Source organism: Pteropus medius, unplaced genomic scaffold (genome assembly GCF_902729225.1).
Source record: "Pteropus medius unplaced genomic scaffold, Ma_sr-lr_union100, whole genome shotgun sequence".
Classification (NCBI taxonomy): Eukaryota; Metazoa; Chordata; class Mammalia; order Chiroptera; family Pteropodidae; genus Pteropus; species Pteropus medius.
This window is the reverse complement of record NW_024349569.1, coordinates 1-144,179: the sequence shown is the minus strand read 5'-3', so window position 1 is coordinate 144,179 and position 144,179 is coordinate 1. Positions and strand designations below refer to the sequence as shown.

The window sequence follows — 144,179 nt, the reverse complement described above, 5'->3', positions numbered from 1 at the left end:
CTAGTTTTGCCTCTTACATGCTACATGTCATTACACGAACAATTTATTAATCCCTCTCTAAAAGCCGGTTTCTCAGCTGTAATCTTGGGAGAGACAAAAAAATCATAATAATACTTGCCTCGGTTGTTGTGAAGGTCAGAGTTGTGAAGGTCTCATGACCAGAGCTGTGGACAGCTTTCAATAACATTTTCCCAATGTTTCTGTTGGGTCACTCTCCATGATTCTCTTTATCTAAAAGCTTAATCTAATGCAGATTTGTGGGACAGTTATCTTGCCTTCCCTGAACTGGGTTGTTTTGATCATTATAAAATGTCTCATATTTTTTGTATATCTCTGTATTTCTTTAGAACTTACCCAAATAAGTTGGCATTTGGACCAGGATTTGATTTTATTAATAAATTCATAAGGAAGAGTCTGCCTTTGATTCTCATTCCTTTGCCTCCAGGCTCTCTGCCTGGATTCATCACCTCCCTGTTCCCCTCTACTTTATATACATTCTTACAGATTCTCTCCACTTCCTTTATTATCCACTTATTTTTATCAGTTCACTTTTTTTTTCAGGCAAGTCTTTGTAAAGATTTTCATTGGCAATTTACTATATCTTTCATATGGAGTGCCAAAAGATGGATAAGAATTAAAAGAAACATAAATCAATCATCACTAGCTATATTCTACACCACAATTCAACTACCTACTGGTTAACACCATCTGCTTTGAACTTGTGTTATACTAACAATTAAATAATATGAAAATGACTATTCAGCTGGTTTATACAATTAATAATTTTGTTCACTAATAATGCAACAAATATAGTTATTACAATTAATAATTTAGTCAGGTTAGATGGATTAAAATACCCTTCAGGCCAAAAGTTTGCTAATAACCTTTCTTGCCTCCTGAACTCCTACCCTTAGAAAATGAACAAAATACCCTTTCCCCCTAAACTTCTTCACTCTACAGGAGACTTTTGTCCTAAATATCTAAAATATTATCTTTAATCTTTAATATCATTTAGTTTGCACACACAAAGTATCGTTTATGCCACATCTCTGAGGGTAATAATTTGATTGCATTACTTTTGTTCTCCAAGTATGGTTTCCTAAATGTACTATCTGTACAAACTATAGAGATACCATCCCTGCTCTTTGAAGTGTTTACAATCTAGGTACATCCTAGACCTGCCTAAAAATAGCTGGCACAAGCCCTTGTTGAAATAGAAGTACCCATGAGGTTAACACTTGCTCTTTGTACTGAGTGCCTGTCATGTGAGGAACTTTTGGTTGACCCCAGTAGGTTCTGTGCCCAATGCAGTGCTCATAAAAGGCCAAGCAGATGTTGAAACTACTTCATGCTTGCCCAGGGTTAGATGAAGACCTCTGTAGCCTGAAATCTGAAAAATTATGGTATCCTACTTCTATGTATAATTCAAAGCAAGAACAATACTAAACCATAACTTTTTTTTTCTGTTTTGATGACCTTGCTTGCTGGTACTCTAAGCGAAGCAAGCACACACATACACATATGCAAACACAGAAATTAGAGAAAGGGAAATATAATATTTAATATTTTGTCAGAAGTATCAATATAATCATTATAGGAAAAAAGTCAGGACTCTGTTGGTCTTTTTGACATCAGGCAGATGTATTAGTCAGAATTCTTCAGAGAAACAGAACCAATAGGGTGTGTATGTGTATGTGATATATAAGATATGCCATTATATATATATATATATATATATATATGTTATATATATGTATATATATACATACATACATACATTATATATATATATATATATAAAAAATAGAAGCCCTTGTGGGAAGAGGATAGTGTTATAATACTGATAGTGCCCATTTTATATATATATATATATATATATATATATATATATATATATATATATATATATAATGTATGTATGTATATATATGCAATTGGCTCATGCAATGATGGAGGCTGGCAAGTCCAAAATTTGCAGGGCAGACCAGCAGGCTGGAGACCCAGAGAAGAAATGCAATTCTAGTCCAAAGATATTCTGGAGGCTAGAAATCTGAGATAAAGGTGTTGGTAGGGTGGATTTCTTCTGAGGCTTCTCTCCTTGACTTGCAGATGACCATCTTCTCTCTGTCTTCACATGGTCTTCCCTCCGTACATGTCTGTGTTCTAATCTCGTTTTCTTATAAGGACACCAGTTATATAGGATTAGGATCTGTCTGAATGCCCTCACTTTAAGTTAATTATCTCTGAAAAATCCTATCTCCAGATACAGTCATATTCTGAGATACTGGGGGTTAGGATTTCAACGCATGAATTTGGCAGGGGGCAACACAATTTAGCCCATAACACTATCCTCTTCCACAAGGCTTCTATTTCCTTTGAGGAGGGAAGGCTCATTAATCTCCCCATGTTTTCTTTGTTATTTCCTGTTAGGAGGTGAGGACAAGCAGGAGGTCTCCGGTGTAAACTCAGAAGTCTGCCCTCGGTTCTCACCGAGCCACTCTGAGCATGGAGCTATCCACCCGGGAGCTGTGTCTCAACTTCACCATTGTCCTGATTACGGTTCTCCTTATGTGGCTCCTTGTGAGGTCATATCAGTACTGAGACGGCATGCCATACTCCTGGGATTGATTGCAACGCTCCAGAGCTGCCTGTTGTATGCCCTGAGATCCCACTGCTGTCATGGGATGCCTCTCTTGGCACCCTGAGGCACTCATAACCTGCAGTCACAATATCTGAGGTGCCTCCATTGTTAGGATTGATTGTATGTTCTCTAAAGATGCTGCTCTCAAGAGCTGCCAAGTGTTTGCCAGTGAGCATTAGATTTATTCCCCAACTCTTATGGCAAATGTGTTAGACAAGCCACAAGGTTAAAATAAAACTGGATTCGTGATAATGTAGAACTATAACAAGCCCCTGATCTGTCTCATCACACAGCCCTTCAACTTGCACTGTCTGCAACCAAACTCTAAATCATCCTGCCAGAAGAAAGAAATGTTAGAGGAAGTCTTTGTCAGTCCTCATAGCTATCATGTGAATAAAGTTAAGTCAACCACAAAAATGACTTTTAGAGCTTATTTTAGTTTCTATTTGTGGTACTGCATTTGACCCTTGGCTGGGATTGAAGTGATAAATGTTGGAGTATTTCTAGCATTTGAGCTAAGCCAAGATACTCCATCTGCTGAGGATTTGAAACTAAGTCAATTAAGAGTGTCACATTTCAAATAATTTCGTTGGTTCACTACTCCTCAAACTTTCCTTCTAAACTAGTCCCAAGGGCAGACGGAATATGGATCCATTCCACTAGGAGGTCTGGGCATAGCTTGACGTGTCTGCTAAAAGCACAAAATTCCTTTGAAGTCTTGCGTTTTATCTTTAAAATTCATATTCTATCCTATATTATGAAGAAATATATATTCTATCTTATAATATCTGTTTATTTTATTTTATTTTTTAATTAATTATTTTTATGGTGACATTGGTTAACGAAATCCAATAAGTTTCAGCTATATACTTTAACAGTAAGGCATATATATATTTACACTGTGTGTTCACCTCCCATAGTTAGATTTCTTTCTGTCACCGCATATTTGACCCCTTTTACCTTATCTACCACCCCCTCCTCCTCCCCCACCTCCATGTTTCTTTTAATATAGACATTTAAAATTATTTATAACTGAGTAAAAGTAGAACATGAGTCATGATCTGTGTTTGGTTATTCCAGTTTGGTTATAGATAAAAATCTCAGGGAGTAGAGCCCAAGCATCTGCATTATTCAAAAGTCCTCTAGATGATTATACTGCGTAGCCAGAGTTGAGAAATCTACCAGTACTTCTCAAACTTTGATGTGATTATGAAAAACTAAGAGGTCTCCTTTAAATGCAGATTCTGATTCTGTCTGGACAGAAGACTGAGAGCCTGCATTTTAAATAAACCCTTAAATGATGCCAGTGCTATGACCCATGGTCTACACATGAATTAGCACATCAGAATTACCTGGAACCTTTAGAAACCCGAACTTGACTCCTATTACCAGAAGTTTGTAATTTAATTGGTCTGGGGGTGAATCTAAGCATTATTCTTTTTTAGAAGGACTCCAGATGATTCTAATGTGTAGCCAGGATTAAGAACCCTGATACAGTTAAAAGAAAAGTGTTATTATTTCAAGAGGTTCCAAGCCAAAATTGGGCAAGAGCAGTGTATTCCTCAATGTCCTGTTTCTAATTTCAGGGTCAGACTACACATATGGATGCAGAACACCTTTGCATACGTATGTGGCTCTAGGGCATTTGGTGGATGGTTACTAGTCTTTCCCTTACTCAAAAAAACCCCAAAAAACAAAAAACAAAAAAACAAAAGCAAAACAAGACAAATAAACAAAAAACCCTCAGAGAATTTACTGGTGTCTGTGTATGTGTTTGAGAAGGTGTGTGTATGGTGTTGGAGAGAGGAATGAACAAAACAAGTGACAACATTCCTTTCACCTCAGTCTGAGTTCTGGTGCAAACATTTACAACAGGACCACTTAGTGAGTACACTGTATGTGAAGCCCTGTCCTAGGCATTTTCCATACATTATGCCATTTAGCAGATGTGAGAACTGAGGATCATAGTCCTCACTAACCAGATATAAATGGTGAAGCCAGGATGACAAAAGCATCAACTTAATCTCTGTGGGGACTGTGTACATACTGTGCTTCATTATAGATCTCCAAATAAGTTTTACTCTCACATTCTTTAGCATTCTAAAGTAAACTAATTAGATAAAGGTAATAGTTGCTAGTTCTCTGGAACTGGAACACTGAATCCTAGTTGTTAACTAAAGTTCCAGCTCATGGGCTTGATCCTTCTTTCTCTAGCTTCTCTCTCTTTAGTTCGTTCATTCATTCATTCATTTATTCATTCATTTGACAAGTACTTATTGTAAAATTACTATGTGTTGGGCATTGTACTGGACACTAGGGATAAATGGTGAATGAGACAGACAAGCTCCATTTTTGTGGAGCATATGGTTTATTGGGGGAGACAGATACATAAACAGGTGATTATAATGGCATGATAAGTTCTTTGACAAGAGAATGAAAAGGCATTATTGGTGATTTCCAGCAGAGAGAACAGCATGAGTAAAGATTCCAAGGTCAGAGAGCATGACAAAGTCAAGAGACTGAAGGTATTTGCATACTGAAACATAGAGTCCCTCTCTAGCCACTGGCTGAAATTATGCCACATAAGGTCAGATCACAAGATTCTGACTGCATCTGTTTGATTTCCAGGTTGGACCACTTCTGGGATCTTTCACCATCATGCCTCACTCACTGGAAGGGACCTTCTGCCACCTACAATTGTCCAAACCATGTCTGAGCTTGCACAGAGTTTAGATACTGGGCTTTGGAACACCTGGCCGCCTTTGTTTATAGCAGCCAGGTCAGTTCTCCCTACTTACCATCTCACCCTGAGCAGCTCTCTGTTTGGTGATGGTCTCTTTTTGCCATAAGTCCTGGGCTGCCAAGATCTCAGCACATCATAAAGTTGAACTGCTCATATTATAATACCAACAAACATTTGAATTTAAAAAAGAGGTTATCTTGTAGTGCTGGCTTAGGCTTTTCTTCCAGTCTGTCCTAAACTCACTACTAAATTGGACATCCTTTGGAACATCTCATTTTTATCTAACTGTTTTCTTACACTGAGAAAATACACAAGCTTTGATAAAATTCTGGCATTCCCAATACAGTATTTGGCTACCAACTCCTCTCTCTAGACAGCCATACAGTTGTTTTTATAGGTATAAGAAATTGTCTGGATAAATCATGCCCAAGCCAGGGCTCTAAGACCCCCAAGGTCCTCTAACCTGATCAGCTTCCATAACTACAATTCTCTCTTTGCTCCACTGACCCAGAAAGGGTGTGTGGAAATTGTCATAAAATGGTAGTGCTTCCATTGTTCTCTTTTAATTTGGGACTATTGATCTAGAAAACATCTTAAAGGGATAGCTCCCTTTTACTTCTATTATTTTCTTATTGTTTAGCTATCCCTTTTACTCCTATGAGACACAATTCTTTCTGTCAATCCCGCCTACCTCTACATCCATTCTGGTGCATGATCCATGCCATTCTTATATAGGATCCCAGAACCTTCCTCAGTAGTCAGGCATGTCTGTTACCATCTTAAAATCCCACTACCCAGAATCCTGTCTTCAATGCATAGGATACCCAGAAAGTAGTGAGGCACAAAATAGACTAAATTGGTTCTGTTTCCTTTTTCTCTAATTTATCTATCATTCACTTAGATATATTTTATCATTTTCTGGCTTTCAGAATGTCTTTTAAAATAATTTTGGCACAGAAGATCCTTCTTAGCTGATGCATCTCTACCTGTAGTCTCTCTTCTGTTTACTTGCCTCGCATACCCCACCCTAACCTCTCCTTTGCAACTATTTTCTGCTATTTGTAGTTTTCAAGTATGCCATGCTTTATTATACTGCTGTGACCTTGCACATTTATTCCCTTCGCCCGAACTTTCCACTCTCTTTTCCTGGTTAATTTAGTTTTTAAGATTGCCATTAGGTATTATGACCTCTTCAAAGTTATCCCCAGATAATTCTCTTCTCTGAGCCTCATGCTAATATGTTCATTGCATTTATCACATTGTATAGTTTGTGTGCTTCTCCCCTGTTTGTTTCTTGTCTATGGGGACTCTCTTTAATGCTGAATTTTAGTTCCTAGCTGGTCCATCATCATCATTGGATAACTGTCTCCTGAACACATTAATAAATGCTTGACTTGATATGAAAATTTTTGTAATAGACATATACTTATTTCTATGAATTGGATGCATGACCTGTACTTACCACAGGTAATAAAGAGGGGCATGAAATCTGTAGTTCTAAAAGTTTTATTACAGTAATGAGCAAACCAAACTTTTAAAAAACTTTAGGCAGTTGAAACAGCTTTTCCAAAAGCACTTTGTTTTCTTTTTTTAAATAAAATATTCATGGTGCTTGCTTCTTTTGATCTATCTCTATCACCATCCTGAAGAGTTTGATAATATTTATGAATGACTTATCAAAGTCCAATGTGTTGAGCATATTTTTGAGTTTATCTAAAAACAGGGTGATATTGGAGAACTTCCATGTTTCAAACTGCATAAAGTTAAGGTTAAACTTCACTTATAAACAGAATATTTAAATGAAACTTATTGCACACCTACTCTGCATTAGGAACTTATTTTATTTAATTCTCTTTTATTTTTTGAAGTATTTATTTTTTTTCATACCTTAAAAGTGAGAAGACCGAGGCTCAGAGAAAACAGATGATCAGCCCCGAAACACAGAACTAATGAGAGGCAGAGCAGAGAGGCAAATTCACTTCTTTCTAACTCAGATCCGGAAGAGCTCTTTCCAATCACCATGGCTGCCTCTCTGTGCTATTATTTAAGCGATTCTAGGACAGAAGACACATTACCTTATGCAAGACAGAATGTACCAAAGATATGGCAAATACCTTAATTGCTTTACAGCTAAATCATATGGGGTGTGCAACTTACACAGTTCTTTTTCCCAGGAGTTTAAAACAAAGCCCTGGAATCACCTTTTCTTTGTTAGTCAACTGAGCAGTGATAAGAAAGGACAAGAATATTGATGACTGATTAAGCTGTTTTCAATGTGTTGGTATTATCTGTGGGGATTAAGTGGGAATGACAGCTCCATTTACAGCATTGGCTAGTTATACACACTTGCAGGAATTTGTCACATGGAGATGTTTTCCTCTCTCACTCATTAGATCATTTTAAAAATAAAGCATTAGAAAACACAGTCTTTGAATTCACAGATTGTATTTTGCTTAGTGAGATGTGACCTCAGACAAGTTCTTGAACTTTTGTTACAAAAATTTTCTTTGTTATAAAAAGAGAGAATAATAATTTCTTTGTAAGAAGATTAAATTAGATATTATTAAAATATCCTGTGTTTAATTAAATAACAGTGCCTGGCAATTAGTAAATACTCAGTAAATGGTAGTTAATATTATTATAACATAAAGTGTTTACAATGCCTGGAACATAGTAAGCTCTAAAAAAGTGTTAAAGATTGTTGGTGGGTAATACTGCTCATGATATAAAGAGGAATTTTCCACTCAAATGGCTAACCTTAGCTCTTTGGTCTGCTTCTGTAAATACGTGTGCTGCATAGACTGTAGGGCAGGGTGACCTCAAAATTAACTAAATACTCATCCTCCCTTTTGCTTGCTCTGTCTGGATAACAGATCTATTGCCTGAGTTCCTGTCTGAAAATCTCATGCTCTGTAACTGCCCATAGCCCATAGCAATTTCCACGCTTTGTAACCGTCTGAGGACAAATTAACCAATCGGCACATGCCAAATAAGCCCTACATAAGCAAAATTGCCCTTGAGCTCAGGGCCCAGATCTTCAGAGCGTTAGCTCTTCTGGGACCTCTGGCATAATAAACCTGAGTTCTCCAACTCTCTGAGTGGTGCTTGGTTTCTTGCCAGTCTGATTTCACAACATTTCTGCAACAATATTTTAATGCTACCTCTTTTAAGAGGGAAAATAAAATACTCTGCAAAAATTGGGGATTCTTTTTTTTTTTTTGAAAGCAAGGGAAAAAGATAGTAAAATCCCAGATATCTTTATTCCTGAAGTGTAGTGTATCTCTCAAAATGCAAGGACCATTTGAATTGCAATATCTGAAACACTTATTCAATTGCAGATTCTTGTACTAACCTACTGAAATGGAATCTCGAAGAGTTAGGTCTGGCTTGCTACAATTTAAACCAGCTCCTCTGATGATTCTTATATTTATTAAAGTTTGAGAACCACTAATCTACAACCTGTTCCAATGCCAGTCCCAAGATTTGCATTTCTAACATTATCAAGGATTCCAGCACTGGCTGGACTGAGAAGTTCACACATTTTCACTTTCTCAGGAAGATCACAGAATTATCATCCATGTCCCCTTGAACTAGAAATTGGTCTGCTTCTGTAGACCTGCTTGCTACATAGGCTGAAGGGCAGAGTGATCTTCTTCTTCCCTATCTCTCCAGGGAAAGTTTTCTTTGTACCTTCTATCCCCCATTTCCAGTCAATTTCTACACTGGATCTACAGATTCTCTCCCAAACAAGTTCGTTTCTGTGTACCTGCAGATTCAGACATTATCTATAGCTACGCTTAATAAAAGTTATTTTTTTTTAAACTTGAGGTTATATCATGTATTAGCTTATATGCAAAAGTCCTACTTTGATGTATTTTCAAAGAAAATATTGGAACTGTCACTCAAATTTTAATAGCTTTAGAAACATTAAATATTAACAGATCTTTCCAAATTATGTTCCCATTTGACTCTCATCTTTTTCCTAGCAGTCAGACTGCATCCCAAGATTGAAAATCAGCATAAAGCAGTCTTTACTTTAGACCTCAGATTTTAAAAATTCAGAACTTTGTTACTTTCTCCCTGGGTAGGTAAAATGAAAATGAGTTTTCTCAGCATTAGTCATTCCATTCAAGGTCTGCATGATGTGATATTGGTCTGGTAGCTGTGTTCACAGGCTCTAGCCCATACTGTCTGACCCAGATCCAACTGTGAATTGTTTCTCTTCTGACCATTTATTCACTTTATATTCCTCTGACATAGCCTCAAGAAGGAATGGAAGAAAAAAGTCTATTTTCAACTCATGTTGTGTCTACAGTGCTGGCATGAATAGTGATACCATGACCCACACACTCACATACATCCTGCCAAGTCCCAAGTTAATTTGTCTTCACAATGGCAAACTTCTCAACTATTCAGAGGTTTCGTGGTGATTATCTAACAATTTAACATGAAAGTTGATCCTGCCCTTCCCATCCCTGCCCTATTAAAATGACTGGGATCACATTATACAGCAGATTAACAGAGTAAGCAGGAAACTAAGCTTGTAAGATCTGATTTTGTCACATGTGATATTACCATCAAACTTTGATTTAAAAATGAGAGACAGCCACTGCAATTTGAGACTGCCAACCTGAGATACATAATGACTTATACCATATGTTACTTACTTTAACAATGTTTTTGGACCAGTTTGTTTTGAATGTCACTTGTGAAAGTTCATATCTTCGACTTTTATTATTATTGATGATTGGTCTCTGAGTCATAAAGCATTTTCTTCCTGAGAAAGATACGTATAGCAAAATATATTTTCCTTAAAGATCTCTATTCTTGGTTTCATATTCCCTTTTTCCTCTTTTCCTGGTATTTTCAGTGACCCAAATATGTTTATTCTGATAAAATGATGACTAATATGGACTTTTGGTGGAGGTTGTATTTAATCTGCAATTTAATCCCCCAACATAAAAGGACATCCTTTGTATCTACAGAGAAAATGTAAGACCAATGCTTCAGACCTAACTGTACAAACTTCTATGAAGATGAGAATGAAGGAGTATCTCTGCTGGGAGAAAATAATGTAGTAGTACCTGCCAGCAGGACATATATTTTGATAAGTACTATTTTTTATTTACAATTCAAAAGTGGCAAGTGTTCTCCTGAATATTATGTATAATGACTTGAAAAAAGATAATAGAAGTTTTTCCTCTCTGGGTACCAATCAAAAAAATACTCAGCCTTTGAAAGATGATTTCTTATAATGTTATTATACCACTTTAATTACAATTGGTTATAACTCTTTATTATAATGTCTTATATTTTCTGGGAAGAGACAAATTTATTCAAATTTTGTTTGGCTGGAGCTTCCCTGAGGCTGTTAGAGCTCTTTGGTAAAATGAAATTAAGTTCTAGCCATGTTAATGAAATCACTGTCTTTCCTACCTGTTTCATCAACAAAAGAATACCGAATAGGTAGTGGAAGAAGGTAGTTACAAATACCAGCTATAACCATGTGACCAGTTACAGAAACGTGGATTGTAATTGTCATGAGTATTCTTCTTCATTTTATTATGAACATGTTTGAACACACACACATACAAGGCCTCTGTAGCCATATATATAGGTATATATATATATGTATGGAATATGTAAAGACAATTTATCTTATGTTACATATTGAGGGAATAAGAGAGAGATGAAAACAATTATATATATGCATAAATATATATGTATATATATCTTTATATACATATAAAATCTTTGTTTTCTTTTTTCCTTCCCTCATCTTGTGACATAAGATGTATTGACTTTATATCATAGTATTTAAGTATTGTAAATTTTTTCTCATAGTATTTTAAGTTACTGGATATCAAGGAGGAGAGTAAACATCACTTAAGGACTTTAACCTTCTTTTTTGGGGAGGGGAAAGAATAAACTATTGGTTCTGTCTCTTTGGAGAACCCTGAATAAAGCAGATCATATTTCATAACTTTTAGTTTTAACATTTTATGACTTCAAAGTATTTGAGATCAAGGCCTCTATAACCATATCTGTGTGATTAAGGTTCATGAAGTAATATAGGGGAAGAGAGGGGAAGGGGTGTGGTCTATAGTTGCCTGTTTTAATGTGGTGGAAACCCTTGACTTATAAAAAATATAAAATACTTTCAAATGAAGGGTTTGCATTGGGCCACACTCAGTGATGTTACTTAAACTCGACCACATACTGTGGACACAAGGTTCAATAGAGAGGCAGGAGAGATAGCCCCACGGTATCTGGAGTTAACTTCAAACACAGGGAATAATTGTCTCTTCACTACCAGACCTCCAATGAAAGTTTCTGGAATGTTTCAGCTAAAGGGGATTTCAAAGATACTCAATTCAACAGTGAATTTCATTGAAGGAACACAGAGAAATTAAGCAACTATTTACGATTTATTAGTGGCAATGTTGGAATGAGAAGCCAGATCCCCTAGTGTTTGGGCCAACATTTTTCAACCGGCAACTCTGAATGATTTGATTCCTTTGCTGGAATCTCTCTTCACAGCTCTCAGATAGAGAAAAAAGGCAAAATATGATTATTTTAGTCTGTGACTCAAAGGGTATATCTTATTTCACATATACACAACTGAAACTATATGATTGAGTGGTTATCCTTGACCAGGTAGGTTTCTCTTTTGATGGGCTGAAAAAGATGCTGACACTTTATTCTGGCTAGATGTCCAGGCCCACTTACTTAAGATTCAGCTTAATAATAGAGCAGTTACCTGAAAAGGGTGGGCTCGGGGGTGCTAGAATCAGAAGCCTGTGGAATCTCTCAGAACCTTTCTTATAGTTATTTAATTATAAACACTTTAGCCTTTGTTATGGCTGGAAGTGAAAAGAAAATTTCAGCAAGAGTTGAAATTTTAGCTGTGGGGAGAAATAAATAGCACTTATGACCTCTGAGATTTCCTATAATATCATTGGCTGGTTTCCTTGAGAACTTTCTTTACAACTCTCAGTTGCTAAAACCAGCTGCTTACAGATATCTTTTCCTACTCTCAAGGAACATGATCTAAATATGAATCATCATAGGCACCAAGATCTTGGCTAGAAAATCTTCCTAGTGACATAGTATCCCATTCTATGAGATGTGCCAAAAAATTCTTTCCACAACATCTTCCTCAGAAGAGAGGCATATATATGCAATAGGACATAGTGGGAAAAGCATGGGCCTTGGCAACAATTAGACTCAAGTTTTAATCCTGACTCAGCCATTTATCAACATTGGACCCATGACTAGTAAACTCCCTGAGCCACAGTTTTCTAATCTGAAGGTAGTGAAAGGTAGAAATAGTACGTATAAAGTACTCAAACATAGTAGATTATAGATAAATTGTAACTTGTATTACGATTTTTAAGTTGAGTCTGGTTACCAGAATGGAGCACCATCTCTCTATAAGATAAGCTTTTGAGAGTTTAATGTCTCACCGTCTCACACTGATCAGTATATGTGTGTGTTTTGGGGGTAGGGGTTTGGATGAGAGACAACAAGAATAATTGTCATGAGTATGCCTCCTTATTTTGTTATAAACATGTTTGAGTGTATAACAATAATTCAACATTTGGTCATTTCTGAGTTCCTATCTATTGATTATCTTTTCTACTGAGTTGAGAATTTCCTTATTCCTTATATATCAAGTAATTTTAAATTGTCTTCTGGATATGTTGAATATTATGTTATGAGGCTCTGGTTTCTGTTAAGTTTCTCTGGATAATTTGATCTTCAGTTTTAGCAGGTAATCAGTCTGGTTAATATAAGATTGCAAACCCCAATCTGCCTTCTCTGTGCTGTGATTCCAATTTTAGTTTAGTCTTTAAAGACTTTACAGCGTTATTTGGATCCACCCCTTGTATGGCCCATGCAGAAGCTAGTTTGCAACATGGGCAATGGTCTATGCTATACTTTCGTTCTCAAAGTATATGCTACTTTCTATCCGACCAGGAAGAGCTCAGTAGTGACTTCATACACAGATTTAGAGGTCCATTCTCCAGCTCCCTCCTTTCTACAGTATCCCCAAAGTTCTCTAGTTCTCAAAGGCCACTTCTCATGGCCCTTAGAAACCTGGAGTTTTGGCCTCTCCATGTTGTTGCATACTTTCCATAACTCGGTCTGCCTCAGGAATAGAGGGTAGAGAGAAAAAAGAGAGCAAACAGTTAACAGGAATTCGCCCAACACGCTTCAGATCACACAGGACTCCTTTTCCCCGTTCTTCTGCAGCAGAGAAGGATTTTCTCTGAGTTTCAAGTCACTGCAAGCTCACCACTGCTGCTCTGTTCCAAGAGTGCACCTTCACGACTTGCCAGAGGGCAGGGCCAAAGATTAATAACAGAAAAAAGCGGGGTTTCCCTCTACATTAACAACTTTGCAGGACTCCTTATATTGCCCTCCAAATTAAAAAAAAAGGGTTTCTCTTGGAGTTTTTCTATTCACATCTGCTGTATAGATCCAGATTTCGGCTGCCTTGGAGTCTAAGTTAGGTATAGGGAAAATAAAAAAACAGAAAAGTCATCATTGTTATGGTTGTTATATGAGTTTTGAGAAAGGGATAGCGTTGAGCAAGTTTATTCATTTTAGCCCAAATCAGAAGTCCTTGAAGTATAGATTTGAATCATCTAAACCCCTGATTGGATAAAGGTGATACAAGATTACTAGCATCACAGAAGTCTGGTATTGCAAATGAAAACTCTCTCAGGAGAGACTAATAATTCTAAGCCGTAAATTATTTTTACAATTTTTGCATAGGCAATATCTAGCACTCGATAAAAAATTACTAGGCATATGAAGAGACAAGATGAGGTAATAAAAAGAAAAAAAAAAGCTCCAAACAACAAATAAGGAAGGCTGACAGAGAATACAAATAATGTATATCATTAGATATGGACTCTGAAAAAACTGCTTAAAATGTTCAAAGAAAAAATAAATATTGTTATAAAATTGTCCCTTGTAGTTTCTGATAGCTTTAAATATTCTCTGTATTTTCAATTTAGTCATCTTTTAAAAGGCTTGTTTTCTTATTTTTATTAAATGGGTTGAGTAGAACTTGAGTTTATTGTATTGTAGTATGAGGGACTCACTTTAGAAGAAAATAATGTTGTAAAGTGAGCTACCTTCCCAGATAAAGCAATACTATTGTCTATATACAGTTTAAATGAAGAAGTAGTTAAGGTCGGTTTTTATCTAGCCCATCTTTCATATGCGCAAGTCTATCCAGCAGTCCTTTTTACTCAACTTGCCCATTTGGACTATAGTCTCCAGGTTATGCAAGTGCTTTCTTTTTTGACAGTAAGCTTTCTACTGAACATTTTACTTTTTTGGTGATTTGGTTTGTCTTCATCTTCTTTTCTGTCTTGTTTTGCCTTAATTTTTTCCTTTTTCCTCCTCATTCTATTGAGTAGGCTTATGATTCCTCCAGAGGTGGGACCCTGTCACTTGCCTCAATTAATACTGAAAAAAGAAAAGGTTTTTAAACTCACACAAATCTGTTACTACAGTCAAAAATCTATCAGTACATCTGGGTGAGTGTCAACTGTCAATTTCAGTCAAAATTAGAAGTTCAAAGGACTTGCTACTCTAGTATTAACAGAAATAGAATAAAGAAGCTTTGCATTTATGGAAAATGCAGTACTTTAATAAAGAAGCTTTGCATTTATGGAAAATGCAGTACTTTAATTGGCTCATCTCACACTTAGCTTTCAGTCTTATGGGCATGAAGTACTTATACAAGAACATAGCATTGCCCTTTCACTAAAGTTTGACTGTTCACAACAGAAATGACTAGAAAGAGGCCAGTGTCTATGGAGCACTGTACATTTAGTTATTCAAAGCAATTTTCTTTGAAGATGTTTTCTTTTAAGTAAAAAAAATTTTTTTTTACAGAAATGAAAATGCATCTCCCCATTCACATCTCTCTTTACCACAATGTCTGACCATAACTGCTAATATATAAATTATATATTTGTTCAGGCTAATATATTATTTTAAATAATTTGCTGCAATTTTTATCACTTCTATTTAAATATTTTCTTTACAGATATGTGATTAAGTAATCGTGGCACATAATCTGATTTATAAAAACTGATTTACTTGGGTGTTCCTTAGAATTTGTTTACTCTGTAAACTGAAGTACATCTACATTTAGGTGTCTTTAGCTAAAATCTCAAGTCATGAGTATGTCCCATGCCTGTAGTTAATTTCTCTCTTCTCAAAGTGATTTCAAACATGGCAAGGCATGGAGTCCTGTGATCTATCCTTTCATCTGTCCCACCACTTCCCTTTAGTTTTTTATTCCATCATTACTTTGGAAGGGTTTATTTATTATCTAAGCAAGGTATAAAATCTGAGCCAAAACATTTTCTTTCTTCAGGAAACAAATAACATGGATGGTTGCAGCTATAAGATGAATGACCTCATGTATTCCAATGGGGAGGGGAGCAGTACCCCTTGGTTAATGTGTGTTTCTGGAAAGTTTCTTGTTTTTTTGGACTTCTTCAGGAGTTTCATTTCATACCCGGATGTGCCAACAGACTCATCCACAGCAGAGGGCGCCTCAGTATAACACAAGAGCCCAGGGCAGCTGACTTGCTCAGTGATTATTGGATTTGTATTCAATTCTTATACGTCTGGTTGATATCTATTGAATAAACATCTGATGAGTGTTTATTATGTGCCAGGCACAAATAGTCTTTAGGTACTCCAGATACAAAGATGAATTTGTCCCAGTTTCTACTCTCAAGAAACTTGTATGCAATCAAGTAAGGGAGACGAGACTATATGTTAACTAGAAGTAACAACAGCTATCATTTATTTACCATTTACTGTATATTTCACCCACCATGCTAAGGGTTTCTGCTTTGATAATCTCATCTATTTTTCATAATGTTTCTTCAAGTTAGATACTGTTATTATGGTTGGCAACACACTGTGGGAAGTACTATAATTAAGGAATGAGAGCGCTTAGAGAGAGATAATGAAGACATAAGTCTATCTAAGGGAGTCAGGGAAAGAAAAAAGAAAGTGACATTAGATATTTACTTGCTTGCCTTTCCTCAACTCTAAGTTAGTTTAATATAGACCATGTCTTGCTCAGTTTTGAAACCTCAATGCCTAGCTTCAATAAATATCGCATGAATGAAAAAATGACGTTTAAGCTAGATACGAATGATGAGTAGATATTCACAAGATAGGAGAGAGAGAGGCCTTCTGGGTGGAGGATATAGCATGACAAAGGCAGTGAGACATGATTGTGAGATACTCATGGAATGTCAAATAATTTGGGGTGAAGGAATATCAAATATAAGGTGGGGAGTAAGAGGGGAAGATGGAAAGCAAGTTAATGTATCAGTTGGCTGTTGCAGTTTAACAAATCATGCTAAATGGCTTAAACAATATGTATTTATGATTGCTTATGTGTATACAGGCCAGTTGAAGAATTCCGCTGATTTGGGCCAGATATGGCTGATTTCAGTTTAGCTTGGTCATAAATCTTCAGTGACCTGATGGGTAGGCTGGGGGATGGCTTGCCTAGAATGGCCTCATCCATGCATGTGGTGGTTGCTGAGTGTTGGCCTGGTGGATAAAGGTGATTGGGACATGCCTCCCTCATCATTTAATAGCCTAGCCTGGGTTTGCTCATGAGATAAGTGGCAGGATTTCAAGAAAGTGAGTGGAAATGGGCAAGGCCTCTTGAGACCTAGGCTTGGTATTGGTAATCTGTTATTTCTGCCACATTCTATTTACCAAATAAAACACCGAGGCCAGCCTGAACTCAAAAGGCGGGGAAATAGACTGAACCTCTTGATGGGAGGAGCCGCAAGTCAAATTGCAGAGGAAGAGTTGAAGGTAAGTTCACTGATTAATGTCAGTCTTCAATTTGATTAATTATACCTCCATGATTATATTTTATAAAAGTTAGATTTTATAGTTTATAAAAGTAATACATAATCATCATGGAAAATACATTTGATCTTGTATTCATCTATTGAACAAATATTTAAAGAGTGCCTCCTATGTGCCAGTCACTGTTTTAGGCTGTATGGATATAGTAGAAAACAAAATAAAACAGAAATGCATGCCCTCATGGAGCTTACATAGAGAAAAGGAAGGGGAAAAAGTGAGGAAAATCACCGAGATTCCCAATCTTTCCCTAACTTAACATTTCGGAGTCTCTTTGTCTCTCTGTCTCTCTCCCTCTTTTTAACTCTTTCCTTCCCTCAAATCTCTCTCTTCCCCCACACACCTTCTTCTCCTTTTTCCTCTTCTTCCTCTCCCTCTTTCTCTTCTTTCTTTCTCTTTCTTTCTGTTTGTACACGTGTTGCTTTTTAGCTTTCTGATCACCAAATAAACATACCGTTTTCCTCACTTAAATTGTTGTATAAGATTTTTCCTCTCCATGTTGGTACCTATTCTTCATTATTGTCTCTTATAAGCCGTATGAACCTAGGCAATCTCTGTGCCTCAGTTTTCTCATTTTTCAAATGAGATAATGGTAATACTTTCTTCATAGCACTGTTGTGAGGGCTGAGTTAATACATTTAAAGTGCCTAGAACAGTGTATGTTATAGTGTTACTCAATAAATTTAGCTATAAGTATTATTTTTATCATTAATATTTTAAAACATCATTATTTACCACTATACTACTATTTTTAGTTATTTATATCGCTTTCATTTTAAAGTGACACTCAATGAGCATCTCTTTATGTGAAGCTTTTATTTCTCTATTTTTGATTATATCCTAGGGATTGATTCTCAGAAGGTGATTACGGTTAAAAGTTACAAATGTTTTTTAGGCTCAGCGGCCTTGGGATTTGACTATTCTGGGTTGGCTGCCCAAGTGGATTAAGCTGACTTATCACAAATCTCTCCATTACTCTGTTATTGGAATCACGGAGATTCAGGCCTGGCTCTAGGCAGAGCTGAGATGAAGGTGAAAGTTCTTTAGTTTCCTCCATTCCTCTCCTTTCTATTCTCTTTTTGCACCCTTCTCTTCATTCATTCCCTAACTATTTTGCAGAAAACTGTCTGTGTAACAGACACTATATTGGGTACTGACTGGGTAAAGAAAGCCTCATCCCTGCCTTGAAGGAGCATGATTCCAATTTATGAAACTGTGATGACAAGACAGGACATGAACTAAACTGTGGGAGCACCAGAGATCTCTCCCGATCGAGACATGGGGTTTTAAGGCTTTCTGGAGGAGATAAAAAGAGTTAAGGCAGGCAGAAGTTAGTCAGATAAAGACATGAAATTGACTCTGCCATTTTTACTTACTAAACGTAGGACCCAAGGCAAGCTTTTAGATTTCTTAGCCTCAATTTCCTTAGAATGGATATGATTGTGCCTACTCGATAAATTGTTGTGAAAGGCATAGAGAATTGTTTGTCAAGAACTTGGTACATAATGACAATAGCAAACAATTACATAGCATTTACCAGATGTTATTCTCATTCAATATATTATTGAATTTCTCAGGCAATTATCTTAGGCAATATAACTCATTGAATACACATAACAACCCCATGATATGGATGCTTCTATTACATTCATTTTACAAATGAAGAAACTGAAGGCAAAGGTATATGAGCTTGTTATATAGTTCATAAGTGGATAAACTAGAATTTTAACCTGTGCTTTAAATTGCTATCCTATAGAGTCTCCATAAAAAGTACAAAAAAATAGAATTATTATTAAAGCAGGAAGAGCACATGATGCAGGGAAAACAGTATGTAAAAAGGACAGGTAGTAAGAGACAGCATAATATTTTGGCTTACGTATAAGACTGGTTCTGGCGAATATTATTTTATCAGTTAGGAATCTCATTTATGGCGATAGAAACTGACTCAGACTAGCCTAAGCTAATGATGTTGGGAGAATGTCAGGGGGCGCACACAATGGGAAGCTGAAGGATGGGCTTGGAAACATGTAGAATCTGTGAAAACCCACCTCCGTAAGCATTGTGGGGAAGCAACAGTTTAATGAGTGACGTCTGGAAAGAATAACACCCAATCCCCACCCAGATGACTCAAAATCAAAGTCTCCAGAGACAATGTTATTATCCAAGCTTAGCAACATGCACCAACTCTGGTCCCACCCCAGGGCCAGGGACAAGGAGGATCCGAGCCCTTCATCTTCTGTTATGAGAAATGGTTTCCAAGAACTTTCCTCCTTCTAAGGCTACATGTGGGACAGAGTTATTTCCCCACAAGAAAATTAAGGTGCTGTTAGGATGGGAGTGGGTGCTGGAAGCTAAATAACACGGTCCACTATATGGATTAAGAAAGCAATAACAGTTGATACGTAGGTACCATTTCTTACATCATCAAACACTGAGGTATTTATTTAAACACTGAAGCTTTGTGTTCCAGGACAGAAAGCTATTTGATCATTTTCACACTGCAAAAAACATGTAGACAGAGTCCTCATTACGCTTGACAGATTTGAAACATTTCTGGAAAAAATAATCGCCAAAAGATTATTCTTTTTCATCCTGTGTTTGAAGCCTGATATGTATCTCTCCCTCATCCTCAGGGTTTAAATGATGGTTTACTGGCTTTTTCTCTCCTCTTCCAGCTTCTTGGTAAAGAGCTGATTCTTGGACTAAAATTAAGGTAGATGAATTATCACAGAAATTATATTTTCTGCTTATTGTTGGGTTCTTCTTTCACATAGAGTTGGAGAATTTTAGAAGAGAAAGAAATATTAGAGATTACCTATTTTCTTCATTTTATAGATGAGAAAACTAAGACCTAAAGACGTTTTATGGCCTGTCCAAGGTCAGGCAGAAGCAAAATTCATATCTTTTCACAACTTTGCTTTTCCATTCTAGCACATAGCCAGTGAAATAATTTTTTCCAGATTTTTTTTATGATTCACAAAATAACTCAGATCCTTCAACAAACTGTCTGAGCTTCTAAATTCTGGGGATTATATTCCCTATTCATGGGAAAATCTGGCTCGATTTCTCTCCTTTAATTTTCCTGCATCCCAGTGCTGTCTCCCTTCTCCCATTTCTACCTCTTTCAGCATCTGCATCTTGTCAGTGTGCAGTCGATCATATCACAAGGATCATTATGCTCTGCTCATTTCATAAGTGTGAGTCTCCTCTCCTGAGCTCCAGGGCCTAGGCCACTGCACTACATAACAGTAGTTCAATAAATGTGTGAATGGAAACTTATAGGTTGGTTGGTTGATTTGCCAACCACCTTTTTTTTTTGCAGCTTGCTTCTGACTTTTGGTACACCTTGACTTTGCTCTCCCAAGGCTTCAGGCTGCTAGAGTGCTCACTGTAGCAACCTACTTCAGGCTGCTAGAGTGCTCACTGTAGCAACCTACTCAGCTGTAGCCATGTGTCCATCTCTTTCCTGTTGTCTTCCTCACTACCCAAATGAGCCCATTAGTATCTTGGGCTTCATTGCCTTTGTTATCTTTAATAATCATATTATTGGGCAAAAATGGAGAATGTCTGAGTGATATTGTGATTTATAAGAAATATATATTTGGTCATTTATATGACCAAAATATATATCTCATATATATTTGGTCTTCCTCCACAATTCCTGGCTCACAGTATTGGGGACATCTTGAATTTTCCTGAGTGCTGAGAATGAAAAAGGTGTATTTTATTATGTTAATGAGGTGACTTTTGGAAAGGGTGGGAGTTAATTGCCAATGGAACCAACCATGTGATTAGAGGGTTGGAATTTTCAATCCTACTCTTGACCTCCGAAGAAGGGAGAGAGGCTGGAGGTTGAATAATTCACAATGGCCAATGATTTAATCAGCCATGACTATGTAACAAAGCCTTCATAAAAAACCGAGGATGGGGTTCCCAGAACTTTTAGGTTGATGAACACTGTGGAGATGCAAAGAGAGCCGTGTGCTGGAGAGGGCATGGAAGTTCCGCCCCGCCTTCCCACATGCCTTGCCCTATGCATTTCTTCCATCTGGCAGTTCCTGAGTTACAGCCTTTTATAATAAACCAGTGATCTAGAAAGTAACATGTTTCTCTGAGTTCTCTGAGCTGTTCTAGCAAATTGGACCCAAGGAGGGGGTTGTGAGAACATCTGATTTATGTCAGTTGGTCAGAACTACAGATAACAATCTGGATTTGCAATTAGCTTTCTGGGTTATAGAGGGTCATTGGAACCTCCAATACGTAGCCACTCGATGAGAAGCACAGGTAGCCTGGGCTTGAAGCTGGCATTTGAAGTGTGTGTGTATGTGTGTGTGAGGGGGGGGCAAGAAGCAGTCTTGTAGGATTGAGCCCTTAACCTATGGAATCTGATGTTATCTCCAGGTAAATAGTGTCAGAATTGAGTTGAATTCTTGGACACCTTTCTGATATCCAAGAATATTTTTGTTGGCGTGAAGGGAACCAACTCCCCACTCTCCCTCCCCCCATTGGAATTGGGTCTAGGAACCCTAATTTAGACTGTTTAAGATACATATTGTTGCATTAGAAACAACAATCATTTATTATTTCCCATGAATCCATGGCTGGATGGTTTTGTTGATCTAGCTAATCTTGGCTGGGCTTGCTCACGCACCTCTGTTAGCTGCTGGGGCTGGCTGGTCTAGAATAGCTTTAGCTAGAACATCTTGACTTTCCTCCACATGACCTTTCGTCTTCCAACAGGCTAGCCCAAGCTTGTTGTCATGGTGGTGGCCAAATTGAAAGAGGGAGGAGAAACTCAAAGGTTCTTTTTTAAGCCTCTGCTTGTGTTAAGTTTGATATTGTCCCATTGGTAAAAGGCACAAGGTCAAGCACAGGGTCAGTGGGGAGGGCAGAGAGATCAGATTCAGGGAAGTATGAAAACTGGGACTCCTAGTACAATCAATGTAGTACAATATCCAAATTAAGATAGCTTTACAATTATCTAAGCTGGTTGGTTGCTGTATACATAACCAACCAACTAGCTTAGATAGTATATTTTATATGTGTAACGTGCATACAAATTACATATATACAAATATATAGGGATGTATATATGTGTGTGTAGTTTTAATCCAAAGTAATAATAGTAATCAATGGAGTAGTAACCTACAGAGTAGACATTGGTTGTCTTTTGCCACCCTTCCAAAAATGGATCCCATGTCCATTTTTCCTATTTGCAAAAATACCTGATTTCTTTAAGAGTGAACGGCTCCTCTCCTACTCTCAGTATATGCAGTTTTGAGAAAGTGGCACATAAGCATGTTTGAGTGAATTAAAGCATCATTTCCCTCTGGTAACAGTGATGGGTACATGTCTCAAGTTGAGTTAGTAAGAGACTCAATGTCAGGGTTGTATTTAAAGGAGGTTCCCCATCGAACTCCTGTTAGGTCACGAACCTAAATGTATATAGTGTGAGAGCTGCTTCAGTCACTGCTACTGTGCAGCCAACAACAGAAGCAGACAAACTAAACTCCGGTGATGATTTTTGAGCTGCTGGATCCATCTGTATCTGAAGTTAGATATATGACTCATTTTTTCATTTACATGAGCCAATAAATCTTTTATTTACAAGAGCCAGTAAATCTTCTATGCCCATAATTCCAGTTCAGTTCCACATGTGTTACCTGGACTGCACTACCAATCTTCCAACAATATTGCTATCCTACTTTTGACCCCTCAAGTTCACCCTCACATCTCAGCTCTTTAACAAAGCCTTCAAGGTTATTATTATCCCATGCCCCTGCTCTCAACAACACTGAACTGTTTGTAATGCTCTGCCCAGACTGAGCTCTTTTCACCTTGGTGTCTTTGTTTATGTTGTCCTCATGAATGGTATCTCCCATAGCAGCCAAGACTTAGTGCCAGTCATTGAACTGACCTCACTGTAGTGTAGTGGACTGTTTCCCTGTCTATCTCCGGACAAGACTTGCAGGCAAGGAGCATGTCTTATTCTTTTTTGTATCCCGGCACTAGCACAATGCCTAGCGTAGAGCAGGCTGTCAGTGAATATTTGCTGATGGGAGGATGAATGGATGCATGGTTCTCTAGCCCTCTGATTGCATAGGAAAGGAAAATGAACATTTCTTTGAGGGGTATTCTACCTGTTTAACAGGACCATAAGCAAGTCTGCAGCGGAGTGTATAAAGCTGCCAAGTGGGAGGAAACAAAAACAGAATATTTAGGGTTGAGCAGTGAAATGGAAATGAATATGATCACTTGTGCTGAAACTGTCATTCCTTGCAGCAGTGATAATAACAAGGCATAAATATTCATGATGCCATTATTCAGAGAGTTATGAAGTGTTAGTGGAGGATGTAGTGCCTGGAATTTTTGCTTCAGTGCCTGAAATTATTACTGATAAATTTTTCTTTTTAAAAAAGGAAAACCAACAAACTAGTGGTCTCCGAGAGCTAGTGAGATAATTAGAAACTTTCATGGTAATATTAAGTAAAAGGAAGGTTCTGGCCAGTACCAGCCCAGGGAACTGCTATCTAACTAGATTTTTATTGGAAAAATTGTTAGAGTTGGTTCTCACTCCTAGTGGCAACCCAGGTCTGATTATTTATGATAGTCTCCTCTTTCCTGCCAAAGAACATGCATAAATTTAAATTCCCGAGACTAATCACAGAGTGTGATTTTATTATTTAAAAACATTTATTATTTCCTTTGGATTTTAGATACCATACATGCTCATGGGAGAATATCTGGAAAACATAGATATGTATAAAATAAAAATAATATAATTCTACCACTAAAGGTAACTATTTTGGTATATTTTCTTTCAGTTTCTTTTCTAAAAAATATAGAATTCAGTACTGGTGGGATATAGCATAGGATTGTGTAATTGAGGCCTGAACTGTCTCTCATGTCTGTTCTTACAAGGCTCTAGTCTCATTCATGAGGGTCCCATTCTCATGACCTAATCACCGCCCAAAGGCTCCGCCTCCTAGTGACCATCAGATTCGGGGGCGGGATTTCAACATATGAATTTTGGGAGGACACAACATTCAGTCCATAACAACCCTCTACCTCTCCATGCTAACTCCTATTTATACCTCCGGGTGGATAACACACTAGAAGTGGGCACAAGGTCAAGTTATATTGATGAAGTATGTTGAGGGGAAACAAAGGGAATGTTTGGTTTGTTTCTAAACCATTAACAGCTGAGACTAAACCTTGTCAGCTTTCAGTGGAGAGTGACCAGATCAATACCCTCTGGAGCACTGCTTCTCAAACTTTAAAGTGCACACGAATCATCCAGGGAGAGTGTTAAGATGGAGATCTCCTTCCATAGGTCTGGGAAGGAGGCTGTGAGGATTCATTTCTAATAATTCTCATGTCAGTGGATGAAAGACCAGACTTCGGGAAGCAGGGCAGTAGATTTAGACTATGAGGGTCATGACGAAGGACACTGTCTCCATTCCCATTTTATCCCCAGACTTGGCATAATGCCTGGTATAAAAGCTCTCAATAAATATTTGCTGAATTGAATTATGGGGGACACTGGCTACAAGGACAAATTTTGTAGCAGAATTTTCTGTTAGAGTAAACTCATAGCCAAACACCAAATGAACAATAAAACAATTATAACTAAACATGTGTTTATCTAGTACTCTGGAGTTTCTTACGTGCTTTAATTAACGATTGCTTATTTGACTCTTACTCTTACAATAATCCTCTGAAGAGGAGCTGTCATTATTATTTTTCCATTATGGATGGTAAAAGCAAGCAGAGAAGGTGAGTTGTTGGCCTAAGGAACACTAGCAGCACATACACTGAAACAAAGGTCTTCTGAGAGCTAGTGTTTTCCTGCAGTACTCTGCAGCAAGAGTAATAACTTGACCAAAAGTGGGTTATGTAACTCTTAGTATCCAGCTTGAGGCTGTTGATGTCCATATTGCTCTGTAATTGCTACACACTCGGCACAGAAGAGCTAATATATCTAAAATATGGGCGTAATATGAGATTTGTCAAAAAATAACTTGCAAGTTTTCTCTGGCATGCTGGGACAAACCAGTTGCGTCTGGAGTTCATCTCTCTCTCCCAGCAGAAGGGGTTACATCCACGCTCAGCTTCCCGTAGGACCAGAAATTTCCTCCTCCAAGGCAACATCCCACAGATCTCAAGGACTGTAGGGCAGGGCAGTGCATGCTCCCTCATGGCTCCCAACCAGCAGGCAGCGAGATCCCAATTGCCTGGCTACAAAATGGTCCTTTCAGATCATCACCCTTCTGCTAAGTTTCTTTCAAGTTTTCTCTACAAGAGAGAACAACAGGGACAGGGGTTCCCCACCTGAACTCACAGCTCCAGTGTGTCTAGCACAGCACACAGGTCCTTGCGTGCCTTGAGATGAAGAGGAACACTCATACCTTCTTTTCTCTCACTGATACGTGTTTTAGAAATGTCTCTAATGAGGTCTGTTCCATAACCCATGCCTCATGATGGTGTGGAATTCATCTGGGCTCTCTTATGGTAGGTGGCGGTCCTGAAGGGATCCACTTTAACCCACCTTGCATGACAGTGGGGGTTTAACTGTGATTTTTCAAGTTTAATCTCAGCTTTTTCTCTTTGCCACATTTTTCTAGTTTCCATAAACTTTTCTTCTGTGGCCTCTTTCCTAAAGCAGACCACAGTGCTAGGCACATTATAGATAAAATAATAGAAAGGTACCAAGTCAATATTTTATTTTTGGTAACCGTGCCCTGACCATCTATCTGGGGTTTCCATGAAGCAATCAGGATTGTTAATGGACGACATCATACCTGTTAGTGTAGCATTCTGGAGTAGTAGCATTCTGTGAGTAGTAGCATTCTGGAGGCTAAGTCAGGTCAACGGGACACCGGAACCTCAGCAGTCAAAGGAATGTTTTATTTATGAGGAGTCTGCATGTCCCAAGTCCTACATGTTTCTCTTTCTACTGAAACACCCTGCAGCTTCTGGACTGAGCAGGGCTCTGTAAGCCTACCTGCTTGAGGTTTCCCGTAAGCCAGCAGGAAGGAGGAACACAGGCTTCCAGTGCTTTTGGAGGAGGCAAGGGATGGGAGAAAGAGCTCATGATCCTGTCAGAATTGTTGTGCATCAGGGAAGAAATTCTGACCAAAAATGTGGAAGGTCCTGAGAGACAGTATAGTAGCATTTGTGATGTGCAGGTATGAATTCACCTTACAGAAATCTGAGCAAGAAATGTTATTTACATGTATATTATCACGTGGGTGCTGGGAGTGTACATGAATTTATAGTCCGCCAGTCTCCTGGATAGCAGAGAATAATTTCAATTAGGTAGGCAGCATAATGATTAAAAGTCTCAGCTTAAGGCCTTGGGTTCAAGGTCTAGGTATGCCATTTACTTTTTTTGTGGGTACTTTTTGACCTAAATCCATTTCGCCCACTCCTTGCCCTGCACTTCTGGCAACCACCAATCTATTCTCTGTATCAATGAATTAGTTTTTTTTTTTTAAGAGTCCACTTATAAGTGAGATTATATGGTATTTGTCTTTCTCTGACTTATTTCACTTAACATAATGGCTTCAAGGTCCATCCAGGTTGTTGCAAATGGCAGGGTATCCTTTTTTTTTTTTTAAAGCCTCACATATTTATTACTGAACTAACCTACTAGTACAGAAGCATATTACATATAGAAGAAAATTATTTTTCCAATAAATTCTCAATAAAACATGTCCAACTGTCCAGGTAGTAGTGATCTTCTCAGTACTTTGGTAAGGTCCAAGCAACCTGGATATAGCATACACATGTGTGCCATCTCAGATGTGATTCCTCATAGACTCAGCATGGTTCCTCTTCAATGTGTCCTCTTGGAGTCGTATTTGATTTTATTACCAGTTTTCATTTGAATCCTTTGGGGATTGGGCTGATTCTGCTTTTATTTCTTGGCCAGGAACCACTTGGTCCTGAAATTCTTTTGAGAAGACATGGCGAGTAAGATCACAATGGCGGAGAAAGAGCTGGGTTTCCTTATTCTTATGGCTGAATAATATTCCATTGCGTATATATATATACAATATTTTCTTTACCCATTTTTCCAATGGTGGATACTTAAATTGCTTCTATGTCTTGGCTATTGTAAACAGTACTGCAGTGAACATGGAGATGCAAGTTATCTCTTCAAGTTAGTCTCTTCGTTTTCTTTAAATAAATTACCCAGAAGTGAAAATTTTGGATCATATGGTAGTTCTATTTTTAATTTGAGAAACCTCCATACTGTTTTCCATAGTGGCTGCACCAACTTACATTCCCGCCAACAGTGCACAAGTGTTCTCTTTTCTCCACATCCTCGCCAGTACTTTTTATTTCTTGTCTTTTTGACAACAGCTAGTCTAATGGGTGTGAGGTGACATTTCATTGTGGTTTGTGATTCTCTTTCTTGACACCTTTAGTAATGCATTTAAATTCTCTAATCCTGTTTGTCTAGAATACCAAGCAAGCAAACAAGCTCACTCTGTATGTTGTTGAGGAGATGAAACAAAGAAGTAGCACAGTTCTGGCACATGGCATGAGAACTCACTAAATGTTAGCTCTTGAAATGGAATCCATACCAGAATCTTTTGTCTCCTAGGACTTGATGTTATACTTGCTTCTGCTTTTCAGTCACTTCATTTCTAGAGTAGAGCAGTCACTTCTGTAAGTTCCTAAAGAGTTACAGGCATTGCTTTGATAGAGCATATGGCTCAAAGTTTCCACATAAAGATGTGGCTATGTGCCTAGCTGGCTTTCCTTTTTGTCTACTCTCTTTTTCTTCTTTCCATGTCCCGCCCTCTGTCCCCATCAACTCTGGTCTCTTCCTCATTCTTATTCAGTTGGATATGGCTCCATATATTTATAGATCAAGATGATTTGGAGCTGTGGAGTTTGATTGCCAGGTTTTATTTTCCTGTTGCCAACTTTCTATAAGCCCAGCTGAATCAGCTGACCTTCCAGCTCAGACCAAGCCCACTCTCTGATGGGTCTTTAAGATTTTGGCAGTATGCTGGATATCAAAACGTCTATGCCCCTATGATGTACTTCTCCTACAGAGGTTAGAAGAAATTGGGTTGTTTGTCTGATTGAGTAGTGGGTGGATGATCCCTACTTACGTCTGTCTCTTGGTCTCTCTTAATCACCTAACTTCTCAGTTTCCTCAAACTGTTGTGGTTTACCCTGCTGTCCTAAAGAAATTATTAACAACATCTTCTGGTTCAGAAGATACATTGTAAGGTCATTTTATCATTTGCGATTGGTATATCTGGTGTACATTTAAGCTTCTTTTCAAATAAAAAAGATGGTGGGTTACAAGGCAAAAGATTATTTTTTTCAGTACAATAACAAGAACTATGAGAAGAAAAATCAGATTGAAGTCACAATTTTCAGAAACAGCTCTTCAGTGTCTTCTTTATCTGGTGTGAACTGGAATGTGTTTATATCGAAGCAAGAGTGTTTTGGAAAATTTAGAAGAGGCTTGCCATATTATTTACATTTTAAGTGGTCAACCCTTGTTCAGTGGAATAAGTATAAGCAAGCTAAGAATGCTCAAGGGAAAACACACACACACATCACACATTTTTAATGCTTTTTAAACCTTTTGCTCTTCTTTTTCTCACCTTACTTCATGTTACTGGGTAGAATGCATCTTCCACAAAGAGGTGTGAATGAGAAATCTAATAATACTCCAAACTAGAGAGAATTGGTAGTTTTTTCATCCTAAAATTGTGCAGCCATGTTAAGATACAACAGAGAGAAATTATTCAAGAAGCTGGGAGGGAAAACTCCCAGCACTGTTACCATCAACTATTTCTACCTGAAGAGAAGAGACATGAGCTGGTGTAAATGCCACATACTATCAAGCCATACCAGTGACACAGGACCACAGTGGATAGAAAGAGAAAATACACACACATATGGCCGACAAAGCCTGTACTGCATATAGGATAATGCCTTCATTTATAGCAGTTGCAGCTGTGGTGAAAATTCAGGGCTCCTAAGGCAGGCTATTTACCTGGTTCACAAGTTCTCACCTATCTGGAGAAATATATACTCTTGCAATTACTCATGGTACACATCATGTGTTAACCAACTCCTTCTGTTCCCTGTTCTAAGAAAGGGCACAGGGCTGTAATAGATGCAATACAAAATGCTGCCACCTGGTACATGGTCGAGAGGGAAAGGATAGCAAAATCCTAGAGGAACTAAAATGGACAAGGAAACAACGGGCAGCTTAATGTTTCCTTTATCAGCTGTCTAGCAGTAGACAGACCAGGCTTTACAAGAAGTTACAAAGAAAAAGGTGGACCTTATTCTTTCATTAAAGCACTACCAGGCCTCATGAGCAGTTAAATAAGTTTCTCAGACATGACATACTCTAATTTATTCCTGGTTACTCTGAATGATGGCGTGATTTATATTCAGCTCCAGGTTGTCTGTCTTTGACATTCTACCCACTCACATATTTGCATATTCAGAAGCTGTATGAGCACAAAATATTAAAATGAAATCCACTATACGTTACAGTAGAATGACATATAATTTATTCATATATCTGACAGGCAGTACTCAAAATTCATTTAAATAAGCAAGTGATTACACAAATGTCTAATAATACTAAAATGATAGAAGGTATAAAATACCATGGGTATGAAATGCCATGGTAAATATTATTCAACAGACTACAATCATAATTCCAAACTAAATCATGGTTTTGTAAATGATTTTTAGCAGTTTTGGAACGATTTGATCTTTTCCCCCTTCCAAGCAATTTACTTCTTGATACAATCAAGGTCGTTATTTTCAAGAAATATTGCAGAATGACATAGCTTAGGTTCCTCTCTTGCAATACATTTTCTTGCAAATTGTATTTTAATATTGCCTCTTGACAGAGAAAACAAACCAGTTAACACTGAGTTCCCCAGGCAAAGATGCTTGGATTAGAACAGTGCTAGGGTGTAAGTCTGAGTTCAGCAAGAGGCAGGCAGTGAAAAACCTTTCACAGCTTTTGAAGTATGCATACTTCCTTTCTGAGGCTCCAAGCATCATACACATATTTAGGCATGAAAGCCTGTGAAATTATGGGAATAAAATAACTTAATATCCAGACGACTATGACAGAATTGCAACTGTGGGTAAATTACAATATAATTCTGCAGGTACTTCAAACAAAAACAGTACCTACCTAAATTTGCTTCTTACAAGCCTTGTTACATTTTTGTGAAGCACAGCTATGTTTGCAGGAATGGTTTGGCTTATCATGTGTCTGTCTGTATTATTTTAAGTCTTATACTTTATTGGAATGAGGCCCAAGCATGAACCTGGCTTGAAAAGCTAGCAGCAATAGTCATGAAACATATCAATAAATTAAAAGGCTTCCACAGAACAAGATTCAGATAAATCTCTTACATATAAAATACAGCTAGAGAAATACAATTCTTCAATGTTGAGTTATGAGAGGGAGGAAAACAATCTAAAAAAATAGAAAACTCTCTCCATACCTGGGTGTCAAGGCAGGATGTAACACTGCATAATGCCACAATATGAGCAGTCACTGGATGGCAGATACTCCAGAAACAGTGGTATCTGGGGATCTGGTAATTATGACCAAGAGATGAAAATACTGTACAAAAAGGCATGCATACAATCACCATGTGCATTCAATGTGTGAGCTGGGACCTAAGCAGAGATATACCATGACAATGAGGCAGTGTTCTGGGGTATCCATTAAAATCAGCATGGGCAACTACATGTTGATTAAACCTTCCGAGGCAGCAAAGTGTGGGCACAATGCCATGTCTGGGTTCTGCAGCTGTTTTACGATCCTCTTACGGAATTTCTCCCGCACACGATTAAATTCCATTATGTCCATGGGGTCCTCTTCAATCCAAAACTTATGAAACTCGTGCATCAAATAGCCTATTAGAGATAAGATAGTGATAAGAACGCAGGAGAAAAAACAATCTCAAATCACATTAGAAATCACCCTAAATGCTGAAAGAGATGTCAAACCAAATAATGGCAACTGTGGAGCTCAAAGAGATCAGAATATTTAAATAAAAGTATTTCACAGCAAATACTACTGTTAAAAATTATTCTTCAAAACCAGTGCAGTACAAACTACTAATCTGCAAGATTCTTCCAATTGGTCCTGGAATCATTCTCACTTTTCTCAAGCAGGAATACAAATAAATTCTGACATCTCTTGAAAATGAATCACATGTGAAACATATTCTGAAAGGCCAACAGCAATTGGCCCCCTTATTAAATTAACATAATGGTCTAATTTTCCAAAATTACCCCCATTCAACCTTTTTTTCTTTTGATATTTGATTTGAGTAAAGTTTTAAATAACCCTGACAAATCAAACAAATGTGTTCTGACAATCTATCATGAGACAATAAAAATTGTAAATCAACTCTAAACAACACAGACTGGTTATTAAACTATATGAAATTGTTAATAAGACTTTCCTGCTCTGAAGCATAATTTCATATTCAAATACTTTTGTGTCTCAGAAATGTTATCTATGAATGATCTGGATTGGGAAAATTTTTAGAATAAATGTAATTATTTGTTATGAGAATCTATTCATTGTGTTCTGTTTCCCCACTGTGTCCTCTTCTCCATCACATTTAGAATGGAAACATGAATAGCTTTTTAAAAGGATGATGATATTTATTTACATGTAGTAAACCTATTGCAAGCTCAAGTGTCTCTATATGTATTAGGAGAAAAGCATTTGAGGGAATAGTCCCAGTTTAAAAAAAAGAAAACCAAAGATTAACCAAGCTTTTCTTTGTCTTAACATTAGAAGGCAGTGGAAAGTGGGAGCAAGGATTCTGGAGCCAGAAACCTGTAAATGCCACATACTATCTGGTTTGAATTCTAGTTCTTATACGTCAATGGGAAAGGAGTGAGCAGCAGGAGGGAGCATGGCAAGAGAATTTTGAAACGAACATACTCAATTCCAGTTGTAAAAAAAAAAATTGATAGGTTTTGTTTTTCTGGTAACTAGCTACTTATGGGAAAAACCTTTAACAGTTCCATACACAGATTTTAAAAAATCTTTATCCATGTCTCACTATAACACAAACTTAGAAGTGACCTTCGCTCCTCACAAACACACACTGCCAGATGTTGGTCCATTGACAAACTTACTTGATTACTCATTCATTACATTATTAAGTATATTTGTACATCATTTAGTATATAGACTCTCTATGACTATAGGAGAAAGGGTGGTAAGGAGAAAGAGAATTTATTTTACTTTTTGGCGGGGGTTCGGCTGTTCCATTTCTTTTAGAATTGGACTACCTTTGGGATCTCCACACACATTAACACATTATGTTAATTTGTGTTAACAGAAGTTAACATATAGATTGCTTTTAACATCTCTGATGTGGACATATGCCAACCCTTACCCAAATGCCTATGGGTTACCCAACCCAGGGCCCACTGCTACCATTATGAGAACTTGAACACATCAGAGAAGCCCTAGATCATAGGTATCAGTGACCCCAGGAGCCATCTCATCCATCTCTGCTCCATCTGATACTTGCATTCCCTAAGGCAGCAGCCAGCCTTGAACTCTTCTGGTGACGCAACTGACATTAGTCTGTTCCACTGAAGAACCTGATTCTTAAAAGGTTCTTTCTCACACTGAGCCTAAAATGTTGGCCTGTATTTCTTGGAATATACTCAGTGTTTCTTCAATTCAGTCTGAAGTGCCTTTTATGCCCTGAGCGTATCTCTTTTCCAGGTTAAGCATTCCTATTTCTCATTACCACTTCCCACATGCCATGACTTGGAGTCTGTTTATCATCCTGGTTAGCTCAGTACACACCGACAGAAACTTGTTTCCTCTAACCTCAGTATCTTATTCAATCAAAACAATTCAATCATCTGTCCATCTCAGTGACTGGGCAAAATCCTAAAGTATCTCAAGAATGGTATGGGGGTCCCTGTTAAAAATGCAGATCCTTCCAGATTCAACCAGGCATCACAGTTTGGTAAAATGAATCTCATTCATGTCACTAAAGTTTGAGAAACATTGGTCTAAAAAATGCTCTCCTTTTAAGTTCCCTTGGCTTCTTTCTAAATATTATAATTTATACTTCTAAATAAAATCTATGATCATTTATAATTTCTTCTTCCCTTGCTACATAAAATACACACATAATTTTTCTGACTTGGCCTCTGAGCTGTTTTGTATATTGAGTCAGGTTTCCAATACTATGCATTAAAAGCACCCATGACGAATTAAAAGCATTTCATTAGTATCTCATGAATGATAAGGTCTTCATTTCCATTGAAATAAAGAAACAGGTACTATGAAAAATTATTAAGAATTCACTTTTCCACAATGTGCATAAGAATATTCACTGTTTTATAATGTGCAGGTAAATTGCAACTTACTCTAAAGGTGATCTAAGGTAGCACAGAGTTTTAGAAGAATGGAGATCCATTTGGCTTCCCCATTTTTCTACTTTACATGCAATCACAGAAAAACATTCTGAAAAGTTTAAAAGGCAGGCTAGGATAAGAGTAGAGGTGGGAGTAGTTAACAATCTGACACCACTCTCAGGATCCTTTCTCTGAAGGCTGCAAAAGTCAAGCTTTAAAGCTTGCAGACTGATTTCTTGAGACTCTCTTTCTCTAGCACATCAGGAAAACAATTAGAGACTGTATAAATTGATTTTAATCAAAATGAAGAAATAGTGGCTTGGCTTCCGGAGTACATATTATAATCATAAAACTCCACTCCTTTATACAGCATCACAGGGTGTTTATAAATCTATTTGGTCAGTTGGTCAGTTGGCCCATCTGCCAATTAACAAATATGTAAAGATACGAGAAAAAGGTAGAGTTCCTATGCTTCCCAATTATTGATCTTTTGGAGAGAGGAATCCAGGTAGGCAATTTCAGAATATTATGTTAGCTAAGAAAGCTAACAAATAGAGGTTGGAAACAGAGGCCAGGCTATTGTTTGAAGTCTCTTATTTAATTTTTGCGACAGCTTTGTGGGGTAGGTAATGCTGATATACCTTCATTTTACAGATGAGGACACTGGGCTTTGAAAAGATACTTGAATAGGGTGTAATCACCCAATTACAGCTGGAAGCTGGAAGTTTGGAACTGAAATCAGATGACTTTCCACTGCTGTGCCAGTTGCCTTTTCCAGTGTATTCTCTTCCTTTGTACCTACTGAATAGGTCCTTCTTTTGAAGGTCAAAGAAAAGATAATTCTTCCCTCTCTTCTGACCTTTGTATGTTCCTTCTACTCACTACACACAACCTTACTTCATTTCAGTGGAGCTTTAGATAGAATGCAATTTTTGTAGCGTACTGCCTTGGCAGTACAGTGTTCACTGAATAGTACTGTAAAGTCAGAATGATAGAGCTATTATATTCTTATATTCTTTTATCTACATGGAATACCTGTTTTGAATATTAATTTGGTCTTTCAATCCAAACCTGCAGCGTATTTGCTGTTGCTTGAATGTGTCTTGGTTTTGCTTCACTGCATTCAGTTAGTAGACAGCAGAGACATATGCAGGGACACGGATAATCGCAAGAATATTACAGAGCTGACTTGAAGAACTGATGACGTCTGATGGAGGAACAATGAATTCAAGGCACAGTTTGCTTCTTCTAGAAAGGCTTGAGTCCCTTTGCCTATACCCCAATCCATAGGGGGATTGCTGCTTTTTCTAAAATCTTGTGAGGGCCTTGGGAAAACTAATCCTGTTGCATGCTTACTCACCTGGGCTCTTTTAATGTTTACTGAGGACTAACTGTGGGGCTAGTTAACAAAAAAACATTTTATCCATCGTCTCATTTTATATTCACAGTAGTTCTGTAAGGAAGACTCATTTCTCATTTTATAGCTGAGATAACAGAGGCTTAGAGAGGTTAGGAAACATAGATCTGGCAGTCAATTTCGGTTGTCTTTAGAACCTGCCTCTTAAGTGCTTTGCAAGCTGGATTTAGAGGGTGAGAGACATGTTAAGTCAGACCAGAAGTTGACACATTAGATGTTATGCAAGGGCTGGGAAAGAGGAGAAATCTACAATGCCTGAAAATGTAAGTGAAGGTTTTCAACAACAAAAAATCAAAACCAAAAGAGGAAGTTCAAAGGTCCCAGAGCAACCAAATCACAAAGATACCTCAGCTTTAACCCTTCTCTAGAGTGTTCTATAGAAACCTACATTGATAAGTAAGCCACTGGAAACTTACAGAATGTTTGTTGGAAGTGAGGCAATGTCGGAGCTTCTGGGGCGATGTTGTAGAAATGAGTTTTTAGAGCTCCGCTCACCAGTAGATTATATGCCAGGTCAGTTATGTTGATGCCCACAATTGCAAATGAGTACCTGTAAAGTGTAAACCACAAAACCAACTGCGTGTCACATATGGGAAATAAGTTTTAAAAATACAATAATCTGATTTAAAAATGCTATTAAATTATTAGGGTGGCAGGTTTCACTTTCCTCTTTGTTATCGAAACCCTGAATTTTGTAATTTATCAGAAAATTTCAATAATACGTACAAGAGAATTGAGAGATCATGTGCTTTGACTTGGTAATTCCTTTTCCAAATATATGAAAGAAAAAATTAAAAAACTGAGAAAGCTTTATATGCAAAGATATTCATTACAGCATTATTGATAATGGCAAAGACATGGAAACTATTCGAATATCCTAAAGAAGGCGATTGGTGAAACAAATTATGGTAATCTAACATAACATATTCAGCCAATGAAAACTACATTCCTAAAAGACTATTTAAGCAAGATTTAAAACTTTATAAAACAAGCCAAGTTTTATTATATATATACAAATATGCACAGAAAGTAAGCCAGAATGAAATGCCACAAAATATTAATACAAGTCTGTTAGAGTAATAAGATTGGGATGATTTTTTTGTTTACTTTCCTATATTTTCTAAATTTTCTAAAATAAAGAACTTTTACCTTTAAAATGAGAAAAAATTTAAGTATCTTAACACTCAGGGTATATTTTCTAGCCCTTTTCTACATGTCTATCAAAAATTAAATGAAAGCGTTTTTAAGTCCTATCTGATATAAATCCAGCACATTAAAAAAAAAAGGAGTTCTCAGTTCAAAATATTTTTAGATGAAATGGGCATTATTAAAAAAAAAAAACTTCTAAGTAAATTTTTATTTAAAAGCCTGATACTTGATAGAAATTCTTAAAACTACCATATAAAATTCTAAATGATAATTTCTAAAAATCATTTTCATATAGTTATACATTTCTAAACCTTGTCAATTGGTCACAGACGAAGTAGTGTTATATAATCATACAAATACATTAAAAAACAGATAAACAGGTCCTTTTAAAAATTCAACTGGATTACATATTTCTATCAGGACAAATAGATTTCATACAGGTCATCTTTCACGGTGTTCTTGGGACATTTTTGTTCTGGTTCAGACTGACACCTTTATTATGAAATCCCACACTCACCCAATTGCTTTATCCATCCTTTTCTTCTCCCATTCCGCTTTGCTGAATTTGCTGAATGAATGAATGAATAAGATTTAATCTCTAATTGGTACTTGTTGTCTTTTAATGTTTATGTTTAAACTGTTGACTAGATGCAGAGACATGTGTAACTCAGTTATCAAATACTAATCAATTTAAATTTTTCAATGAAAAGCTAAGATACAATTTATATGGAGCTCAGAAATGCAGTTAAAGCCATGCTACTTATTTCCCATTCACTTTAGCATAGCAGTGGGAGACAGCCCTGAAGACTATTTTATACTATCATGAATTATCAAACAACATCTCTTCCATGAAACCTTGCCTGGTATCTCTCTCCTCATTCTCTCAGAATTCCCTACTGCAATTCATTTGGTTTATCTCATGGCATTTTCCTATTCAGCCTTGTTTGTAATGTCTGGCACACAGTAGATGACAAATAAATATTTATTCTTAAATAAATTACTGAGGAAGCAAAGAAAAGGAAAGAAGGAAGAGAAAGAGGGAGGGATGGAGGGAGGGAGGAAGGGAGAGAGGGAGGAAGGAAGGGAGGGAGGAAGTGAGGAATACTATATAGGTTTCAAAAATTCTATTTCAACAAGTGCACTGACATTTCCTTTGGCTAAGCTAAAACATGCAAACCATTGCAGTTCCACTTTTAATCCACTTCGTAATTTGAGCTTCTGAATAAGACTGTTTAAAGAAAGGGTTTTATCACAGAAGCATTCTGAAAATTCTGCCATGCATTCTATTACTTCGTGTACTTGCATATCCACCCATTTCTCATCCCCATCTGTACTGCTAATGTCTTGTAGGCAGGAGCCAAGTTCCACTCTTCTTCGTGGTTAATGAAACTTTTATTCAGTGTTTTACGCTAAAAAATGTGGTCATCATTTGAACTAAATAAAATTAAAAAACCAGAGATATTATGAACATTTAGCTTCCACCTAAGTAGGAGAAAGAAGAGGTCTCTATAATACATGGCAAAGACAACATCAAAAGACACACATACACACAGCACAAGACCACAAAAACACGATGCAAAGCTGATATTTAACTATATATACTTTCTACTCTGTAAATGACTAGCTGTAATTAAAAGTAACTGCCTTTAATGTTAAAATATGCCACCTGTTTATAAAGTGTAACTGCCAACTAACCAAACATCTAGCCAAAGAGGCATTAGGAGATGTTTACCTTAAAAGACTCATATCCAAACTAAAATGAGTTATGTGTGAATTTTAAGAAACTTTATATAAACAAGTTTATAAGCACCCATTTTCTCTTTAACAAAGCTTTATAAATACATAGTGTCTCCATATTTGTTAAAAATCTCCATCTGCATTGGAAATACAAGAAAAGGCCAATTGACTTTTATTTGTTTGATTACCTATAGGATATCTTGGCCCCAAAAGAATGAATCCCTCTCTTCAGGAAACACACACACGCACACACACACACACACACACACAGACCCTAAACAAACAAACAAAAAAACTAACAGTCAAAATTCTTCTTTTCAACTTAAATCTACTTTTATCTTTCAAGTTACTTCGGGACTCAATAGATGGATGTTCACAAGAGTCATAACATACAATGCTTGCTGAAGGACAGATAGGAAAGAGCTTTCCTTAGTATATATATTGGCTTCTTCCCGTTGAACATCTGAAATAGTTAGGGCCTGATAGAATCTATGTTGATATCGAAATCAGTCAATATATATACTTCATTCCAACATTGGTAAAGGACAGTAACATTTTCAAAACATTCTAATTTGTATTCAGTGACATTTACCATCAATTTGAATGATCAATACTTGAACTTCAACTAGTCAATTTTATTGTAGCTTGAGGAACAAAGCATGGTAGCTTTATCTATATGCTCGTGTCCACGCACGCGCGCGCGCGCGCACACACACACACACACACACACACAGAGATACTAATCTCTTCTTAAATAGGAGCAATCACACAAACTCTTAAATATTTCCTCTCTAAGAATGGCTTGTAGACACAATTAACCTCCCTCCAATGGTTAATCAAGAAATATTTTAAGCTTATTGTCACTTCCCCAGGACCATGGAGGATTCATGTCGTCTGGCTGAAACTCCCCCAGGAAATGCCACCTTACAGTGCACACAGACTCCTTAGCCACTTTTAATTAGAGAGAATTCAAGAGTTTCTATATTACAAAAATATGCAATTTAGAAAATGTAGTTAAAAAAGTAGAATAGCTTGATTTTAACTGTGTAATGTATCAAGAAAGAGTTAAATGATTTGAGTGTTTTCCTAAAGTGAATAAAAGATAAAGAAAACAAAAATTTAATATAAAAGATTATAAATATAAATTTGAGAAGTACAGTATAATTTAATGGACCTTAGCTAGAAGAAGCTAGAATAAGTATAATAGTAAGCTGGGAGGAGAACTCTAAACTCAACGAATTTTTAGAATGGTATGATAAAATTTTGGACTTGTTTAGCAAACATGAACACTAACAAGGAACTTGCCATGCTGAGGAGACAGAGGTGACACAAAATAATGACTGCAAAAGAGGGACTAAAGCATACACACACACACACACACACTATATATATATATATATATATATATATATATATATATATATATATATATATATATATATATATATATATATATAATTAGAACTATATTAAAAGAAGAGCAAATTTCTTCTGTGCAACAGAATTCCCAAATAAAATACCCTTGTCTGGGGAATAGATGAGGTCAAGGCATGTGTGGTGATGTATTCAGTCTTTAGGTGAAGTGTTCAAAATATTTCTCCAACCAGGTATAGTGATGGCTGTAGAAAAGGCTCTTTGACATTTTCTTTCAGATTGGTATAATCTGTTTTTTTCTCTCACTAAAACACAGCCCAAATATAATAAGCTATAATAAATAAAAAGTTGAAAAATGTTTGCTTTTTGAGTTTCTTTTCATGTTTTTGTTGGTCATCTAGGTTTCTTCTTTTAAAAATTCGTGCCTGTATTTATTCTAAAAGAAAAGAAAAGCGACAAAACACAAAAGCAAAGAAAAAATACCTTATTTCCTCTTTAGTGATATCCCTTCATGTAATCGGTTAGAGAAATATTTAGAAAGTTAAATGAAAATGCAAATAATTTAGAATCTGGAATTTTATTAAAAGAAAAAAAGCCCCAGTAATTCCATACTTTCTCAGCTCCTGATTTCATGACTTCCATTTTCCCTTCTATCCTCCCATGTGCTCCCTTGTTTCTAAGCTCTTTCTTCTAGACTCTACTTTCTCCTACTTCTATGCCCACCTCTTCAATCTTCCTGGACAGCAGTGATGTTATCAGGCCCCTTAAATACACATGTCGCTTGAATGGTGCTATTTTACATCCTCAGTCCCACAATAAGTATCTGAAGTTTCAACCATCAGCATTTGTCAAAAGGGTTTGGTTGAAAAAGGTTTAAGCCTCACTTCTGGTGGGTCAACTCTCCTGAGAAGCTCATCAACAGATCTATGTAGGAGATGAAGTTCATTCTGCCTCATTCATAAAACTTAATCTACCTTTTATTTTTAACAATTACCTGCATTTTGGATGAAGAGAGTCGGAGAGGACCTGCTGAGCTGCTGTAGCATCCCTTTCTGCAAAATACCTGCAGTTGGAGGAAAAGAACACCATAACTCCATACCTATTGAATACATTCATTTAAATCCAATTTGAGGCCATTCTGGATTCAGAAATGGACACCAGCATAAGATTATCACTTGTTTCAGCTCTTCCAGAGAATACCTTTCCATAATAGAATTTTCCAAATGTAATGACAATATAATAGGGTAGTTGTAAAACTCACATAGATTTAGGAATGATTCCAGTAGGTTTGAAAATTTAATTATGAACTTCGCCATTCCCCAGATAGCCAAAGATATTCTTATTAAGAGGGATTATAGATGAGGGGGCAAGATGAGGCTCCTCAGAGTCAGAAAAGCCTGGAAGAAGGGACATGGTGAGGGACCGTGACAGTCAAAGGACACAAAAAGGAGGAGACTAGAGGAGGTGACATAGGATGTATTTCAAACGCATTTTCCTTGGAGAATATTCATGGAGTATTTTAATTCCGGATGAATGGAAAATACAGAGCTTAGAGATGTTAAAAATAAAATTTTGTTCTGGAGAGAAAGGGGTAATGAAGTTTCCTAATAAATACAAAAGGCTTACATACCTTCAAAAATAAACCATAAAGAGTACTTATAACAACAATTAGAAAATAAGACTATAGCATATATTATTTAATCTGATGTATATATATTTCTTGCATAAATCTAGGATAAAACAAGCTCTTGGATTTTCTTTCAGAAAATTTCAAACTAAAGTCAGTGAGTTTAATACACATGGCCATGATTATTAATGAAATTGAGTTTCTTTTCATACTTTTGTTGATCATCTAGGTTTTCTCTTTTATGTCTGCTCATATTCCTTGGTTCAGTATGTCTAGAATAATCCTCACATAAATAAGACAAATAACCCTTAGAGAATAATGTAGTCCAGGATATATGTAGATCCTTTATCATTTATGTGTCAGTGTTGCCTTGTCTTTTCACTTTGTTTATTGTAGCTTATCTTACAATGGTTTTCAATTTTAATGTGTGAAATTTATTAATTTTTCTTTTATAGTTTATGTCATTGAGGTGAGATAGAGATTTAATTTTATTTTTTTCTAAATGGAACACCAGTTGTACCAGCTCTACTTACTCAAAAGCTTGCCCTTTATCCACTTATTTGTAACACTATCTTTGTCACCAAAATTTACTTTTTATTCTTTCATATTATATAATAATGTAGCATTTAAAACATTTCATAAAAGAATGAGTGATTATTAAACTTCTTAAATTTAAAATGAAGGCAAAGATCTAGGGGAAAAATGGGGCACCATCAAAAATGACTAAGCCTTAATTTCTTAAAAAAAAAAATCATTATTCTCATTAATAAGGTAGTGTCAAAGGGCACAAGAACTGATTTAAAAAGACTGCTGATGGCTTGAAAAATAATGGCCACAAAGGACTCAATTTAAGCATGAAAAAATAATGAGTGCGATTAGTTTATACCAGGAGTTAAAAATAATATTTAAAAAACAGAGAGATAAAGCCAAAAAAGAGTTTTTTTGATCACTAACAAGGGAACTAGGGCACTAAGTCCTTGATCTAAAAATTGGCAGCTTATTTAGTGAGCATCTGTCTTGCCTATATTTTAGAGAAACCAAATAATCATAGTAGATAAAGGAAACTGAAACTTTACAGAATTTCAGCCAACAACTGTGGGAAGAATAACAGAATTAGAAAAATAGTTTTTGCACAATTAATTAATTGGTTCAGTGAAAATAATTGGAGGAAATGATGAGATAAAGGGCTGACAGGATTTTTATGATGGAGCCATCCGGCTATAATTCCTCTGATATATCTCAGTATAGGACTGAGAGTGGGGACACTGCAGACCTCCTACTGTGATGTTGAACTGAAGCTATTCAAGCCTTTCTGAATACCTCTAATTTTCAGGAATACAAGGGACGAGTATAAATGTAAACAGACAAATCTAGACCATGAGACGTTTTACAGGACAACTGACTGGGAATCTTACACAAGTTAATGACATGGCTGAGGGGGCAAAAGGAGAGGGCAGAAGGAGAAAAACTGCTGTAATTGAGAAAGACTGGAGAGACATAATAACTATAATTTGGAGATCTTGTATGGAACTGGATTGGAACAAATCTGCTATAAAAAGAGATTTTTGAGAGAATTAGGAAATTTGAATGTGGATTGATATAGATGTCACCAAGGAATTATTGTTAATTTTGTTAGATGTGATAATGGCATTTGGATTAACATAAGGTAATTTGTTTTTTTTAGAGCTCGAGGGTAAAATGACAAGCAGTATAACATTTTCATTAACACACTTCTACCAAAAAAATAAATATTACAAGTATTTCGAAACCTTGATAATTACTGAATCTGGGTGATTAGTATAAGGATAGGTCTTTATAATCTTCTCCTTTGTTTTTATATATATTTCAAATTTCTCATAAGATAAAATTTAAAATAAATACATTTGAGATTTGCTTAAAAGAATCTACGAAGTTTGCCAAATGAAAGGAAGATGATAGCAGCTTTTTAAATTTTATGAACCTGAGTTAATTCTTAGAGGACTTGAATATTTTTGGGGGTCTTCCGGGAAGTGGCTTTTGGAACTAATATCTCAATTTTGTCATTTCAATATGAGGAGACCAGAACATCACTTTAATACTCACTCATTCTTAAGTTTACTTACTGTAAATTGTACAGTCCCAGAAGTCCCATTCCTCGAAAATCTGTTTTAGGATCATCACCTTGGAAACCAATTTCACACCATTGCTTAGTAATCCGAGATTCCAGTGGAGTATTGGGCTTTAAGAACTTCCACAACTGGAGACAAGAAAGAAAATTAGCCAGATGATACACACACACAAATACTCTTTCCTATTGGCTCAGATTTTGTAAACTATGTCATTTAAGAAGAGCTTCGTGAAAGTTGAATACATGCAAATATATTACAATTAAAGATTTGATCATCTTTCAATGATCAAATTGAAATGATAGCAGTTCTTAAAATATGGTTTGAAGACTCCTGGAAGGACCCCATAACCTCTTCAGAGGGTCTGGGAGGAAAAAAATATTTCAAATAAAAATAATAGGTTATTTGCATTTTCACTCTCATCTTCTCATGAGTACCCAGTGATATTTTTCAGAGGCTGCATGACATGTGATCATGGCATTCCTCTGAAGGCAACAGAATACGTACTTTTACATTTCTGTGTTTTAAATATTTCTGTTTTAATTTCTAATCAGATATATATCTCCTACAAAAGCTTTTTTAGAGTCCTCCAAAAATATATAAAAGAATAAAGGGAAAGGGAGAACAGGGAAAATTTTGAAGCCACACATTATTCAAATCCTCAGAAAATGCTTACAGCAAACTTTTAGCAACATTGTTAATGAAAAGAAAAATGGGCAGTCTTTTTATTTCTTAGGGCTCACCTATAATAGGGGTGAGAGTAAACATCATACAGCTAAATAAAGGAAGATCAGTAATGTTTCTGGGTAAACCTCAAAATATATTATCATTAAGAGCTATCTAAAAATTTTTTAATTACAATCAATTGTATGTTAATGGACAAATAAAAATTCTAAGCACTATGCTTTTCACTGCTTAAAAAACTAGTTCTATTTTTCTAGGTTTTCTGTAGAAAGATAGGTTCAACAGATATCATTATTGGAAAGGGAGAGAAAATGAGACCCCACAGCTATATGAATATGTAATGCTCTACTAGTTCTTTCTAATAAATAGAAATGGGCATGTAAACAAATTTTTTTTTTACAATATTAATAATACTTTACATTATATCTTCATTATAGAGACAAATACAAATGTAAAATTTCTTTATCACCAGTTCAAACATAATTCAATTTCTAAATTGCTTACTCTATATCATATGGATTTTAAAGTTGAAACAGAACAGGAATACACAACCACCTTGCTTTAAATAGTTAGTGGACTGTCACATATCTGACACAGTATAAAACAATGTTCAACGACAGGAAATAGTAATAAAAAGAGTTGTGATTCATCAGTTATTCTAGGCACTAATCCAAAATTATGTATTATTCAAATAACATAATACTTTATATTAGTGGCACAACTGGTACATTCGATCAAAAGAGTGAATTTTCAGAGGAAAGAAAAAATCTATCATACTTGGAGGCAAAATATCAAACACAGGTATAAGAAATCTCCTTTTATATTATCCATATAAGAATTTGCCAGTTCTCTGCATTCATCAAAACAGAAAATGTTTCTGAGTTCATGAGAAGAGTATTAACAAGTGAGGAAAAAAGTGTCTTTCTGAAACTCCTTTAGGAACTGATTTTGTTATTGTCACAATTAGAAAAAAAAAAAAAGGGAAAGATTGCAAAGCTCATCATATTCATTTGGATAATAATTTGATGTAATCTCAGGGTTCTACACAGTTTAGAAATATCTGGTTTCATAAAGTGAGTGAAGTAAAAGGGAAAAAACAAGCATTTTATTTTTACAGGTAAGTCATAAACCTTATTCATTAGGGGAATACTTAAGTAAAAAGTTCAAATAATAAAATGCTTTAAAAAGAAATTTCATTTTAATTATTTCATGTATCATGACAGATTAGACTGATGGCTAGAAAGTATTAATTGAATTCTTAATCCTATCTGATTTAATAAGGGTCACTTTCTTGGAAAATGAAAAGTGATTGTTAATATACTTATATTAAGTACTATCAAGTGTATATTTCCTTTAAGAATGCTTCAATTACTGGATTCTATTCTGATAGTTTCATCCCTGAAAGAAGTAAGGGTAGGAGGCAGGGTACTCCTGAAGGGCGAGGTCATTTCTTGCATATTGGAAGCCAACTGGAAAATTGAACTTATGAAGTGGGTTCTGGTGGGGGATGCTGAGGAGTCCAGCTATCTAAGACTGTGCTACAGAGTTATTATAAAGCTACCTGCAAAGTGCAGGACACCAGAGCTAAAACGGGCGATTCCTGTGGCAGATGACAAACTACAGATGTAGAAGCTGTACTTTGAGTGAGACTATTATCCAGCGTGGCCCATGCTCTGTTTAATTCTCTTCTCTTTGTACTGAGCCTTTGCTGTAAGCTTGCTTGAACCCTTCTGCCTTTCTAAGGTCTGCTGCAAAACAGAAGGGGCAAGCAGGTCATTCATTCATCCATTCATTCAAGAAGCAGCTTCTCACTGAGGCTGCTGTAGCACTCTTTTCTCATTAGGAAACCATCTTTTAATTCTGGGTTATATTTTTTCTATTAAGTCATGAATCCATCTAAAATTTTGCCTTTATTTTTAACTTGGTTAGCAATGCTAAATAGAACTATCTATTTGAATAACTCTTATGGAGAGTGCTACATGAATATAAAGTGATGTTACAGTTTCATCGATCATAAAATCCAGATTTTTTTTATCCTTTAAGATTTTAAGTAGAAACACTGATAATGGTCTCTTATGTTTATGAATCAAAACACTTAAACAATATGGCAATATATTACTGAGGCCTCTAAATCAGGAGTTGGAAAACTGACTGTAAAGGGCCAGATCGTAAATACTTTTAGGCTTTGGTGGTCATACGGCTATTGCTGCAACGACTTAATTTTGCCATTGTAGTACAAAAGCAGTCACAGACAATACATAAATTAATGGATGCATTTCCACAGAACTTTATTTATAAAAATGGATTGCCAGATTTGGCCCACAGACTTTAATTTGCTGACCTTTGCTCTGAACATTTTTATAAAGTAGGTAACAAGGGTATTATTACCCATTTTAAAGATGAAGAACCCTGAGCTTAGGCAGTTAAACACAAACCATGTACCAGTCTCTGGAATTACAAATGTGAATAAGACATGGCGTCTCCTTTGGGGGATAGTACAGTGCAGTAGTATAGAGCTCTTTCTAACTGTATGACCTTGGGCAGTCACTTAACCACCCAGCCTCAGCTTCCTCACCTGAAATGGGGTTAATACCAATATCTCACTACAAGCTTATTGTGATGCTTACTGTAATGACTGGTACATACTAAACACTCAGTGAATGTTTTCTTATTTTGTTATCATACTAGGAATTGGAATAAAATGAAGAGAGTAGGAGAATAAAAATCCCACTCCAAGTCTGCTTGAGGAGGCTAAATAAGATTTGAAAATTCAATAAATAACAATTTTTAAAAAATGAGCCTCCTTCTTCTGTGAAAATAATGAGTAACAGAGGAAATGGTATGAGCAAATATCTGGGCAAAGGGAGTGGAATGGCCTATTCTGGGTCAGGGTGAATGACAGAGCATGGCGAAAGGTACTGTACATAATGGGAGATAGCGTAAAGAAATAAATTGGAAAGGGTCCAAAATGCATGCTAAGATGCATGGGCTTTTATCAGACATAGGGAATCTGAAATTTTTAACCTAGAGAATGACATGACTAGATAATTCCTCCAACAGTATTTTAGGAGATGGAAGTCAGGAAATGTTAGTGGCAGAATTAAAAGGCTATTTTAATAGCTTCATTTGGAGATAATAGCTAGAATAAAGCAGCGGGCATGGAAAACCTTCAAGAAGTATTTGTCGGGGAGCTCTATGGTAAGATTTAGTGATTTTTGTAAATGCAGAATATCTCCCCAATTAGATTGCAAGCCACTTATGGATAGAAAAGACAACCTTTTCTCAATGTGTAACACAACAGGGGACAGTCCTGGCTTTATAATTTACTCGCCGTGTGAATCAGAGCCTGGACTAAAATCTTGAAGTTTGCTCACCTCTAAAGTGAAGATAACAACCATAACCTTGTTTATATCTTATAGCGGTTAACAATAAAAAATGATTGTCTACATACATACTTAAATCATGACCTCAGATAAGTCATATCACAGAACTTCTTGACATGTATCTAATGAACTATAATAATTCATACATTCGCCCATATTTGTTGAAAATCTACTATATGCCACCACACATATAACAGATCAGCTAAGATGATACACTGCAGCTACTCAAATGTCATTGACTCAGAGGGCATCTCGGCCATTTTACTGAATTGTTCAGATGCTTGTGGCCAGTCTGTTAATTATACCACCTCTTTTCTCTTTCATTCACCTCTTATTTCCCATCTTGAGGTCATTTTATTGAATTCAACTACTTCTATCAGAAAATGGAAAAAAATAAGGTAAGAAAAGGAGATGAAGCTGGCCAGTGGCTTAGCTAAAATTAAGCAGAGGAGAAAGAGAAGAAAAACTTGCTAAAAATGAGGCTTCTGTAATTTTTAATGATTCACATCGAATCTAGCACTAATTAGTGAAGACAAATGAGTCATCTGCTTAAATACTTACAAACACAAAAACACACACTCCACACAAAAATACAACTTCTACTGACATTTTTCCATAAAATAAGGTTAAGGCAGCTAACTAAATGTTTTCTTTGAATTTTATCACTGCTTCTTTGAATTTTAGGAAAGGATGCATCCTAAAAAGCATGTATTTTCAGGAGTGAATTTAGAAAACAATTCAGATGAGTAGTTTTCTAAAGTTTGAAATTGTCTTAATTTTTTAACTCACTAGTCAGTTTTTCATGTAAAGTTTTATTAATGTTTTATAACACACCATCAGATCATATAAGATTCTTAAGGTTTTGCTTTGACAGCTAGAAGGAGTATTTATAACTGCATATTAGTCTTCCAACAGTTTTAATACACCTTTACCTCCTTTTCTAATGCTATCCAAGTTATATGAATAAATAATCAGCACTAAGATCTTGGGTAATTTCCCAAGATGGCTATTGCTGAAGCAGAAACCAACTTCATCTTCTTTGATGTCTATTAAAAGTCATAAGAGGAAATCCCAGGTCACTCTTTGACAAATGCTATCACTCCTATTGGCTTTCAACACAGTTAAACAATTTCAACTTGAGCCAAACATGAAAGCACACAGAAATCACCTCTGATGCATTCTTAGATTACAAAAGAAAATTAGTTTTACATCTAACTCCTCACATAAATTTTCTAATGAAAAATTTACCTCCAACTTCTGAACCAGCACAAAAAGTAGGCTTTACCAACCATCAGTGCCCATGTCTTATTCACCTTTGTGTCCCCATGACCAGAGCAGTGCCTAGAACAGAGCAGGCACTTGGCAAACATTAGTTGACCTAAGCAAAGGACTGAAATGAGTTCAAAGACTAACCTTCAAAAGCATTTCTTCATGTTGGGGATTATCGGAATCATAGGGTTCTCTGCGCAGTTTTTCCACATCTGCAATAAGGTTTCTGTACCCAACGATTTGCAGAAGGCAAGCCTGAAGAGAGATTCCCAACCTAAAGTGTTCAGAAGATGAAACACACATGAAGAAAAACAAAACATATACTTTGGCATTTGTTCACTTGATATATGCACAATAGGACTTTTCATATTTATAATATATTTAGGAAATTGTTCCAAGAAGATCCATCTAATAGTAGCGTAATTTCTTACAGAAGCTAAGCATGGACAGATGTAGAACTTGGCTAAAACTTACCTCTCATTCAGGCCTTTTCTTAAGCCATGTTGTAGCTTAAAAAACAAGGGAGCCCCATATGCAGGTGACTTGAAAATAAGATGTAGAAAATAGAGGTGATAATGAGTTTTTAGGGATCACTTAGCTTCCACGATGTGGGTATACTAGAAATATTTCAGAAGGGTGTGTGTGTGTGTGTGTGTGAGAGAGAGAGAGAGAGAGACAGACAGACAGACAGACAGACAGACAGAGAGAGAGGCAGAGAGGCAGACAGACAGACAGACAGACAAGAAAGAAACAGGCACAGAGAGAGACAGAGAGAGAAACAGCCCTCAGGGGCTAAGCGGTAAGAAAAATTCTAAAACACCACCACCACCACCACCTCTGCTTGGGACCATTCCTGGCAGATGAGGCAATGCTAAGAGAAAGAAAGAACAAGCAATTGCGGAGGAATCGTTTTATGAACTATATAGATGTCTAACCAATATACTTGAAACTAATTTAAATAAATAAATTTAAAAAATAAATAAATTTTCAGGTAGGGGGAAAAAAGAGAACATACTACTTTACGAGATTTCTAATTTTATTTTTAAAATTATTTATTTATTTATTTATTTTGATGACATTGGTTACAAAATCCAAAAAATTTCAGCTGTATACTTTAACAGTATATATATATATATATATATATATATATATATATACCGACTACTGAACACTTTTTTCTTAGGCTGAAACAAAATCTGCTTTCCTTATCATCAAGTGGTTCAAATCCTGTTCTCTGAGCAAATGTATTTCCACCTTTCCCCTACCATATCTATTTAAGATAGTGATTCTTTCTTCTATTTTAAACTCCAGGGTTAAAAAAAAAAAATCCCCTATTCTTTCAATCCCCTCTCACATGACATGGTTTTCAGATGTTTTACTATCTTGCTCAGTCTTCTCTAAATGTACACTGTTTGATTAACAGCCATCTTATAACATATCATTGGCACAGAAAACAATCTGGCACGTATGACACACAGAGGATCAATATTTCCTGTGATGTGAATGCTATTTTTACTTCCTACAACCTAGAAGGTAAAATAGGGTGGGTTTGTTTGTTTGTTTACTTTTATTTTTTGTAAATTTATTTTTTATTTTTTTGGTGACATTAGTTAACAAAATCTAGTAAGTTTCAGGTGTACAATTTAACAGTAAGACATATATATATTGCACTGTGTGTTCCCCTCCATAGTTAGATTTCTTTCTGTCACAACATATTTGATCCCTTTTACCCCGTCTACCTCCCCCCTCCTCCTTCATCCCCTACCCTCTGGAAACCACGAGTCTACTGTCCATGTCCATGAGTCTCTGTTTGTTTTTCCTGTTCATTTGTTGCTTTTAGGTTTATATCCCACATATAAGTGATATCATGTGGTTTTTGACTTTTTCTGTCTGGCTTATTTCGCTTAGTATGATTATCTCGAGGTCCATCCATGTTGTCGCAAATGACGGTATTTCATTTCTTCTAACGGCTGAGTAATATTCCATTGTATATAGGTACCACAGCTTCTTTATCTAATTGTCTATTGTAGGACACTTCGGTTGCTTCCATGTCCTAGTCACCGTGGATAATGATGCTATGAACACCAGTGTTTAAATATCTTTTCGGATATGGGTTTTCAAGTCTTTGGGGGTAAATGCCCAGTAGAGAGATTGCTGGATCATATGGTAGATCAATTCTTAGTTTTTTGAGGAACCTCCGTACTGTTATCAATAGTGGCTGTACCAATTTGTAGTCCCACCAGCAGTGTATGAGGGTTCCTTTTTTTCCATATCCTAACATTTGTTATTACTTGTCCTGTTGATTCTAGCTATTCTAACAGGTGTAAGTTGGTATTTCATTGTGATTTTGGTTTCTATTTCCCTAATAGCTAGTGATGTTGAGCATCTTTTCAGATGTTTGTTGGACATTTGTATGTCTTCTTGGGAGAAGTGTCTGTTCAGGTCTTCCGCCCATTTTTTGATTGTATCATTTGTCTTTTGTTGTTACTGAGTTGTATGAGTTCTTTGTATATTTTGGATATTAGGCCCTTATCGGAGGCATTGTTTGCAAATATATTTTCCCATTAAGATGGTTGTCTCTTTACCTTGTTGACGATTTCTTTTGCTGTGCAGATGCTTTTTATTTTGAGGTAGTTCCACTCATTTATTTTTGCTTTTACTTCCTTTGCCTTTGAGGTCAAATTCATAAAATCTTCTTTAAGTCCAAGGTCCTTGAATTTAGTTCCTATATTTTCTTCTATGCACTTTATTGTTTCAGGTCTTATATTCAGGTCCTGAATTCATTTTGAGTTAATTTTGGTGTGTGGTGATAGACAACACTCTAGTTTCATTCTTTTGCGGACGGCTTTCCAGTTTTTCCAACACCATTTATTGAAGAGGTTTTCCTTTCTCCACTGTATGGTATGTTTTTGGCTTTTTTGTAGAAAATCATTTGCCTGTATAAACCTGGGTTTATCTGGACTCTCGATTCTGTTCCACTGGTCCGTGTATCTGTTTTTTGCCAATACCATGCCATTTTGATTATTGTCACTTTGTGATATAGTTTGAAGTCAGGCAGAGTGATGCCTCTGGCATCATTCTTTTTTCTTAGAATGGTTTTGGCAATTTGGGGTCTTTTGTGCTTCCATATGAATCTGATGATTTTTTGGTCTATTTCTTAAAAAATGCTAATGGGATTTTGATGGGGATTGCATTAAATCTGTATAATGCTTTATTTAGATAATAAGGTCATTTTAACTGTGTTGATTCTTCCAATCCAAAAACACGGAATATCTTTCCATTTCTTTTTATCTTCTTTAATTTCTTTTAATAGGGTCTTAGAGTTTTCATCATATAGGTCCTTCACTTGTTTTGTTAAATTTATTCCTAGGTATTTTATTCTTTTTGTTGCAATTGCAAAAGGAATTACTTTTTCCACTTCTTTTTCTGACACTTCATTATTAGAGAATAGGAACGCTATGGATTTTTTAACATTGATTTTGTATCCAGATATTTTACTGTATTTGGTTATTTTTTCTAGTAGTATTCTTGAGGAGTCTTTAGGGTTTTCTATATAGAGAATCATGTCATTCGCAAATAGTGACAGTTTGACTTCTTCATTTGCGATTTGGTTGTCTTTTATATCTTTCTCTTGTCTTATTGCACTCGCTAAGACCTCCAATGTTATATTGAAAAACAGTGACGATAGTGGACAGCCTTGCCTTATTTCTGATCTTAGAGGGAAGGTTTTTAGTTTTTCACCATTAAGTATAATGTTGGCTGAGGGTTTGTAATAGATGGTCTTTATTATCTTAAGGTACTTTCCTTCTATACCAATTTTGTTAAGTGTTTTGATCATAAATGGATGCTGTATCTTGTTGAAGGCTTTTTCTGCATCTATTGATATGATTATATGATCCCTATTTTTTAATTTGTTTATGCGGTATATCACATTAATCGATTTGCGTATGTTGAACCATCCCTGTGCCCCTGGGATTAAAATAGAGTCTTTTTAACTAGTCACATAACATTACAAGTTTATTAAACACATAGCTAACTAAATCCTTTTTTCATATAAACTACTGTCACATAAATTATTCTCCTCTACTCATTTGATGGCATTTTTAAATCTAAAGGATGTATTTCATGTTTATTTATTCTTGTTAATTTCTTTATCATCATTTGCTTTTGTGGCTCAAGATAATTGAATGTTGGTAATTTCATATGTGTCAAACTGAATTACTGTATAACATACTCCTACTCCTAATTTACTCACTAAATTTGAACATTTTGTTGTGGTACTGGTCATTATAAACATTATGACAGAGTCATCATCATCCTTTTTTAGAGGGAATAAGATGTATAGAGTTAAGTCTAAAGTTGGGGGTAATAGAGAACTATAAGGCTTAGAATTGTATACTTAATCCAAACATAGAAGGCAGTGTCAGATGACCCAGAATACTAAAATTAAATAGAATTGAATGTTCAGTTAAATGGCCCTTATAATTACCACAGCACTGAAAAACTAATCAGATGTTTAAATTTAGGAAAATGGAACAGTGGCACTGGTCACTTAGAAAATTAGCATACAACTGAGAAGAGAGTTGATTTTGAGGGGAAAAAGAGTGGGAAAAATAGAAGGAAACAAGAGAAGATAATTCAATTTTTACTGTATTAATTCTTACTGCCAGCATAAGCATCATTTGATAAAAAAGTAGTTATCAGCCATAAGAAGAGGTGAAATACTTCCATTTGCAACAACATGGATGGACCTTGAAATAATCATACTAAGCAAAGTAAGCCAGACAGAAAAAGTTGAAAATCACATGATATCACTTATATGTGGGATATAAACCTAAAAGCAACAAATGAACAGGACAAACAAACAGAGACTCATGGACATAGACAATGGACTAGTGGTTACTAGAAGGTAGCGGGGAGGGGGCAGGGGAAGGTAGATGAGGGAAAAAAAATTTTAATTACTTTTTCAAATAGAAAAATAAATTAATTTTAAAAAATTTTAAAAAAAGTAATTAAAACAAAGTTAGGTTAATAGTATTAATGGTTTGATAAATTATAAAACATTTCCCCTAGGCCTATTTCTTGATATTTTTCCATAAAATTATTTAAATTTTTAAAATCACATTTTGCCAATGTCAATCTGGAAAAAAAGAACTAAAATCTATATTGAGATATAAAAACACAATCTACTACCACTAAGAGTTTTTTTTGCTTAAAGAAAATTAAAAGAATAGATTGCAAGAAAATGTTCTTGAATGAAACATACAACTTCCACAGAAGAGACAGAAAAGGTTTGCTATTAAATCTAACCTAATCTGTAAATATGATTATAGATCTAATACATCCCTCAGGCCCAATTGCAGTCTTAAATTTTTTCATTCAACTTAATTTAAAATGATTTGCCTTCTTATCACCTTCTCAGACAAATAAAATATATGTCAGAAGGTTTCAAAGTCATTTACTGCATAATTAAATCATCTTTAATGGCTGAATAATAAAAAGGCAACTAATTAGCTGGTGTCTGCAGAAAAGTGCTATGGAGACTATGTGGAAATGGAGTTTTCTGATGAGCCCCAATTAGCAAGTACCAGGAATCCCTCTAAGAGACAGACATATGCAAAGTGAACTCTGAAATTCCCTTCCACTACAGCTCCCTGTCTATGGCAATTAAAAGCCTTTCTCAGTGACAACATCTGAAGTTCTCATGCATATCTAAAAGACAGTTTGATTGTTACCTACCTAAACTGTCTCTAAATATATCTGCATGCAGAATTTATTCTAACCAATATCTCAGCTGAAAATTTGACTGAAAAATTCCTGTTTCCAAGGAAAAATATAAAGCTAATTTTAAATGGCATGTACATTGCCAAATTCATTTTAATACTTTCAAGATGAGATGACAGCAGTTCTAAAGTCTTCCTATAAAAACTATCTCTCCCTCCCACACATGCCTGTCTTCTTGACGAGCAGGTTGAAACTATCTCCAAGATTTTCAGCCTGCCATGAACTGAAGGAATATTCTATGGAGCAGAATCAGCTTAGGCACATTAACAATTTGAACTTTTATCTCAATGTAAAATACTGGCACTGTATGGAGTGACTGTTGATGAATGAGCTCCCTTTATTTCATCTTCTGATACCAGGGGCATAAGCATAAATCACAAGAGAAGTACAAAGTTGCTGCTATTTACAAATATGAAAATGAAACTTTTTTCTTTATTCTCCATCTGAAAGTCAAAATATTGCAAAGGATTGTTTGTGGATTGGAGAGGTGGAGGGAGAGAGTGCCATAGAAATAATAAATATGTGACCATGTGACTTGTGTTCTATATTTACAAAATAATAAATATATTCTTACTGTGGATTTATGTCAGGGTTAATTTTTTTCAGTTCCATGATGTCTTCTATAGTTTTTTCAATAGCATCAGGGTGAACACTCACTGCAGTCTGCAACAGCTAGAAAACATATTTCAATCAGTTCTCCTGTCATGAAGACCAGTGGCTTAAATGAGGTCTATTCAGATAGGGCCTTCTAGCATTTGTTTAAAGCTTCTCCATGAGGATGTTAAACTAAACTAAAAGCAAAATTGACTTAGTATTTGAATTCTAGTAAATCTGACATGTTCACAATGGAGGTAGTACAATTTTCCTAGTTAAGGTAATAATGTAAAACAAAAACACATTTTTTTTTTAACATTTTCATCTGTATCGAGCTACTTCCATTAAAATATTATATTTTCTTTTTCTTACCCAACATACTTGGTTTCCATTGTTAATGAGCATTATGTCTATGACTGAGTGAAGCACGTGAGGGATAAAGTCTTAAGGATGCCAAAATTTAATAATATTCAAGAATCTTGGGGGGGAAAAAAAGCAGTTTTTCTCTCATGTGGATACTTAACTATGTGCTATAAGCTAGGATAGTGACTTCCTTGATTTTCTTTAAAAATCCTGAGTATAAAGTTAAATGATTTGGACATTGAGGAAACACCAGAGCATTAATGCTGCTCTTATTTTCAAAGAATATTTATGATTTGGGAAGAGATATATAAAAAAGGATGAATTCAACAGTGAAGTAATATGTACATCATACATCTGCATAAAAATTCACATACACTGGCTGCTTTCATGTTAAAAGGACAGTGAACAGCGATGAACAGGTAATTCTTTTTTCACAGTTTATATTAATTTTCATATCCTATGGTATATTTTGTTTTTTAAAATTTCTACTTTTTGATGACGGATGTGAGCTTCCAAGTACAAAGTTGCTAAAAAATATAGAAACAATTGCACTTACCTTACTTTTTGAATTCCTCAGTGATGCTTCTGTAAAAGAGATAATTAAAAAATCATTCAAAAATTATCCTTTACAAGTGGTTTAAAATTACTACACTGAAATATAACATTGTATCCTCAATTCCACCAAGCCTACCTTTTGCTTACTTCTTTGTTTCATACTTACCAATTTTCATGGTTCTCAAAGCTCCAGGCTTGGTACTGAAACAGATCCGTTGCAGTTCACATCTTCCAGTCAGCTTCCGCATTACAAACTTCAGGCAGCGCCACAGAAATTTACAGTAAAAATACAGGCACAACTGGATCAACATTCTGTCAAAAACAAAAGACAGCACCCTTCCAACAGAACTCTGGAAGAGAACAGAAAGCAGCCACCACCAGCAAGAAAAGAAGCCCAGAAGAAAACCAACCATTAGACTTCTGGGATTACACGCTTATTTTGGTTTTCTAATGCATGTTATTTTATCTGAAGTAGCTACAAACCCATCATTGCAAGGGAAGCCCAAGGTCTGTGAGGACACACTACGACTGCATGCGACTTCAGAATGCCCCATGCTAGCAAATTCGATACTGAGGCTGAGGCATGGGAATCCTTTCCTTTCTGATCTTTGCCTTAAAACATTTTGAAAATAAATCAGCACATTGAAAATAGCATCTGTGCGTTCTAGATGCTGTCTCTCCCTTCGACACTGAGAATGAACGCGCCATGGCAACTCTCCTCTCCTGCCTCGGCAGACAGCCTCTCAGCTCACCCTGCTTCATTTCCAGCCCATCCTTACTTTCTTTTTTTGGCCACTATTTTACTTCTTCCCTTGTTTTCATTCTTTCTTCCTTCCCTCTGCTTTCCTTTAGACACTTTGTCCTGCTCGAGAACTTGGTTGTGTGGCTACCTATCTTCTCTTCTGACCAACACCAATTCTCCTTGGACTTTCCAGAGGCCTCCTCACAAGTCCACTGAATGAGCACCTTGACCTTGGTTCTCCAACATCCTCTGATCTAAACCTTCCAAAGAATCCACCTCTTGACAAGTTTGTTTTGAGTTCCTACTAAACAATGTTTTCTTTATTGCACACTCTATCTCCCTCCAATAACACCTCAACAGACTATAAAGTATATTGCCACAAATCATGTACTTTTTAACATCTCTGGCATGTGAATTTGTATTTTATGCTGGCTTTTATTTTTAATGTCAGTGTCTACCACCTCATGGTACTGTTCAGAGTCTCAAAATGACTCAAGATATAGCAGTAAAGAGGACTTATCATCCAGGAATTTATATGTAGCACTATGCATTCCTAGGAGGCAGAATTATTTATATTACTTCCTATTGGTGTCATTTCTAAAAGATGCTTCCTTTTCTCTAACATTCACCATTTCCCCTCTAGTTTTAACATAAGGTGATCCAGGGTCATTCAGATGAATTAGAGTAGTTAACAGCCTCATGCTGTGATCCATCTCTGAATATGAAGCAACATCTTGATTGTTTGTTCCTTTGCTCAAATTGCTCTGGCTCCAATATCTTGAACAGCATGTGTTAAAAATAAAAATTTCTAAAAGCTAACTTGCATAAAAGCAGAAGGTCTAGATCACATAAATGCAAAGGGAATGGAAGAAACAGTATAAGTAACCAAACCATTACACTAAGATAACATAAGGGAGTCCTTTGCAAGCAATAAAATTGTGTTCTAGAACATCTAATAACACGAGAAAATGTCCAGAATATGCTTATCAAATAGAAAAAAGTTAGAAAGGAATTTGTATGGGATGACCTATTTTTTCTTTAGAAGTTAATAAAAAATTTTTAATGATGATATATAAACAAGGAGAGAAAGACTGGTAGGATTCACAACAAAAATGTTAACAGTGATATCTCTGAGTAATGGAATTATGAGTAGTTTTTATTTTCTTTTTCGGGCAAGGATATTTTCTTTTTTCTATAATAAATATATATTATTTTATTTAAGAAAAAGAAAGCTGCAATGACAATTAAAATGTATAAGATAATCACCAAAGCCATTATAAAAGTACATATAAAATTTCTAAGTGAAGTTAGATTCTGTTGAAAGACAAAAAATGAATTTACTATGTCGTAAAGTCTGAAATTCAACTGCTTTACTCCAATATGTTGTAAGATCTATTAGGATTTAGGTTATCACCTTCCCCCCCGCCTCCCCAAAAAAGAGTAATCCTAAAAATGAATTTAGTGGAACATTTTAATTAGTTGAGTAAGAAATTTCATAAAACCTCAATTTGCTCTCTTGGAAAATGTTTTCCATTTTTCCAACTATTGGATAGCTATGCCAGAAAAATTGAGCACTATCTCTGTGAACTGGTCACCAGCAAAATAGTAATGATATTAATTACTGTTTGGCATTATCCCTACTACTAAGTCAAGGATAAAAGCTTTCCATAATATCTGTCCTTATGGTAGTGTAAACTACAATTTCTAGTAAAGTTTGCCCAGCATGTGGTCCAACTCCTCAAATGAGGTCTCTTTTAAGTCTGTGTGTCAGGACTCCATGATAATCAGGTTTTTGTGGTACTAAATCTTCCTGGAGAGGAGGATTGTTTAAGGAGAATCCTTGTATTCACCCTACTTAAGGTACAAACCATTGAACCATATTATAGCTTAAATTAAACTACAGAAAGCTCTCCCTGTGCAACTTCTCCATCAGATCTATACAAAAACATGGCTTGAGACCTCGAGCGTCATCCTGGGTGGCAAGAAATATCCAGATGTAAAGTGACTTATAGCCCATCTGTAATTTCTCCCACTGGCTTCCTTGCATATGAGAAGAAAATGTCTAAGGAACTCTTTTGCATTAAGACAGCCTTACTAAAAGGAGAGAAAAGACTATTTGCTTTTCTTTTTTTTCAACTCCCAGGAGGATGTTCAAACTGTCAAAGACAGGGAAATCCAGTGGAAACCTACAGTGAGGAAGGTTAGAGATGCTGCATCATTTTTTAGGGCTCACCACTCTGTGAGGTATTTCACATCCTTCTTACATAATCATATAAACAATATCACAAATCATGAAAGAGAAATAAATGTCCATTTCAATTGTGAAGTGACATTTATACACTGTTTCCTTACCCTTTGTAATTTCTGGGCCAGTTGTCTTGATGCTATCTATTTATTATCAAAGATATATATTTTCCTTGTTTTTCTAATGGGCCAATATACCAACAAATACTTCATTAAAAGGCCAGCTTCCTATGTGAGCCACTATATTTTCCTGTTATGCTAGGTATTATATTTTTTCAAGCCAGATCATCAGGCCAAACAATGTTTTGACGAATATAATTTATTGTGCATTTAGATCATAAATCTAAGGCATGGTCAGAGGTGGAAACAACAGTGCTATCTCTTACTTTGGAAGGCTTATTTTGATGACAGAAACAATACCAGGTGGCTTCCTCATGAAAGGACCAGATCAGCAAAACCTCCACATGAGCGTTTCAGGATGGTTGACCAGAAGCTCACTTCTTAAATTTGTGAATCTATTAAAGTCCCTAAATTTTAAAGTTTATGGAAAACCTGCTGAAAGTCCAGAGAAAAACAATAAACATGTTTAAATATTTTGGGATAATATGAAATGGGTTTGGCATGTCTATCCTGAAAAGCAAGAAATTAAGAAATGGATCATTAAATGCTCCTAAGCTAATCAGTCGTTGGTTTAGAAAGAAGGGAGGGATAGAGGGAGGGAGGGAGAGAAGAGTGTTTATTTCTTATCTGAGCTTAAGTATTTTTGGATTCATAGAATCTTTTGCCCTTTTAATTTCCTTTCTCTCCTTATGTTTCTGACTGCGTGCCTTGAGAGAAGGTATCTCAAATATACCTATGAAGCAGATGCCATTTGCTTTCTTTAATCTCATCCTTCTGTTCCTACTCTTAGAATAAGACTTACAGCCATGCCCTCTCCACCATCCCCCATGTTCAGGGAGTTTATAGTTCTGCTTGTTTTTAACTCTTGGCCTGAATCGGCAAACAAGTAAACCTAGTTTTAATTAGGTGAACATTTTTTTTCCCTTCATAATACTAGTCTTAGTTTTCTTAGTTCTGATGGCAGATTCTCAACTCACTATTGAAAAGTGCTACATTTTGTAGGCATAACAACCAAAGTTTTAAGACTAAGAGTAGAAAATACTGATCACAATCTCCTATTTTTAATAACTACATGCATAGACAGTAGTTTTTTTATGTTTGTTTCTGTTTTTTAATCACATCTTTTTTGACAGTGTTCCAAAAGGAGTTACTGCAGCTTCCTAAGATGAATGACTTGCTTAAGCCCTGGGAGAATCTGATTTAATAAGGGCTATTTACACATGCTCTATTTCCAATGTTTTCTGTTACTGCCATTTATTAGTATGCTGCAGAGTGAAGTTTATGGCTGATTTCACAGCAGTTTTCTTTCTAAAGGCAATTATGATCACTTTTATTATTTAACATTCGTTCTCTAGCTTGAACCAGAATAGCCACCCAGTGTAAATTATTCACCATGGATCATATCTCTGCTACCAAATAAAAGTGAGCTCCTGTCTTGTTGTGCCCTGTGAAGAGAATCCATTCAGCAGGGATGGGGCCTCTGAAACAGGAGATGCACTAGAACCATGAGGCCTCCTGTGTGCAAGGTGAAGGGATGTGAGTGAGTACCTGTAATGCAACACTACTCCATCATCTTAAATGTGTGACTCTGATGTCTTCTTTGCAATAATAAGAGAAAAGTGGCTTATTTTGAACAGTTTCAATGGATTTGCTAATGAAAGTTAATTCTTGCTTGAAGAAATCCTGTAATAAATAAGAAGTACACTATTGGTGAGGAAGGAAGTGTACAAAATAATCAAAGTTCTCGGTTCTAACCAGTTTCCTAAACGAAACACTTTTCATGTAAACGAAAATAAAAAACAGCAAATTGCTCAATGATTCCTGCATTTCATTCACTTTCTAAAATGACATTCTGAAAAATTTTAGTTGCTCTATTGAAATTTCTAATCAGGGGCACTGGCCATCAGTTAAATTGACTTGTCAATTGGCCTAGTGGATGGGGCCCTCTCAATAATGAGCTTCCTACTAGAAAGAGAGGCTGCAGAGGATTTGATACATGAACTGGAAATGTGAAATCATACAAAGAAATCATCTGAGGGCCTCTAGAAAAACAAGAGTATATTCTTCCCACTGAGCAGCTGCGAGGTAGCATGCAGTGTGGGCTCCATGGTCTTTGCCATCATTCTTTATCTGAAGAGATCATGCTGCCTTTAAAAAGTGGTGAGTACAAATCTGCTATGGATACTATTGCTATAGTAAAGGGCACTGTTTTTACATTCCAGGGAAATTTTATCTGAGGGATTAGAGCAATGGCCTATCATGGGATAACTAAAAAACTAACCAATGGCTCATCCTTTTCCTTTCAAAGACAAAGAGGCACAAGTTTATCTTATTTTATTAATGACATCACTATTCACTTCAAAATTCGATGCTTAAATACATTTTACAAGATTTTTAAAGGTTTTTTTTTGCTATTTGGATAACACTTTTATTGATTCATTTATAAAGGAAGCAGAAAACACATTACACATTGACGTTTAAAAGGTATTTCAATGTAATCTCAAATATGAACTTTTATTGTAAATAAAAATATTTTTAAAGCACCAAAATTAAATAAATTTATAAATAAAAGAAAGTCATCATCCATAATAGGCCTCAAAATCTTCTAAAAAGTGGTGGATATAAATAAGGAGTGAGCCTATTACTATTATAGATAATATAATTTACTTATTACTACATAATTTATTACTACATAAAATATATTATAGATAATATAATTTACTTATTGCTATATTATTTACACTACATAATATAATTTATTTATATATATGTATATATATACACACACACATACAGACATATACCATCAGAACCAGGTTAGAGTAAATTCTTGGTATTAATAAATTAATTTTTGTGAGTTAAAGACCTAGAGTTGTTGAGGGAAAGAGATTTCAAATGCATCAGGGAAAAATTAAAAGTGATCACTGAAAGATACTTTACTTATTCCTTCACTAAACTGAACAAATACTAAATGAGAAAACCAGCTGTATAGTACAGAAGGAAAAAGTGTGGGGATGATGGTAGAGCGGGAAAAGCAAATATGAGTTAAGAACTTAATTTCACTGCAACCACATGCTATCCTTGTCCACGAGGAACTTATGATATAGTAAGGAAATGACAATAAAAACAAAAAGTTAAAAAAGAGTGTGATAATTCTGTAAAATAAATTGCTTAGAGTATTAGAGAGGCAGAGGAGAGAAAATGCCTTTCTCTGAGACTGGACAGTAAAGCCAACTCTTAATTATCCTGACAAGGAGGCAAGAACAATATGAAAATCAGCATGCCTTACTTCAGAACAAAAGTGAAAAATACAATAGTTAAATAAGTGAAATTCAAACCAGGGCTTTCATTTTTCTCATGCTCCGTACGAGGGGCTTAATGACCAGGGAAGTGGCCGAAGGGTTTGGCCCTGAGAAGCTGAGAGAAAACTGAGGGGCGGGAGAGCTGGGGTGCCAAAGATGGAGTGCTAAACGAATTTCTAGTTGCAGCCTGATGGCCACAGGCGGACTCTGGTGGGGTCACCTACAGGATATTGCCTAGAAAACTCTTCAGGTTGACATATTTCAATAAGAGTTTAGAAAGTTTTTATTCAAATGCAGGGTACAAAATAAGTTAAAATATATGTATGTGTAGATATATGTGTATTTGTATGTATACAGTGTGCATATACATACATATACATGTATGTGTACATATATGTATATTTATGTATGTATATACATACATGATGTGTGTGTGTCTGTATCCTAAAAAAGAGACAACATATCAGTCTACAGGGAGAGTGGTATTTGGATGTGCAGGCCATAAACCCCCTTTCAGTACTTAGCTTCTATATCTCAAGCTCAGTCGATGCCTCAAGCTACGTTAATCAAATTCTGGAACAACTATATGACCCTGCACCTTATGCTCCTCAAAAGCAGTGGAAATCAATGCGTGCTGAATGGAAATAGTGCCTAAATAAAAAGGGGTGTCTGGAAGTCCAATGTCAAGTCTAGTGTCAATTTGCCACTATGATCTCTATGACATTTGATCAAGCCACTTTGCTCCTCCTGGCCTTTGTCTCTCATTTGTAAAGTGGACTAGATTTCTAGCTCTAAGGGAAGGCTAGATACATGTTGCAAGGGAAAAAGATTTTTTTGTCTGACTCCCCTGATCTTTAAGGTCCACTTCAGGTTTGGGCAAAAATGTTACCATGCTTCTGGGGTGTTTTATGCCATGCTTGTAAAAGTGTCCGAGAACTGCCCCCAACTTTATCTCTACAACTTAGCTTCTACTCACCCTAAACAGGGTCTACAGCCAACAAATCTGGACCACTTGCTGCTTGAGGCAGCTGGTCACACTCTCTTGGGCTTTGTACACAGCATCTTCTTCCATCTCCCACACCCTCTAACCTTATTTAAAGTATTAACATGCTAGTGCTCCCTTTATCTCAATATCACCTCAGTGAAGCCTTCCCTCAATACTCCTGCCACAAAATGCCTGTAGCATGTCATTGATCACATCCCTTTTTATATCTTAGTTTTGTACACATGTACCTCATCTCCTTATCAGGTGGTATGTTACTTCAGAGCAGAGACCACCTCATACTCATTTTTATATCATCCATGCCTCAGAGTAGACACACAGTGAGGGGGTAACACAATGCGCAAATTATGAGACAGCTTTGAAGTCAGACAAGCCTGCATTCAAATACCCGTGAGCCCTTGGGTGAGTTACTTAACTTTGTTAAGCCTTCTTGCCCTGCACTGTATAATGGGATATTAATTCCTGCTTTTTACAATTGTTGTTAATAGAAAATAATAATTTAAAATGTGGTATGGTATTACAATTGTTAGCAGTAAATGCTTACTAAATGAGTCAGTGGAGTGAGATAGTAATTGTGAATGACTTATAAAACCCAATTTACAGATATTTTTGCTCACTGGAAGACTTTATTTACCTAATTATAGTAGTAAAATACTTTTTTGGGGGGAGGTGACATTGATCAACAAAATCCAGTAAGTTTCAGGTATACGATTCAACCGTAAAGCATATATTTGCATTGTGTTCACTTCCCATAGTTAGATTTCTTTCTGTCACCACATATTTGACCCCTTTTACCCTATCTACCTACATCCTCCCCGCTCTCCCCCTTCCTTCTGGTAACCACTAGTCTATTATCCATGTCCATGAGTCTCTGTTTCCCTCTCAATTGCTTCACAGCCAAAACATGGGTACAAGTTTGCTGTATTGCTCAAAGTGTCTCTCATGGAGGTTTGAGTTTGGCAGATGCTTTCCTTCTCTTCTGCCTCAGGAATAAAAATACACAGTGAAGTCCATGGCTAAGAAATTGAGATCCCGAGGCCAGGATAGCTGGAAGCAATAATTTACATGGGGTGACTTAAAAGATTTCTTGTATCAGAAATTTTCAAAATGAAAATGTCTGATAACTTTAAAAAATATAATCTCAATAACTAAATCATAGCAAGGGAAAATATCTTCAATATAAGCCTTAGATTCTCCCTATTATATACACCAATTAAATTAAAAATTAATAAAATATATTATTTGAACTGAACCCTAAGCCTCAGTTTTATTTGGGGCTCAAAAACTACCCCATCTTTTTCTGATCATACACAGACACACTTTATTCTCTATTTAAATCTTTGTTTTTCTTTTAATGCAAACCATGGCTAAAGTCATATTGGGTGACTATGATGTACTTATCCAATATCCCACATCTACTCTCGATTTAAAATACACCCTTCAGATGGATGTACTAACCCTGTAGCATTTGTTTCTAATATCTCGTGTAATTTTTTAAAGATAAACATCAAATATTTTCTCCACTCCTTTATACTGAGTAGTTACGCCATTAATATATTTGATGGTAGCAGCGAGCTGAAGAGAGCACAGTGTGGGTATCATGTATATGAAATGTGGACCAAATCCATTCTTTCCCACAACTTGGCTTCTTTAAGATTAACCTCATTTCTTCTGGGGCTGTACATGGAGCATTTCATCCTAGAGCAACTCAGAAGCTGACAGATTAATCATTCTGTGGGTTTTTAAATGACACCAAATTTTTCTCAGTGAAAGTCAACTCCTTATTCCACATAATATATTTGCTGAGCTCAGGAATTAAAACCTGATTTATGCAGCTTATGTTTACATAACCTCTTTGGTTCAAACAAAAAGATTGCCAAAATTGTCCGACATCTGTGTGAATGGACTACAGGGAATAAAAGGCAATCTAAATGATCTGATAGAGCTTATAATGCAAGATTACTACTCCTTGCCCTCTTAGCCTTCCAAATTCCATGTGGGTTAACATATAATGAATTCACACACATTATAACATAATAAAAAGCATTAAAAACAAAAATTAAAGCCAAAAGCAATAATCAACTAAGGAGGGGCGATGATCGAGTTTCCTTTTATTATCAAAACCAATAGTCGATGAAAATCCTCAAGTTTCTTTCTATTATCATAGCCTCAGTTTCACATAAATAATCAATGTCAAATAATATTCATGAAATACATGTGCCAAGTTAAAAAAGAAAAATTTGTATCAGAGCACATAACTGATAGAAATGTGCTAGTTCCATTATCCTCGGTGTTAGTTTGTGTGAAATTACAATGGTAGATTTTCACAGTTCCCATTCTAAATCATCAAATATAAATAAATTTTTAAAATGTTATAATCTATACTAAACATAGTGTCGGTCCTATTCAATTCAACAAAAAACTAACAGAAAAAAAAATGCTACCATTTCTCCTAAAATGGCTGGGTGTGAGGCTGCTCAAATTTTTCTAAATCAAGTAAGACACTGAAGAAGAAATCTAGTAGCACAAGTCTTGGCGCAGACCTGACCACTACCATCTCCCCTTTCACAGAAGGAGCTCCTGACTTCAAAGTTTCATCTGACACTACAGCTTTCTGTTAACATGATTCTACGGCTAAAAGACATTACATTTTTATGCAGGAGGGTTTCATAAATACCAAGGGATTCATAACACCACTTACACCTTCATTTTCATGAATGTGTAAATAGATGGGTTATTACCATGGGAACCAAAAACATAGATCCAATACCTTGCTGGCAAATGTCCTAGTGATTTATCAAATACTATCCTTTAACTTAGCTGAGATAAACAGGTTGAGGAGTATGTCTGTAAATGCTAATGCATGTAAACAGTTTAATAGTAACCTCCTGGAAGGAAAGATCCAGTAAATACCAGATCCAGTAAATACAAACTGACCTAGGTGCTCCAAGAACAACCCCTTTGGCTGCAACCAAAACCAGTGGGGAAAAGAAAATCTTAAATTGTAGCCACTGAAAGAACTAGGTAATTTCCTAAAAGAAGCAAGCCCACTAATCATTTGCTTAGAGAAAACAAGCTAGAGCAAGGGACAAGAATGTAATAGAGGTGGGCCACCATTTTGCAGGAAAAAAACTCAGTAGTCTGAAAAGCGTGTTTTCTTTTCTAACTTTCAGGGCAAGCCTAACTTTATTTTGTCATATTTTAATATGATATAAAATTTCTTTGAGGATTGTATTAATAGAATTATGAATGACTGTCAATACTCTTGGAAATAATTATAATTATAGGTCCAGCCAAATGGCTTTCAAAAAAAAACAAGATGACCCCAAAACATACCAACTTACATGGTGCTCTATACAGCACAGTCTTCAGGGAATCAACAATTAATGCAGATTTCAGGGACATCACTGAGGCAGGAAGAGCAGAAGCTTGGACTACATATTTTTACCAAAAAGAAACATTCGAAAATATCTGTATGGATTGGCCAGCCAACTAAAATCTAAATTAAGGGATATTTAAAATTACTTAATTCAAGAATATGATCCTACACAAATTATACCGATTCCTTGACTACTAATTCTCAAACTTCAAGGCCAGCAGCATACCACTCTTTAGAGACACAAGGCATTAAGGTAGTCCAAAATGCTCCCTGCCCATGTTTTTGTGCCCATGTGCTCTTATAATTGCTTATAATCTATTACTTCTAAGTGTTCTTTCAGCATCAATATGCACATAGAGTCAGCAGGGGAACCTCGTGACCAAATTATTCTTAGCCCAAATACAATGCTATTTTAGGCAATAATAAGAGACCTGGTTACCGAGTCACAAATGGTGAACAGAAATATCCTAATTGGCAAGGAAGTTCCTCCATTTTAGAGAGTTCAACTGGGGAACCATAAACACTTACCTCAGGAAGTGCTTCATCGTGCCTGTTTTGATTATCCAAATGATTTCCAAACTACCCTCAGGCAATTGCTTTCAAATTTGCCTTTGTCAAAGTAAATGTAAGCTGTGGGGAGAAATTAGATATATTTAGTATTAAGGGGGCTGGAAATCCCAAGCCCCAAATTTCTGCTTACCTTAGTAAGAAGACAATGTGTTATATGGCACCCAGAACATTATCAATCAAACACCCACATAGCAATGCAATTCAATGGATGGAGACTATAGCTAAAGCCTTTCATTTTGCAATTATATAATTAGCCTTTCATTTTAAGTCACTTGCTGGAGAAATTATTAGTTTCATGAGCAATCATTTCAATAGCATGCTTTTTCTCTATTTTGGATATTATTCCTATATCTGTATTTATAAGAAATATAGTATTTCTGACAGTATTTATAAGAAAAATAAAAATGAAAAACCATAAAGTTAGTGTCCTGATTTCCAGGTATCTGATGAACTTAAATCTGGCAGCCTCAGCCTTTCAGAAGTGAACTCGAAAATAACTAGAAGCAACTGGTAATGTCTTTAAGCTGAAAAAAAAAAAAAGGTGTCACACAATTTGCTTTCCCAAAGTCTATAATACTAGGAATTAATCTTTTCCTTTTAAGAAAGAGGACACCAGAAGCTGCCTACAAAGTTGGGATGAAACAGACTAGAGAGAAGAGAGGCTGGAAACTACAGCAGAGAGAAGTTACCTCACGAAAGAAGAGACAAATGGAACACCAGCTACAATGGCAACATGAGAGTCTGAAGGGGAAAATGGTCTTCGACTTTGTGTTTTATTTCTGAAGCAAAATAAAAGGAAAAAAAATATGTTCATTTGAGGTGGTGGGAATACATATTATTCTTTGTACTTTCGTGGCTTTAAAAAATGAATCCGAATTTTAACTAAAAAGTGCTAGTGTCCACCCAGAGACCAGATTATAGTTTCTGAAGCATTCTCAGACATAAGGAACCAGGGTTCCTTGGAGAAATAGCTGATTCTAGAGCTGAGGCAGGGAATATACAAGGTGAGCCTGAGGCTTCTTGCTGTGCCAGAAAGTAAGTAAGTTCTCAAAAGACAAATGGTGAAGGATGTGTCAAACACAGGAGCCAACTGAAAGACCTCCTAATGGCTAAAACTGGAACAATGAGTAATAGAATAAGTAGTACTGGACTATAACTCAAAGTATAAAATAAGTATCCATAATTTCATACTGATATAAATGACTAAATAGAGAATATATACTTCTCCTGTACAAAAGAATTCCAAATAATTTACGTAGATACTCTGCCCTCAAGGAGGTGGAGCATCATGGAGTCTGGACATAGTAACTTCTTGAGTACAATATAGAAGGGGGAATGAGTAACTTAGCAGGAGAGAAACCTGACAAATACTATTTCATCTAGGGGATGGAGGTTACCACCATAGTGATAAGTCATGGTGATAGTATGTATTCTTGACATATGTGATGAAAATGGCACTTTATCTTCCTCCTCCAAACCCATTACCCCAGCCTAAGCATGATAAAAACATCAGACAGATGTTCGATGAGGAGTACTGGTTAGGTATTTTGTGGAATACCCCTCCTTTGAGAGGTATTCCACAAAATACCTAACCAGTACTCCTCGAAATTCCCAAGATCATCAAAAACAAGGAAAGTTTGAGAGACTATCATGGCCAAGAGGTGGCTAAGAAGATATGACTACTAAATGTAACGTGGTATCCTGGATGGAATTCTGAAACAAAAAAGAGGACATTAGGTCAAAACTAAGGAAATCCGAATAAGTGTGGATTTTAGTTAATTAGTCATCAATATTGGTCCTTTGGTTGTGACAAATGTATCATATTAACAACATAAGATGTTTACAATAAGGGAAACTGTGTGCCAATAAAGGAACACCCTGCACTATCTTTGTAACTTTTCTGTAAATCTAAAACTATTAAAATAAAAAATTTATTACAATATATTAATGCCTACTACGCTCTAGACACAAAATTAGGCAATTAGGGATACATGGTGAGGAATTAGGAAAGAGGGGCATGGGTTCCATCCTCCAGACCCAACAATCTTGAGGGAAGATAGATGATTTGGAGAAACAAATAGGTACTTAAACATAGTTTTTACAAGTGAAAATGGGTGCTGCGACAGTGTGAGATTATCTTAGATATAGGAGTCAGGAGATTCCTCAGATAGTACATGCAAAGTCCTAGAAGCAAGATGATACACAGTGCATAGAGGGGGAAATGTTCAACATGCCCTTGTTACCTGGTGCTTGCTAAGAGAGACTGGCAAAAATAGGGATGGCAAGATACGGAAAAGCAAGAAAGGGTCAGATCGTCAAAGGCTTTGTAAGCAATATTAAAGAAGTTTGAACCTTATCCCATGAACGATGAGGAACTATTTAGTTTTCAAACAGATGTGACATGATCTGATTTCTAGTTTGAAAAATACACTCACTCTGATTGTAGTATGGAGAATAAATCAGATTGTGGTGAAATTACAGGTAGAGACACCATTTAGAAGGTTGCTACAATAATTCAGGCCAAGGCAGAAGTGTGATCGATTTGAGAGATATTTAGAAGGTAAAATCAATAGGACTTTTGTTAACTGATTGACAAGAGAATAGTGAAGAAAAAGGAGGAGCTGACATAATGCCCATGTTTATGTCTGGCTACTGGGTAGACAGTAGAATCTTTCACTAAGATACAGAATTCTAGAAATGCAGATTTAGGGATCTGGGTGTATTTGGGGAGTTGGGAGAGTTTTGAGGTTGCAGGGACAAGTGGTAGTTTCGATATACATGGACCTGAAGGTCAAGAGAGAAATCCCAGCTGGAGACAAAAGATTTGTGCTTCACCAGCATATAGATAGTAGTTAAAACTATAGACCAGAAGGAAGTACTAAATAAGTAGCATATACAATAACTGTCCATAACGATAGTTCTTTGTCATTAGGATATTAAATTAGAATTGTCATACTATCAAGGCAATAAAGAATGGAATACATTTCAGAAAGATTTTATCAAAATTAAAAAAAAATCCTTAAATGGTTTAATTTCAGTTAGCCAGAAAATTGGTCTATCTAAAAAAAAAATATACACTCATCTCATAATGATGTAGGATAAACAAAGTAATATAATACTTCAGCTTCCTGCCCTCTATATAGGGGTTCCTGAGTCTATCCATTCATAAAAGACTTCCTGAATTCTTATGTGCACAGCACTGTGCTAGGTAACGTGACATAGCTTCCTACTGTAAGAGAGCTTGCAATTTAAGGGAAAATTGGACAAATATGGCAGAGAGTGTGCATGGTGATTAAGAGCACAAGCTTGGAAGATGGAAAGTTCGTATCAGGGATACAACATTAGCCATGTGGCTTTACACAAGCTGCTTAACCTCTGTAGGGTTCCATTTTCTCCTTGTTAGACGGGGAGTACTGTAATATAACCACCTTATAGGGTTGCTCTAAGGACCAAGTGAACAGAAAAGCATGTAAGGTGCTTAGTATAGTTATAGGTATGTAATACACATCCAATGAGTAGTACTTGGTTTTATTATTTTGCCATTCTTATTATATTTTCCTCTAAAGTAAAAGATCATTTTCCTAAGTGAAAATTACTTAGGAGACTGTTAAATTCTGGCAGGTTGCGACTTGAACTAGGACAATGATAGTGGTGGAGAGAAGTGAACAGAGGTGGAAAATATATGGAAAGTGGAATAACTTGGACATACTGATTGGGTGGGAAAATCAAAGGGAGAGAAAATAACAATTAGTTCTAATTATGTGTCCTCCCCCCCACCCTCATCCCCAACAGGAAACAAAGACAACAATTAGTTCTAATTAGCTTTCCCCCAAAGAGGAAACACCAAAAATGGTTTCTAGTGATAGAAGGGAGCCTGTGTTATTTAACTCATTACTCACTGGGTATTCATTAAATAACTTCTCTAAATGTCTTCTGTAGAAAAACAAAAAGAATTACTGCTTACTTTTTCTTTTTCAAATCTAACTTTGTTTTAAAGGAGGCACACTCGTTAATGTCCTATTTACTGCTAACCAAAGAATCTGTGTAAAAGACATGCAACAAATCATAGCTGGTGTGCAACGTATGATACTCTGAACTATTGATAAGAAATGTCCTTTGAGTTGTTTTTCCATGAATGGCACTGAGTTAATCCACTCTTTTGTGTTAGGCTCCCTGTGGCCAAAGCAGCATTTCTCAAGTGACTGGGAAAGGCCAAAGGTCTGGGAAAATCTGAGTTTGCTTCTTGTTTGCACAATGTTCTAACAAAATGGTAGCCCTGATAGACTGCTCAAGTACTTTACACACACAGCCTGTTGATTTTAACTTGATTAAATATGTTACTTGCCTTGTTTATAGCTGTCTTGCTAATCAAAAAATACAGATATTAACTTTTTGTTTAATTCAGATTTATTGAGGTACTATTTACATAGTTCACCTTTTTTTGGTCAGACACAAACTTTAATGCCACCTACTTCGCAGTATGCAAGGAGAACATACGAACTGCTCTGTGTGCTGTTGCTTCCCTATAACCGCCTCTCTAGGGTGGTTTGTAACCAATGTGGACATCAGAACTACTTGATATATGTCAAATCTCTCCTGTTGTTGTAAATGATCTGTTTTGTGTTTCCCTTCTGGACTACATGTTTGTCTAGGTCACCAGGGAAGCCCAGGGCCTGATACAATGTCTGGCACACTGAGTGCTCTATTCGGATTTGTTGAAGGCTATAGTCTTTTAGAGAAATGTATTCCTTTAACAACACTATTTAGTAACAGCACTAATAAAACAAACTAAAAATCTCCCCACTGGAAGAGACAAAACAACAACAACAACAACAAAAAAAAACATATAGATCTCTTTCTTAACCAAAATAAGAAATATGGTTATAATCCTGAGTTTCCTGACTTTCAGTTTAAGTCACAACCTGCACAAATTTCTCTCCGTGCGTACAGGAACACTGCTCTGACCATTCCAAAGGGAAGAAACCAGTGATAGTGCTTGATGGATTAAATACCTCCAGAGATCAACTGATACTTCAGTGCTGAGTGTGGGTTACATGTCCCTTGTATTTTTTATTTCCAGCTGGGAGAAAAGGAGCAGCAGGAGTAGTCTGCTACTTCTGAAAACTCATCCTTTCTCCTGGAGTCAAGGAACTTGCCCTGCCTCCTTTGAACAAGAAGCCCCCTGAGGCTCTTTGTAAAGTACTGCTACGTGACTCTACCTCTTAGAAGCTGATCTATCTATTGAGCATCCCTGGGAATGAATTAGAGACTCAACTAGAGGGGACACAGAATTCCTTTCTTTAAAATCTTAATCCGTATGTTAGATGAAAAATGCTACTTTCTAAGTAGCCCTTTGAATTCTAACTGACTGCATACCCTGTAACAACCAAAATATTTGTGGACTCATAATGTTTTTGCATACATGAAAGATAACCCACAATGTAAATACTGTTTCACTCTTATAATTTTCCTAATTTGTAATTATCCTAGGTTTTTTTTTTAAATGCTGTATAGAGCACATTTAAAAATAAAATTTAAAATATTTAGTCTCAGCTTAAGGTCTTGCGAATAACAGCTAATATTTACAAAGTGCTTATCATGTGACAGGCAATATTCTATGGCTTTATTTATAACTCACTTAATAGTCTTTCTATGAAGTGAATAAAAATAATGATCTCCATGTTATAACTGAGATAATTGAGGCCCAGAGAGATTAAGTAAGCTTCCAAGGTCACACAGCTAATACATGGCAGAGTTGGGATTCAAACCCTTGAAGCCTGTCTTCTGAGGCAGTGATATTATTTACTCCCTTGTGCTGCCTCTGAAAACCACAGAATGAAGAGAATAAATAGTACATTCAATTCAAACTAAATTGCAGAGCTTGGAATAATCAAAGCCTGGATGTATATCCGCACCTCAGAATTTAGTAGTGTTCTAGGAGCTAGGTGGAGGACTCTTAAATAACAATGGTTACTATATCACTAAAAATTAGCCTCTTTCCTTTCCCGAAGCAAATGTACTATAGAGCTGAAATTTTCAAAACAAGAAAATTTTATGGGAAGAAGTTACGAAACACAGAGCAAAACTGTGAGCTTTATAGATCTTACTGAGGCCATATTTCCAAGGAGATATGAATCTTTGGCAGTATAATTCTGAAATAACTAATAGTAAAAATATTGTCCCTCCCCCACCCCCAATGTAAATCTAGCACTCACTTAGGTTTATAAAATTCAACGAAGTTCAAGCTCCTGGTCCACACTGCTGTTTCTGTGGTGATTTCATTTTCCCAAATTACTGAGTCATTGGTCAGTGTGACAGTCTTCAATTGAGCATTTCCCCTTGTTTTCCTTTCAGTCTACCTCTATATGTTTTAGTTTTCATAATATATTACATCTTTTCCTTTATAAATAAAAATATTTACCTTTCTTATTTTTTACTAAACATAAAATATATCTAATGGCTGATAAAATATTCCAAATCTACCTTGGAGATACATACTAACTTGAATGAGTTTTCTTGAATCCACTGAAAAGCAAAGTTCCATTTATCTTTAGATCTCCCTAATTGCTTCTTATTGTTATTGTTTTCTTTTTATGCTACAAACACTACAAGAAAAAAAATTCAATCAAAATGGGTCAACCTCAAAATACAACTTACTTTATTAATTAATGATAATCATTAGATGAAAACATGTTTCATTCCCTCTCCCTTGAATCTAGATTATAAAGAGAAAGTTTGGGCAACATTTTTTAGCAGTAGTGAAAAAAGTTTTATTTAGCAGTTGGGGGAAGAGGGCACACACCATTTTACTCTGCAGATGATAAATTCAAATGGGCAATATCAAAATTATTTGCCATTGATTAATTTTCTCAATTTGGGATATTCTCTTCATTTCAGGTGAAAGAAGAAAGAAAACAATACATTGAACCATGACATCCATAAATAATTTTATTGTTTTCTCCCCTAAAAATCAGATTGATTCAAAGCTGCTTTGGGTATCAGAAGAAAGCCCATGGCTAATTTGATCCAATTCCATTTATCCTATATTTTTATTATACTATGTACTTTAAATATTTTCTAAAAGTAATTGAGAAAATTTTCTGATAACAATAATAACTCCAAGTAAATTATCTTAACCTATGTGGAAATTTCAGTTTCCCACTTGAATGGTCTCAGAAATGTACTTGTGCCCTGCTAGAGTCTAATGAAATCAAAATGGTGACATTCCCCAGTCAGTCAGGTAAGTGATTTGGGACTCTTGCATAAACAAATTACAGGCTTCTCTTTTCTACCCTTTCCTCAGTGATGGCTACATCGAGTGGGAAAAGGAAAAATGGAGGAGAAAGGTGACTATTCTGATAAAGGCCAAAACTTAAAGATAACCAGAGTTAAGTTTTAAGATGTGATTAATTCAGTTCACAGCTCCTATTAATTCTCTATTATGCTCTGCATGTATGTATATCTGTGGATGGTTTTCAAGAAAGTAGAGAAAGTTCTCTGAAACAAGCCTGGCCTCTCTCTCAGCAGGAAGCACGTATCTGTGGGAACACCAGGCAAGGGCACAGATGGCTTGTGGATAAGGAGTAGCTGGTAAACCACCTGTCATGTGAGGAGCTGGGCTCTGGCTAGCTGACCCACAAAACAACAAAAGGAGGTTAGTCTTCTTAAATCAGGTGGGCCAAGTATCAGATTCAAATTAGGCAAATAAATAGATCTGAATTAGCAAATTCAGATAATGGTAAGTGTGCACCATGCTTTGTATTTTGTCAAATCCTAAGGAGCACAGTTGTCAGTGCAAGGGAAACCTAGACAGAGAAGGGACTTGGTCTTCAAAGGACATAATCCAATCAGATTTATCATATGAAATGAGAAAGGAATGGGAGGGGAGGGAAGAGAAGGGAAAGAAAAATTTCTAAGGCTTTTTATGAGCATTTGAAACATGTATAAAATGTTACTTTTTACTGTATACAGGTATGCACATGAGGAGAGAGAATGAGCAAGACGAGAATTTACCATTCCAGAGAAATGAAAAATCTTTCAAATTATGCATTTACATTTCATACATGCTATCCAACTTGTCATAGTGGAGGTATAATGCTCATGCATAAAAATCTCCCTGAGGCCACATTCTAGAGGTTTCCTTTCTTCCTTCTCCGGGTGATTAGTTTGAACAATGCTCTGCTGACACTCACTAAAATGACAACTAGGAAGGTTTTTTTCTCCCTTCTACAGGAATATAACATTCATTCAGGGTTTATTTTTGTGATTTATAGCAACGGAGTTTCATGCCAGCCACAGAATTCAGGGCTGCCTGCAAATATATACAGGATCTGTTTTAAAGATACAGTGATTTTCTAGGTTTCACTGTGGTTTCCTTCATGGATCTACTGTTTTCATGGAGAGAACAAAGGTGGGGAGAGTAGAATTGATTAAATCTGTCTTTATAAAAGAATAAAGAAATTTTAAAATCTAAATATTAATCCTTTTTTTTCCACAAAAATATTCAATCTAGATTTTCTACATTCTCAATTATAAATTTTAGTTTAAAAAGTTAAATTTATAAATAAAACCACAAAAAAAGAATGGTAAACTTATATTTGCATACATATTAAATAGATATGGTTTTACCAATCTAAACTGATGCTTCCTGCAAAATTTTCACTTTCATATAATCAGAACATAGCGAGGGCATCTATCTAGAAATGTACAGAAAAGTCCAAGAAAACGGAGGCATTTCCAGGGGCCTGGACGCAAACAGGGTACCCAATTGCTAAGGCAACTGCTGACCCTGACCTAATAGGTGATATAGTAGCATTCACTTATGAGAAGTAGACCATTTAGGTTGGGCTTCTGCAACGACTCAAACTGTAAAATAAATAAAAAAAAGTTTTAAATTCACTTTAGAGCTATGAGTTGATATATGTTTGCTAAATGAATATTATTTTTATTCTTTCCAATGGTATTTCATCAGTGCCATCAAAGGTACAATGTACCATTATTTCATATGTCCTTAAGGAAGAATAAAATACTGTTAATCACACTATGATACATTCCATTTTAGTGATGTAGTGGGAAAAGCCATCTTAGAAATGATTAAAGATGGTAAGACTGAACTACTTATTTCCACATTCCAGGTTATGATGTTTGTGCAGAAGAATCCAGTGGTTGATGACAATGAGTACTGAAGGCCTGCGGCAAATCACAGAAGATTTTTATTCCCGGACTCAAACATTCAGGTTAAACCAGGTTAATTAAGTAATTTCATGATACATTATAGGTTGATTATGTATGAGCAACTCCTATCCTTCTTAGCCTCACTGGAGATCCTCTCAGCTGCTTACTGCATAGTCTCTGGGCTCTGGTTCCCTTTCCCAATCACAATCCCTCCACTAAATGCATAACATACATACACACACACACACACACACACACACACACACACACACACACACACACACACATTCTCACACATACACAGGGCTCAAGATAACTTCCTTATACTAAAAAGACAGCTTTGACCATAAACATCTCCTTAGCTACACAAAGAGTAAGTGAGTATGTAAATGCTTGGTTGAAGGCAGAGCATGGTCTAGTCCATACTGCATTTTCCTGTCCTTATCTCATTTGATATGATTTCATGTGATGCTGCTTCTTGAAAGGCCCATTTTTGGTTTCCATGATCCCATGTTCTCCTGATTTTCCTTCTACTACTCTTCCACTTTTTAAGTGTATGTGTTCCCCAATGTTCCATTCTCAACCCCTTTCTTCCTCTATACCTTTCCTAAGTGACATTCTCTCTTGGACCTGTCTAGCTCAACCTTTTCCAACAAATGACTAGTCGAAGGCCAGACAGTAATTTGGTAGGAAAAGACCTCAGCTCTTAAATCTAGTCAATAAACATTTATTGTTAACTTATTCTGTTTAGTTCTTTCTAGGCACTAGAGACATAAAATAAGTAAGACATAGTCTTTGTCCTCAAGGAGTGGGGAATCTAGCAGATCTCATACATGGAATTTAGTGCCATTCTGAAGCCAGTACAGAGACTCTGAACTTTCTCACATTTCAGCCATGCTCAGACTAAAGTAGACTATACTCTTAAGCAAGGGTTCCTAACCAACATGTTACAGTTTTATGTGCTCTTCCTAGATGTGACAAAATTCTGGACATTGATTGTATGAAATTCTCTCTCTCTTTTGACAACTCTGTAGTATAAGAAATTGACGAAAAGATAAAAAGTGGAAGAAAAATGGTGATAAAAAGATTCAACCTCCATATGTTATATACAGTAATATGTGTTAGGTGAATTATTTTGCTAAGAAGGTCCTATGACTAGGTTAAGAGAATATTAAAATTTACTATGTGTTAGGAGACAAGAGGAGTGAGCAAAACGAGTATGGAAATTGTGGAAGTTTACATAGGCAACATGCAACACTTACTTAAAGAGTAATTAGCTCACTATAATGATTACTGATATATTTAACATAATTTTATATCTTTAATTCCTTTTAAGTATGCCCTTAAAACTTGAGTCATGGACTTTCATTTAAACATGGCAAATAAAACACATGAAATCCCATCAACATGAGAGTAAAGAAATAAAAATGGCATAAAACCATAAGGCTAAGGGCAGTAGGAGCATAAAGGAGGTATCACAAGATTTCTGGAAGCTGAAGAGTGATGGACAAGTGGTAATTTAGTAAGCCTAACTGACTAAGCCTGCAGTAAGGAAAGTGATCCAAAGGCAATATAATTTAGAGTACAGAATCTCTGTCATATTTATGAATTAGTGATGTCCGGTTTCTCTAAGAGTGGTAGTGTAAGGTGAAGTCAACATAGGAGGCTTGGTTAAACGTTTTCATAAGAAACAGGCCTAGATCTCCTCCCCCATCCTTTGAAAGCAGGCATTATCCTTCTCCATTCTATCAGAAGAGGTGAGATATAGTCTTAAAGAGGTTGAGATGAAAAGACTCTGAACTTTTGAGCACAAGAAAATGAGATTAGGCAGTCCTACTGAATACAAGAAGGTTAAGTGAAAGTCTACATGATAAATGTGAGATATATCCAGTCTTCTTCTCCCTCTCAACTCCCAGAACAAAGGCAGCCAGAATGCTACTCCCCAGGTTATTGAAGATTTATCCCTAAGGAAACTATCCAACACACATGTGGATCTTCCCCAATGAAACACCAGCCTCTAATTAAACTACTGCAAAGACAAAACCGTCAACAAGCCCTACCCATGCATAGAAAGCTTCTGTCACCAGTTTATTGCCTTAATCTTAAATATAAACAGACAGCCAGGGATTATCAGACAAGTAAGGAAAGTTTCTAATTTGATAGAATTAGAGACTCAAAGAAATGTGAAAAATGGGATTTGGAAGAAACAGGCAACAGAGAAAGAAAAATGCAAAGAGAAGAAAACTATGATACATCATAATTAAGTTTATAGATATAAGAAAAAATATTACGCTTATAAAAGAGGAACAAGAAATAATAGAAATGAATGTTGAGAATAAGAAAATGTTCTTTGAAGTTTTTTAAATGACAGAAATGAAAAATAAAATTGAAGAAATCTCCCAGATTTGAGGAAATCTGCTGAGAAGAAATTGACAAAAAGATGAAAAATGAGAGAAAAATGTCGAGAAAAAGATTCAGCATCCATGTAACAGACATAATGGAGACAAAGAAAAATGAAAATGTATGTGAAAAAATTATTAAAGAGATAATACAAGAAACTCTCCAAGAACTAAAGAACATGAATTTGCAGATCAAAAGGGCCCACAGGATACCAGCTCCTTAAATAACAATAGATCACCAAAGCATGTCATGATGAAATTTCAAAACATAAAAGTTTCCAGATAGGGAATGAAAACAAACGGATCCCATACAAAAGCTTAAGAATCAGATACATTCAAGTTGTCAATAGGAACATGAAAGCAAAAATAAAAACTCTGAGAAAAAATTCTTTCCAATTTAGATTTCTATACCCAATCAAAAAAGTAAGTGTGAGGGGAGAATGAAGACAATTTCAGACACATAAAGACTTCCATGTACCTTCCAAGTACACCTTTTTAGGATATTCTAAATGGAGCATTCCACTAAAATGAAGGTCGAAAACGAGAAAGACATTGGACCCAGGAATCAGAAGATTCCATATTGAAGAATAGTGAAAGAAATTCTCGGAATGATGGTGAATGAGGCTTAAAAAAAGGATGTCTCCATGAAAAACAAAAAACCAAAAAAACTGGCACTGACAGATTATTTGTTATGCATAAATGTATGAAGAAAATATTTCCAGTTCTTTTGGTTTGGGGATAATTTTGTGGTATGCATAATAGAAAAATAAGCAAATAAAAACAGGTTAATTACTAATTCTTGAAAGGACAAAAATCATACGAAAAGAAAATATAATCAATTGCAAATAAAATTTATATTGTCAAACATTGAATATTTGTTTAATCAAAAAAAAGTGACACCGAGAGAATTGAAGAAGGAGAAGTATATGAATATAAGGAAGAGGGGTTAGGTATGAGAGTTAAATCTTCATTTCTATAGTAGAATATCAATGGATCTTAAAAATATCGAGAAATAAGCAGATTATTTAGAAAGAAGGTAGAACACACCAGAGGAAGTAGCTAAAAGAATTGAAGTGGGGTGTTTCTGAGAAGTAAATCTGGAATGGAGATGGATTAGGGCATTACAATGTTTTTAAATTAGATGATGTCTTAAATGATGTATATTACTTTGATAAAGACAAAAACTTAAATTTTAAAAAGATGACACAGACAGGGTGGTACTTCCAGCCTCATAAGGTGCCCTTAAATGCTGTTAACCCACACTTAAAAAAAAAAAAAATGAAAGAAACGAAGGCTCAAGGAACCAGAGAGAGTCATGCCTGCAACAAGTAGAAGAATTCAAACAGGCCACACTACTTCTAGAACAGTAACAAACCAGGCCATGCATTGCAGGTTGTGTGTTGAATCTGACACAGATAAAAATGCATTGGAAATATTTAATAGGAAAGTGGAACAGTTCAAATTAACAAATACTGACATGGTTCAATGTGATGTGTGTACTCATTATCTACCAGAATGTCTGAATCATTTGATACAGCAATTATGAATCCTCCCTTTGTAAGCAAAAATAATAAAGGAATAGATATGACTTCCTGAAGATTGCTTTGGAAATGGCAAAACAGCGGTATATTCTTTATACAAATCTTCAGTTAGAAAACATATCCAAAAGCAAGCTGAAGAATGGAAAATCAAGATAGATATTACAGATGCAATATAACTTGCCAGCATCATATAAATTTCTTAAAATAAAACCAGTACACCTTGAAGTGGACTTAAATTGTTTTTTTAAACTTCTAAAGACAAAAGCAGCTTAAAATCTAATTAAAATAAATACAAACTTTGTTTATTAAACAAGGTGTCACAAATTAGATTTTTTTAGAAATATAAGAATGATATTGTGATTATGTGTCTGAAAAGTCACTATATTTCAGAGATACATACTGAAATATTTATAAATGGTAGAATATGTGTCTAGGATTTGCTTCAAAATAAAATGGGGTGGATAGAGAATAGGATTAGAAATCAAACAACACTGGTCACGAGTTGATTATTGAATACTGGGATCCATTATACTATTCTGTCTACTTTTGTATCTATTTGAAATTTTCCAAATAAAAAAGTTACCAAAAAAAAGGTGCCATCCACAAAATTGAGAATCACTGTAAATATACTAGTCATTTTTTACAGCCAAGCAAGGACATGATGATCAGAATCTGAATTTGTTTATAACAGAAGTCAGGGGTAAACCTATTACTGTTTAACAGTTTTGGGAGATTACAGCAACAATGAACAGGAATTTGGTATTTAACCCACACTATTTCCATGACTGGCTTAGTTCTCTTAGGGTCTTTTTAAATGTCAGGCATCACCATCTTTTAGTGATTGCTTGCTGAGATTTTTTCTTTTTTAAAAAAAATATGTATTTATTTTTATTATGGTGACATTGGTTAACAAAATCCAGTAAGTTTAAGGTGTACAATTCAATAGTAACGCATATATATATTGCATTGTGTGTTCACCGCTTATAGTTAGATTTCTTTCTGTCACCACATATTTGAGCCCTTTGCCCCATCTACCTGCCCCCCGCTGGTAACCACTAGTCTATTGTCTATGTCCGTGAGTCTCTGTTTGTCATGTCTGTTTATTGCTTTTAGGTTTATATCCCACATATAACTGATATCATGTTGTTTTCAACTTTTTTTGTCTGGCTTATTTCGCTTGGCATGATTATCTCGCGGTCCATCCATGTCACAAATGGCAGTATTTCATCTCTTCTTATGGCTGAGTAATATTCCATTGTATATATGTACCACAGCTTCTTTATCCAATCATCTATTGTAGGACACTTTGGTTTGAGCTTTTTTCTTGGTGGTAAAAAATGTAATAGTGTATATCAATGACATCTTAGATTTGGTGAAATACAATAGATGGATTGAGGAGAAAAAAGTATTGCAATTAAAACATGACACACTCTAACAATGTGTTCTAATTTCATAAATATAAGATGAAGAAAAAAAGTTGTCTCCTGGAATTGATAAAACACAATATTTTCCCCAAAAGCATCTTTTCTTATTTCAACCCTTCATCCCCACACTAAATCAATCTTTCGAATCCACAGAATGATATCTGCCTCCATCTTAGTTTTCCAGGGGTGTCTCTAGATCATCCTTCTTGTGCCCATAGCACTAATTTAAAAATATCAGCTTTGTGTGCTTCTCCTCTGTCCAATGACAAGTAGGGTGACTTGTTCCAGAAATACTCAGAGAATGAAAAACACTCCCTTTTGTGCCTTTCAGAGTGCTTTGTGCTCAGCGGGTCCTAGTGACTAACATGCCAATGTAAGCTTGTACCCTGTACCAGTCAGGGTTTATTACTGTAAAAACCAGAAACTAGCTCTGCCCAGTGGGGCTAGAGAACTGGATTTAGTGGTTACGTAACTAAAAATAACTTGTAGAACATTGACACAGAGCCAGTCCAGTATACACACTTCTCCTGCTGCCACGTGGTCCAGACTCTGGAGCTGGTCCCACTGACCACCCCCATCCCCACTCCCAGCGCTGGTCAAGGGGCATTTCTAACTGGAACATTTGCCATTGGGGCAGGATCTGGGTCTTGGGCCCATGCCTATGATGCAAGGGTGTCTGGGAAAGGAAATATCTGGCACTTTTAGCTACTATAGTGGGGAGTGGGCTCTGCCTCATAATGTGGGAGAGCCCCTGACATGGGAAAAGGGGTTCAGACAGCAGTGTTCTAAAGGAATGACAAATGTCCACTCTATACTATAAACAAATACCTTTGAAAGCCAAAACATAATTCAGAGTAATAGAGTACATGGAGTGAACACTTTGCCTTTCATCTTTGTCTAATTTTATTATAGAATCTGGATATATGCCTATTTCATGGCCATTTGAAATATGTAAAGTTTCGAATTAAGAATTTCAACTATGATCTTAGATAGTTAAAGAATGCCTGGAAATAGCCTCTTTAATTTAACACAGTAGTGGTCCCAGAGTAGATATCCTTATTTTAATTGATGATTAATTACCTAGGGAATAATTATTAAGTAGAAAAGAATAAGGATTAGATATTTGTTATAATCAAGGAAAGGATGTGAAATAGTTATATGTTATATAAATGTTACTACACTGAATTAGACATTGGCAGATTCATGTCTAAGTGCTTGGAGGTTCAATTGAAACTGCATAATCAGATTTAGGAAGTGCTTTTAAGGTCATGTGAGCCAACTTTCTCCCCAATAAAGGCATTCTCTCTTATTATGTCCATGACAGGTGGCATAAAATACATCACTTTCAGTACAGCATGTTATATTGTTCATTTCTGACCTTTTTGATATGGGCTCTATTCATCCATGAATCCAACCAAAGATAGCATTAATTTAGTCCATACTGTTGATTAATGCTCAAGAGAACTAAAACTATTTTTTAAAACCTAAACTGTTGTTAAACTAGGACTTCTACTCCCTGTCAATGGGCAACTGATTTTAGAATCTATATGAAGCCAATATCTATTCTTTTAAAATATTTTAGTTTCAGCCCTTGCTTTGGGCTAAGTGATATCAAGTTTAATACTGATTGTCATCCAAATTCACTAGTGCTTTGAGCTTTGCATTATCAACAAACCTGATATATATGTGTGATCTAAGTATATCTGACTCATTGATAAAATTGTAGAAATGTTAGGTCAAAAGAAGAGCTATAAAGCAGGTCAACAGAAACTACCTTCCATGATGGCTTCTACACTTATGAACCTAGACTTCACTTCTGCATCTGATTACTCAAGAGCCTGGTTGATAGATGTGTCCCAGAAGCGTTGTGTAGATGTAAAAATTTGATTATTCTGACTCTATTTTAAATACTCTACGTTATCTACAATTTAAAGGAATAGTAGGAGAAATTTTTGATACAACACAGAACGCTTTAGTGAAGCAAATACCATAACCCAATCCTTTTGTTTTGTAAGATTTGATTTTCATATACTGGGTTCACATGCACATTATACATAAGACAGAACATAAAAGTCAAAATTCTATGTTAGGTGTTTTAATATAGGCTTTTAAATTTATAGCTAATGATGTGCATTTAATTAAAGCTTTGATAAATGTTTACCATTTAAAGAGAATGTATGATTAAGATTCTTGATTAAAAAAAATTATTTTAAGTTTCTTGCCAATTTAAATGAATTCTAAGACAAAAGAAAACCTGAAATTAAAATGTAAATGTTCTATTGGAATATAGAATCTTCAGAAAATCTGCCTTCCAAATTCTAAAGAGCAGAACATTCTTATTCTACTTCTTAAGGAAAAAGAAAGAAATGAATAATAAATTCATTCCAGAGATTGATTCATACTTAGAATAGTTATAATGTCAACTGGCGATATTAAAAATATTAGAGAACAGTTTATGATGTCATTGATATTTGCTAAACCAAAAAGCAGCTGTGGGATAAGCAAATTATTAGTTTCATCATGAATGAAACCTTCAAAACATATGGCAGCTTTTCACCATGTACTTGTACAAGGGAAATAGGAAGGATAGTTATAGCCGTTGAAATAAGCTCTTACGCCAAGCATTCTAATTAACCAAGTCCTAATTCCAATAATTAAAATGGAAACTACATTTAAAAGCAATGTAAAGACCTTTGAACCTGCAGGCATTAGCTTGTTTGAAACTGATTTTTTAAAGGGGCTTAATGAGCTCTCCTTAATCATTTACCTCAATCATCTTGCTTTGTACTAAAAAAGCAAAAAATCAAAAGCAAATTGTGAATTACTTCTATGTCATCTGAAACATCGTAGAGAGTACACACACAATATACAACTTGTCTAATTACATTGAGAATGAAGTTATTTATCCCTTAGAACAGTAATAACAATTAACATTTATAGACAGAGGATTGGAGTTGGCACAATATTCTTTTAAAAAATGTGCATATCTTCCATTTTAGAGCACAGAAACTGATGTAATTAAGACTTACTCATGGTCAGCAAAAGTGAGCTGAGGGGTTAAAAGCTCCTGGGATGCAAGAACATAGTGTCTTAAGAGTCTTTAAATTCAGAGTATTTACTGAGCACTTAGAATGTGAATTGAGCATACTATTTCAGTTAAAGTTCTCTCTAGATGATAGTCCATAAAGCCTTTAACAAGCCATATCCATGTGAAACCTCACTGAAGATAAAACCTGTGGTCTAAATGCCTTGAAATTCTAACAACTTCAATATGTCCTTGATCACTTTTTTCTCATATACTATCATAATTATAAGGCAGGGCATGTTCGGCAGACAGTATAAAGAGGAATGGTATCTGAAATAGAACTGTTTTCTGCTCTATTCTCAAGGATAATCGTTTGATAAGAGAGACCCTAATTACTTCAGTATACATTTTAGCATAGAGTAATTTTCATGATTTTAAGAACTTATTGTGAAATATGAAGTGGAAATTTAGCTACACATATGAACACTCAAATATATGAGACTCTCCTGAAGATGGTCCCTAAAATAACTAGATTTGTTGACAGAAGTACAACACAGAATGGTACTTCATTGTCATTTGCTTGAGATTGGCAAACTGGAATCTTCAAGAAATGAGGAACTGTTCTCTACATGGATGCCACTGGTTTGATCTTCAACTTCCCTGGAAACTTCCTATGCTGATCTTCAAAGACATGAATGTTAAGTAGTGTGCAATTTTTTGGAATTAATTGCATTTGGAACATTCTGGGTAGGTACTTTCTGGTACTCTAAGCATATGGTCATTTTCACATAGTGCTATTTCTGTAAAACCTACATTCTTTCCATCATCAGAATCTGCTTCCTGAAAGATAGCTGGACCAATCAGAAAATGACTGCAATTTAATATCTTTTCCTACTTGAAGCAATAGGTTTGTAAAAACCAAAAATCTGCTTATTTTATTTCAGGAATTTGTGTCAGAAGCAACTGAATATTGAGCAGCATCTCAAATATTACATTTAATATCTACTTTTATATAAAAATAATAAGACTTTCAAATATTATATTTCAAGGTTGTTTGATGATGACCTTTTACTTGAGGAAGCCAGGATGGTAGTGGAATAGTAAAGGAACACTTTGGGTATTAGTCGAAGGGCAGAACAACTGCTTTTTTAAATGCAATGACATGCATTCACTCAAGTATCATTTACCAATTCCTGCGCTTATCCCTTTTCAGCTCCCTCTTCCATTCCCATCAACAACTATTTAAAGTCTTTCTTTTAGATTCCCCTTTTCATTTCCTTCATTCTCAGCAGGCCACTCATTTCTCTGAGGCCATCAGGTAAAATCCTTCAACTTCCAGCTTTATTACACTAGGTATAAATCCATGAGTTTCTTTCCTCCTTTCCACCCAGGGTAAGATCTCATTCTTTTATTCAAGGACAGACCTGTCAAAACTGCTGGTCATTTCACTCCCTGACTGGAGTTGCCCAGCAGAATTCAGTATCGCTCCTACAGTGGACCCCACAGACACTTGGCAAAACAAGTCTCACATCATAAGATGTAGATTCCCCAACCCTCCCCTTCCTTCCCCTACTCATCTTTGTATCTTTGGCACTTCTCACTAAGCCTAGAAAGCAGAGGTACTCACAATATGTGTTGAACTGAACTACTTTCTTTTAAGCATGAGTTATTTTCAAGAGCTTGCACCAGAACTGAGCTTGTCCCAGATTGTCTGCAGAACATATGATTTCTGCTCCACTTTATTTTTCAACCCATAAGTGACCCAAAAAAGAGAAATGAGAAATTTCCAGTGACTAAGGTTGCCAGATAATATACAGGCTGCCTAGTAAGAATTGATAATAATAAATAATTTTTTAGTATAAGCACGTCCCAAATAGTGCATGGGACACACTTATACTAAAAACAATTATATGTTGTTTTTCTGAGATTAAAATTTAACTGTCAACCTATATTTTTATTTGCTAAATCTCAAAACTCTGCCAGTGACTCTGAAAATTCTAAGAGGACTTAAGGGACACTTCTTTAGATCCACTGTAGGTTTGTATCCAAGCTGTACAAACTTTTCAATTGACCAGATTTTGTCTGTTGATGTAGCTGGGTATCTCTGAGCATCTCAGTAACATCCTTTAGAAAATGCTGTTTATTATGAAAAATTTTCACTTATTTTGCTATTTCATAGAATTTCATTCTAATGCCATCTATTACTAATTTTAGGACAAAGAATACTGTAATGTTGTTCAATATCTCCTGGTAAGTTGATATTCATAATGATTACTTCACCTGAGTTTTAAGTCCTGGCTACATGAATTAATAAACAATTTTTGAAAATTTCATATTTCCAATTAAACCAACAAAACATGATAAGGGAAATAACATTTCGTCTTGGGATTTCTTTTCTTCATTAATCAAGCTCAGCGAGACAGTCCTCACTAACAGGCTGGGAAGAAGCAGCCTGGCAGGCGGAGGTGGAGCCTGTGATGTAACCGCAGTGGGTCTTTGTTGGAAAAACCTTCCCTAAATGCGAAACATCTGTAAATCCAAGCGCTTCAGCTTTACTGTGTATGGGCTGGCAAGAGAAAAGAGTTGCCTCTTTTAGCATTGTATAGATTTTAGACGCTTGAAATCTTGGTCAACAGAAATTCCTCACAAGTTGTTTACAGACATATCTATCTCGCTAATGAGGAAATAGCAGGTTTCTTTTGAAAAGGAGTATGATTTTAGAGTAAAATTGCTGTGTATACCGCTTTACTGATTAATGGTGATGGTGCAATGGAAGTTATAACCCAAAGTAGAAGCAAAGATGCCCTACAGTTTGTTTCAATCCTGAAAGTTCCCTACATGAATGCGTTCTTCTTTCTGTGTTCTTGACAGCAATTACTGAAAAGACATTCATTTCTTATTCCCATGACAGAATTAAAGAGAGATAAATACCTCCCAATGTAGGGAGAGACAGTGTGTGCCTTCCTCAAAATTTCAACTAGACAGTGTTCTCAGAAGCAACTTCCAGAGAGAGAATGACTAAGTCGGCTATAACTACCTGGTGTCCTAAGATGATTATTAATTAAGACGTTTATCCCAACACAAACACACTACCTGCCTTCCACCATATTGGCAGCTCCAGTTAAGGACGGTTGTCAAGCTATCCCTCAACACGCACACACTGCAGAGATGCAGAACAATGCCTGGATGCCTGCCCAAAACTGGTCTCTCCAAATGAGACTCAATTCACTCTAAAGCTCACTGGGGGTTGGCAGAGTCTTTTCCTAGTTGCTGTGGGAAAGGGATGAAATTTGGAAAGCTCAAAGCACGGGGCTTCCACCTGCCTGCGTAGAGCAGAAAGCGGACAAACATATTCATTAAACTTGATCTGAAGCAAGCGAGCCTGCGAGGTCGTTCCTGAAATATTCATAAGGTGTGTTACACAGTTACAGGACTCGCCACGAAAAGGCTGAGAAGAAACACGGTGAGTAGGACCAGCCCGCACCCACACTGGAAAAAGGCACTCACAACAGCACACTCTCCACCACCACACACCACTGTTTTGCTTTTAACAGCTGTCGGCACTCGCCTTCAATTCTACTTGCCCAGGAAAAAGAGATGCTCCAATTAGTGAGTTTCTCAGTAGCTGGAGGAGGCACCGCGCACCGGCCCCTCAGACAGCTCCTCCCCTCTGGGAGCACGGATGACCCCCGGCCGCGCGACCGGGTTAACCCGCAGCCCTGCACTGCCCCAGCGGGCGAAGTGCAGGGGGTCCCCAAGACCCGGACCGGCCACTCGCCGGGGCCAGGCCGCCCTTCGTCCCAGCTTCCTATTTGGGCCTGTGCCAGGAATGCCTCCTTCAGAGCCCTCGGCGTTCAGTCGCTAGGTGACCCGCGTTGGGGCCGAGTTGCAAACAGCCTCTCTCGCCAAACTGCAGCTCCGCGGGTGTTAATTTTAGGGGCTGGATGGGGTAAAAATTAAGGTCCTGGGTGACCCCGAAGTCCCTGCACCGAGGCAGCGTGCACTTTCATTCATGTCCCTTCTCTGTTCACATCCTTACATTCCTGCTGCGCCCCAGACGCAGCGCAGCTCGCACGGTGCCTCGCATCCTCGCCGCCACCTCTCTCTTCTCCAAGGGCATTCGCCCCTCGACCCTCTGCTCCTCCAGGGTCGACCCCAGGTGCTGCTACTCACCTGGACTCCGGCGGCGGCAGAAAGCTCAGCAGGTCCTGGCACGCGGCAGGCGGGTCTCCATCTCCGCCTTCCCCAGGCGCTCTGGCTGCGCGCTCAGCCGCGGCGGTTGACGCGGTCCGCCCCGGCACGGAGGCTGGACAGGGGTGGCCACCGCTGCCGCACTGGCTGCGGGCGGGGGCGGGCAGGAATCTGGGTCGCGCGGAGCGGAGCAAGCCGGGATGGACCCGGGGCGGCGGGCGGCGAGGAGGCGACTGGGAGCAGCCGGGGGAGGGCGTGCAGAGGTTTCCCTGGGAGCACGACGCGGGCGGCGACTGAGCATGCCCAGTCTCCAAGCCTGGGGGCGCGGGCGCAGTGCTGCGGGAGGGAGCGCGGCCCCCATCACCCGAGCGCGGAGAGAAAGAGGTAAACCTGCGGACACGGATGTTGTGGGCACAATGCAGTGAGTTGGCTGCAGCAGCCCAGTTTAATTGCTCCTGGCACAATTCCCCGGAGGCGCGGGGGACTGGAAGATGGTGAACCTTGGGAGACCTGTCAATGGGATTCTGGAAGAGACTTGGAATGAGAGAGCAAGGTACGTTCCTCGCTCCCTCTGGAGAGAATTGTCCCAAAGTCAAAGTTTGTTTTTATCTTAGCCCCAACCTCTGCAGACTCACCAAGTGATTCCCCCAATCCACATACCTGTCTCTCACCTGCTTCATGTGCCTGGGGACCTCCTTCCCCGGCAGGGGTGCCCAGGCAGCCCCCGCCTTGCCCGACTCTTGGACCAGGCGGGTCAAGTTCGCAGAGAGCCAGCGCTTTAATTAGATGTAACTGAGAGATCTTGTCAGTCCCTCCCAGGTCACATATCTATCTGCATTTCAACCAGGACTTCAGAAATAATACCTTAACCCCGGGGTTAATTATAATGGATGAATTATAAACACCGTGGTCTGGGGCTATTTGGGAAACATTGCTTCACAGTGCAATAGGACCGACCCAGAACTACTCACTTACACACACACACACACACACACACACACACACACACACACACACACACACACACACACACATTTTCTGTTAGGGCAGCATAGGGTTTGGGAAAGAGGATGAGCTTAGAGGTTTGATTTCAATGTCATTTACAACCCCAGTTGGTTACCTAGCCATTCTGCACTTCGGTTTCCTCTTCTGTAAAATGTAGGGTGGTGAAGATCCCCGTCTCTCTGAGCAGTTGTGAGGATTAAGTGAAGCAATGTCTGCAAAGCACCTGTTACATAGTAGATGTTCGCCAAATATAGTTTTCTGCAGTTTCCACCTTCATTATTGTTTTTTTTTTTTTTAAATGAAAAATTGGGTTAGTGATAATTTTTAAGTAGTGAACATTTATCATATTCCCTCCTCATATTACATAATTTTAAACCTTGGTCTAATTTTTTTTATCATTGTTAAAAGCATTAGCCACTATTACCTTTTCTTTCAATGATTCAGTTTCTTTGAACTTCCTTGAATAAACCAAATCTCTTGGAAAAAGCTAGACTAAGGCCATATATGGGTCCTCTTTGGAGGGAAAAGCTTTTTAGAAGAGATTCACTATGTGTAGGTTTATCCACATGACAAAAGAATTTCACTCCATAGTCTTTTAAAAGTAATTTAATTTACTGGTCCTTGTTTCACAACTATTTCATAAAGTAAGGTATGCTTCTATGGAAGGAAGTTCACTTTCCATTAATACTGTCCACGTTTTAAAGTACTGATGTCCCCCAAATAAACTTTTCATTTCCTCCCAAATTTAGCATGTTCTTCATAATATGTTGCCTTTATTTACAGTGTTCTATCCTTTCTGGAATACTCTTCACTTCACAAACTCTACCCATCCTTCAACCTCAAATGCCACCTTCTTTCTGAAAGCCTCCCCAAACCCCAAGGTAGAGTTAAAGCTCTGCTGTCATTGCTACAGGGCATACTGCTATCACAGCACTTATCACAGTCTGTTGCTATTGTTTAAGTGATGGAAAAATATTTTACTGAGCAACTATTATGTGCACTGTTCTAGGTGCTGGGAAAATAACAATAAACAAGACAGACAAGGTACTTGCCCTCATGGAACTTAGAATCTAGTTTGAAGAAGATAGGCAATAAACACTTAAAGAATAAGTGATAAACATCTAAAGAATAACTGATCACCAAGGTCACATGTCAAGTGTTTTTTTCTTTTGGTCTTTGTGTTATTTGTTGTTAATCTAGATGGCCTTGACTCATTCTTCCAAAAAATCAATAAAAATATTAATGTTGCATCAGACAGACCATCAAGTATCATCATCCTAGGGATTAGCTTATTATTGTAAATATATCCTCCACACCCTTTCTTCTTTCTCATTAATCCCAGCAGAGTAAATGTTCTCTTTATTCTTGAATGCTAGTCTGTACCAATAAACTATTCTCTTCCATCTTTAGTCCATCTCTTCTGGCTCTCACCAACTTTTCTCTCATCTCTCTCAACCACCTTTCATCTTCTAACAGACATATCCAGAGTGTGTTAGGAAACCTGACTTGACCATTATGCCTTTTTACGATGTCTAAAAATAAACTATCTGGTGTAAAACTCTCAGGGATCCTTTAAATTCATCATCGGTCCTTTCCCATCTCCAGTCATTTCTTTTATGCTTCATCATGGCTACAATTACATCTGCCAACCCTATAAGTACACACAGATGTGTAACCTCATGCTCTGATAACGTGAAGTGCTGTTCCTAAATATCCCTATCATCAAACATATTTTATATTTTAGAGTACTAGGTGCTACTGTTTAAGGAAAACTTCTGATATGTAGCTTTGTCACAGGCAAACAGATAAAGCAAATTTTTTTGCATCAATAAACATTGGAAAAATAACTAATATACACTCTAGTAGGATGATTTATAGAATTTCACGTTGTTGGAGACTAGTATATCTTGGGATTAATTTAGGAAGTCTTTATGGGGCTCCAAACTGGCAGAGATCTATGCCCAGGCAGTTTGGAAGCAATTAGTTATTTGAAAAGGAAATAAAATGAGCGGTGACATTTACTAGAGCAATGTTAAATAATGTTAAAGCACCAGCCTGGAAGTTAGGGAACCTGGGCTTAATCTCTTTCAGTTGCATCTCTAAAGTGAGGATGATAATAGGAACATTTACCTTGTTGTGTTGCTGGCAGGATTAAATTAGTAATGATTTCTAAAGTACTCAGCATAGTGACTGGCCTGTAGTGCTCAATAAATGTTAGCCATGAATCCAGCTACATATTTCTGGATAAGATACCTATTTAACAGATTATCATGAGATCAAATGAGGGGGTAGTTAAGAAACTGAGATCATCTGATGTAGCATTTAGACATAATGAGTGGAGAATCCATGGAGGTGGAAGTTGTGCTTCTAATGCCTGCCCCAATTATAGCTGTGGAGCTGAGGAAGATGGGAAGACCTAGGAGATGGCTGAGCTCTGTCATCTACCTGGACTCCACATTGGCTCATTACAACTGACACAGTATTTGGGTCTTTTCCAGACATGTGAGTATGCTGTTTTGCTTAGGAGATCCCTCACTGAACATCATCCTTAGGAATTTATTTGAATAAAAACTTCTCCACCCAGAAGTTTCTTTCTTTAGCAAGGTTAGATTGAGCAATGGGCAGGTAGGAATTTCCTGCCTGGATCATTTCGTGGGTGGGGTGGAAGTCATGGCCCATTTATTTATTTTTAATCTAGCTCTGGCCTTAGGGTTGTGACCTGAAAACTTGATAGTAGGAGATGTATTTTAAGTTTTGGCTTCATAATTAAACAGTAAGCCTCTGGGCTGGAAAGTATTAGGCCTTGCCTCATTTTGCTTAATTGTTGAATAAAGTTTGAAAATTAATATAAGGCCACTCTGTTTTCCAATAGAATGAATTTATAGGCCCATGGAGTTCTGTGTACAAAACTAAAGTGATGGTCAGGTCCAATATGCCTATTAATATCTATATTGATAAAATTATGACTGGGGTTATGTGAAAATTTGATCATCATGCTAGAGAAGCAAACCAAACCAAATAATCTAAGACTCTCAGACATGCAGCTGTGTCAGTAGTTCTCAAAACAGGATTTAGAGAGAGTGACTTAAAGACTGGTCCAGAATGTAATTTCCAGTGACTTAAAGACTGGTCCAGAATGTAATTCATTTAATTAATAATCATTTACTGAGTACCTAGTATATATAATGCACTATGCTAGATACTGGGGACACAAAGATGGATAAAACACTGTCCATGATCTTGAGGAACTCATATCCAGATAGAGGTGCAAACATATACACACACACATGCACGCACACCACACACACAATGTGGGCTTCTTCTCCAGGTTTATATCCAATATAGAATTAAATTTGTACTGTCTCCTCCTCCCATCTTAATCACCCAGTCCGATTCCTCTGTGCCTGGTTTTTGTTTAAGATATCATTCCTCTGTGACAATGCAGGCCAAAATCATCTGTGAATGCTAATGCTTAGGACCACACTCCTAACAGCCACCTCCTACGGAGTTTAATTAATCTCCAAAAGATATTGGATCCCACAGCAACCCAGGAGCAAGAACGTGATGTCAGACAACAAGGCAAAAGTTTGAATATTTTGTGACTGACACTGTGTATGATGCTCCTACTTGGGAATTTTAATGCTCTGATAACCTGAAGTGCCATTCCTAAACACCCCCATCATCAAACATATTTTATCTTTTAGAGTACAAGGTACTGTTTAAGGAAAACTACTCTGATATGCAGCTTTGTCACAGCCAAACGAATAAAGCAAATTTTGCATCATTTAATAAACACTGGAAAAATACAACCAATAGATACTCTAGTAGGACGATATACAGAGAGGTTTATAGAATTTCAGGTTGTTGGAGACTAGTGTATCTTTTAATTAACTTAGGAAGTCCTCATGGGCTTCCAAACTGGCAGGGATCTATGCCCAGGCAGTTTGGAAGCAATTAGTTATTTGAATGAAGGAAATAATGGGCCCATGCTGCAATGGCCTTTACTGATGGACAGATTTGAGGGTGGAGGGCATTGACATTTAAGGTGGCAGCTTGTACACCAGAATATATTTTTAAGGAAAAAATTTACATTTTTAAAGGCTGTTTGAAGAACTATGAAGTTTAGTGATGGGACAAAATTTAGGCTTTTATGGGTCTATAAAAATCAGGCTGTGAATCAAATTAAGAAGTTATGTAATTTCTTCCTGGAAATTTGTGTTACTTAAGTTGAAGTGAAACCCTCTGGTGAAACTCTGGAAGGACAAGCTATCTGTTTTGATACCTAGATAAACATTAAAGACAATTTAAGATAGCTATAAAAAGACATATTTGCCATGAACAAAAAATTTAAAAATGCATCTATTGAAAATGCAGTCTCCAGATATGACCTCAAATACATAAAACTAAGTGGAAATACCACTTGCTTTGTGAATGGTGCTGGACTAGACATGGCTCCATAAGACATAAGTTCCCTTAATGGTCCAAACCCACCCAACTTTTTGGATCTCAGTAGTTGTATAAAGGAATATCAGGTGTATGAAATATTTAAATTGCTTGTGGCTGATCCTAAGGTTGAAACCATCCTCAGCATTGTTTTTGGTGGAAAAATGAAATATGCTGTTATTGCCTATGGCATCATCCAAGACTGCTGAGAACTAGAATTTGGGCTCTGGTGATCAAGGTTGAAGGAATTAATGTCCAGGAGTCTCAGAACATACTCAGTAATATTCAGCTCCCCGTCACTTCTGGCATTGACTTGGAGTATGCAGTCAAGAAGGCTGTGGCTGGCATGGCAAAGAAGTCATTCTTTTCTTTCTAATCCATTGGGGATAGAAGTCTCCATTCCTAGAAAAAGGGACAGTTCTCATCATTAGGAAGAAAATAGTTCATTTGAAAATTAAAAAGGTGAGGATCAGGAATCATTTCTAAAATCTTAAATCTGTAGTTTTTTTCAAGAATAGCTATTTTGGTAGCCAAAATAATTCTGATTTCACAAATAGTTTTCATTTAAAAAATGGCCTTTTTTTCTCATGCTATCTTCTTTATCATGGTAAAGCTACCAGTAGACAGCACTTTGCTGACTTTTGGGAGTAATCTGTATGGTCAGACAATGTGGATATAGTGAAAAATTTGAATCAGGACATAGGGTATTTAAAAGAATTCTGCTGCACAGTAGTCCAGAATTTAAAAAAATTAGAGGTAAAAAATATCAGGCAAAATTAGATTTAAGATGGATGGATGGTTTGGTTACACTAAACTATTGAAAGTATACAACTAACCACTGTAATAAATAGCTGTTACATAATATATCATTGTTACAAGTTTCTTATTCTAACACATGTTGTGAATTTATGGAGTTGTTTTATTCTAAAATATTTTTCAGGGAATAATCCACATCTATATCCCACATATGTATTATATCATTTGCCTTAATTTTAAATATACTGTTGACCACAAAATAAACACAAAGCCTAAAGGCTTATTTGTATCTGTGGAGTAGAAATTTTCATGTTTATTTCAAAACTAAAAAACTCTGATTTTTCTGAAAATCTATGTAATTCATTCATTTTCAAGTGAGACAACATTGAAGATCAAGTTTTAGATGTTGGTTCCTTCAATTTATTATTTATTTAGTTAGTTAGTTTTCAGAATCTACCAGCTTGTGGTGGGAAGAGAAGGAAATGTAATAAAGTCTGGCTTTTTCCATCATAATTATCTATGTAGTGGAGAAGATTTTCATTTAGATTTTTAAATTTTGGTATAGATTTTTAGCTTTGTTCACTAATTTAAGTCCTCTATTATGTGATCTATTGGCAAAATGTTTTGTATTAATAAGCAAAAAAAGTAGTCTTTGTGACTATGCATTTATTTTAATAAGTCAAAAACAACACATTTCCCCCCTATTTTGGAAGTATGAGTTGGTAGTGTACTTTAAATAAATAAGCGATGGATTGATGAATGGATAGATAGGTGGATGGATGAGCGAATAGATGGAAAGAAGAATGACAAAAGAAAAACATGGATAAGGCATTCATCTGTCTAGAAATTTCTGAGACTATCCACATTTCAAATCTTTACTCTCATTGTCAAATTGTGTTCCAGATGATATGTCAATTTTTTTCCCAGAAAATGTTACCATATATGGAGACATTTCTCCTACTAATTTAATATGCAAAGTGAAAAAGATGAAGATTACTGTGACATCCTGTCTTCATTCAGCACTTATTGAAGGCTATGTGCGAGGTTCTGGTGGGCAATGGTGATTTGAAGATAAATAACGTGAAGCCTGCCTTCGAAAAGTTCACAGTCTAGTAGCAGAAAAGGTCATGGGAACAGATAAATTTAATGCATGAGAGTAAGCCGTGCATTAGAGATATGGAGGGAATGTCTGTGATATACCCTTCTTTAGTATGTCTGGGACAATTTCCTACACATAATAAAAATATTCCATTGAAGAGCATCTCTCTTCTTAGTGTCATGTCACTGCAATGCCCTGTTATTTATGCAGTACAGGTATGCAGGTCATGTAAAAGTTTGTTGCTTTACATTTCATGGCATCATGTATTTATGTGTGTTATGTAGTCAATAATATAGAACAGCCTGGAGTGATGTGCCTTTAAAATTTGATTTTGCAGCTCTTCAAATTCCACATAACAGCTAGGTTTAGAGTACCTGTTCTTTCTTTCTTTATTGTAGAAAGGGCATTTCTTCTATGAAGCATCTTGGAAACTCAAAAACATTATTTATAAATTCACAGTCCATTAAACTTCCTTTACTTCAACAAGCATTTCTTGAGTGCCTACTATAGATCCGACACATTTCTAGAGGAGATTCCACATATTTAGGTCCTAAAAATTTAGTTGTAGCTCAAGGATAATAATAGCTGAAGATTAAAAAATGATAAAAATACTTCCATATTGCTCTCGCTCTGTACCAGGCACTATCATAAGCACTTTACATATTAACTAAAATGATATGGGAGCTCTCACCAGTCTCTGACTTAATTGATTTATTTGAACTTAGGAATAAAGGAGATAAGAAATTGTGTTTGAATATGCGAGGAAATTGTCCTTTTTTGAAATCCTTTTTATATTTGCTAAATGATTTCAGCCAGTGTTTCCTTAGGGCCAGTATCGAAGAATCTGCTACAGATGGCAGGATTATCAACAAATTTTAAAGGCAGAGAAGCAGCCAATGATAATTGGGAGAACTTTTGAAGCTTAGGAGCCACAAGAAGGTGAACCAATATGTGTTTTTATTTATAACATCTATCCTTTTATGAAACTAAAAAGTATGCTTTAGTTAAATAGAATAGAATTCAATCATTTTTCCTATTCTATGTTTTGCTCTTGTCTCTAAATTAAAGTTCTGAGTGACTGGGGTGCCTCGAATATTAAAGTAGATAAGTATCCTAAATTAAGAAAGCAGGGGAGAAGCATCAAAGAGAAAAATAAAAATGGCAACAGCAAAGCCATCACACTTTAAACATCCCACTGTAGAGTTAGCTTCAGATGAAGAAAGTGAGTTGTAAAGTTATCCACAGTCCTTGTGTTTTTGTTGTTCTCATTAAAATGGCAGAAAACCCCATCAGAAGAGTTGCTGGTAGCTGAATCCCAGTGGAATGTAATTTTTAAAAAAATTATTTATTTTATGGTGACATTGGTTAATGAAATCTGGTAAGTTTCAGCTGTACATTTTAACAGTAAGGCATATACATATTTACATTGTGTGTTCACCTCCCATAGTTAGATTTCTTTATGTCCAGTGGAATGTAAGTTATAATTTTGTAATTATAAAGACATTTTGTTCTGAGAGTGATGAATTTGCTAAGAAATGCCTAGTATGCCTAGTTCTGTGGAGAGCACCATCAAAATTGTGGATGGTCTTTACATTCTAGTTGAAACTGGTTTTCCTCAAATGGGAGGAATGGGGCCAGGAATACTTGGAAAAGTAGTTTTGCATCAGAATCACTTGGGTAACCGTTTTCCTAATAAACATGCTAGAACATCACCTAGGCCTAGTGAATCAGAATCCTTGGGGGAATGGGGCCCATGTAGACATGTTTTCTGAAAACTTTCCAAGGTGATTCTCATACACACAGTTGATTAAGAACCACACACTCAGGAGATAATCCAAGTTCTGTAAAAGCATCAACTGCAGCTCATTTGTTTCATATTTTATTCTCTCTTGCAATAAAATAACAACATTAGTATGATGCCTCAGGCTGAACCTTCTAAACAGGCCTATTGTGAACAGACTAAGATGTGATTCTTTCTTTTCTTTGTCTAAGTGAAACTAATGCTTTACTAGTACAACAGCAAGAACATTTAATAGGCACTCCACAGAGAGAAGCAATGTTTGCCATTAACATTTACTAGGCTGTGGTAGGCATGGTAAGGCCACAAGAGACTGGGCCAATTCATTTACAAAGGAACATGATGTAGCAGATAGAGATGGGGGAAAAGCCTTAGAGCAAAACATTTTTTTTAAAAGAATAACAGCCAACATTTATAGAGCCTTACTTTGTGCCAGGTCTTATACTGAACATTTTACTTGTGTTATCTCATTTTATCCTCATAATCATAAAGGTGGGTTCTATTATTATTTCCACTTTAAAGATAAGAAACCTGAGGCATAGAGAGGTCAAGGTCACAAAGCTAGTAATGATGGTCACAAAGTCCTCAAGATTCAAGGCAGTCTGACTGCAGAGCCCACATCTGAACTACTATATGGTTTTGTCTCTCAAAGACATACTAATTGACTGCTATTTGATGAGAAGGAATAAAGAGTGCAAGTTTTATTTTATTATTTATTTTTATTTATTTTATTTTATTTATTATTTATTTTATTTTATTTATTTTATATTTTATTTTATTTATTATTTATTTTATTTTATTTTATTTATTTTATATTTTATTTTATTTATTTTATATTTTATTTTATTTTTTATTTTATTTTATATTTTATTTTATTATTTTATCTTATCTTATCTTATCTTATTTTATTTTATTTTATTTTATTTTATTTTATTTTATTTTATTTTATTTTATTTTATTTTATTTTATTTATTTATTACTAGATTGTTAGCCAAAAGCAGTTCCACACATAGTGGCAATTTGGGATGTAATTTAGAGAGGGGGCAAGAGGGGTGGCTATCACCATGTGCCAAAAGACTGTACAAACCACCCTCCTCTTTCACTCCTCTTGCTCTTCTTCCATCCTCTTATTTTTTCTTTTCCCTTTCTCCATCTCCCATCACTTTTCCTTCTCTATTGCTTAGGTCATTGGTCTACAGACATCGACCACAGAAATTTCTTAGTGTTAAATAGGCAGAGGGAGAAAAAAGCCAAATATTATGCCAGGCAAAGGAAGAATAGAATGGGGGGAAAAGTGGAAAGAACCATAGATCTATTCAAACTGAGTGGAGGGAGGGGTGTTCCAGGTAGCTCTCCCAACAATTAGGACACAAATTAGGTTTATATGAAAATGGAGGAAAGGGAGGTGGCTACACGTTTGAAATGACTGAGCTGAGTAGTACGAAATAGGTATGCAGTTAAACACAAACAAGACAGCTGTCTTTATTTCGTCTCTGCCAAAGTAGGAGATGTCACCAGAGGCTGGCGAGGGTAAAGGGTCACACAGCTTTTAGACTGGGAGGGACCACTACCTAATTGGACACTTGTCCCACATAAATGTCACTGGAATTACAAAATCATATCATGTCAGAGTTAAAGGGACCTTTGAAATAATCGAGTCAGGTAAGTTTTAAAAATTTTACCCTTAAGAATGACCTTCCACAGTGAACCTCAAAATATAAAATCGACAAAAGCAGATCTGTTCTCAATATAGTGGGCCAGTGTTCCTCTCCTCTCCCCACTCCCACTGTGCATGGTGACTACCTGAGGCATCTCCGAGAAACCCTAAGGTTCAAAGGGAGACAATTTAAAAATCAACAGTTTGGCCTAACTGCCCCCTATTAGAGAAGCAATTGAGGTGCAGAAAGATGACAAGACTTGCTGGAATGAAATACTCACTTGTGCCCCCTGGCATACCACGCTGCCTTTAAACCAGAATAAATCAACAAATATATATATGTATTAGCACTATTTATGTGCAGTACTTGATCCTGGATGCTACAGTATAGGATACAAAAGTATAAGCTGTGGCCTTCAAAGAGTTTATAACTTAATTAGGGAAACATGAATTAACAATGTAAAACTTGAAGAGTTGGAACAGACTAGCAGGAGGGACCTACCTGACCACTGTAACAGTGGTATACATCAGACCCCACTGATCTCTGTTCCCTGAGGGTTTGGTTTCTTTGCAGGTAGGAGCCTTTTGAGCACACCTGGAGTCTCACCTGTAGTCTCAAACCTGCTCCAGCTGCTTCCGCCAGGAGGGATTTAAAGCCCCCATACGGTTCCTTCTCTGGTTTAGTCTGTGAGCTCTTCAGAAGTGCTTTCTGCCCTTTGCTTCTGATCCCAAGTCATGGGAGCTGACCTTCCCAGAGAAAGGAGACCCTGCTTTGCTTTTGGGAGTCCTTCACCTAAGAAGTAGACTTTGCCCTTAAACTCTGGTGACTGAGGCCTTTTACTTCCTGCTGGATTTCCCTAAAAGATGCCTGCTGGGAATTCCAAGAATTGCCTGCTGTTGGAATTTTTTTTTTTTTGTCACTGAGATTTATCATGACTGTTACCTTATATTGCTTGCATGTTATGTTTAAGTCTGTTCTGCTCTCTGGGTATACTGTTTTCTGGTGACATTGGTGGATTGATGTCTAGTTCTATGTAGTTCTTCATCTTCCCTTTGGGTTTAAACAGAACTTGCCAACGGCGGCTAAAGCGACTCTTGGAGCTGGGGGCTTCTGGTCTCAGCTGCTATCAGACTAACTGAATGTGTTTCGTCCTTACCTGAGTGCATATGTACCTTTTAGGCCTTTATGTCCCTTAAGGAGTTGGAGAGTTGTTTTTGACAGCCTGACTTGCAAACAGGGACATGAGTGAACTAGCAGCCTCACCTGTGCCCTGACTTCACCTTGGCAACACTGTGGCCCTGGCATCTAGACCAAGAGTAACTGGAGGACAATACCGCTCTGAAGCCTTACATCTCCTTTTGCATTGAGAAGGACCAACTCTTAAAGACCTGGTACATGGGACACATAACCACAGTGTGGCCCACCTCTCTGATAGTTTGACATGTGTGGAAGAGCTTCAGATGTCTTGTCTAGCTATTTGGTGTGGACTTAGCTTTTTCTGGTTTTCTGGAGCCTAGAATCTAGTCATGGACTCCTCCACTGATTACATGAAAACCAGGCTGAAGATCATTTGCCTCACGGGGTAAGCAACCTGCTGTGTGAGTAACAGCCCCTATGACAGCATTTATGGACAAGCCTTGACAAATTTGCAGGGAGAGAAACAGTGAGGGTTTGAGAGAGAAGCAATAAACCAGCTTTTTAAATTCTAGGCTAGATGTCTTTCTCCAGTAGAACTGAAGTGCATCACAGCAGACAGGAGCTGAAGCCCCAGCTGTTTACAGCAGACCTATGTCTACTGTGTCAGACTTGGCTAAGTCTTCAGTGAAAGGATTATTGGCTAAAGCCTCAATCTCCAGTTCCATGTAGGACCTCACCTACAGCTACTTCCTTCTAGCACTTATGCCAGTACTTATTTGGCTTGGCACAGCCTGATGCCAACTTGATACACCTGAGTGTTGGGCTTTCCTTTGAATGCTGTCTCTTCCGTGGTTTAGGGCCATTTAGTGTGGAGATCAGCATTCCATAGCTAATGGACAGTGTTCCCTGCCGCCTCCTCAGTGTTTTGGGAGCAGGGAGTGTTCACACCATATTTTTTATGGCTCAAGGGCTTAGATCATGGTGATCGAAATCTGAAACCCAAATCCTTCAGAAATTTCTTTATATCAGTCTTCCCTCAGAGACTCTCTTGCCCTGTTTGTATAAGAAACAAACCTAGGGTACTATGGCTGTGAGTACTCTGATTTTGCCTGCCTGCCATCTTTTACCGTAAGATAATCTTCGCCAAACACTTGTTCCAAACCTGACCTAACAAGAAGAGTATGAGCTTCCATCCTGATGTGAAAGAGGAGAGGTTCGAGAGGACTGTTTTGGAACTGGCAGGAGCTGTCCTGAGGCTGGGCTGTGCATCTGATGCTGAACACGGGTCCTATAACTTAAAAGAAGGATGGGTGACTGATTCTTGCTTAATATTATGCTCTGGACCAGACAGACAACCTAGTACAGGTGGACTTCACCCTGTTTTTACCGAAAAGAATGCCTAGGGGAAGTAGTATTCCTGAAGCATATTTTCCCTCAGGAAATGCAAATGATCACTCAAATCTAAGTGTTTTTGTTTAGAACACTGAACAAAGGTTCTCAGCTCTTCTTCAGTTAGTAATTTGATGCCATTTCTCCACTTTCAATGTCCTCAGGTACTTAACAGCTCCAAACACCATCTTTGCTGTACTATAGACTTGTCTAGAAGAACTAAAGATAGTTCTAGATCATCTTGAGACTAAGCCATGCTTTATAAAAATGAATGCTTTATAAAATGCATAAGCAAGAATGCAAGGCATTGTACTAGAAGCGAAGTGCTTACTGTAATATCTCTCCTTGTAGTGATTAGGTCTAACCCCACCCTCCCCCAACCATCTCTTAAAGATACTGGAAAAATCATTCACTGGCCTTCTTTTATCCCTAGTTGACACCCTGGTTTCATTCCTAATCACTATATTCACTTTAACAGCTAATGAAAAAGAAGGGGGCATTTCTGACCTACAGCATTCCATTTTAGCTGCTCTCATAGACACTTTTAGTATGGCCCAAGAAACTGAACTACCTCCTAGTTCACGATGGCTCTCCGGTGCCAAACTACCTCCTAGGCCAGACTCCAGGCTGCCTACAGAGGCCTGATAATATGCTCCCCACCACTACTTTATTAATTGGCAGAACCAGGGGTCCAGCTTAGATCTTTGGCGTTAGCCAGCCACTGTGTCAACATTTTTGGTTCCCAGTTAATTTCTCTTTGCTCTGTTCTGTGACTTTGGCTCTTTAAAAGCTTTGTCCAACTTTCTGCTTCGTATTGCAGTGCTTTGGTGTCTGTTACTTCTGAGTGACCCTTTGTTACCAAGGCTTGGTAACATCTGCTCATACTCCTAGCCCTTGATTTTAGTTTTTAGACTCCTATTTGGACACTGAACAGGAGAAGCCTGGGACCACTTCACTGATATGGTACCTCTTGAAGGCCCCTGTATCAGTCAGACGCCTCTGGTGATTCCGGATCTGAGGCAGTATCCTGATTTCCAAGTACTGACTGATATTTGCCCAAGATGCCTTCTTCTAGAAGTTCCTGCTTCTACTACTGCCATCTCCTGGTCAAAGGTGCTTGCTACCTAGAACGAAATATGGCCATGAGCTTACTGTATTTCTTTAGGTCCTAGACCCCCACTTCTTTAACAATTTGTCCCTAACTTCTTTTGTTTCCTGAATTCTCAGGCAAGGCTTGTCTAACCACCTTACCTTATCCCAGTTTCCTCAGGTTAGATTAGAACCAATGAACAGGAAGCCACTGTCACAATAACATTTATATTGATTGGACTGAAAGAGCATTTAAATCCATTAGAGGAATTTGTAATAAAGGGATGACATAAGAAATCTGTCAGAGACTTATAAACCCCAAACAATTATTTTGACAGACATAGAAAACATTTTAAACTTGAGATCATGGTCTACCTGTATCACTACCTCAATAATTCAACTTCACTAAGTTTCTTGTTTCAAATGATTTTCAAAGCTATCTATTTCCATTATGGTGTGTTAAATTTCATGAAGAGTTTTACAATCAATGCTAATTAATTATTAATGCCTCATCCTCAGAATGTCAACAGGCTTTCTAGAGATGTTGAAAAGTAAATTCTAGGTCTAGTTAACTTCCTATTAACCACATGGTCCCTTAGGCCATGATTTCAAATAGTTGAGAAAATGATGCTAGGCAATCTTATTTCTGACACTGAAAGCTGGAAAAACAGAAGAAAACAAGACTATTAATGCTGCTTGTCTTTTAAAAATGAATAATATAGCACTTACACTTTCAATTAAAATTCTGAACACACTATTTTATTGAAGGTTTAAGAGTTATACTGTGTAAATTATTCTTGCATGTGCTAGCTTAAAGGATGCAACCTTTTAAACAAAACATTTTCATGTCTGTATTTCTCTTATAACACTTTGATAGACTTCAAAATATCAAAAAAAAAAAAAAAAAAGGATTTTCTCTGCAATGGTGTCCCTCAGCATAATGAATACAGTTGGAAAAGAGGAGAGACTTTGAGTTGGACTCCTGCCTCTGTCACTAACTGTGTGATCTTAGAAAAGTTGCTTAACCTCTCTGAGCCTCAGATTCCACATTTGTAAAATTGAGAGCATAAAACTTACTCCTAGGTTGTTTTTGTTGTTGTTAAGATTAAATGATGTATGTTAAGTGTTTAGTACTTTAATACCTTACTAAAACATAGTTGTAGATATATATGTTTTAACTTACAAAATTTAACTTACAAAATTCCATGTTCATGTGAGAACATGGAAACGAATGTAAATCATTCTCAAAAATATCTCCTACTTAAACAGCTTATATACTTTGTCTTTAAGTCTCAGTGTTACATCTATAAAATGGGATATGGACATGCCAATAATTAGAATTATTTCGAGACAATTTTATGGGTTCCCTAGTGATTTGTTAGTCTGAGTACTGTATTAACTGGCTTCTTGGTCCCTTGCAACTAAAATACAAATCTCCAGTATATTAGAAACTTGGCAGTTTGTTACTCTGCGGCACATTTTTAAAGAGCTCGATGTTGAGAATAATATAAAATATTTTTCTTTGATGGTTGAACACTCGCAAAATCAGCAGGATTGCTTGTTAAGCATACTGATTGCTGGGCCTTGGCCCCAGAGATTTAAAAATGGGGTTCAGAGAAACTATTAAAACTTATAATTGTTTTTAGTTGACTCATTATGTCGTGGGGTGTTGAACTTTGCATTTTTAACAAGTTCTCCAGTGATTCTGATGCAGCGTGTCTCAGGACCATCCTCTGAGAAACATGCCTTCGTGTATTGGCCTCTAACCTGCAGTATGCACCACTTGGGTATCTGGAAGAATATGTTGTGAGTTCTAGTTATAGTTTTATCTAAAGCAAATTGCTCTCCACTCATATTTAGTATACTGGAAACTTCATTAAGTCTGCATGTCTGATCGTCACATGTCACAGACTTTAAGAGCTCTAAAAGAAGTAGAGTGGGAGTGTGCAGGCAGGGGTACTGACTCTGGCACCCTCCGTCCTTTGCTTTAAGAAAGCCATAGTTTTTGTGTCTGGTAAATGCTTATATAATCCAAAAAGTATTTTTGCAAAATGGATGAGTTAGAAAATCCTAAATTCCCTACAATAAAGATTAATAAAGATAATTCAAGCACAAATAATCAACAGAAAATGGCAAAATTGGTGCTTTAATATGAGGTCTTAGTTAGCCATAATGAAGGTAAAAGCTAAGACCATCTAATCAGATCTAACAGGACATCTCCTCAAGTTAGAAAAAATCATGAAGATTATATGAAATATAGATTTATATCCAGTATAGTGATGAAGCTTTCCCTCTTTGGGTAAGTATCTTTGTATTTTGGGGTCTTTGAGAGATTAATGATAATATGAAGCTACCAAACTTGTTAGATTTTTAAATGAATTGTTTATAAATTTTAAATACTTTTTTTCTTATAGAGTTAAGGGAAACAGTTTTTTAATTGTTTCATTTAAGGGGAGAGCTGCTGGATTCCCAGGAAATCCTTGCACCTCCTCCCGTGACACTGCGACTGGTCAAAACTCAGTCACAAGTCAGGGATTCTTGATAAGTGCTCTCACTTGAAACATACACTCTTTCTCACACACACACACACACAATACAAAAACTTTTATTGTGAAACATCATACATACAGAGAAAAGAGCTTTTCTCCAAAATGTATAGCTCACACTCGTTTACCACACAGGATACACATATTTAACTGTCACACAAGCCGAGAAATAGAACACTGGCCACACTCCAGAAGACCCCTCCTGCCCCTCTCCAAACACTGCCTTCTCCTTTCTCCTCAAAGGTACTCACTGTCCTGACTTCCAACACCATATACTTTAACTGTTTTTTTCACTTTCTATAAATAGAGTCAACAGTATGCCTGCTTTTGTGTTTGTCTTTCTTTCCTCAACATTACGTTTGTGAAATTCAACTGTGTTGTTTCACAGAGCTGTGGTTTCAATACTTTCATTAGTGTGTAGTGTTCCCTTTTCTGACTACACTACAATTGATACATGTAGTCTATAATTGATGGACAGTGGGTTGTTTCAGTAAGGACTATTACATATAATGCTGCATGAACATTTTTGTAGATGTCTCAGGGTGCATATATGCAAACATTTTGGCTATATACTTAGGAGTGGAATTGCCTGTGGTTCACTTTTAGTAGGTGATACCAAGTGGCTTTCCAAAGATGGACTCCTCCACTAGGGTTATTGTTGGTTCACATTTTAGCCGATGCTGGGCGTTGTCAGTCTTTTTGATTATAGCCATCTTGTGGGTATGTAGTGATGTCTTATTATGGTTTTAATATGCATTTTCCTATTGACTAGTGTAGTTGACCAACTTTTTGCATGTATTATTGATCATTTGGATAGTCTCTTTAGTGAAGTGTCTGCTCTGAATCTTTTACTAATTTTGGATTGTTTGTGTTTTCTTTGTCAGTTTGTTGGAGTTCTTTATTATTAGTGTAGGCCATTTCGGAGTTGTATGTGCTGCAAATTTATATTCCCGCTACGGCTTGCCGTTTTAGTTTCTTAATGTTGTCTTTTTGATAATTTAATGTGGACAAATGTATCAGCTTTTCCCTTAATAGTATTTTTTAAATGCCACTTATGACTTTTTCCTAATTTGATGTTGTGAAGATATTTTATTACCCCCTAGAACAGTACTGTTTAATAAAAAATATGAAGCAAGCCACACATATAATTTAAAATTTTCTAGTAACTAATTAGAACAAAAAGGAACAGATAAAAATTAATATTTAAAGTTTTATTTAACCTAATATATCTAAATTGTTATCATTTCAGCATTTCATTATAAAAATTATTGAGATATTTTTTTTTTATACTATGTTTAAAATCCAGTGTGAATTTTAATCTTAATAGCACATTTCAAATACTCAATGGCCACTCATGACCAGAACAATTTTAGAAGATTTATTGTTTTTAATCTTTCACATTAGATCTCTGTTTTACCTGAAATCGATTTTTGAGTGTAGTGTAAGGTAGGTGTCCAGCTGAAGTTTTGTTCACATGAATATCCCTTTGACCCAGAACCAATGTGCTGAAAAGATTGTCCTATCCCCACTGTCTTACTATGCTATTCTTGTCTTAAGGTAAGTGTCCACTCGTGTGAGTCTGTTTCTGGGCTCTTTTCCATACCAGTTGTCTATTTGTCTACATTTGCACCAGTACTACGCTATCTTAATTACTATAATCTTTGTAATAAGTTCTGATATTTAACAGGGAAATTGTTCCTACAAGTTCTTAAGAGAGTCTTGGCTTTTCTAGGCTCTTTCTCTTTCTTTATATATTATAATCAGCTTGTCCAGATCCCTAAAAATATATGTTAGAATTGTTATTTGGATTGCACTGAATCTACATATTGAGGAGAGCACTTTAATATGTCTTCTGTTCTTCTGATGGTCTTCTGTCATCCGAGTTGGATCTAGACATGTCCTTGCCTTCTAAACTCTGCTACCAGCCACATTCTGAGAGAGAGAAGCTCAACCTTCAGAGCTTGGATGAGAACACAATAGAGGGCCCCTCTCTTTCTATGGGAGGCATTTCTCAAGGGCTTAAAGGCCCCGGAAAGGTTCTAGAATCCTGGGATGTAGAAAAATGGAGTCTTGGAGGAACCAGACCAAAAAACCTTTGAGTCTCCATCTATTTATAGTAGGGGCTTTCTTGCACACACTTTAACCCTGGGTAGGTCAATTGGACTTACCCTCCTAGAGATCAGATTAAATGCTTTCCACTCTTCACTCTTCTCTATCTTCTCTGTGACCGGTCTTGCCATTTGCTCTGTGGTCACAGGCCAAGTTCCATGGAGAAGCCAATTGCAAAGGGAGAAGCCTCTGCAGGCTGGCTGATCAGGCAGGAGAGGAAGGATCAAACTCTCTAGAAAAGGAAATTGCTAAAGAAGCCTCTGGAACCTGAGGAGGATTGATAAGATGAGGATGAAGGCAAAATGCAGATAGTATAAGATAACCAGAATCTGGTCATGGCTGAAAACACCTTCATGGAAAAGGGAGTCCTGTAATTAATAGAGCTTACCCTCCAAGCTGAATGAATGTTGGTTGTTCCATTATCATTGATTTCCTCTGTTTACCAGGTCAGGCTACTGGCAATCCACAGTCCTGGAAATTCTGAACTGCACCGGACTGTCCCACTAGTAGAAAAACCATCTCTCCAGGATGATATTTGTGAATCATCAGGTCTGATTGGGATGGTTGGAGTGTTGGCAAGGACCAGGGTCCAAAGGACTAGAAAGGGGGCCTAGGAGGAGGTTTAGGGACGTAGATAGAGGGGTAACAGAAAGTGGAACCACGATGAATAGGGCGACTAGTGGATGGTCTAGGAGGAATAGAGGAAGAGCTGGTCAGGGAAACCTTTAAGGTAGGGCAGTGGGAATGGTTGGTACTAGTCAAAGAAGGGAAACTGGTAGGGCAGAAAGCTGAAAGAGGTGAGTGGCGCTGAGGAGTAAGCTGAGGGACACAAGGGTGAAGAGACAGGGAAGGAAGGTGGGTTGAATAACGAGAATGTAAAGGAAGAGGAGGTGAAGGCTGGGGTTGAGGTGAGGAAATTTGAGGTAGCTTTCTTTTCATTTTTCCAAATGGCATATGATTAGTTACTCATCTTGTTAAAATGAGTAATTGGACATAAGTTCTGATGTATCTGCAGTTATCTCATACACTGCCCCTTGCATCATCCCATGACATAATGCCCATTATGAAACGTACATATCCCTCCCTTTGGAGCAAGTCAGTAGGCCCCGCCAACCAGGGCAATGGTCCCAGTTTCTAAGTTGAAGAGTGATCATGGGAAATAATAAAGAGCAGAAGTGGGGCTGTAATATCAGTCTCTATTCCCTTTTGATAACATGTAGTTATGCCCCTTAGTTGACAAAGATTGATAAAGGACTAGGATAGAGTTATGGGGTTGGAACCTAAGAGAACAGATCTGAGGCAGGAATAGGCAAAATTTTCAAAGGACTTTCACATCATTTATATCACTCCATGAATACAGGGCAATCAGAGAGGAGATATTATGTCCATTTTACCGATGATACTGGAATCAGAGAGGAAGTATGTAGGAAGTCAGTAGGTGACACGAAATAAGTGTGACTAGGACATGAGCCCAAAATCAGAGAGTAGGGGGGTACATAAAGTGGCACAGAGGACTGACAGTCAGCATGACCCTTCCCAAGTTTCTGGACAGGATCCCATAGGGGTGCTTCATCTTTGTTGTTGTTATCACTTTGCCTCTAATTACTGCATGGAATATTTTTACCGTGCAACTTGTAAAACTGCAAACTTTTCATTGAATTTTTATCATAGCATGAATAATGCATTAAGTCCTGAAATGTCACAGTTGTACATCAAATGGTTTTACATAATGCATTCTTGCTGGAGTTTCAAGAAGCCAGCAATCCAGGGAAGCAGCAGAAAAGACAAAAGTGTGAAAGAAATTTCATACAAATTTGTTGTTACCCAGGAGAGATCAAATAAGTAGCAAAAGAATAAGTGGAAAGGAAAGATTGAGAAATGAAAGTGTTTTATCCATAAATAGGGAAAAAAGCAAAACTAGTACACTTGCCACTGTGGACAAGTGGGGAAAAAAACATAAGGTAGCCCAAACCAAACGTGATCTGATTCAGAGAAAATGGAGAGGGAAATTAGAGACCTCATGAGAACAGGAACTGAATTTGAAACTGCAGTGAAATGGTTTACTGTTTGGAACTATACTAAAAATATAACAATTTCAAGGACTATTGAGAACATTTTCAATCTTTTCTGATTGAACAATCTTGAAGTAGAAATATAACAACTATTAGAATTCTACCTTTGAAAGGTTTGTTTGTTGATGAGAGTGCTCATCCTTCTAGCATCCCTTTCTCTTAAATTTCGAGATTAGACCATGTTATGATAATCCAGCCAGATAGTGCTCAACCCCCTTATGGAACATCCTGTTAATTGTCTATCCAACAACTATTCTCCTGTTTTTCTTGCTAATAGAACCCTAATTTTATTTCCCTCAGATATTGTAGTTTATCAAGGTCTCTTAGTCTCAAGGAGGATGAGCCTCATCCCATCTCCATGGAATTAATCATGATTGGCCTAAAGCAATCACGGCAATCCTACTCCCTTTAGCCAGGGCTTGATCTGGGGTTAAGCATATAATAATAGTTCCCCACTGCTGCTCTAACAAATGAGCACAAATTTCTTATTTCACAGTTCTGTAGGTCATTAGTTTGGGTTGGCTCACTTGGTTTCTCTCCCTGAGTTTTGTAAGGACAGAATCAAGGTGTCAGCTGGCTGGGCTCTTATCAAGATGCTCTGGGAAGGACCTGCTTCCAAGCTTATTCAGGTTGTTGGCAGAATCCAGTTCCTTGTGGTTGTAGGACTGAGCTTCCCATTTCCTAGCTAGCCATCAGCTAGGGGCTGCTCCTAGCTCATAGAAGCCTCTCTCTGGTCCTTGCGCATGGACTCTGAGTAATGGTGTGTTAAATCCTTCACATTTGGAATCTTTTTGACTTCTGCTTGATCTTTCTTGCTCCAGCCAGAGTGAATGTTCTGCTTTTAAGAATCTATGTGATTATTTGCGATCCTGGATAATTTTTTTTTAAGGTCTGCAAACTTAATTATGTCTGCATATTTACAGGTTCCAAAGATTAGAGTGTGAATACTTGGGGGGGTCCACCTACAATAATATGCAACCAATGTGTGACCCAATTAACAAGGAGGAGTCCACTGGGAACTTCATTTCCTGGTTAAAAAGGTGGAGACTCTGCTCTTTTTTTTTCCAGCTAGACTCTAGAACAAAATGTCTGGAGCAGAAGTCACCTTTTAAACAGGAGACATCAAGAGTGAGGATAAAAAGTTAACATACCAAAGATGGTGGAGCAGAAGAATAAAAAGTACCTGGATTCTTGATGACATTTTTGAACAGCAGAACCAATGCCAGTGATTGCTTTAGCCTGATAGCTTGTCAGTTAAGGAAAATTAACTTTAAGCGATCAGAGCAGTTTTCTGTCACTGGCAACTAAAAGTGATTCCAAGTGATACGTTGCTTCTAGCTTTAATTTCTGGAACTCTACTGTGGGACAAACCTCAAATTTTCTATGCTGTAAAATATAGTGTTGGCTAATCTGATTAAATTAATTTATATTGTAATTCATTATAAATGTCTTAAGAGGTGGTGCCAATCTTAGCTTAACCTTGAGACTGTGCTCACGATTACAGAGTCTGGAAAGACAGTCCCAGGGTCAGCAAACTACAGCCCATAAGCCAGATTCTGCTGGCATAAGCCAAGAAAGCCAAGGAAAGTTTTTACATTTTTAAAGAGTTGTTAAAAAAAGAAAACCAAAAAAAGAATATGTGACCAGAGACCATATGTGGCTACAAAGCTGAAAATATTATCTGGTCCTTTACAGACAAATCTTGCCAATCTCTGCCTCATCACAAGAGGACTCACTTATGAAGCTAAGACTAGGGTGTCACTAAGGAAAGAGTCATTAGGTCAGCGCCTAATACCTTTGAAAAATTATTATAGGTCACCATGTAAAGCTTTTGGCATAGATGAAGATGAATTCTGTCTTCAAATTAAGTTTCTTTTCAGTTCAACATTTATTAAATTTCTATTATTACAAGACTATGGAAGACACTGGAGTTATGTAATGAATAAAGTAAGGTCTTAATGAAGCTGAAAATCACTTCAAGGAGTCATCTTCTCTGAGAGAAAAGATAAAGGTTTGTATAAAAGGGACTGAATGCAAAATTTTAAATGTATCCACCTTTTTCTAAGACTGTGGAGGCAAGGATGGACAGTAGGTTGTTGGAAATTTGGGCTGCTGTAACTCAGGAGCAGGAGTAGAAAAGGCTACTTTATGTATGGTTGTTAATTATTACATCAATTCCAAAAAGTAAATGCTGTTTTGCAGTTTCTACTTCAGTTCATATTCTAATGACCATATTGTTTTCACGAAACCAAACTGCCCTCTAAACATGGAAGCCAGAGCTGAAGAAAGGGAAGTCAGGCCTGAAAATAAAGATTAGGGAAGATTCATAAATCTCTTTAAAACTCTGAGAAGCAGACAGGGAGACTATAGAATAAGGGACAAGACAGAAAATCTGAAGGATTACCTGCATTTAATTGTGGAAAGGAGGGAAGCTAGTGAAAAACTGAAAACAAGTGATCAGAATGTGTGAAGAGTTGTAGGAAAGAGGAGTTTCACCAAGGCTAAAAAAATTTGTATATATAAATTTATACACATACATATATATGTGTATATATATGTGTATACACACACACACACACATATCACACACACACACATTTTAACTCCTACAGCACCTGGTATTCCTAGGTAGTCTCCCATCCAAGTACTAACCAGGTCCCACCCTGCTTAGCTTCCGAAATCAGATGAGATCTGGCACGTTCAGGGTGGCATGGCCGTAGGAGGCTAACAAATTTAAGTGTTTTAAAAGCTTCAGTACCTTCAGGTAAGGTGGAGAGAGATGAAATAATTGAATTTGGCCAACAGGAGATTAAAGAGTTTACATTATTGTCCAATTTGGTAGCCACTAACCACATGCAGTTATTTAAATCCAAATTAATTAAAACTAAATAAAATTTAAAAAATTCAAAATTCAGTTCCTTAGTTATACTAACCATACTCGAAATGCTCAAAAGCGACATGCGCCTAGTGGCTAGGGTTTACTGGCCAAGACTCTTGGCGGAGAAAGAGTTAATATGGAGCTCTGGGAGGCGAAGGGGATTGTGGGAGCGCCATTTGTCGCCCGGTAGACTCATGGGAAATGTAGTGCAATTTTTCTCCAACATGGCTGCGCCCAGGTGAGGGGATGTACGAGTAACCGCTGCAGCTCTCCGGGATAGATTGGAGAGGCTGGTGAAGGAGAAAGCACGTGGCGAGGACCCAGCCTGAGTCTAGGCGGAGGTTTGTGGCACTTCTTACTGGCAGGCATGTTGACCGCAAATGTTGCTCTCTCTTGTTGGCCTGTTCCGGTCTCTATTGGTTTCACCCGCATGAGGCTGAGAACCTAGAGAGAGGAGGGATGTCCCCAGCGGTGCTCTGGTGCGATCGTTGGGCAGTAGGGTGTTTATGCGTTGGTTGGTCCTGTCAGTGTTTGAGGTGCATGTGTTTGTGTTCGGCACGGAAGCCCTGTGTCAGTCTTCTGTTTCCTTTGCAGACTGGCGGTTGGAACCTGAGAAGTGTTAGTCTGGCGCTTCTTGGGCTTTTCTGACCTGTGCCAATCCAGTGAAGAAAGAGCATTGCTAGTGGTCTGGTAGCTCACACAGCTGAATCTTCCTGTGCTCTAATTTGAGTAATCTCAGAGACCCATGGGCCAGTGTGAGCCTCTGGTTTTGATTTTGGTTAACGAATATTTACTGAGTAACCGCTGTATGCCAGGCACTAAAGTCTATGCCCTCAAGTAGATGACAGCCTTCTGAATGAACCCCACACACAAACAGGGAATTATACCACAATGTGAAAACTGCAGAGACAGACATAATGCACCAGGTATTAATGAAAATATTGAAGAGGGCCACCAAACTCAGAATTCTGAAGAAGAGGTTTAGGAGGTAAGATGACAGGGTAAGTTAATAAATTTAGGCTCACTCAGTAAACGTTTATTGAGTGGCTACTAGGTGCTAGATCCTGTTCTAGGTGCTGAGTGCTACAGGGTGAACAACACAGACAAATCTCTACTTTCATTTAGCTTACTTTCTAGTAAATCAGAGGAGGAAGATGGGGAATAAACAAATTAACGAGGGCATAAAAATATAGAATAGGTGTTCAAAGAATTAAGACAGGGTGATACGATAAGTGATGGGGTCAATTTTTTTCTAATTTCAACTTTTTTCTTTTTAAATAGGTAATGCAATTTGAATAGCTACTAAAATAAAAAGTTACAAAAGAGGAACACTCCCTTCATTCCCTTACCAGTCTATCCATTTCCCCTTCCTGGAGGCAATCCATATCCCTAATTTCTTGTATGTCCTAGAGACTTATATGTATACCCTGTATTCCTGTGATGTACTTTATCATCAGGCCTCATTTGATAAGAATTTAAGTTCTTTCTGATTTTTGCTATAATTTAAGTATAATTTACATATAAACATAAGAACATTTGTCCATACTGCTTGTTGTTCAAGGAGGGTATGGACACACATACCCCTATTACCCCTTAGGGTAATATCCAGTTGGATATATTGGAGTTAAACTTATTAGCAGAGCATGTGTGATCTCTAAACTATTATTTTAAAGCTTGCCTAGGTTGGATGTGATTAGACTTGACTCAGCATGGCTAGTATTCTAGTAAATAGTGACCTCACTCCTGTAACATCCCATAACACTCCCATAATATGGCAAGGAGCATCCAAGCCTTTGTGCAACAGTAGGAATTCCTTGGCCAGGGAAGTGGCCTTGTTAAAGAAGGAGCACCTCCAGACCTCAGCAGCTGGTATCTGCTTTGTAGAGGTGAATCAGACCTGCCGGGCCAGTTCATTGCCAAGTCACTGGAATGGAGAACAAATGAGCCTCCAGAGCTATGTGGATTTGTGTTTCTTCATGTTTTTTCACATGATATTGCATGATTGAGGGGAGGAGAAAGGAAAGGGAATGTGACTCCCTTAGAAATGTGATTATGAAGCTCCATCTGCTGGTGCTGGACTATTAGTGTCAGAAAACACTTTCAAAAAGATGTATTCAACATCTTTCTCCTTCCACTTTGTAGTCTTTGCTCATGTGACATATTAAGAAAAAATTCTTAGCTCATTCATCCTTTGTTCTCTATTGCATACTGCAAAGTTGCCATTCCAAATATAATGACCTTGGAATGGAATGGCAATAACATAGTTTCTTCATGGTCCCTCAGCTTTTCTTTATCTTCCTAAACCATTCTGAACTGGTTTTTCTGGAAATTAACAGTAATAGTTAATACTAAATTTAGTAGTGGATATATTTAATCCTTTTAACAAAACTTTGAGGTGTGTCAAAGATTAACACATCTGGAAATTAGTTAAAGTAGTGAAAATAGATTTTATTTAGTAACTACTGATAGTAGGGGAAATGGGAAAGTACAAATCCATTTTGACTTGCGCAGAAGTGTTTTGGGGAAGCAACCGAAGTGTCCTACAATAGATGATTGGATAAAGAAGCTGTGGTACATATATACAATGGAATGTTACTCAGCCATAAGAGAAGAAATACTGCCATTTGCAACAACATGGATAGACCTCGAGATAATCATGCTAAGCGAAATAAGCCAGATAGAAAAAGTTGAAAATCACATGATATCACTTATATGTGGGATATAAACCTCAAAGCAACAAATGAACAGGATAAACAGAGACTAATGGACATGGCCAATAGACTAGTGGTTACCAGAGAGTAGGAGGGAGGCGGGAGGTCGAGGGGTAAAGGGGGTCAAATATGTGGTTATAGAAGGAAATCTAACTATGAGAGGCGAACACACAGTGTAAATATATATATGCTTTGCTGTTAAAGTGTTAAAGTGTACAGCTGAAACTTAATGGAGTTTATTAACCAATGTCACCATAATAAATAAATAAATAAATAAATAAATAAATAAATAAATAAATAAATAAATAAATGTAGAATGGGGGGCGTTTATAAAGCAGGGAGCTCAGCAGAGTTAGAGAAGTGAAACTTAGAAAAGGTTGGTCAGTGCAAATGCAACTAGGCCAACTGTTTACTACTTGCAGTTTTCAAAGTTTGGATTCTGCCTTGCCACAGAGACTGAGAGATGGAGGTCCTGTACTTCCTGAATTACATGGCTCTCAGGTCCGTGAGAGAGACACTTCTGAGTACATATTTACAGTTGTAAACCCTTTTTAGTAAATGCTCTAAGAAAGGTTAGGGGCCTATTGTCAGGTGTTTCTAGAACAAATAGTAAAATTTCTTGGCAGCATGTTGCGTTTTCTCAGGCAGGCATTTTAACGGGTAGTTGGACTCATTCTAGGGACATGGCTTTATGCTGCTAGAAGCCGTGCTAGAGTTTGGTCAAATTTTTTAGTCCAGCGTTTGGATGGAGTTATGTGCCAAGAATAGGCACTATTATTCCTGTTTTACAGGTGAAGAAACCTAAGCACAGAAATAAGTAATTAACTAACACAGGATTAGCTGTGTAAGTGATAGAGCTGATATTTGAACCTAGAACCTGGACCCCTAAACACCGTTAGACTGTCTCAGCATCGAAGGAGGCTCTGGGGAAACAAACAAAATAATACAATTTAATCCCTGTATTCAAATAACTCATAGTACAGTGGAAGCAGACACATATTAGAGCAAACAACTATAATTAGTGCAAGGGTAAAAATATCTATTCAACTATTTCTGTCTAATGATGACTCCTAAAGCTTTCTAACCTCATTCCCTCTCCTTTTAGCAGCTTTATATTGTCACCTGCCCACCAGACATTGCAACTGTGTATCTCACCAGTACCTCAAATATATTATATTCTAAATCTGACTCATTACCGCCCTCACTGAGCAGTTTTTCCTGACCTTCTTACTTTACAGTTTGATATGATATCACTAGTCTCTCAGTTACTTAGGCTCTGTACTCTTAGTAAGCTATTCTCTCTCACATCTGAGTAGTCATCAAGACCTGTTAATTGTATGCGAACTTTACTTTTGCCCTCCCCCTTTCTCCCTATTTTCTTTCTTCCTACAGCCTCTACCCTAGATCAGGCTAGCATTTCTTCTTGCCTCTCACTTCCCTACTGTGCTGTCCAGCCAGCCTGTGTTATTGGCCTTACCTCATATTACATGTTTCCTGTGTGATAGTTCTTTCAGTAGACTCAGCATTTTTCTTCTATATATAAAGAATTTTTACTTGTTATAAGCTGCTTTGTATATAACTTTTTTTTAATTAAGTTTATTTCATTCGCTAAATTGGAAGACTTTCAAGCAGGTGAAGAGTGAGATAGGGGCGATCAGCCAGTATTCTCTGCTCTGAAAAATTATGCCTCCTCCCTCTTACTGTCTTCGCCAGACACGTCTGTTTCTGATTTTAGATTCTCCTCTTTATTGACTTACTGGATACCCTACCTTTTATTTGACTTTCTTTTTTTCTGGTCCTTCAGTACTCAGTTCAAATCCCCTTCTGTTTTGTAGTTTTCCCAAACTTTTCCAGTTAATATCGATCACATTTTTTTGTCTCTAGTTCAAGTCACACCTGAAGACTGTACCATTAACAATTACATAAAGATGTGTCATATTCTTTCATCATTCGGTGTTTGTCTGTTTTCTTCAAATAACTTATAAATTTGTTGAAAGTATAAACTATGTATTATAGTCGTATGCTGCAGAGTGCTGAGATTATACATAAGGATGTGTGTATTCATCCATTATCCTTTGTTTAGCCTTTCCACAAAGTTTTATTGAGCACATACTGTGTGCTGGCATTCCTGTTCTTGGAATTTCCATCTTGATTGGAGAATTAAACTAATAAACGAATCATAATAAACTGTGTCAAATTCTGTGAACAAAGTAAAATAGATTATTGTAATAAAGCATGATGTAGGGTGCTGAAATGGATAGTGCGAAGGCCTCTGTTGGAAAGCACTCAGTAACTACTTGCTGATCGACATATTTCAATAAAATGAAAACAGTTCTATGGGGTTCTTTTAATTATGATTTTCAGAATTATAGATATAAAAATACATAACATGTACAGCTTAAAAAATAATAAAGCAAAACCTAAAACATCATTTGCCTAAGAAATACCTTTGATGACTTTATGTGTACCTTTCATATCACATTGCTCTCTTCCCTCCCAGAAATAACTTCTCTCCTGAACTTTGTTTATCATTTCCTTGCTTGTCTTTGCATTTTAATTTACACACATACAAACACGCACACACACACACACACACACATACACAATATATGCCTTACTTTTGGGTTTTGAACTTTATGTTTTTCTGTGAACTTTTTGTTTTATTTCTTTTTTTTCTTTCCTAACACGTTTTTGAAATTTGTGGCACATTTTACCTAGAACTTCATAAATGCCGTATCACCTATGGGTAGAATTGCTCACTTAATAGAGCCAGAGCATTAGAACATTATGTAGAACCCCAAGAGATGCTATTAGATGTTCTTGCTTCTTTGTTATCTTTTAAATATTTCTTTATTGTCCATTGATATGTTTGTTCTCACTTCTCTTGGTTGTTAAAAGTAAAATGAGCATTTAAAAATTGTCACATAAAAATATTTATAAACTATTGCATCATTATAACTGTCTCTTTAGCACTCTCAAGGTTGACATTTTCCACTTTTTTTTTTCAGTATTGCCATGGAGAGCAGCCAACAAAGTAATTACAAGCTCAATAAAACTGAGAAGAAGTTCTTAAGAAAACAGATTAAAGCCAGGCATACTTTACTGAGACATGAAGGCATTGAAACAGTATCCTATGCCACTCAGGTGACCTAAAACTATTATTCGAATGTACATGTATTGCCATGTTAATGTGTTATAATCAATTTTTTAAATAATTTCTCAGGAAAGAAGGCTGTAATTGTTTAGTCATGTGCTACATCTGTGTAAAATATACATATGTTAGGACTTGCTTACTTTCTGTTTTGGGACATAGCCTATTGTAGTTTGAATTTCCATTGGTTGTGTTGGTTGAATTAGAGGCAGTTGTGGGTATGTTTAAATAACAATAACACTGTACACTGTTTACAGTTTACAAAGCATACTTATATTCAGTTATCTAAAAATACTTATCAGGTGAGAAAACTAAGGTTCTGAGAGGTTGTAATACATCCATTGATACAAGGTGGCTGAAACTAAAAGCTAAATCTTTTATATCCTAATTCAGTCTTCCTTCTTTTCTTCCTAACTTCATCTATGTTATAAAGTGTTTTGATTATATGCTATAAAACAGTTTCTATTAGACCTTATTTATAAAGCCTTTTCTTTATCTTATGGAAATAATTCATATACAGGGCACTTTGAGACTTCCTGGGCTATGAATCAGAAAAACTTTAACTTTTAGATTCTCCACCTATTTGAACATGAGCAGTATCCTTTGACCTCAGCTTTCTTCATTTGTAGTATTGCACATTTTAAAAATCCCATTGAATTGTTAGATTCTAAAGAGAACATGTATATGACAGTACTTACTAGTCATTAAAATACCATGTGACTTCTTCCCTTCTTTCCTCCCTTCTTTCCTCCCTCCCTTCTTCCCTCCCTTCCTTTCTGGTTCTAAAGATATAGAATATGAGTAGAAAGGCAGCTTAGCCATCATCTAACCCAGGACCAAAGACAAACAATTGAGAAGGTGAAGCTGGAATTAAAATTTAGGTGTCTTGACTTTCAGACCAATACTTTTCCCTTATATCACGCTTCTGCTGGCTTCTGTGCTGCATCACAGTTTAGGAATGAGCAGTCTTTTGGGAGAGGTTTAGCAGATAAAAGACCCATACTTAGATTTTGTTAAATGTTAATAACTTCAAAGAATTTGAACCAAATCCCTAGAAAAAGATTGGAATAAATTAGGGTTAATATGCCTACACATACTTTCTGCTAAGAGCCCCTGAGGCTGTGTGGCATTCAGAAGATTAACCTGACATACCCTACTCTTATCTCTTCCCAAGTGTAATTTGCTTTCTTTTCCTTATAGGATCATGAAGAAAGTGGTAAAAAATAAATAGGCTAAGTTTGTTTGCTGCCTCTGAAGCTTATTTCTGGTTGGATCTGTTGTTTCTGTCAGATCTCTAGAAGCTTTAATCTCACCTTTGTGGCTTCTAAGATGTCACCTTATTTAGGTTTGATATTTTATCCCCACAATATTTTTAAAGGAAAAGAATAGAATTACAGAAGGACCTCCAATTGTATTTATCTATCCGGGGGAGAACAGATGTTCTTTTCACCTCGTGTTATAAATATAGGTGCTTTTTGGGAAATTTATAGCCACTGTGAGGTTTTCCTAGAGCAGTGATCCTGAAATTGTCAGGACTGAAGATAACAAAAAAATTCTAAATTCTCTACTTCATATTGTGAAAATTGCTTGGCTGAAAAATTATAAATAAAGCAATTAATTATTGCATTTAATTATATTGTATAACTCACATATAATGCGAAGTAAATTCCTCCCTTCCAACCCCCACTGAACTTGTTTTTATGTAGTTTGCCTTTAGAATTGCCTACGAATCACTTAGAATCTTGTGGATCACTAATATTCCTGACGTCACACCTCACCATCTTCCTCAGTTCCTAGATATGGCAGTGAAACCTTGCTGTTCACAAAATCTTTGCAGTTCCTTAGATTTGGGAATATGGAAATGTTTTTGTAACTACGCCTGCATATAATGAAATTATTTTCTTAGTTTTATTTATAAACCTCACTGAATGAGGTTCAGGGCAAGCAATCTGAGGCTAAATTTTGTACCATTTTTTATAGTATTATATTGTATACATATAGTATTTATATGTGTGCTTGCATACATATAAAGTACCTGCTGTCCCATGAAAGAACAGAGCTTTACATTTCTTATTTAATTTTAAACAATTCTATTATATTCTTTTAAAACAAGATTCTGGATATTCCCTTTTTGTGTATATGAAACTAATCCATTATGTTCTAATCTCTAGTGTAAATCAGGGGTTGGCAAACTACTGTCCTCAGGTTAAATCCGACTTGTGAGCTAAGAGTGAGTTTTACATTTTTAAAGGTTGTTAAATAAAAATAAGACCATGTGACAGAGACTTATATGATCTGTGAAGCGTAAAATATTCACTATCTGATCTTTTTAAAAAGTTTTTCAATACCTGATATAAATGATGAACTGATGCAAGTAGGCCATCAGTGGTTTACTTATGTTATAAAGCTTTTAAGAGGCATGGATCAAAAATTAAAGATCTTAACACCATGTAGAATGTTTTTTAAGTACAAAGACTATAAGGGCACTAGGCCAGGAGGACTCCCCCTGCCCCCCCCATCCTTTAAATAAAGTTTAGCACAGGACTGCAAATGACAGGAAGTAAGCATGAAACTTAAAAAGGAAAAAAATTTTAATCAGAAAATGATAGAATTACTAGACATAGTAAAATTTTCCTATTTTATATTCAATATAATCTGTAATTGTTCATTTTATTTTATTTTTAAGCCACCACCTTTACTTTTAGTTTTTAGTAAACATTGTATAATGGTCATAGCAAAACTGAATTCTGGAAACTGACATAAATAGGTTTGAAACCCAGCTTTTCCTAATCACTACCTTAACCTAATTTTTCTGATCTTCAGTTTTTTCTTCGATGAAGTAGGGCTAATATTGCCTACTTTGTAAAATTGTGAAAATTTTGTTAATGAGGATTAGTAGATAAAAGCATATAGCACAGTATCCTGCAAAAGCAAGTAGTAGTACCTAACTCCTGTTCCTTCTCCTCTCTTCCTCCTCTTTCTCTTTCATTGTGTTAAATTTATATTTAAGAACAGCAAAAAGTTATCTTTTAATTTGTATATAGGTCATTAAATGAATATTTTACCGAAAAGGCTTTTTAAACAGTATTATTTACAACATAGTACTTTTTAATTTCCAAATATTTAGTAAATTAATTTATATACTTGGTATGAAATTAGAAAACCAAATAATAACCATAAGGAAACCTTTTTTCCTTAATTACACCTTCGTAGAAATCTTATTTTAAAATAATCTTATTTTAAAATCTTTAAAAATAAACAGGCTGATATCAATTATTCATGTTCTTTTCTTTATTTTTTTTTTAAGATCCTGGTTGTTGCCAATGGTGGTTTGGGTAATGGTATGAGTAGGAACCAGCTGCTCCCAGTTTTAGAGAAATTCGGACGGGTGGATGCTCTCTTAATGCCACCTAATAAGCCCTACTCATTTGTAAGATACGAAACTCCAGAAGAATCCAAGAAAGCCTATGTTACTCTCAATGGAAAAGAAATAGTGGATGATGTAGGACAAAAGATAATTCTGTACTTGAATTTTGTGGAAAAAGGTATTATCATATGGGTATCTTTTAAAAACCAGTTTTTGCTTTTGTTTGGGTTTTCTTTTTGTATCTAAGTTGAGAGGTTCAGTTATTGTGAAACAAAATGGAACATCAATTAAGCAGCTTCTTTTCTTTTAATATTATTTAAACATGTAGTTTGTGCCAGGCATAGTAGTAATTGAAGGAAGGTGAATTAGACATAGCCTGCATTTAAGGAGTTGGTTGCACTAACCTAACAATATGTTTATTATGTATGTTACTTATTTTGGAGACGTGCTGCCTAATTGTGTTTTTCATAATTTAATGTTGAAGGATTCAGATTACCAGTTTGCTTTACATGGTCTATCCAGAAGCCTGGAACTAATTGCTTAAGAATTACTTGTGATCTAAATGATTATGTGCCAAGCCTTCATATTTATGGACGAACACCTTCAGCCACCAAAGATCCGTAAAGCTTTATAGTGGTGCTGTCCAGTAGAATTTTCTGTGATGATGGAAATGATAATATGTTCATATCTGTGCTGTGCAACACAATTGTGATTGAACTGATTTTTCAATTTAGTTTTATTTAAATTAATTTAAATAAAAGCTTTATAGAGTGATTTACAGAAATACCGCTGTCTTGTGGAAATGAGATGTATTGAGATGAACTTTGATTTAGATATCTGATCTTCTAGTATAATCATTTGCTACCTATTTAGGCAAGTGGAGAGTTTTTTTTAAACATGTGGATGGATAGGTGAGTATAATCTTATTAAGTATATGTTTTTATAAAATAAGACTCAAAGGAAACTTTTAAAGACTTTTAAAGATATATTTTAGATATATTTTGTAATTTTCAGTGCTTAGATGTATTTTAAATCTGATTTAAGCTTTATAGATTATAAAAAGTATATTATCTCCATATATTATGTATTTGTGATCAGTTTTTGATAATTGAATGGTTTAAGATTAAGTTTTAGTCAGAAAATACTGTCCTTGGGCTTTTCCCCTTTCAGTATATTAAACATTCTTTCAAAAATTGCACAAAGTGAATTTCGGAGTGTTCTTTATTTGAAACCTACATTAGATCTACATGTACTTCTAAGACTGTTGCAACCACATTTATAATTTTGGAAATCATTTTTAATAGAAATGAAAGAATAGAATGAATAGATGATAGAACTACATCACAAATGTTTTGATAGTGCTTTGATATCTACTACCAGATAACCACTGAGTAACAATTTTTAATTTTTAATAGATACATATATTTAGAAAACTAAATATGAATTATTTATACTACAAATTACCTGTCTTTAAGAAATTCTTCCCAAAGTTTTCCTTATATTATTTGAATAAATAATATGCTTGACATAAGTAAGCACTTGGCAAATATCAGATAATTCACTATATTTTTGAAATATTAAAATATGAAATCTAGCAGATATTTTTATTTTTATTATTTTTTATTATTTCTTTGAATTTTTATTATTTTTCTGAATTTTTACATTAAATCATTTGAAGATGAAAACTATTCAGAACAGCTTTAGAAATTATGTCTGTACAATGAATAATCAGATTTCTAATAGTAAATGTTAATTATACTATTCTCTTTAATCATAAATTATTTTTTCTTTTCCTTCTAGAGCTGTACTTATCTAAAACTTTGAAGGACATGGGCTCTTAAATTATTTTAATATATGCTAAATAATTTTTTATACAATGATATTTTTATTTTTTTATGTCATTTTACATTTTTCTATTATTTGACTATAGCTAGTATCAAGAACCTAAAGGCAAAAATGAACATTTAGATTTTTGTATTCGGTATTTATAGACAATCAGTCTTGTTTATGGAGGAGCATACTGTAGACATTATGAGAAACCTTATTTCTTAGCTTTAAAAAATGGTTTAATCATGTTTGAACACAATATTTAAGTAAATACTATTCTATTTGCTGTTGGTAATTGCAGTAGATAAAATGTACTGTAATTTTTATCTTGATCTTTATTTTTGCACTTTTAATGTGTCTTGTGCCGTTTAGCATTCTTATTTCTTAAAATGAGGATTGGGAGTTTTATTAACCGATAAATGGCTATTGGACAGAATTGTTTGTATATAGGAGCTTTAAGTTTTACATGTAGCTTTTAATTTGGTTTCCCACAGCACGATGGAAAGAGTTGGATCTTCAAGCCTTACCTCCAGGCCTCATGGTAGTAGAAGAAATTATTTCTTCTGAGGATGAGAAAATGCTTTTGGAAAGTGTTAACTGGACAGAAGATACAGACCTTCAAAATTGTAAGTAAACCCTTTAAAATTGGTATTTAAAACTTTCTACAAAATGTACAGATCCTTATTTTTTTCTCTTCATTTGGTTTATTAAACCTATGATATTTTCTCAAAATTACTGAAAATAGCCTGGATGCAGTGTTAGGATGTCATACCAACAATTCTTTGTAGCATTAATAATAAATAACATTTATATAGCTATTAATTTTAGACTCCAAACTGATTAATATTTATTAGCTAACATTTGTAGACCTAACATTTATAAACTCTTTTACATATATTATCTGTTTGATTCTCTCCTCCTTATGGCAAATTTCCTATGAGGAATCAGCAGTACGCAGCCATACCATTATATAGTAAGAGCTTCCTGGAGATATTTGCAAAATAGTTACTCTGATTCTTTCCAGATCATTAGTGGTCTTATGAGTGGCTGTGTACATGTTTATCTTTTTCAGATCGATTGGGTAAAACTCTTTTATGTATTTGTTATAGTTTTAGATTTAAAAGAACAGCAGATATATGAAGAATGGTGAATTATATTAAAGACAGTAATTTAGCAGTTAACAAAAGTTACTATTACTAAAGTAATCCTTACTCATAATGTTGATTTTGAAACATGAGAGAATGAATTTTTTTTTTTACCCAAATAGTTCACTTTTTTCTCTTCATGCAGTTCAAAAGTCCTTAAAACACAGAAGAGTAAAGCATTTTGGTTATGAATTCCACTATGAGAACAACAATGTAGATAAAGATAAACCATTACCTGGGGGTAAGTAATTGTTAATAAATGCTGGTTCAGAAAAAAAGATTTAATAAATATTAAAAATATATCATAGTCAATGGTGTTTCATTGTCATATGTAGGTAAATTTTCGAAACAGTTGATTAAATTGAAAACATTTTAATTAGCTAAATAGTGCAGTTTTCTGTTAAAAAATTCATATATACAGGTAACGCTGAAGTTCCTCTTATATACTATCCTTACTTCCATACTAACAGTTTAGTATATATTATTTTGATTCTTTAAAAAATGAGTTTGCATTCCAAATATAGATACCTATAAAAGTATATAGTTAACGTTGTATTATATTTATGTTATAAGTTGTATGTTCATATATTACATGTGTCACTCCAAATTGTTCTTTTCCCTTTATAATATGTCTTAGAGATCTTATATGGTTTTTCATTTAATTGAATGACAATAATAGCTTATTCAGTTAGTTCCCTTTGGATAGACACTTTGGTTATTTGTAGTTTTTAGCTTTTATAGGTAGTGCTGCAGTGAATATCTTTGTACATGCCTCTTTATGCACCAAGAGTTTCTAAAGAGAGATTACTAAATTAGAATTGTGTTAAAGTTATTTTCATTTAAGAATGTTAATAGGTACTGACAAATTGCCCCCTAAAACAGCTGTACTAGCATATTCTCAGCGAGTGTACACTTCCTCACCCCACCCCAACCAACATGTGATATTGTAAAACCTTTAACTCTATAATTACATGATTACTTGTGAGGCTGGCCATTTGTATTTCCTTTTCTGTAAATTCTTTTTCACATCCTTTACCACTTTTTTCTAATGGGTTGTCTAATTTATTAATAAGAATTTACTATATAATATGGATATTAATCCTTTGGTAGAATTCTTTGTTGGAGTTTAATTTATATATATTTTTACGACTTTGGTTTTATTTAAGGGTGTTTTCCCTCACGAAATAACATTTATGATTCTAATAAAATTAAGTTCCACTTACAAAAGTTTTTTTTAAAGAGAAATAATTTAAAATAAATTGAATCATTTAAAATAAGAAAGTGGTCAGGTTGATTTCCAGTATATCTTATAGTAAATGTTATAAGTTTATTCTTGTTTTACAAAATGCCAAAATTGTTATTTTGGATGTTTTATTTGATAAAATCTATGTAGTAAACTTTAAAAGATTCTTAAGGTTTTCTTTTCATTTTGCTTTGCTTATGGGTTTATTGTTATATCTGGATCTGATTACTAAATTAAAAGGTGTGTGATTTTTACCAGTGACTTTTTTTTATTCTTGAGTAAAACATGCAAAGTAATATATTTCACCTTTATGATTACTGACTTCAGGTCTTCCTGACATTTGTGATAGCATTTTAGAGAAATGGTTGAAGGAAGGTTTCATTAGACATAAACCTGATCAGTTGACTGTAAACCAGTATGAACCTGGGCATGGTGAGTATTTCTTCTTTTAAAATTCTAGTCACAAGTAGATTATATAACTCTCTAATATCAAAGATATAGTATTTTTTAGCTCAAACTAACTCTTAAAATAATTTGCTTATGTTACCTATGTTGACTTTAATCCTTTGCAAATCTCTGTCAATCTCTTAAGAAACTTGCATCTCAAAGTGTAAACAGACTGTTGCAATTGCTATTTGTGATTTTTTTTTGTTGTTGTTGCTTGCCTCCCAGTGTTCTATTTAGAAGTGTAGAAGGGAAGATTGCTTTAAAAACATAGGAGACATAGAATGGAAGAAACCAAATAATTTACAGATGCAGGCCTACTTTGTTTTATTGTGCTTCACTTTATTGTATGTCATAGATGCTGTGTTTTTTACAAATTGAAGGCAAAGCCCTCTACCAGCCAAAAGCTTACAATTCACTTTATTGTGATGTTTGCTTTATTGTGGTGGTCTGGAATAGAGGTATGCTTGTACAAAGACAAAAGGCTAGTTGGTTGGATGATCTTGGTCTTCTTTCTCCTCTGTTGAGAGTGGAAGGCAATTCTAAGATGATATGTTAGTGAAAAATTAGGTTATTGAAATTTTGCACTTGTTAGTATCTTTATCGATATTTGTAGTAATTAAGTGATCTTGAGTTTTATTAATGGCAGGAGTTGTGGGTTGTTGTTTACCCTCCATTTATTACAGTGTATTATGATTGCTTATTTACCAATCAATCTTTTCATTGGTCTGTAAGCTCCTTGAGGACAGAGACTATATCTTACAGGCTTTATATACTCTCATCATGTAGCAAAGTTTCTTTTACTTGAGATGCTCCATACCATAGATTAAGGAAACCATATATTAATTATTTATGTGCTTAGTCTTCACAACTGGCTATTGCTTTTATTCTGCAAGTACTTGGGAATCCTGTGTTTAAGGGGAAAAATGATATTGTTATTTATTTTTCACATCTTCCTCTTGGACTGGGATTGAGTAAATGTCCTCGTTAACTCTCAAGTCTTGATTTTAGAATCGAGTCACAATGACACTTTAACATGAAGTTAAGATATTTTAGTGTAGATTTAGTTTATTTACTTATTCACATTTACCCTAAATGGTTCCTTGTAACTAAAATTATAGTACATTACTGATTGTCAGCAGTTATTTTCACCATAACAGTGTAAGACTATATTTAGAGTTGTTTTAAAGCTATTAACAGGAAAAATGAAGTAATGTGTTTTCCTATCTTCCATCTCAGGAATTCCTGCTCATATTGACACACATTCTGCTTTTGAAGATGAGATCATTTCTCTCAGTTTGGGGTCAGAGGTAAATGTTTAGACATTTTTATTAGTTTTTAGCAAATGCCTTACCTTATACAATACCCTTTTTTAGGTTTTCCTACATTTGTAAATTCAGATCAATTAAGATTTTAAAATGAAAAGTAAAGGCACCATTAGCACTTTTATTTCTTACAGAATGTGAAATTATCATAGCCTCTTCTTTTAGGTGTCAAAAGTTTTATCTATAAGCTCATCAGATGCCAGGAAGAGCCCTGTAATTTAATTTTTTACACATTTTACTTTTAGAAGTTTAAATCCAGTCTTCCCTTGGTGCAATAACTTACTGAAGCAGCATTGCCATCTTGTGGCAAAAGGTAAGTAGCTGCAGGCTATAGAAAAAGGAAACTGAATGTACATGTCTAGAATTTTGATTAAAATTTTTCTCATACATTACTTGATTCAATCCTTTCAAAAACTTTGAGCAGTAGAGGATAATGTCTTCTTTTTTACTGATGAGGAATGAGGTTCGTGTTAATTCATTGACTTGTTTCATAGCTACACTTTACTTGAACTGCCAAAGAAGGTATCCAAAGCATGATTTAAAATGATGCATGCAAAGTACAGATAGACTTTTAGATAGAAATCAGGATTTTAAATCAAGAAGAATCTTAAAATATGAGGTCATCTAATATAACTATAGGTTGCTTCAAAATCTGCTCTTGTTCCTAGAGGCAAACACTATTTACTAGTATTTTTTTGTATATGTGTAATTCCCATCAGTAGGTGTTCATTGCTTTGGCTTTTTAATTTTTGCTGAGCTCATGGTGATCATGTTGATATTGTAACTAGAGCGTAGTGCTATTTTTTTGATAAGACAAAACCATTTTATTAACTACATTCTTATTAAGTACTTTCAAAAATAATGAGTATGGGAAGGAAAAAGAAAAAGCTCTACTCTGTCTGGTTTATTTTCATTTTACCTCTTATCCTGGCTTGTAGCTTTAGGGAGCCAGTAAAGAACATCTTTGCCTTTTCCTGCCAACGGTTTCACCAATTGAGAAATGAGACAAAAGATAAATGGAGATCTGAATGTCAACTTAACTACTGAGAAGACATGGAAGGACATGCTTTAGATCTGTAGCCAAGTAGACTTGTTAATACTTCACCTTTGAATTAGAGAGGCATACCATCCTTTTCACTGACACAGCCAGGCAACTAGAAACCTCCCTCACAGAGTCAGAGGCTGCTCCTATAACATAGGACACGAAGGAGCACATACTAGATTCTGCAAACCAGCTGGATCTGATAGAGAGGAAAGGGCTCAGCCAAGCAAGTGTGGCTTCAGACTAACCAGTCAACCAAGGCATGCCTTCTCTTCTGGGGAGTTGGAAATTAGGGAGCGGAGAAAAGTGAAGTGTGTTCAGTCTATACTTTCACTTTTACATATATTCCTCCCCTTCTAGGGAAATATGAAGAATGAGAACTAAATGTTCCTCTCACACCCCACAAGGTCATTATGTAGTTTTTAATTAAAAGTTGTAAAGAAGGGGAAACTTGCTCTTTAGTTGAACTGAGAATTTGCTGTAATCATTATCTCCATTTGGTGTCTCTAGAGGCATATCATTTTTAGCTGCCAATTTGAGTGAGGGAGTTTTTGGTTAAAGCCATCTTAGTAATAACAAGAAAGCATGTATACTATTAGTTATGACAAGAACAGTAGGTTTTCTTGTGGAAGATAACTTTTGAGAGGAAGCGAATCTTAGTAAATTTTTAAAAAATATTTATTAAACATTTAAATTTCTTATACTATTTAAAACAGTCTGGGATATTTGGTGTACTTTATTCCATCTGTAAATGGGATTAATAATACCTCTTGGCAGGCTCTAGGATTGTTATGGGAATAAAACAAATTAATGAATGTCAAAATGTTTTTCAAACTCAGAGCAATCCATACTTATAATAATACCTCTTGGCAGGCTTATTAAGGTGTGCTGCTTCTTGGACTCCTTATTTGAAAGCTTCAGTTCTATATCAAAGGGAAACTCATGTTCTCATGGCCTTGTAATAGGATTCAAGTAGTTGCCAGAAAGATGGCTTTCATCTTTTCTTCTTGCATTTATCCACTTTTGCACCCTGTGCTCTTCTGTTTTGTTTTTGGTGCTCTGTCATTACTTGAATTCTCTCTTAGCCCCTTGTCCCAGATCTAGAGTCTGGGTGCCATACTTTTGTCCCTTTTTCTTTATTTACTCATTGTTGATAGCCTAATTGTTTTAAGAAATTTATTATAGTGTCGACTCCAGCTTCTATTTCATTGTAATATTTGTCAGTGGCACCTTTGTTTTGGTTTATTATTAGTGTTTATTTTGTTTGTTTCTCCTTGGCTAAAATCCTTGAAGTTATCTTTAACTCTTTACTTTCTTCCCTTTCACAGAAAATTTATAAGACCTCCTAACTCTTAAGTTGTTCCCATGTGGTATTCTTAACTTTTATATAAATCTTATTTGAATGTTCTGTTTTTATGATTACTTGAGAGTATTCTTAAAACTCTTATAGTTCACCTAAAAAATACTGTACATTTCATAGTGAACCAGAATTTCTCAAATTTATTAATTTTGCCTATATAACTGGATTTTAATTTTCTATTATGCTTTTGTGCCTCCAAAAAAATATTATAGGTACATGTACACATGTTATATGATATGTATACGTTAGGATGCTTTTAGCTGCAAATAACACCAGAAAACCCACTTAAAAATGATTATACAACAAAAACAAGTTAATGGCTCATATAACGAGATGTTTTAAGGAAGGCTAGTTCCAGAAGTTTTGTTGGTTTAGCTCAGTGATTTCATCATGGAACCAGGTTCTTTCCATCTCCAAAGCTCACTGCTCCCCTACCTAAGGACTAGCTTAGAGAAATATCCAACAAGGAATAGGATACATTAGGACATGTGAGAATAATATACACCCTGTAAAGTCAAATAGATTTTTGCTCTTAAGTACTCTTTCTCTGATAGGTTTGTGCTGCTGTAAAATAACAGCCTGTCTTTGTTGCCTGTGCACGTTTTGAAATATACCCTTGATATAAAACTCCTTGTGATAATGAACTAGTAATGTTACTGGACAAATAATCAGTTCAGCAAGTAACCATAAGACTTGTTTATCTAAGGATGACAATGACCATTTAATGTGCATCTATAAAACCAGAACAAAACTTTTATTGTAAACAAGAAAAAAACTTTTTTCAATTAAGACTTATCTGGAAAAATAAGCTAAAAATTATGAAGATAGTTAAATTTTTTATTTAGCAACATTTAGATCGTATTTCAAATATACAGTAATTTTTAGAACAAAGAATGAGTCATATTACCTTTGTTCTGGCATTGTTTTTTTGATACAAATATGGTAGCATGATAAAAATTCTTTTAGTTAACTTTTATAACTTGATTACAAAGAGCCTTCCCCCCAAAAAAATTATCAAAGCCTTTATTAGTTTTTTTAAGAGTCTCTCTTAATCCTTTGATAATCCAGATTATTTCAGTTTGAAGCACCAATCGTGTATCATTGTTTTATTATATTTTCTTCAGTTGTAAAAGTCCTCACTCCGCCAGGTCTTCAAATGTTAAATGGCTTTGCATGTGATTTAAGTTGTTTTATGACATTCCTTTTACCAGCTTCAGGTCTTCTATCTTTTCCAAGAATTATGATTTCAATTTGTTTTGTATTTGCATTATATCGGCTAATATTTATAGCACCAAGATTCACTGAAAGACTGACGGAAGGGGTTACCGCAGTGGATAGAGATAGCTGCTGGTATTGAACAGAGACATATTTGGGCAAGAACTAATTTTATAAGAAGTTAGTTCATCAGTAAATATTTATGATGATTTTTTCACCTGATTGGCCTAGGTAATTAGGTATTTGGTTAATGAAGATTCTGTCTGTTGAATGCCTCTTAGAGGGCTGTATTGTTCATTATATCACCTATTCTCTCTCCAGACTCATGTTTTCAGCCAGTAGTTATTGAGTCCAGCTTGATCTCCTCAAATAGAATTTTGAATACAAATTTTTTGTGTGTGAAATGACTCGAGCTGCTTAATTTCTGTGCTGCCAGCTTAATGATTTTATAGCTTCTCTGGTTTTTTTCCAGCCTGCTCTCTGTATAGTTTGCTCCAGAGATGCTGTGATGCCTCAGCAATTCTCATCACTTCTGTTTGTCGAGAATGACTCACAGGGTACTTCTCTTTTAGGAGTTTGTTGCTTTAATGGACAAATGTTTCATTATTTTCCGATCTTCACAAACTGGGGGAAAAAAGATATTTTCTTTATAGAGCTTAAAGCAACAAATACAATCTGGACCGTGGGCATGTGGACCTCATCTCCAGCCTCAGATTCAGCCTTCAAAATTTGCACATATAACCAACATTTATAGCCTCAGAAGCCAAACAGTTTCTTTTTCCTAATTTGTCTTGATTCCTGGCTCCAGACTTTATTCTTATCTGAGAGTCCTCAGAATATTTACATTTTTGTTCTATCTAACAGATTATCTCTGCTGTGTAGCTCCATTCTCCCTTCTCTCATTCTTTATAGCTTATTTGAGATATTTTCCAATGTCTCAGTCATGCCCTTAACATTAAAAGGATAATGATCTGCCATCCTTAGTGGGCGTGTATTTCTTCTGCATTCGTTTGTGTGTATGTGCTTTGTATCCATAGCCATGGTTACTTCTGTATGGCTGCGTATATTGATGTAGATGTGGAAAGAGAGTATTTAGTTGCATCATTATACAATCAACATGGCATTGGGCCAGATCTTAATTTTTTCTTTTTATCTAATGTATCTCTAACATTTAAAACTTCTATGGACAACTAGGTCTGCTGATTTGTAGGCTGGAAATAAATATTCTACCTTATTTGATTATGTTCATTTTTGTACATTGAATTCTGTTTTCACTTTTCAGCATTTACTAACTAATATTCTGAAGATCTCTTATTTTTGTGTAATTTTCTCATCTTTCAATATCTCTTGGAAGCTAAAATTCCCTTTTGTATAAATTAAGCAAATGGGATTTTACTGACAGTTCTTAAAGTGTACTCCTTATCTCCCTTATATGGAGTAAGATCTCCATTATTCATATCCCTACAGTAAGGTAACGGCACAGAGATTAACCTATTTCAGCCAGCATTCTGCCAACAGTGTCTGTTTCACAGTGTGACATCATAAAATAGAACATTTTGCTTTATTTGGAGCCTTCAGAGTACTGATTCTTCTCTCTTTTCAGTTAGAATGTGTGCATTTACTTTGTATCAAGATAACAACGTTATATCATTCTAGCTATATTACAAAACTAGAATGAAATTTATCAGTTGAGTGTAGCAGACTACAATGGAAGCCCATTTAGGAGATGTAGTTGGTACTGGTGGTTGGTTGTTAATTGAAAAGTCACTTAAATTGTGGAATAGTAATTAAAGATACATACATACACATTTCAGACATTTTATTTTAACTTACATATAAATTCCTTCACCAATATTTTGATGTAGGGTCTTTTTCTTTTTCATTTTTATTTTTCAACTGGAGTTGTCATTCAATATTATTTTGTGTTAGTTTCACTTGTATAGCATTGTAGGGCCTTTCTTTCTGTTAGAGTCCACTGTCTGCCTAGTCTTTCCAGTTTCCATTTCTTTGCAGTGAAACTTAAAGACATCTATAAAAGCATCTGAGTGTTTTGATGTTTTTATTTCTAAGATTTTATTATTGAATCACATCTGTTACAACAGTTTATTAATTTGTTCACTTTTATTGAGTCTTTCAACAACATTCAACTTAATTTATATAGAAAAAAACCTGTCTTACTCAGTTTTCATTGTTTTACATAATATTTCATTGAATTAAATAATTGTAAATCAAGTGTAGCTCCACAAAGAGGTTTGGTAACATACATAATTGACTTGTTAAGCATAAAGGTCAACTGGTGAGAATGGAAGTGCATGAACATGTTGGAGAGGCACTATCAACAAACATTCGGGGCCTGAATATGCATTATAGAAGAAATGGAACATATTGATTGGTTAAATGGATGTGTTAAAAGAACTTTTATTATGTGACTAGCATTGTCTCAGGCAATGTGGGAAATAAAAAATACCTCAAGCTTTGATTTTTTTCTCCTCAGATTTTGTACCTGAATATTCAACTCTCTAAAAGACATTTTATCTTTTCTAAATCAAAACTCATTATTTTTTGTTTTCAGCTATTTATCCCCCACTACTATTCTTCCATAAAACAAAACAAACTTTTACTCTTCCTTGGTTTCCTGTTCTTGTCTACCAATTGATTGTCTACTAATTGATTAATTTAGAACCTAGGAAATATTCTTGACATGTATTTTGAAGATTATGGATTTTGCTCTCAAGTACTGTTTTAACTGCATACCACAATATTTTCTTTTAAAAAACAGCATTCTAGAGGTGTAATTGTCATACAGTAAACCACACATACTTATATATACTCTCATGTAAAAGCTTCCTCACACTGAAGACAATGAATATATCCATCATCCCCAAAGATTTTCTCATCTCTCTGTGTGCCTCAACACTTTAGATTACTTAATATTTTCTAGAATTTTTATACAGGAATCATATAGTACATACTCTTTGCTATGTGGCTTCTTTCACTCAACAAAATTATTTGAGATTCATTCAAAGTCTAAGCTTAATTGGTATCTTTTCTTTCTTGTTGGACAGTATAAGAACTTTAGAGCATTTTAACTCAATTACTCCCTTCTAATTTATATGTTACTATTATTGTATATTTGAATTCTCTTAATTTTTAAAGGCATTTCTTTGATTTATATAGTCAATGTTCATTTAGACTTGTTTACCATTTTCTTTGCTTTTTATTCTTTCTTTTCTCTCACACCTTTCATCTTGGATCATTTTGCTTTTGTATAATGTTCAACATATAAATTCTCTTAGTCTAGGTCTGCTATTGGCTAACTCCATTTTATTTTTGTTCTGCAACTGTCTTTATTTTACAACTTCTTTTTTAGGTATATTTTCACTGAGTATAAAATTTGAGGTTGGCAGTTATTTTCTTTCAGCATACTGGAGATTTAATTTACTTTCTTCGGGCTTATATCATTGCTCTTATTACCCTTGAAGGGACCTTTGTTTATATCTCTGGCTCCTTTTAAGATTTAAAAAATAAATTATTGTTTTCTATAGTTTTATTTTGATATGTCTGATTATTTTGCTTATTTTGATGGGCTTGCTTATTCTGCTTAGGATTTATTGGATTTCTTGAATCTGTGGATTGTTTTTTTTCCATGAATTTTTGAAAACTCTCAGCTATTGTCTCTAGATTTTGCCTCTGTCCCATTCTCTTTCTTCATCTACTTTTTCTCTATGTTTCTTTGTTTCACTTACCCTCTCTTCTGTATTTTCTATATTTTGTCTCTCTATGCTTTACACCAAATAGTTTCTTCTGTCAGTAATTCTTTTTTTCCGCCATGTCTGATTTGCTGTTAAACCCATTCATCAATGGTCTGATTTCAGTCATGCTGTTTTTCTGTTTTCGGATATATGTTTGGTTTTTCTTCAGATTTACAGTGTATTTTTAAAAATATCATTTCTAGTTCTCTGATGAAATTCTCAAGCTTAGCATTTATGTCTTCGAACATGATAAGCATCTTTGCTTTTTAGCCTGTATCTGATATTTGAATATTTGAGGTCACTTTTGTTCATTTCTGTTCTCCCTGCTTAGGCTGTCTTTATCTAGAGCAGGTACTATGGTTTACTCTGATTTAGAATGTCTGAGATGAAGGCTGGTTTTCTACATTTATAAAAAGCTCACAGGCAGTTTTGATATTTAACTGGGATTTGACCCATTGACTTAGAAAATGTTGAAATACTAAATCTGTATAGAATCAGTTCTAAGAAATACTAAATCTGTATAGAATCAGTTCTAAATTTTAGATTAATCTTTCAGACAAAGAATAAGTAGAAATGAAGTAATATAGGCTCCCAGTGGCAGTTTTATCATCATTCAGTTAAATATTCCAGTGAAGTGCTAGAAACTGAAAAAGTTAAAGTGTGTGTATATTGTTTCCATATTCTTAGGTGTTTGCCCTGGGACTGGATTCAGCATTGGACAAGTCAGGAGACATGGGTTCTAGCTCATCCCTATTAGTAACTTTTAATTGATCATGGAGCACTTTCATTTCTGTGCTTTCTGTCATAAATTGAAGTTGGCAGATAATTCTAAAATTTTAAGGAAGTTGATAATCATTTAATAATAACAGCAGCTACTGTTGCTTTTACTCTTACCACCAGTACTACCATTACCATGATCATTACCACCAGCAACCACCCTTTTATTTATTTATTTATTTTTGGTGTGTATCTCATAGTTACTATCTTAAATTAAGATATAATTGACATATAACATTATATTAGGTTCAGGTATACAGCATAATGATTGGATAATGTATGTATTGTGAAATAATTACCACAGCGTCTGGTTGATATTCATCACTACATATAGTTACTTTTTTTCCTTCTGATGAGAACTTTTAAGGTCTCTCTTAGCAACTTTCAAATATACAATACAGTATTATTAGCTATAGCCACTGTGCTGTACATTACATTCCCAGGACTTATTTATTTTATAACTGGAATTTTGTACCTATTGACCACCTTCACTTATTTTCCACCCCTCCCACTGCGCCCTCCACCTCTGGCAACCACCAATCTGTTCTCTGTATCTTTGAGTTCATCGTTTTTCTTTTTTTTAGATTCCACACACAAGCGAGATCATATGGTATTTGTCTTTCTCTGTCTTACTTGTTTTACTTAGCATAATGCCCCTAAGGTCCATCCATGTTCTCACAAATGGCAGGATTTCCTTTTTTATGGCTGAATAATATTACACACACACACACACACAGAGATATATTTTTGTGCGTGCATATATCTATATCTACATATCACATTTTCTTTATTCATCCATCAATGGACACTTGAGTTGCTTCTGTGTCTTGGTTGTTGTAAATAATGCTGCAGTGCACATGGTGATGTGTGTGTGTATCTTTTCAAGTTAGTGTTTTTATTTCCTTTGGATAAATTCCCAGAAGTAGAATTGCTGGATTGTATAGTAGTTCTTTTAAAAATTTTTGAGGAACCTCTATACTGTTTTCTATAGTGGCTGCACCAATTATATTCCCACTCACAGCGCACAAGCGTTCCTTTTTCTCCACATCCTCACCAACACTTGTTATTTCTTGCCTTTTTGATAGCCATGCTAACATGGGTGCGGTGATATCTCATTATGTAACAACCATCTATTCCATGCCAGGCCTGTGGTAGGTACTATATAGTAAGTGCATTTTTCTTCATGAGGAGCAATCCAGGTCTTCAGGAAGAGATATACTCATGACTACTATTGTTCTTGTTATTTTGGCTGTCTCATTTTGGTTATCTTTGCACATGATTCTGTTGGTTTATTTTGCTTAAGGTAGAAAGCCTAGAAAATAAAGGGAATTTGAGAAGCCTTCTGTCCAAAAATATAAGCTATACCACTCTATTTTTTTCCCAAATAAATTGTTTATGATGAACGCATTTACTTATTCACTCAAAAACATTTGTTGAATATAATCTTCTAGACAGAACCTAACAAGTAAATAATAATGAAATTAAAAAAAAATTTTTTTTTAAGCTAAAATGTTTAATTACCTTTGTAGCCTGAGTAGGCTTATATGGCATAGGTAGATTTATGTATTTATTTTTATTTATTTATCTATTTGTTTGTTTGTTTGTTTGTTTATTTATTTAGGCAACCCTTGGTTGACCTCACAGATTGCAAGGACCTTGTCAGCTTACAATGTCTTATTTTTTGTGCCTATTGCACCTGGTCTTCCTAGGTGGTCTCACATCCAAGTACTAACCAAGCCTGACCCTGCTTAGCTTCTGAGATCAGATGAGATTAGGCTTGTTCCAGGTAGCATGGCTGTAGACTAGGTAGGCGATTTAAAGATCACTGACATTAGCTATTGATCTCCAAGGTGTCCTAGGCAAAATTTCTATTAATTCCTCCTTCCTAGAAAAATATGGCATACCAGCAAGCTTCTCATCTAGCTGCTTTTCATTTTAGCAAAGTACACTTCTGGGAGTATCCTCTTTTGTAGAGAGACAGAAAGTTATGTTTATTTTTTATTATTATTTTTTTTTAACTAAAAATGTTCCGAGTTCTTCTTCTCCCCCACAATGGACTAATTGTCTCTTGATATGGTGGGATTCTATTTGTAAATCCAGGGAAAGTCTGTAAACAGACATTTTTGACATTGCTGTATTTCTTTGTAAGTAGTTTGTAGCTTCAGGAAGACTGCAATTGTGAGTCTTCCTTTTTTCCTTCTTTCTTTTCCCACTTGTTCAAACATGCCCCTAGTAGACATAGCCATGATGAGCTACGTGGAATCCTTGTTTGCTATTTAAAATAAAAAGCCAAACTCTTATTTGGGTCCATTGAAAACGTTAGTGCAACTACAAAAGATTTCTATTTGGCAGGCTGTGGGAAACAGGTAGACTTCTCTTTATTCTGCTAAATTCTCAGCTATGAAATATTTTCTGCAGTTATAGTCACTTCTGTCCTCTCAACTTTCATCATGCTCTATGAATCACATATCATTCTTCACACTATATTGTCTCTTCCCTATATACTCTAGGATTTCAAAAGGTTAATGATACCAGTTTTTTTTTTCAAACCAATAAGAATCAGGATTAAGTGTGTTGTCTTTCTCAGAAGTGTTCTAGTAGCAACTCATTCTTCAATTTCTTGTTTAGCCAACATGGAGATCTATTTATTTCTTCATGTACCTTTCTATTATGAATCTTATCTTTACTTGAGTGATAGAATGATAGCTGTGTTTGGGGTTTTCATTCTGGTGTATTTTGGATGTGTAAAGGTTTTATAAGATCAGAATGTCTAGGGTTTTCTGATGTTTGTTTGCTTTGAACTGAGCATTATCCTCAGTCATGCCCCATAAGCTTGCTGGGAGCTTGATTTTTATTGACGCTGCCATCTCAGAAAATAAAGAGAATAGGTAAAACCAAAAAGAATAATTGGAAAAAGCTCCTGTGGAGCAAAGCTGTCACATGGCAGAATGATTCAGCAGTTGCAGGGGAGCATTACTGATCATGAATCTTTAGTGAATTTTTTAAAAAATCTTTTTTTTTTTTTGGTCTTTTAACAAGCATTGATGTTAAGATACAGATATTTTAAATGTGATAATGATAATACTTTATTTTTCTAATGGAATGTTTTTTTAATAACTTTAATTTTCATAGAAAATGTACATTTACTTTCATAAATAAAAATAATTTTCTAAATTAAAAAAGTTATACTCTTACTTTTATATACCTGTGAGATAATAAAAAAAATATATATTGGTCTCTGCCCCAGGTTCCTGGCACAGAACTTCTAAAACCCTTATAATTTCCTAAATGATAAGAGACTGAAAGCATCTTTTTTTCTAATATTTTGTTTTTCACTCCTGATTCCTAACAGAGTTCTTCAATCTCTTGGAATTTCCTGGGTAATACAATGCCTTTGGGGGCTGGTCACCAGAAAGAACAAGCAAGGATTAAAAGCTTGGAATTTTCAAGCTTTCCCCTCCCCCCTCATTCTCCAAATAAGGGAGAGGGGCTGAAATGGAGTTAATTAGGCTACATGATGAAGTCTCCATAAAAATCTCAACAGTATGGGGTTCAGAGAGCTTCCAGATTGGTGAACACATGGACATTCTGGGAGAGTGATGTGCCCAGCCAGGTTGTGGAAGCCCTGTGCCCCTTCCCACATACCTTGCCCTACACATCTCTTCCACCTGGATGTTCATTGTATCATGTCCTTTTATAATAAACTGGAAACAGTAAAGTGTTTCCAAATTAGTGTCATGTTGATATTTCTCCTGTCAGTTCTAATCATTTGTTGAAACTGAGATTTCCCTATTTTAAAATCATTACTTTCTGTTGCTAGAAGGGAATGTGTTTGAATTTCACAAATATATATGTATTGTTTATTTGTAAAACATGTTGCATATTAATTAGCCTGAAACTGTAACCTCTAGGTGGGCAGAGAGCTTGTCTCTTATTCACCGTTGCACCATTTGATACACAATGATTAATAAATATTTGTCTAATAAACGAATTAGAATCTAGTCTCTCAGAATACTTTCCAATTAACAGTTTTCATTCTTTTAAACCACAAATGATTGTGTCTAATACAATAATTAGTAAATATACTCATTATTCTTTCCTTTGTATAGACTTTAGCGTCTATTCAGAAAATTGAAGCCTATATGTGTTGGTTTAAAAATGGTCCACAGTGGGTTTTTATTCCGAACATTTTATTATGAAAATTTTCATATAGAAAAGTTGAAGGAATTGTATAGTAAATATCAGTATACCTACCAAATGGATTCTACACTTAACATTTTAACATGTATGCTTTATCAAATGTCTGTCCATCAGTCCTCTATTACTTTATCTTTTATTTATACATTTCAGGGAATTTATAGGTTATCAGTACACTTAACCCCAAAACTTCAGAATTCATCTACATTGTTTATAAATAGAATGCTTTTAAATATGACTGTTTGAAATTGTATATGATCATTTGGAACTGATACTTGTCAGAAAATTAAATTCTATCATCTTACTCTATTTTCAGTACTTAGATTGGAAGGTCAGATGGGAAAAGGAAGAACCAGCTTAGATCTGTATAATTCTTTATAGTTTACAAAAAATATTCATGTGCATTATGTAATTTGATACAATATTATTATTAATAATAATAGTAGCTAACAAGTATTGAATACTTACTTTGTGCCAGATACCATGCTAATGAAGGTATTATGCTAAATTCTGTTCATCCCACTGATACTTGGTTGTCTTATTTATTTTTCGAAAGGATTGATTTGTTCACTCAAAAAATATATTTTTAAGCCCTGTGCCATGCCTTTTAAATTCTCATTTGTCAGCTGTTGCTATGTTTAGACTGATTCTTTTGGTATTTGGGCTCCTGAGGACAAAAACATTTTCTTGGGTGTTATAGCTTTGTAGATTGTTATTCGTAATAATATTTGAGTACAACTTGGGAAGAGTGACTGAAAATGTTCATGTGTTCTTTGATTGTCTCTTATAAATTAGCCTCTAATATCCAAAATGTTAGATGACTTTAAAGGCAAAATGGATTATATGAGAGTCTGTCTCTAATAATTATTTCTCTTTGGATTAGTAATTTTAATATTCTATTAAGAACTATTTTTTGTATTGTGTGCCAGATACTGTGATTTATATCATTATATATTTAATTCACATAAAACTCTGTAAGGGTTGATGGAACTGAGACACAGAGAGATCAAATGACTTGTCCTAGGTCATATGGCTAGTAGGTGGATCAGCCAGGATATGAGTGTTTCAGCTCCAAAGTCCTTGCATTTGGCTACTGCCCTAGCATTTTACATAGTATGCTCAATCCTCAGACCACCTGCATAATTTCCTGCCGTGAGTGCTAGAAATGCAAGTTCCTGAGCCTCACCCTAGATCTGCTGAGTCTCTATGGATGAAGTATATCTTTTAGTCATCAGTTGATTTTTATGTGCATCACAGTTTGAGAACGACTGCGCTATGTGCTATTCCATAAGCATTATCATGTTTTAATTTCTATTAGCCTAGAAAGATAGCCAGAATCAATGAATCATTCTTATCCTTGGAGTGTATGATAATTTGGATTAACCTTTATGCCTTCATCTTTACTTTAAGATTGTCATGGATTTTAAACACCCAGATGGTGTCACTGTGCCAGTTATGTTGCCTCGTCGGAGTTTGCTGGTGATGACAGGAGAATCTAGATACCTTTGGACCCATGGGTAGGTATAGAAATGACCTTGAAGATAGGGTACCTTTTGCTTTGTGAGAGTTCTCATTCTTTCTTCTGTGAGCCACCAGAACCATGCCCCATGTCTGCACATTGAGGCTTTTGGGTTTAAACCCCCAGGGACATCTATGGCTTTTTTTTTTTTTTTAAACAATAACCTTTTATTTTGAAAATTCAAATTTAAAGAAAAGTTGCAAGCATAATACAGTGCACTCCTTCACCTTCCACCTAGATATACTAGTTGTGAACATTTTGCCATGTGTTTTATTTGTCTCTCATGTGTTATTATTTTTGCCGAATCATATGAGGGTAAGTTGCAGATGTCATGACTATTACTCTTATGTGCTTCATTGTATGTTTCCTGTATCAGAGGTTGGCAAACGATGGCTTGTGGGCCAAATTCAACTCTTAGTCTGTTTTTATACAACTAAAAATGGGTTTTTACATTTTAAAAGGATTGTAAAAAACAAAAACAGCAAAGAATATGCAACAGACACCGTATGTCGTCCTCTGTGCCTAAAATAGTTACTGTCTGGCCCTGTTACAGGAGAAGTTTGTCCACCCTGTTCTATACAACTGTAGTGCAATCCTCAAATTCAGGAAATTCAACATTGAATTTTATACAATCAATCTTTAAATTTTACTAGTTGCACTTTACAGTACTATCACAAAGAAACCAGAGCCTGCCAGTAGTTAAAGCAGCAAAACCAGATTTTACTCAGGAACTATTGTAATAGAGGAAAAGAGACCTCAGGATAGAACTGGGCTCAGTTTCAAATACAATAAGGAAAATGGGGATTTATAGCCAAGGAACCTGGGTTTGGGGATGGGGCTTGGTGGATGGCAAATTTCTGACTAAACCAACCATAGGATTCTTGCTGAAGGCAGCCCAGGGTGATCAGATAGTGGGAGATAGTGGGGAATGAGGAATTTCGTCAGCTATGGAGAATGATCAGATATCAAGGGTGGGGAGTTCTGGCTAAACTGACTTAGCAGGATTCTTGTTAAAATTGGGCTCTTGAAGGACATGCCCAGGAATGGGGCCTACTTGGGCTCAGCGGAGTCTGACTAAACTTTGGTCAAGCAGAGAATCTTTGTCAATACTTCATTGTTAGTTTTCCCTCTGACCTAGGATCTGTCCATGATCCCGCATTATCTTTAGTTGCCAAGTCTCTTTAGTCTTCTTTAATTTGAAACAGTTCTTCTTTTCTTTGTCTTTCATGACATTGATGCTTTTAAGGCCAGTTTTTCAGAATTTCCCTCAATTTGAGTTTGTCTGATTGAATCTAATCTGAAAGAAATGGTTTATGCACTTTTGGCAGGAATATATCTTTAGCCTTTTGAGAAGGGAGCATCACACAGCTAAATTTTATATATATTATACTTAAAATACTGCTGAGTTCTGTACTTAATGCTGTCCTGCTTAGAGATTTTAGCTGATGTGCTTTTATAAGAATTCAAGGAAATGAACATGTACATGAATTTGTAATTTGTCCTTAATGTGAGCCATTAAAAACATATGACCTGATTTTGTGCACTGAAGCTTAAATTTACCTGACTTTTTTCAATGGTTATTTAAAATATTTTTTATTTTTATTTATTTATTTTTTTAACGCCTACAGCACTTGGTATTCTAAGGTGGTCTCCCCATCCAAGTACTAACTAGGCCCTACCCTGCTTAGCTTCCGAATCAGATGAGATCAGGCACGTTCAGGGTGGCATGGCCGTAGACCTAAAATATTTTTACTTACAGGAAATGAGAATGGTGATGTGATCTGTTGGTTTCAGTTATTAATAGAATTTTGAGAATATTCACATTTTCTTTTTTTTTAGGTTCAAGCATTACTATTATAACATTTAAACTTACGAGTAATGGTATTACAGCAAATACAAAATAAAAAATTACTTTTTAATAGGTCTGTGTTAATGAAAATATTTTAATTTGTTTTGAGTAATGGTACAGATTAGTTCTCCTAAACTTTGTTTTCATCACATTATATTCTTTTGTTCAAAGCAAATTGCGTTGTTAAATGTTAAGAGTAGTATCTCAAGAGGATTGAATTGCAGCTAATACCAGTTTTTAAACCTTTCTCTAGATTCAAAATTCTCTACAATATTTCAGGGAAAAAACCCTCAGTATTATTTTTAAAGGCTTCTGTTGATTCTCATTGCCTGTAAGTGATTGTGTGTGTGTGTATTAGGAAGAGAGTGAGAAGGAGGGGGAGTGTTA

The 144,179-nt window shown here is 35.9% G+C and overlaps 3 protein-coding genes, 1 long non-coding RNA gene and 3 pseudogenes across 9 annotated transcripts in view; 3 read left to right on the top strand and 4 right to left on the bottom strand.

The window, feature by feature from the left end:
- Nucleotides 1-3,058, top strand: part of LOC120619024 (uncharacterized) — a 19,387-nt gene extending 16,329 nt beyond the window's left edge. For all 3 annotated transcript variants that reach the window (XR_005657340.1, XR_005657339.1, XM_039883154.1), the window contains one exon: nucleotides 2,431-3,058. Coding sequence is in view for 1 of the 3 variants with exons in the window: in XM_039883154.1 (XP_039739088.1) it covers nucleotides 2,431-2,705 (275 nt within the window). In the remaining 2 variants the exon portion in view is untranslated. The remainder of the gene's footprint in view (nucleotides 1-2,430) is intronic.
- A 26,791-nt stretch (nucleotides 3,059-29,849) lies between these two features.
- ELMOD1 (ELMO domain containing 1) lies at nucleotides 29,850-89,034 on the bottom strand. Of its 3 annotated transcripts, none has more exons than XM_039883149.1 (11): nucleotides 88,872-89,034; nucleotides 67,094-67,195; nucleotides 55,942-56,087; nucleotides 55,777-55,805; nucleotides 54,838-54,935; nucleotides 48,624-48,753; nucleotides 43,141-43,274; nucleotides 40,406-40,474; nucleotides 36,818-36,868; nucleotides 35,568-35,701; nucleotides 29,850-31,247 (listed from the first exon to the last, which is right to left on the bottom strand). In XM_039883149.1, the coding sequence occupies exons 2-11, from the start codon at nucleotides 67,108-67,110 to the stop codon at nucleotides 31,075-31,077; spliced, it is 981 nt and encodes a 326-aa protein (XP_039739083.1). In that variant the 5' UTR covers nucleotides 67,111-67,195; nucleotides 88,872-89,034; the 3' UTR covers nucleotides 29,850-31,074. The 3 variants fall into 3 exon arrangements, with proteins under 3 accessions (XP_039739083.1, XP_039739084.1, XP_039739085.1); XM_039883150.1 differs by lacking the exon at nucleotides 88,872-89,034 and adding an exon at nucleotides 67,825-67,912; XM_039883151.1 differs by lacking the exon at nucleotides 88,872-89,034 and adding an exon at nucleotides 60,430-60,564.
- Nucleotides 74,462-77,046, top strand: LOC120619023 (uncharacterized). Its single transcript, XR_005657338.1, has 2 exons — nucleotides 74,462-74,789; nucleotides 76,270-77,046. It is a non-coding gene; the product is annotated as an uncharacterized LOC120619023 (long non-coding RNA).
- A 233-nt stretch (nucleotides 89,035-89,267) lies between the features above and the next one.
- Nucleotides 89,268-142,027, top strand: ALKBH8 (alkB homolog 8, tRNA methyltransferase). Of its 2 annotated transcripts, none has more exons than XM_039883152.1 (8): nucleotides 89,268-89,442; nucleotides 118,588-118,723; nucleotides 122,038-122,275; nucleotides 124,419-124,550; nucleotides 125,215-125,310; nucleotides 126,640-126,744; nucleotides 127,996-128,066; nucleotides 141,835-142,027. In XM_039883152.1, exons 1-8 carry the CDS (start codon nucleotides 89,381-89,383, stop codon nucleotides 141,943-141,945), a joined length of 951 nt encoding a protein of 316 aa, XP_039739086.1. In that variant the 5' UTR covers nucleotides 89,268-89,380; the 3' UTR covers nucleotides 141,946-142,027. The 2 variants fall into 2 exon arrangements, with proteins under 2 accessions (XP_039739086.1, XP_039739087.1); XM_039883153.1 differs by lacking the exon at nucleotides 89,268-89,442 and adding an exon at nucleotides 113,073-113,209 and having other exon boundaries at nucleotides 141,835-142,023.
- On the bottom strand, nucleotides 112,594-112,712 carry LOC120619038 (uncharacterized; annotated as a pseudogene).
- On the bottom strand, nucleotides 137,912-138,030 carry LOC120619039 (uncharacterized; annotated as a pseudogene).
- Nucleotides 142,028-143,562: 1,535 nt separating the features above from the next.
- On the bottom strand, nucleotides 143,563-143,681 carry LOC120619044 (uncharacterized; annotated as a pseudogene).
- Between the last annotated feature and the right edge of the window lie 498 nt (nucleotides 143,682-144,179).

Bases quoted from the DNA above. Each gene is read 5' to 3' on its own strand.
- ALKBH8 (XM_039883152.1), top strand. From the start codon at position 89,381: ATGGTGAACCTTGGGAGACCTGTCAATGGGATTCTGGAAGAGACTTGG. The intron at 118,724-122,037 runs GTGACCTAAAAC...TTTTTTTTTAAG, and splicing joins CAGTATCCTATGCCACTCAG to ATCCTGGTTGTTGCCAATGG. The intron at 126,745-127,995 runs GTGAGTATTTCT...CTTCCATCTCAG, and splicing joins CCAGTATGAACCTGGGCATG to GAATTCCTGCTCATATTGAC.
- ELMOD1 (XM_039883149.1), bottom strand. The intron at 36,869-40,405 runs GTAATTGTTAAA...TCATTCATTCAG, and splicing joins TCTCTTCATCCAAAATGCAG to CAAATTCAGCAAAGCGGAAT. The intron at 31,248-35,567 runs GTAAGTTTCCAG...TATCTCTAATAG, and splicing joins TCACTTCCAACAAACATTCT to GCTATTTGATGCACGAGTTT.